The 144179-nt window shown below is 47.0% G+C and overlaps 3 long non-coding RNA genes across 3 annotated transcripts; all 3 read right to left on the bottom strand.

The window, feature by feature from the left end:
• Nucleotides 1-7422: 7422 nt before the first annotated feature.
• Nucleotides 7423-24323, bottom strand: LOC125759200 (uncharacterized). Its single transcript, XR_007416731.1, has 4 exons — nt 24297-24323; nt 21631-21720; nt 19575-19619; nt 7423-7668 (listed from the first exon to the last, which is right to left on the bottom strand). It is a non-coding gene; the product is annotated as an uncharacterized LOC125759200 (long non-coding RNA).
• A 101-nt stretch (nt 24324-24424) lies between these two features.
• On the bottom strand, nt 24425-64092 carry LOC119399566 (uncharacterized). Its single transcript, XR_005184895.2, has 5 exons — nt 63952-64092; nt 47219-47312; nt 44130-44185; nt 40604-40747; nt 24425-24470 (listed from the first exon to the last, which is right to left on the bottom strand). It is a non-coding gene; the product is annotated as an uncharacterized LOC119399566 (long non-coding RNA).
• A 5938-nt stretch (nt 64093-70030) lies between these two features.
• On the bottom strand, nt 70031-79701 carry LOC119400756 (uncharacterized). Its single transcript, XR_007416732.1, has 3 exons — nt 79583-79701; nt 76762-76851; nt 70031-70695 (listed from the first exon to the last, which is right to left on the bottom strand). It is a non-coding gene; the product is annotated as an uncharacterized LOC119400756 (long non-coding RNA).
• Nucleotides 79702-144179: the final 64478 nt, after the last annotated feature.

A 144179-nucleotide genomic window follows, 5' to 3' on the forward strand; every position in this document is an offset into this window, starting at 1 on the left:
CACGATGACCCGACGGCTGGACACCTCGGACTTTCCCGAACGCTCGCACGAGTACACGAAAAGTACTACTGGCCGCGCCTTGCCACCGACGTCACTCGCTACGTAAGGACGTGCGAGACTGTCAGCGACGGAAGACAGCACCCACAAGACCGAGCAGGCTTCCTTCAGCCGATCGAGCCTCCTCGGCGACCATTCCAGCAGATCGGGATGGACCTCCTGGGGCCGTTCCCAACGTCCAGTTGCGGACATAAATGGATCGTCGTGGCTACCGACTACCTCACCCGCTACGCCGAAACAAAAGCCCTGCCCAAAGGCAGTGCCGCTGAGGTAGCCAAGTTCTTCGTTCAGAGCATCGTCCTTCGACACGGCGCCCCAGAGGTTCTCATCACCGACAGAGGTACGGCGTTCACGGTTGACCTAACTCAGGCGATCTTGGAATACAGCCACACAAGCCATCGCCGCACCACCGCGTACCACCCACAGACCAACGGCCTCACCGAGCGTCTAGATAAGACCATCGCCGACATGCTGGCCATGTACGTCGACGTCGAACACGAGACGTGGGACGCCATCCTTCCGTACGTGACCTTCGCGTACAACATGGCCGTACAGGAAACGACGCAGATGACGCCATACAAGTTGGTCTACGGACGGAGCCCGGCAACGACGCTCGACGCCATGCTACCAAACGTGACCGACGAGGAAAACATCGACGTGACCACCTACCTACAGCGCGCCGAAGAAGCACGACAGCTCGCCCGCCTACGGATAAAGAACCAGCAGACGACTGACAGCCGCCGCTACAACCTTCGACGACGCCACATGGAATACCAACCCGGTGACCGTGTATGGGTATGGACGCCAATACGCCGACGAGGACTTAGTGAGAAGCTTCTTCGACGATACTTCGGACCGTACAGGGTACTTCGACGCCTCGGCGCACTGGACTATGAGGTTGCCCCTGACGGCATTACGAACTCTCAGCGGCGCCGTGCGCGACCTGAAGTCGTCCATGTCGTGCGCCTTAAGCCGTTTTTTGCACGTTAGCGAGCCTGGGGACTCTATTTTTTCCTTCGTTATTGTAATTTATTTGTGTATGCACTTGTTTTGTGTTGTTTTTTTTTTCTCTATGTTCTTTCATAAGCATCAGGACGATGCTTTTTCAGAGGGGGGCAATGCCACGCCCACTTCTTGTCTTGTTTTGATGTATTCGGGTTTGACCGGCAGGGACGGTTATCAACGCTCGACGCTGTCCGCAAAGTAGTGTTCTAGAAGCGTCGCGATTGCGGTAGATCGGTTTGTTAAGATTGCGCCCCGCACGCGAATGTTCGAGTTTTGTCTAGAGATAACACCGCCACCAGCGATATTGCTGGAAAGTTCGATAGCGCCTGTATAAAAGCCGACGCGCTTGATCGCTTGTCAGTTGATCGACGGACGACGCCCTGTTCGCCGCTATCATTGAACAGCGTGCACTGCTGTGGTTCTACAGGTTTTCCCGCTCACTTTAATCCAAGTGCCAGCTAAAATAATCCGCACGCCACAGAAATAATCTGAGTGTCAAACCATTTAATTCATGTGCCAAACATTTAATCCAAGCGCCAACATATTTAATCCAAGCGCCACCACAAATAGGCAGCGTGCCAGTGAGTTTAATCCAAGTGCCACCATGCTTAATCCAATCGCCAACAACTTTAATTCAAGTGCCAGTCAGTTTAATCCATACACAAGAAACAGACGTTTTGCCATTTATATAGACTAAATGTCGGAACAAGGTAAACATGAAGCGAGAGGAATATTTATTTTTTGCCGATGCATGGTCGCGCTTAGGAAATAAGCTACTACGGTATTTTGCCCGCACGTTTTAGTGTCATTTATCTTAGAATTCAAAAAGCAGTGCGGTTCAATTATATATGTTCGGGTATTAAATGTATACGCTCATTATAAGCACGTGGTAAAAGTTCAGGCATCGAGACAGTTTATGCTTCACCGCTACTGCAAAATTTTGGGTAAACGCGTACTCCGTTGATCGCATCTGGGAGAAATTCACGTCGTGTGCTAGCAGACGGCATTAAGGCTACGTTTCCGCTAAAGCGTTCGCAGTCGTCTGCTCGGCTCGATGAGAGCGATGGTGACTTACAGACGATATTCACCCTTTCCTGAAATCAAAGAATAACCATTTAAAACAAGTGACCGTGTATTTATTTGGGTTTATATGCAATTAAATTTTATGTAAAAGCGTCAAAGGAGATGACCATGTTCATGTAACAGACGACGATGTGTTCCTTAAGCGTTGTCGCTTGTAACACGCGTGTTTTCAGAGGGAAATATTTCCAGACGAGAAGAGAGCTTTGCTTGAAGTCATGGCTGGACACAAGCGAGGGCCACGTTTCAAAGATCCAGATGAACCTCGTCGAAAAAACAGCAGGGTGTCGGTGCTCGACAGAGCGAGGATTGTGGACGTCTACAGGCGTGGTGGCGGCTTAAAGCAACTGGCGGAGGCCCTGGGCATCAACATAAAAACAGCAAGATCGATTGCAGCTACCGACAGACAAAAACCGTTGAGGGGTGGCAGTTCTAAAAAAAAGTTTGGAGATGATGTTGTGAGTACTTTGAGGCAAATTGTCGTCGAAAACTGTACATTTACTCTAAGACAGATAAAGGCGGCCCTGGAGGAAGAAATGCCTGGAGTGACGATCAGCACAAGCACAGTTGCTCGCTTGCTGGATGCCCACAGCTACTCGCTGAAGCTCGTGACGCAGAGGCCCGCAGACCGCAACCGTGACGACGTCAAGCACAGCCGTAAGCTGTACGCCCAGTGGCTGCAGTCCGATGGACCACGTGTGTGCCGGTTCTACTTGGACGAGACAAACTACAATATCTGGTGTTCCCGAAATTTTGGCAGGACAGCTAAAGGGCAACCAGCTGTCCACACAATCACGACGACAAAAGAAGCGAACTTGAACATCATGTCATGTGTGTCCGCAAATGGCGTTATTCAGTGGACTGCAGTGGACAGAGTTCATTGGGCTGTTTTCAACGATTTCCTCAGCGATGTTTCGGCCCGTGTGGAAAGCGAGGAGCCAAACACAGAAGCTGTGTTCATTTTTGATGGCGCACCTGCTCATGCTCGGGTAGAGCAGGCAGCTTTGGCTAACTCAATGCAGTCTATCAAGCGCCTGCCAGCGTACAGTCCCTTCTTCAACCCAATAGAAGAGGTGTTCTCGAAATTCAAGTCGCACGTGAAGGCCTACCTTAGCGAACGCCCTGATTTAGTGCTGGCGACACCGCACGGTATGACGAAAAAGGCGCACAGGCGTTCTTTGCTGCTGGACGCGGCTCGGCACTTCATGCAGCAGATACAGCGCGTGGACGGCGCAGCCTTTGACCGGCACCGTTTTTCTTTTGTGCCTGCAGCATTGCGTGAAGATTACTTGTGAACGTCCGTTTCCAAGCCCTAGGAGACAGCGCTATTCTATTAAATACTTTTATAACCTGTGCTTATGTTGCAATTCTCGAGTGATCTGGAGTGTGCAAAAATATTGTTCTCTTTCGTTTTACCTATAGTCCCATTCTGCCCCCTCTCATTGACTATATATATATATATATATATATATATATATATATATATATATATATATATATATATATATATATATATATATTTGTGTGTGCACACGTTAGATATACAAAATTGATACAATAAATTTATCATTTCGCTGACCTCCGTAAGATTCAAATGTTCGGTGAGATGCATAATGCAGCGCGGAAAAACGAGTATAAAGTAAATAGAAGGAGCAAGGACCACCGCTCGTCCTTGTGCCTTATGTTTTCTCTGCGTATGTTTTCTCGCACTGCGTTAAATATGTCACTGTGTGAACTAGGCCAACAGTTAATACTGTTCAAATCACCGGGCACATCATTTTGTTTTAATAAAAAGATAAAAAATAAAATGAACATAAAATATAACTTCCGTTTTCCACATATCGTAATCAGCAGTCTATGTTTTAGTACACTGCAGAACAAAAAAGCTCTTCGAATTACCTCCAATTCGCCCTGCCCTGCGCGAGCCTGATAATTTCTTAATTCCGTACTCCATTTGAGCCATTGCTGCCCTCGCCCAGGTTTTCCACATCTTGGTAGCCATTGCGTCACTTTAACTGAGCATAGATTGTCTTTCCTTCGCATTACACGACCTGTCCTGGAGCTGCTGCTCTTTTGTGTGCCAAAACCAAAATCGAATTATGAGCTCTAGTGAGTAAAACTTAATTTTGCTGAACTACAAAATATTCGTTAATATATTTGTAATGAGCAGCATGCAGATGCCTTTCTTTCGTTCCCATTAATATGATCGCACCCGTGCCAAACATTGCCCCACAAACTGATGCATAGCAACGTATAAGCCCTCCAAACACGGCTCAAGCAAACGATGGCAGTAAGTTTTTTTCCCGTGAATAAAAGCGGCGAATACAAATATTAGTGCAGTCTTCTGCTTTCCGGCTACCGTATTTCATATTTTAGCAACTGTATTTCAATTGCACTGCCGTTTTCATGCCCCGTATTACTGTTTATTGTGTATAGATTAAAGTGACTGGCACTTGAATTAAAGTTGTTGGCGCTTGGATTAAACATGGTGGCACTTGGATTAAACTCACTGGCACGCGGCCTCATCGTGCTGGCGCTTGGATTAAATATGTTGGCGCTTGGATTAAATGTTTGGCACATGGATTAAATAGTATGGCACTCAGATTATTTCAGTGGCGTAGGGATTATTTTAGCTGGCACTTGGATTAAAGTGAGTGGGAAAACCTGTAGTTCTCATTTTCCGGCCACAAGTTCGGCCAAATAAACAGTTTCATCCTACAAACGCCGACTGCTGTTTTCGTCGGCGTCACGACCACGTGACAATATATATATATATATATATATATATATATATATATATATATATATATATATATATATATATATATATACAGCCGAGTGGCACGCGCAGGCGCACTGCACGTACTTTGCAGTCAAAGTTACAGTTGTTACAGTTGTTACGCTTATACTTGTCCATTATGACGGAGAGCGCACTCACATTTCACGAACCGTGTGCATGTGTGGAATGGGTTCTTCACAGTTCTTGGACAGGATCATCACCGCGATCTGTGAGCCCCAGCAGCTGGAGTGGGCTTGTTAATTAGATCTGTTCGTGATCGCGGCTACGAGGGCCGTCTAAGTGCAGTGAAGTGCGATGTATAGTGCAGCTGGTGGAAATCCTGGATGCCTCTTACGATGAAATGATCTGTGATGCCTCTTGTCCTGGACGCGGCAGCGAGGTCTTTTGATGCATGTCCACATCCAAGCCGTCTTTCACGCACTTTATAAGGACCAGGCGTTGTTGGGTCTTGATAAGTCAATGTTGAAGACAGCGGTAATGATAAGAGGCCTGGTTCTCTCCAGAGAGTTATTGTAGGGAAGCATTCACCGCGGCTTTTTTTTGTAATCCACGTAGTCCATGTTGCGGACCACGTGATCAAGTGGATGGTAGTAGAGCGTCTTTCATAGGTATTCTGTCTTCAGCTCCCTCCCTTTCTTTGCGTCCGCCGCGGTGGTGTAGCGGTTACAGTGCTCGGCTGCTGACCCGAAGGTCGAGGGTTCGATCCCGGCCGCAGTGGTCACATTTCAATGGAGGCAAAATGCTAGATGCCCGTGTACTGTGCGATCTCGCTGCACGTTAAAGATTACCAGATGGTCAAAATTTCCGAAGCCCTTCGCTAAGGCGTCTCTCATAATGATATGATTTTGGGACATAAAACCCCAACAATAATATTATTACTTCCCTTGCATGTCAATGTGTGTGTTCGCCGTTACTGCGTTTGTTGACACCCTGTATCACCTGCAGCACATACCCGTATAACATGAACTCTGGTATGCGGAATGTGCGACACGTGACTGAGAGAAAGGGTTTCATGACGTACACGACAGGTTTTTTGCGTTATTCATGTCGTGACCAGTGGATCGTGTTCGTCATGCACTGATCCCCTGCTATGCCAATTTTCTTATATTACAATTTATGGAGACGACCAGGAGAGCGCCCGGACGTAGGCGGCTAGATAGATAGATAGATAGATAGATAGATACGTAGATAGAAACGGCCAAAGTGCATGAGGTTCGCTAAGAAATGCTTCGTATTTAAAAACCAAGTTTATTGTACAGGAAAGAGATTCCGCAGCCAAAAACTCATAATCCAGGCAGCAGTGTCATTCTTCTGCGAGAAACGCTTATTGTATTGTTTAAATTATATGCAGGACACCGGCTAAAACATGGAATAACACAGATGTAGCGGAGTGACTACAGGGCCTCTCCTCTTTATTTTGTATAGTAGTTTATAAATTCCACCACACAATCAATATTGTTAATAACGACTCCTGTACACCCAGAAATGTACTCCATATTTCAATAAAAAATTACAAGGTACTCGTCATTAATACATTTCTGCACTGACGGCATGTATGGCCTCAATATGAAATAAGTAATTACATGGTCATGTGTAAGAGCCCTCATGTTCTCTAGGTGGCCCACAGTACACGCTGTAATTTCTCTTTTTTAGCTACCGTAATGACGTGACATGCCTTTATATTAAGGACAGAACACAGATATCTTTTAGGTGTCGCTCGAAATTGCATTCGATAGCAGAAACGGATATATTGCTGACGCTCCGCTGCTGAACATATATGACCATGCTACTGAATCAGATCAGAGCTCTCGGACAATGATTCCGCCAAGTAGAGTGAGGCCATGAAGAGGTGTACCACTTTTACTAGCCAAGGACACCCTAACCATAATTGAACTTATGATAATAACGAAGACAGAAACCTGGTACGAGCTCTTCCTCCAAGACAGCGGCACAGTTTGAAACACATCGGTACGTAGTCGTCTCAATGCGTGTTTCTGTACTATTTACACAAACATATATCTACCATACCCCTCTTTACCATAAAGAGGGTCTGTCCGCAGTAATATATATATATATATATATATATATATATATATATATATATATATATATATATATATATATATATATATACACACGTACATACATACATACATACATACATACATACATACATACATACATACATACATACATACATACATACATGTTGCCGTCGCTGAGGAGCCGAGATGTTTCTAGTTTCTAAGCTCGTTAGATGCGTATGGCATTGACAGGCCCAGACTAATATGTAATATGCTGCCGCAATCACTACTTGAAACAAATGTTCTGCGGCACTGAATGTGCTCGGATTTCGCAGCCTTGCTGTGGAATGTGTATGGGTCAGCATGCAATGTATTGCCACATGCAACTCGTCATGCTGAATCCCTTTAAATTTAAAGATAACCCATGGAAATAAATAAAAGCTATTTTTAGCAATAATACTTTATTTCCTAAGTTCGGCATCACAAGGAATTGCGTACTGACAGGCTTAAATTTGACGTAGTGAATCTTCGCTGATGTTCTTGAATAGCGCTTATACCTTTATGTACCAGCGCATATTTCTTTTTTGTACCTAGTTTCGTGTCCTCTGTAAAAGCTGCATATCTTCGTAAATGCACTTATGCATGCGGAATGCTCTTGTTTCGTGCCCTCTGGCCTCCTCCAGAGCAAGCACTGTGGGTTTCCTGAGAAATCAAAAGTACACATCAAAATTTTGAATAATATGGTGTTGTACATCATAAAGTTTAAGGATAGTACTACTTATTAACCTTCTTTTTCAGTAACTATTACACGGCCACCACAATAACGACTGTATATAGGTACACGAATTGGATAGTATCTGCAATATTTATACGCACAATGGTCAGTTTCTTCTTATAGCGAAAAAGTAATAACCACGCCTATTGTACTTAAAAGAAAACACGGCAGTGAATATCGATTATGTTCAGGTATTCATGTGAAACGGTTGCTGTACAGGGTCAGAATTTAAATGCGAGTGAACGAAATATGCTCCCATGTTGAAATGCAAAAAGCAAACTGGCCTTGTGCCAGCCTCAGGCCTCTGGCGCGAGCTCTTCTGCCGTTTCTGGCTGCTCTTTAGTGTCGACAGCGCAAGCGCACCACCACATGTTCCCCCGTATTGACACCATCAATTGAAAACGCATGTAGGATGCAGGAAAAATTTGCGCTAAACTAGAAAAGGACAACACAAAGAAGGAACACTTCAACAGATCGAGCGCACACTGCTAACTGTTTTTATTGAACGTAGATATTAGCCGATGCTCTACGTTCAATAAGAACAGTTGGTAGCGTGCGCTCGATCTGTTGAAGTGTTCCTTTCTTCGTGTTGTCCTTTTCTAGTTTAGCGCAAATTTTTCCTGCATAGTATGAACCAACTAGCCCCTCAAGATGTCCTGATCAGCACGTAGCATCCCCGCTACTGAAAGAAGCCGTCTGTCCAAGATCACAGCAGTGTTGGAAGCAGTTTCAGCTCTGGCGAACAGCTTTGCCTTCCGATGCCGAGCTGGTTCTTGCGTGGGATGTTGGATAAGGGTTTTGCTAGCTTCTCTGTAGCGAGCAATCCAATATTGTGTAGTAGGTAGCGCACGAAGCGCTCTCTGTACAGAATGTACGAAGGGATACGACATTCATTAGCTTACATCGCTTGGATGATCGCATGGTCGGGGAACATTTTGGCCTGAAATTGTTTCCAGATCTTCGTTTCCGCTTTTGTAAGTTCTATTTGGGCTGAGAATATCTGAATAAATTGCACAGAGCATATCCGAATAAATTGCGATGCATTATTGTTCTTACCAACATCTACATTCATTTTGATCATACTATGAAACATAATGTAAAATGATTAGTAGGCACATATAGTGAGAGAATACTTCGCTATGTTATAAAAGTTCTTAACTGTTTCATACTTGCAACTAGTTAGAAATTTGCATAAACTTTTCTAACTCAGCAATACCAAAAAGTAAACTCTAGTATGCGAGAGTGTGCAATCCTTCACACAATACTGGTAAAAGTGCGCAGGTGTTTGAATTATACGACAAATTGAAGTATGAGATTTTTGCCAATACTGCACGAACATTTTAATAAAGCATACAAGCAAGAAGCTGTAATAACACAATCTTCCATTTTGCATTTTCTCAGCGACACAGCTTACGGAACCACTTACACTTCATTCAAAAGTGCCTACGAAACGCTTGACTGTGCACATACGCTTATAAAACATATTAAATCCTCAATATTAAAAAAAAAACATACGTTGCGCTCAATAAAACTACAAGCGTATTGTGTTCCTAGACTTGCCCTTTGTCAGTGGAATTCAGCAAATTCCTTTCGAATTGTTAACGTTGTGGCTAATGAAAGTATTTGCGCGTTTTGCACGCATTTATCTCTATAACTCGGAGTTTCCTCCAAGCAATGCAAGTAACAAGTTCACTTCACCACAGCTTCAGCGCGCCAATAATTTCTCTAAAATTTTGAGGGCACTCTCCATTTTCGGAAAAAAAAAAGACTCGGTGGCATGTTACATTTTGCACCACTTGAAATTCAAAGCCTGATGCGCATTTGTCAATGCATTGTTATGCAACTGGGTGTCAGAATTTGCAAGACATAACGAAACGCACTGTGAGAGATGCGCTTTATCTCAGTCGATTCAATTGTTCTTTCCCCCATGACGATTTCTGCACCGCGCGTGGTGTTGCACGACGTCCTGGATCGGCTACCTACAATTTACTAAGCGACGACGCCAATTGATGACGACATAAGGACGTCACAATTTCCCGCGAACCGTGACGTCATGATGACGGGTAATGTGGCGTCACAACAAAATGTCATCAGCACCGTTGGTTAAGTGTTTTTACATTTCTTTCGCCTGCCAATTTTGCTCAAGGGGCCACTCAACGAGGCCGTTAAGGGACCCTCTAACACTTTTGCACACCTCATTGTTTTAAATGCTTTGCTTCGGGGTTGCGTGGACTGAAGGCTGAAGAAATTACTGCAGCAACAACGGCAGCAATAGGGGCACGCACTCCGAAGATATTAAGCCTAGAACACTCAAAATACAATAAAATGGAGGCCTACACTCAACTCGATTTCGTCGGGGCCAACTGACGACGTTTCATTCACCCTGTGATGTTTGTTGACACACCACTGAAATGAACTGAAAGATCCCACGTGCGGGAAGCTTGCATACAATGTTGCCCGTTCTTTCCAACGTAATGATGACGCCGTTGCGATAATAGGAGACAATAAGGTGCATTAAGAGTGAACTGCAAGTGCGAAACAAGCCATATCGCGAACGCCTCAATCATGTTTTGTAGTTTTAGTCATCTTTCTCGTTACGACCGCTTCTACAGTCAACGCCCTTTCATTTTTTCCCTTCAGTTTCTTCAAACAACGGCGCCTGGAGCGTTCCCAGCGTGCTTCCTCAAACCCCCTAACGTTAGGCGCATTCTTTGCCGGGCGCTGCAGTTTTAAAGCTGAAAAAGTCTAAGATCGTTCGTCTAGTTGGTGTTCAGTGAAAAAAGCATGCTAAAGTAAAACCAGAGATAACTGATATTTATTCTCCAACCAAAGTTACGAAGACACGTAAAAACCCGACGTTTCGGATCCAGCTCGGTTCCTTCTTCAGGGGGGACTGCGGCGGCTTGGCAGCGGCCTCTTTAAGGCACTCTCGCGGCGGGTAACGACCCCACGCATTACCGAGGAGCGTAGCCCACGCGCATACACCGGGGGGAGAGTTCCGAGTGAACGGTTGATATTTTGAGTGGTCCTCTGTATATGCCACGACTCCAGTAGTAACCTCCTCCTCCACTTGGTTTCATTTTCGAGGATGGCGGTTCCGTTGAAGTCTATTCTGTGGTCAAACGTCTCTGCGTGCTCGGCGACGGCGCTGCGTTCTTTGTTGAGTTTACGGACGTCGTTGACGTGTTGCCTAATCCGTTCGGGGAAATTTTTGGTCTCGCCGATGTATGACGAGAGGCAGTCGGCACACGGTATTTTGTAAACGACGCCGGGCGCCCTGTCCTTTGTTGGTCGGTCTTTCGGGCGGGGAAGGAAGCGGCCCAGCGTGCATGAAGGCACGTGCGTGATGTGCACGCCTTCTTTTCTAAAAATCCGAGCCAACGCCTCGCCGGCTCCCTGGACGTATGGGACCGACACGCGTTTTGGAGAGCTGTTCGTCAATGCTGGCTGGGAGTCGCGTAACCTCTTTTTCTCTGCGCGGCGGGCGACGGATCGAATGAAATTTCTGGGATAACCGTTTTTTCTGAGGTCCGCAATTACGCGGGCCTCTTCTTTCCGGCGTTCCGTGTCAGTGGAACATATCTTTTTGGCTCTCTGAAGTAATGTGGACACAACGGAGGCCTTGTGGGTGGAGGGATGGGACGAATCGTATTGAAGGTACCGGCCGGTGTGCGTCGGCTTCCTGTAAACGGAGAACTCCATGTCACTGCCCCTTCTTGCCACCTGGACGTCGAGAAAGGGGAGGGTGCGGTCGCGTTCACACTCTACCGTGAACTGTATGGCTGGGTGAACGGAATTTAGGTGCAGTCTGAAGTTTTCAATTTCAGATGTCTTCACGACACAAAAGCAATCGTCCACGTAGCGAAGAAAGAGCTTGGGTCGCGGGGAGAAGGAGCCAAGTGCTTCCCTTTCTATATGTTCCATGGTCAGGTTTGCCATTGTGACGGAGATGGAGGCTCCCATTGCGGTTCCACTGTTTTGCCTGAAGATTGTTCCTTTGTAGGAAAAATACGTGCTGGACAGGCAGAATTCCAGTAGGCGGCAGAGTTCGTCAATAGTGAGTGGGGTCCTTTGACTCAAGCCATCGTCACCCTCAAGAGCAGCACGGGCACAGGATACAGATAAGGGTACCGGCACATTGGTGAACAAAGATACGACGTCGAACGAGACCAGGCTCTCGTCTTCGTCGATGCTCACCTCTGATGCTAGCTGCACGAAGTGGCTGGAGTCGCGGACATGAGTTGGGGTATTCCGGGTGAGAGGGGCGATGATTCGGTGCAGGAAGCTTGAAAGGGCTCGGCATGGAGAGGAAGTGAAGTCGGCGATCGGTCGGAGGGGGGCGCCAGGCTTGTGAATTTTGGGTAGTCCGTAGAAACGCGGTGCGGAGCCGTTGCGGCAGATTAGACTTAGGTAGAGTGCTTTTAATTGTGGGTGGTGCTTGAAAATTTCGGAGAGTAGCTTGTTTAGCTGAGTCTGAGTTTGCTTCGTCGGATCCTTTTTTAGCTGCGTATATGCGTCACCCTCTAAAAGGGCCGAAATCTTCCGGTCATAGTCCCGGCTGTCCAACACCACCGTTGAGTTGCCCTTGTCAGCGGGGAGGATGACAATGCTCTGATCTTGCCGGAGTTCCCGAAGGGCTTTGCTCTCTTCTGCGGTCAAGTTCTTTTTCCTTTGTGACGGCAATTTCGAAAGGATTCCAATTGATTTTAGTCTAATTTCTTCTCTGGCGCTTGGCCTCACACTCTGGACGGCTTCCTCTACAGCCGCGACGACTTTCGATAAACGGGGCGTCGTTGACACGTTATACCCGTGTCCCTTTGCCAGAACAGAAGTTTCCCGATTAGTGAGTGGGCGGGATGACAAATTGGTGACAAACCTGGGATTTGGGTTGCCTTGAGGCGAACCCCGGTCCAACAGGTGAGAAAGTTTCCTATCCTGCACGGTCCGATGCCTGTCTGCAGACGACGCCGCCACGGAGTCCGCGAATGCGTCGATCGGAGGCATCAATCCAGGGATGCGGTGCTGAAGTTTACGCTTGGCGAAGAACAGGTCTAATTCCTTTTTCCGTAGAGAGGCGTTGATTTCGTGCAGGCGGGCGTTGACCAGCCGTTGTTCTGCTCTCATGACGATTTCCATACCTTAGGGGGTCGAGACAGGGCGTTTCAGGCGTAGGCTTTGAGGAACGACTTTCCTATCTTTGCAGGTGCGATTGAAGTCCAGATGAGTTTTGAAGACTGATATTCCCTCCTTGATGCGTATGTAGCGCTTGACTAGCTGCATGGTATCGCGGCCGAAGTCCTGGCTGATTGAATTGAAGGTAAAAATTAGACAGAAGTCTGTCTGGTTGTGTAAGTAAACTGAGATAACTGATAATTATTCTCCAACCAAAGTTACGAAGACACGTAAAAACCCGACGTTTCGGAACCAGCTCGGTTCCTTCCTCAGGGGGGACTGCGGCGGCTTGGCAGCGGCCTCTTTAAGGCACTCTCGCGGCGGTTAACGACCCCACGCATTACCGAGGAGCGTAGCCCATGCGCATACACCGGGGGGAGAGTTCCGAGTGAACGGTTGATATTTTGAGTGGTCCTCTGTATATGCCACGACTCCAGTAGTAACCTCCTCCTCCACTTGGTTTCACTTTCGAGGATGGCGGTTCCGTTGAAGTCTATTCTGTGGTCAAACGTCTCTGCGTGCTCGGCGACGGCGCTGCGTTCTTTGTTGAGTTTACGGACGTCGTTGACGTGTTGCCTAATCCGTTCGGGGAAGTTTTTGGTCTCACCGATGTATGACGAGGGGCAGTCGGCACACGGTATTTTGTAAACGACGCCGGGCGCCCTGTCCTTTGTTGGTCGGTCTTTCGGGCGGGGAAGGAAGCTGCCCAGCGTGCATGAAGGCACGTGCGCGATGTGCACGCCTTCTTTTCTAAAAATCCGAGCCAACGCCTCGCTGGCTCCCTGGACGTATGGGACCGACACGCGTTTTGGAGAGCTGTTCGTCAATGCTGGCTGGGAGTCGCGTAACCTCTTTTTCTCTGCGCGGCGGGTTACGGATCGAATGAAATTTCTGGGATAACCGTTTTTTCTGAGGTCCGCAATTACGCGGGCCTCTTCTTTCCGGCGTTCCGTGTCAGTGGAACATATCTTTTTGGCTCTCTGAAGTAATGTGGACACAACGGAGGCCTTGTGGGTGGAGGGATGGGACGAATCGTATTGAAGGTACCGGCCGGTGTGCGTCGGCTTCCTGTAAACGGAGAACTCCAAGTCACTGCCCCTTCTTGCCACCTGGACGTCGAGAAAGGGGAGGGTGCTGTCGCGTTCACACTCGACCGTGAACTGTATGGCTGGGTGAACGGAATTTAGGTGCAGTCTGAAGTTTTCAATTTCAGATGTCTTCACGACACAAAAGCCTCGACACCAAGTCTCTCTGTTGCGTCGCGGGCCCGTTGGACTGCCCATAGTTGTGCTTCGAGTCCGGAGCTTAAAATAGCTTCTTCCCATTTTGACGACGTGATGACTTCGCCGCCGTGTGACGCGGGGCACCGCCAGAGCATATGTTCGAGATTAGCGATATCTGCGCATAATGAACATGCATTAGTTGGCTGTATTTCAGGATATATCTTGTGCAATAGCGCGGGGTAAGGGTACGCCCCGACTTGAAGTAGCCTGAGTGTCAGAGCCTGTGGTCTGCTTAATTTTCTGTGTGGTGGAGGGTACCCGCTCCGCCCCAGGTAAAAATGTTTGGTAATTTCGTTATACGAGGTGGGCGGGTCCCGATTCTCCAAAACCTCAGCGCGCCCTCCGGTAGCTACGCGGTCTACTAGTCCTCGCGCAGCTATGTGGGCCGACTCATTGAGATTGGGCGGGGCTCCCTTGATCTGTCCCATGTGAGCTGGGAACCAGACGAGTGTGTGTGGCTCGATGTTCTTGTCCCGGAGGATCCGCAAGGCCGGTTCCGAGATGGTGCCCTTGGCAAATGCTCTAATCGCTGATCTCGAGTCGCTGTAAATCGTGGACCTCTTGTTGTCCAGCAAGGCTAACGCAATCGCAGCTTGCTCCGCTATTTCGGCTGCTGTCGTCCGGACCGTTGTCGAGTTCGTGATTATCCCCTCGTGGTTGATGCTCACTGCCACATACGCCTTCCCCTCGGGATACCGGGCCGCGTCGACGAAGCAAGTCCCCGGCCTGATCGTGAGCCCTTTCTAAAAGAGCTTTTGCCCTGGCCCGTATCCTACCATCGTTATGCTCAGGGTGGACGTTTCGCGGGATGGGGACAACGGTGATTCGTCCTCGCTGTTCACGAGGCAATGCTACAGAAGCGAGACTCGATTTCCGTCGCTGGAGTCCCCAACTCCGGCAGAATGTTCCTACCGGAACGCGTGGTGGACAGCCTGGCGAATTGCGCCCTCTCCTGAGCCTCCGCAATTTCTTCCAGCGTGTTGTGCATTCCGAGATGAAACAGTCACTCCGAGCTTGCGTACATAGGGAGCCCGAGAGCTCTCTTGATGGCCCTCCTGATTAACGTGTTGAGCTTGTCACGCTCCGCTCTCTGCCAGTTGTGCATGGCTGCACAACTGGCAGAGAGCGGAGCGTAAAGTGGCACATCACAAAGGCGTGCACCAGCCTTACGAGATTATCTTCCACAAGTCCCTGTTGCCGGTTAGCAACCCTCCTTATAAGTCTGATGGCATTGTCCGTTTTTCTGGCGAGTCTTGCTACCGTCAGGTTATTGGAGCCGTTCGATTGTATAGTCATACCCAGAACCCAGAGGGAGTCCACCCTGGGGATGATGCAGCCTTCACCTGTTCTAAGAGTGATGATGACGTCCTCTACTGGCTTCCAACCTTTCGGTTTGGGGCCCCTGCGCTTAGGCCTGTACAGCAGGAGTTCCGATTTCCGCGACGAGCACCGAAGACCAGTCGGTTTTAGGTAGTCTTCCGTGACTTCAATAGCTTCCTGTAGCACCGCCTCTATTCGTCCATCGCTGCCTCCAGTACACCATATGGTAATGTCGTCGGCATAGATCGTGTGGTTAATTCCGTCGACTTCGGAAAGTCTTTTAGACAGACCGATCATGGCGAGATTAAAGAGGGTCGGGGGTAAGACTGACCCTTGTGGCGTCCCTCTGAAGCCAAGCCGGACCGGGTCCGAAACTAGGTCGCCCATTTTGAGAATAGCCTCTCTGTCTGTCAGGAATGATTTCGTGTAGTCGTGGAAGCACTTGCCAAGCCCGATACACGAGATCTGACTCAGCACGAAGTAGTGGAGAACGTTGTCAAATGCCCTCTCCAAGTCCAGTCCCAGTATTGCTCTTACGTCCCTTGTGTTGCGATCGATGACTTGGTCTTTGATGAGCTTCATGCCGTCTTGCGTCGAGAGGCGCGGCCTGAAGCCGATCATATTGTGGGGGTAAATGTCGCGGTCCTCCAGGTATCGGGAAACCCTGTTCAGGATGGCATGTTCAGCCACCTTACCCACGCACGACGTGAGCGAGATGGGCCGGAGGTTGTCGAGGCTGGGAGGTTTGCCCGGTTTCGGGATGAGGATAGTGGTGGCCGTCTTCCACATCTCCGGGACTCTACCACTCCTCCACGCCTGGTTGATGGCAACCGACCTGTCCTCCAAGTTTCTCAAGGCCTTGTTCGCGTTCTTATCTGGACCCGGGGCCGACCTGCCGTTTAGGTCGTGCATGGCCTGTCGGATCTCCTCGATTCCTAATTCCGCGTCCAGTTCCGGGTTAGCACCCCCCGCATAGTCAGGGGCGGGAGGTGGCGGGCCGGAGGCGATTGGTAGGTACCTCCCAACCAGTTCTGCCAGTACCTGATTGTCCGAGGATCCTTGCCTAGCTGCATGAAGTATGCGAGTCAGTGTACATCTCTGGTTCGATTTGGTGTTGTTCTCGTTCAGCAGGTGCTTTAGGAGGTTCCAAGGACCTCCCCTCCGCATCTGTCCGTCTACCGAATTGCAAACCTCGTCCCAGTGCTGCTTAGAAAGGACCTTACAGTGTTCCTCAATGCTTCTGTTGACCTCGGCTATCTTCTTGCGAAGCCTGCGATTGAGGCGCTGCCCCTTCCACCGGGTCAGGAGGGACTGTTTGGCCTCGAGAAGATGAGCTAGTCTGCTGTCCATCTTTTCTACGGGGAGGTCCGTGGTGATTTCCTTAGTGGTAGCCTGGATGTCCTCGCCGATCTGCGCCGTCCAGCGTTCAAGGTCGAGCTTCTCCTCGCCCTCAGACCTGTCCTCTCTTAGCTTGCGGAACTTGTCCCAATCGGTCACTCGGAACTTGTGTTGTCTTGTCCGTCCAACCCGCAGGACAGTGGCCAAGAGGTAGTGGTCGCTACCAAAGTCGACGTTGAGGTTAGTCCAATTGACTTCCGCCACGTTCCGGACAAAGGTGAGGTCCGGTGTTGTGTCCCTGCTGGACGAAGTACCACATCTGGTGGGAAACGCAGGGTCCGTTACGAGCATCAGGTCTTGGTTCATCGTTTCCCGCCAGAGGTCCTCCCCTTTGCGAGTGTCGTACGAGTAACCCCAAGTGTGGTGAGGAGCATTAAAGTCACCCGCTATAATAAGGGGGGCTCCTCTGGAGAGTTGTACGGCCTTGGATAGGAGAGTCTTGAAGCGCTGTCTCAAGTCCTTAGGACTGGTGTATACGTTCAGAAGAAAGATGCTCTCTCTGTTAGTGGGTCCTGGGATGATTTCTATCACGACATGCTCGATTTTGCTCGAAGCCATGTTAAGGTCGCGGACGACGTGGGTCAGCTTGTTGCTTATTAGCGCACCAACACCTCTTCCTTCTTTGTTCTTCACGACAGAGCGGTAACAGGGTAGCATGACGTTATCGGTTAGTGTTTCTTGTAAGATTATGACGTGCGGTTTCTCCGAATGTGAACGAATAAATTGCTGCAGAGGGGCCCTCTTGTGAAGGAACCCCCTGCAGTTCCATTGCCACATTATGAATGCACTAGTTTGTGCGGCCATCGTGTTGCTGTTGCGATTACGTCGTTGAATTATCCGTCGCCGGCGGTGGCAGCGCTCTCGGACCCATGACGGGTGCAACGACGTTTTCCAAAAACGACTCTATCTTGCAAAACCTCTGATTGTATCCTTCCTCCGTGGCAAGCATGCTACCCTGGATGCGCGAGACCGTCTCGCTTAGCTGTTTTATGCTCTCGCTGAGTGAAGACAGCATTTCGCGAATCTCCGACCTAGCTCTACCCGAGGCCTTATCCTGCTCGCTAACTATGGCCCTCTTTTTGGCAGGCCTCTCGCATTCTTCGACTACGGGCACCTCCGTTGACTGAATCGATTCCCTGACGACCTGAACCAGCTGGTGGCCTCCTCCACTCCTAATCTCAGATATCTCAGCCATAAGTCTAGCTATCGTGTCTCTCATCTCCTTATTTTCGCGTTCGAGTTGCGCTAGCCTCTCATTATCCCTGTCACACTCTGGCGGTGAACCCCGCGTTACCTTTCCCGCTGCACCTTGACGGACTCGGTCGGCCCATGATCGCTGGCCCCGTGTTGTCGATCCCTGGAGCGCGACCTCCTCGTCTCGAACCGCACCTCTCCTTCTCGGCGCCGGGAACCGGAGCGCCCCCTAGACCGGGATCTGGACCTGGCTGTGTTGCGGGAGCTCCCTCTGGAACGAGAGCGTCCCCTGGACCAGGATCTGTATCCGGCTTTGGTGCGGGAACGTCCCCTAGAGTGGGAGCGCCCTTTAGAGCTAGAGCGCCCCTTGCATTCTTGTGTGAGTGGGCTCCAGGCCATGTCATCACCGCCCTTGCTTCCAGAAGCTTCTGCCGCCTCCTTCCATCTCCGTCTTCTCACAACGTAGGGAATCTGGTACCGTTGCCTACAGATCTTGTCTGCCGTTATGTGCGGACCTCCGCACAACTTGCATTTTGGCGTGCATTGATGGTGATCGTCCGTGTTAGAAGATCCACAACCCCTGCACACCACGTCGTTGGGGCTCGGGCAAACGTCGCCTCGGTGACCAAGCTTGCCACACGCATAGCAATTGTCCACCTGCTTGCGATACAGAAAGCACCGCACTAACACTGGGCCGTAACGCAGTAAAATTACAATGATTTAGAGCGTAGTGGGTTCCTCGCAAGTGCACTTGTATTGGTTGCCAAGGAAGCCCATAAGCGCATGATCCGTTTCCTCGGGGTCTCAGTAAGTTCTTCGCCCCCCCCCCCGTCTCTCTCCCACGTCAACGTATGTTACACAGCATGACGGGAGAGGGAAATAGCGACCGGGCGTCACCTAATGCCAAATTACATAACTGGTGGGCCGTTTAAAGCTTCCAACCCATTACAAAGGGATGAGCCATAATTCTTCATCGTCATCATACATCGCGTCAACAAAGAGCACATAATGCCTTACAGACGTGTAGCTGGTGCCTCGCTTCTCCGCAGAATGAAAAATAAAGACTTAGTAGGTGCTTCCCAACTTCACAAAAATTGTGATTTATGGCGTAGTGGGTACATTTCTAGTGTACTTGTACTGTAGACCCAGGAGAGCTTACAAGGGGCTCTAGAAACGCCGCTCTTCCAGCTTTCGCTGTGACTGTGCTGCGGTTTCAGCGCAGGCCTGGCGTCTTTTTTCTTCCGCTTTATTTTTCTTTCGGGCTTTTATTTATATATGCATAGATATACATATCCGGGACATTATGGCGTCGGCAAATGGCGACGGCAAAAAAAGATCCTAGAGTGCCCATACAATAAAACAATTCGTAAGGTTGTGCGACGTTGCTCAATTCTATATACGGATGCGAATTGGAGAAATATAAACGAGGTTGCATAAGTGGGGATGTACAAATATTCCTCAATTACCTGTGAATGCTGCGGCAGTGCTGTTTCCCTCTGGCAGCTTGTTATCTGCGGAAAAGATAATTGATTACAAATACCTGCCGGTTTGACAACTGACACCTGAAAGATAGCGAAGCCGTACATTGCACCTCACGCCAAGAAGCAGCATTCGAGGTTTGTGTGCTATATTCTCACGTTCTCTTAACTATAAAACTTGATCGCAGGACATTAGGATCGTAGAAAAAGAATTCGTTTTCTAAATGCACCAGTCCTTACATATATGCGTTTTATCATCCGTCTCTGTTTCTCTGTACGTTTTGTTTCTTCTTCCCTTTAACGAGGCTCCAGAGAAACGTAAAACTTCGACAATAATTTTTATTTCACTGCTCTGATTTTGGCCAGTCACTGCTTTTTGTATTGTATATGCTGAGAGGTACTGCAACACGTCGCAGTGTTATCACCAGAGGAGGCATATTCAGGAAGTGGAGTATGGAGAAATTTAAAACGCATGCCATTAACATGAAATATGATTAATGAAAAAAGTTGTTCCACAAGAATCGCTTATTCCGTCAGCGAGAAGTAACTGGTCTTCCCCGGCCTGTAATTCTAGTGATAATTCGAGGAAGAAATGCACACAGAATGGTTACTGCGAGCTGACAAGACGCACTAGAACATACCTCTTGGAGGAAGAGTCGGGTGTTTTCTAAAACACAGAGATTAGGAGCGCATAGACAAAATAACTCGACGGTTTGAAAGGCGTTAATCCACGTATACAAATGTGAGGTGACGCTCAAAAGTTGTGGTGCGCTTGATAGCAGGGCGTAAAAAGCGAACGACTTCGTTTTGAATATACTGAACTTTCCTTCGATTGAAAACACGTGAGGGCTTACTATGTAGCAGCAAAATTATGAGTACCTAAGAAAGGTTCATATGTCTTCAGGCCCGTTTCTCTTGCGGCAACACGTCGGCTGCGGTCCAGGTAACAAATGTTTTCTTTGTAACAGACGTTCTTTTCCCTTTACTGGCCTTGATCGATCGCAGCGGCTAAAGTGGGCCTTACCATAAGAAACAGTATGCAATCTGTTCCAATACTGTTAGGGCTTAGTTATTGATCATCTAGTCACCTGACAGCATTGTGACTTGCTTGCCTTTGCAGGTAAAATCAAGAACCTCGGATCGATTTGTCGAAACGCAAGGGAGCGGAGATTGTGGGCAATGTTAGGTAAAGCGCTTGTTATGTCATTGTTCCCAGTTATTTCATCGGAAGTGTTGTGCAGTTGGCGACGCAGATATCATGATGTCATTATCATCATTTTAATGTTACTGTTGCATACGCGTGCGCCTGTCGTCGCACATATGGTCATCTGACACACTCAACTGCCCGCGTTACACAAACACAATAGCTAAAAATTATCAAACTTCATGTGTCCCAAACATGATATTACTATGAGACACGCCGTATTCGTAGAGTACGCAATGATTTTGACGAGTTGGCATTATTTCTCGCATGCCTAAACGAAAGTGCACGAGTGTTCCCCATTTCGAGATGCACCTATTCTTTCCGGTAATCAAAACAGTTATATTGGGCATAGCAACACCATCATGCAGTTGCTAATATACGACGGTGGTTACAAAGGCATTAGTGCCAATGGGAGTGCTTTGACTAATAAATAACAAATAATGTATAGCCAGCTAATAGCAGTATTCTTCGGCCACTTCATTCGGAGTGTCGGTGACATTTGAGTAATTTTATAACGGCAACGCGCAAAAAAGGAGTAAACGTTCTTCATTCCTATTACTCGTACTGAAACGTTCCGTATGCCATTCCAATTATTCCGTATGTTTCCATACGAATTTTAGGAAATATACAAAAACATATGAAAAATATACTAAAAATATATGGATTCCGTGTGGAAACATTTAATTATTGGAATGGCTTGCGGAACGTTTCAGTGGGACTTCTTGTTTCTTCCCGATTATTCCTGAGAACTCAGAGAAACGATGCCGCCTGGATACTGAAGTTGTCAATAAAATGTTATATTCTGTTGGTACTATGTTCGATTCGAACGTCAACACTTACCTTGCATAGTTGTGGCAACAACAAAGCAGTCATCTTGAGCGAAAAAAATAGTGTAGCGGCCCGATACTGCAGGGTCAATGTTAGAGTAATCTGCAAATGTTAAGGTTCGTAGTTCAGGTTAGGCGGCTATAATGCGGGTCCCACGTAAGAAATGGGATGCGTTTGGCAGTGCAGGCTATGTATTTTATAGAAAAACAGCGTTTAATGTTTACTAATGAACAAATGTATAACGAGCGTCAGAAGTGTGGATTTTACCGCCATAGACCTCCCCGAAAACACGGCCTAGTATACGTACAAGATAAGTAGGCATTATTTTGTTCTTAAAAGGACACTAAAGAGAAACAATGAATTGGTTTAGATTGATAAATTGTGCACGGAGAACTATTGTGTAGTTTATTTCACCACCATAGGTTTATTAATAGACGAGAAAACGAAGTTCAACGTTTCATTTTTAAATTTCGCGCAGAACTTTGTAATTCGTGACGTAAAAGATTTCCAAGAGCATGTAACGTATTTTGGCGCCACTGGCTCTACGAAATTTCCACAAACTCGTTATGTAAAGTCTCTGGCGCCCTCAGAGGACAATGTATTCGATTTAACCGATTAGGAACTACTTAGGCCCAAGCAGGCGCCGTCAAAAATATGTGACGTCACGGCAAATGCTGCGGGAATTCTAAGGTGGCGTCGCCACCTGTATTTCCTTTTTGCGCGTTTTCTCGCTTATTAAGCGTCTTCTCGCAGCGAGCGTGGTGTTTTTGGTATCGTGGAAGACTACTTTACTAATGCGAGAAATATCGTTTTGCTTTTTAGTGTCCCTTTAAGAACCTAAGGTACGTTTTATATGTGAGGCGGAAGAGGGAACTAATACAGGTTGTGCATAAACAGCCATCTTCACGGTGAATTCGAAAGCTCCGCCGCGTGGCCTCGACCGTCTTCGACTGACGCCAGCGCCGCCCAACGTTAGATACTGTAGGTTTGCAGCAGCTAGCGATAGATGCAGCGTGGGTCGATTTCACTGGTACACTTCTCTCTCTCTCTTCTGGCTTAGCGGCGGTTCGAATGCCCTCACCTCGTGGGTCCGTTTTCGACGCATTTGGTCGTGGCTGCTTTCTAAGGCGCGCTTTTGAAATATGTAGCCGTATGTTTGTCTCGGCATTGTGCCATTGCGTGAAACATCTCACGCGCCCAGATAGGCATGCAGGCGCGCGTTCATGGGCGCCCATGAAACGAAGTTCCTTGATTTGTACGACCTGGGAATCGAACGCCTGATTTCCCAGTCCTGGGCGATAGCGGCCGGGTGCTCCACCCACAGTGCTACTGACACGCATCCACGAGTTCTCTTATTGGCGGGGGCGGTGTATTGAAGTACTGCATTATGAGGGTGGTCTCCAAGATTAGCTCAGGAAACGCGGTATTGCTATGACCGCTCTATTTACACAGGGAGAGCGTAATCAGAGAACGCGGCATGGCAGCCATAAGAGCGGTCGATTATTGTCGCCATCTAGCGGAGTGTTAAAGGGTTAACAAAAAAATCACACAGCAGCTGGACGAGAGGGAAACGCGACGCGCTTCGTGTCTCCTCTATCGCTCGGCCATGGTTTCTCACGTGGTGAGCGTGAGCGGGGAACGCCGTGTGACAGCCAGGGAAACGCCGCAGAGCTCTATTTAATATGGATGGACGCTATGAGCGTGGGTTGGCCTAAAGTCGCCGCCTCATGGTGTGTTTAGGCGTTGAAAGAAATGCACTTATATCTTGGAAACACGCCGAATGAGACGGCTGTAGCAACGGCCGTTGCTCCGGCAACGAACGTGTGCTTTGGTGTAGAGTCTGCGTAGGTGCAGCTATAAACACGCGAGTTTTAAGCGCTACACCTTTCCACGTTCACGGTTCAGGCTACGAAATCTGCCTCTCGCGCTCTGGAAGCGCAGTGTGGTATATGCGTGATCGCTCGTTTAGGTTACCCTAATTCTAATACAACGCTTCGAATGAGTGCGTATCGAGTACTAGTTCGCATTATATGCTTGTACATGCAATCTTTCTTCGGGAATAACCATATGCTGTGCCCAGGTGCATGTTAACATGTTAACAACTTCAGCTACCGCCAAGGTTTAATCATGATCATGGGCGTTAGTCGTCTGCATAGAGATGTGCCACTAGGCGTCAACGTGGCTGCATCCATCTCAAACGGTGCTATAGCTGACAAACACCAATAGATATTGCGCGAACTCTCATATATCTGTGTACGAGAAACAAACAGCTCCCTCTGTGAAGACTCTGTGTCATACCGATTGTTATGACGGAGAGACCAGCAATGTCTTTTTTTCTCATTTTCCCTAGCAGCTTTCTGGGAAAAAAACGAGCTTCACAGTTAAGATGGCATGTAATGAAAATGTTCAGGTGTATTGTAACATAGAAGAGTTGGTTCTTTTTTACACCAAGGGAAGGCATTTGCAGACATCCGTGAATGCTCATTTTCAATATGGACATTCCAGCTATTTATCTAGGCGGGAGCAAATGTGTGACTTTATGCGTAAATACCCGCCATGAAAACGTTGCTGACTGCTTGGTTCCAATACATGTTGTTTGGCAAGACTTCCTTAACAATATGGCTGGTATGTTATAATAGTAAAGAAGATGCTTTTGTTACCCATCCTAACAAACCTACCTTTTTTCTTAAATTTGCTGGTTTGCAAAGTATCTGAAACGTAAATAGTAAATTTAATACATTAGAAGGCGACCTCTTTAAATATTTAGACCCTTAAAAAGCAATACTTACGTTTATATGCTTTGACTAATGAGAAGTGGTGGTTTTTCTGATTTCACTTTGAACAAGGTTTTTCTGCAATGTGTATGCAAAAGTAATTATTTAAACTTTTACATTTACATTTATTTTTTATTTACATTATATTTATATTTATGTTAACATTTATATGTTAAATCTATTTATGCGATAATGCTTTATGACATGATGCTAGAAGAAGACTACGATTTATTCACACCTGAAAGCGTGCACAACCAGATTAAAAGAATGCAGTTGGGTTAAAGTCAGCCCATCAACATGGGTCAACAAGCAGTCCCCAGACTTTCCGGATGAAATGTATAATGACCTTGACGTTCACGTGCATGCTGCCAAGCTTCGTTTATTATCGACAAATTGTACTAGAAATCTGCTTATAGCATTAAGAAATTGTCCCACAGCTCGAACTGTTTCTCTTGTCACTACTTAGCTTGGTTCTCGCGAAACGTTGTGGTGTTGCATATTGTAGTGGATGAAGTGGCCTCTTTCCTTTACAAGGCCTATTTATCTCGGGAACATAAAAAATGAGGCTAGAAGTAATATTGTTAATTTTAATTTGTAGGAAACTGTTCAAATATATCTATATATTTCACTCTGTATACTCATTTGTGGATATCGTGCCTATAGGAACGATATCCACAAATGAGTATACAGAGTCAAATCGTGATGTTGCTGTACAGACAATAATTTAAAACCTACTTCATGGTAAGTGAGTATTTTCGGCAATGATGTTTGTTATAATAAATTTTGTTTCGGATGTATAAGAATCATGGCAATCAGAAACTTTTAATATTTACCTAAATGTGCCGTTGGTAGTCTGGTAATCCACTTTTGTAGCAGCATAAGCAACCGATGCTTCGTCTTGCGTAGCTCATAACAGAAATTTACATCGGTTGGTGGGAAACTTTGACAAATGTGATCAACTTGTACCGTTTATAATGCGAGAGCACAACAACCTGGCTTCAGCTATGCTTTGAAGTTAGAACTTCAGTTATGCATTGAAGTTATGCTTAATAAGGATACAATGAACAGTATTGCAGCGCACGATTGCTTCTTGACTTTCATTTTACCCTGTTTCACTGAAAAGGTTACCTCCCACATCTTCCCAATGCTATACACAGGGGATGCAAAATCTCTGGGAACCCTCGCCAATACATCCCGGGCACAGGCGCAAGTAGTTGAGCTTCTTTTGCAAGTAACACTGTCGCCAGCGATAAGGCGGCAGTTGCTCAATGACGCATATATAATAATTGTTGGTGTTTTACGTCCCAAAACCCCGCTATGGTTATGGTGTGCTAGAGTGGGGTATTGTGCCGTCTTCGCAGCAGACCAATGGGAGAACGGGGGTCACTTTTGCGATGACGCCACCAGAAGGGGGCCGCAATCTAAGGGTGTGCCCGGCGCGCGAAAGTTAAATCGGAATTGCGAAAATTTCTGCCGTTCTTGAGTCAAATGGTCACGTATCACGATTGAAACTAAATATATTTGCAAGATTTAAGCACTTACACTCATTTGGTTGCATTATTACAAAAATAAAGATGCTTCTGCGTCGTCTGAGCTTGCGCAATTCATATCGCTGAGCAGCGTCCCGGATCGTCTGCATGCTTACTGTTTCGATTGCAAACGGCATAAAAAAGCACATCGCTGTTCATTGCAGTGCATATATACGCCTGTCGAGCTATCACACTAATTTGAAGTTATGCGTCAAAACACACGAGGAGGTCCGGAAGGCTAACATTAGCAGTATCAGGTGAGTTGCACGACTACCCGTCACCTGCATCAGCCAGAAGAGTAGTCGCAAGGTTTTCGATAGAAAAAAATACAACGCTCAATGACGAGTGCTGCTTCATTCCTTTAGAGGTTTTTCTCCTCAAAGGGGCGCCAAAATGCAGGAGTGCAGCTAAATGCACCGCGGTGTATTCGGGGTGTTGGATTTATCCTATGTGAATAATTCCGTAATTCCAATTGGTCTTCAAAAACTTGAATGCATCAGGCTCCATCAAACACTGAGTCTGCCATGCACACGAAAAAAAATCGCTAACGTGTCATGAGAAACAGTAGGGACCAATTAGCAAGTTTCTCACGTATGTACACGCACGACCAGCGCGGCAACGGCAACTACCGATCTGGAGGCTTTGTATCTCAGCTTGCCATAAATTACTTCAAGGGGCGGCGTCAGCTGGCGACACAGCAGTACGGTGTGCTCTGGCACCGCACGCTGTCACCGCAAAAAGAGCCACGTTTTCGGCGCCGGACTGCACACTATCCCATTCTAGTACACCATACTATGGTCATGACAGACGCTGCGATGGAGGGCTGCAAAAATTTCGACCAATTGGGGTTTTTTTAACGTGCGAATTTAAGGAACACGGGATCATGCATCTATCCTCCTCAGTACGTGGCTACCCATACTGGTACATATGAAAAACGGGCACTGTGCTCCTATAGTTGAAGACAACTAGACAAAAATTAATTTCGCGTTGTGTGTGTGTCACTCCCTGTCCCATCCTCGTCAATTCAGTACTGCGCTTAACTTTATGCAAAAATTAATGTTTCTGCTAAGGGAAGCGTCGATTAACAAAATACACATCATCTCCCCCTACGGGCAACCATGGTGGGATGCGAAATTGTCACGGGGGGTGCGCATCGACTTTCAGTTTCTCTTATGTGACTTATGAGACGGTGGTTGTCGAGCCGTTTGAATTACCGCTTGCCGACGCTCACGGTTACGTTCGGCTTCCCGAGCCTTCCTCTTCTCCGCGGCGGTGGCGCTACCGCTGCAACTAGGGCCGACGTTGACGTTGTTCTTGGCGTTTAGCACACCGTTGCACAGAGAGGGAATGACGGAAGGACAGCGAACGCGCGCTTTCGCAGCCTCGCAGCTTCGAGATTCGCTTGCCGGCGTTGCCTTTTGCTTTCAGCTTCGCGAGAGTCCATAGCGCCATTACGAAGGAGAGTGCAACGCTTGCCGGCGTCGCGGTTTACGTACAGCTTCGCGAGCGTCCATAGCGCCGTTGTTAATGACAGTGCAACGGGAGCGAGCGCGCGCGGTATTATATACGAGCGCACAGCTGTGGCGGAAATAGAGAAACGGGAGAGGAGAAACGAAGCGGAGGGATTGCTCATGACACCTCCTCCCGCCTCCTCGCGCTCACGCGAGAAAGAGGGGAAAGTTGGCGTATGCTCAGTATGGGTGCGGACGCCGCAGAACGGACACTGCCCCGAGCATAAGATGCTTTCGCATCTAATATCGAAGACATGTCGTCGTGGGCCCATCTGTGCATTCACAGTAAAAACAAGTATGAAGGAGTTACGCAAGGAAAGCGCGCGCAGGTGACCAGCTGAGGTCAATATTTTCTTCATAGTATTGAACAGCGAGAAAAGCTATAGACAAAAGCGAAGAACAAGACGTCTTTGGTGTACTCGATCCCACTTTCATTTGACCGTGTGTATGTTGTGCAGACGGGGCACTGCATTAATGTGCGCCTGCGCGAGCACAACAATTCTCTCAAAGGCCAAGCCAGCCCCCACTTGTCTCTACACTGTCATGAATTCGGATGTGTTCTTTTGCTTGGAAACACCACGATGAGTGCTCTGTCAGATACATGCATCGCTCAAGCCTGCATTGCATTACTTGACAAACAGCTCGATTGTCTGGGCGTATGAACATTATCTTAGCGTACGAAGATATCGCCTTGCTGTTATTCTACTAGTTTTATCTTGTTTTTCTTACGGGATTTCTCGTATGTGCGTGCCCCTCGCCTTCCTTCTCTCTCTCTCCCCCCTGCACCTCTTGCGCAGACTTTGAATCTGTCTCGAAAATTTCCCATATATTAGCTTGTTCCCAGGAATAAACATAAGTTGATAGTCAGCGCTTTTCCGTCTCTCTTTCTCACGTTCAGTATTTTGTCATTTCTTGCGCTGTTCCACAATGAACCATTACCAACTGGCACAGCTCACCATGCTTCTACTTCAAGGCCAGCTATATAAGAACGCCCTACAGCATTGTCGATGCTACACTGCTCGGTGGTAACTATGCAATGAAATACGGCTGCGGGCAGGTTCACAAATATATTTTTTAGGAGAGACCACCAAAAGTTTGTAAAAATTTCATGCAACTCACCGGTAAATTCGTTCTCTATGTTTCGAACCCTGCAATGAAAACGCAAGCATAAACAATTGAAAAGCCATAAGATTTATTCAAACGTCTTACATTACATTTTTTAATTATGCAGCACACACAACAGATGCGTAGTGACAAGGGCACAAGAAGCGCTGACTCGCACTGAAAAGTCTGTTAAAAAAATGGAAAAGGCAGGCGAACTCAAACTGCACAGTCTCCACAACATAACAATCTTGACAACTTGATAAAGAGGCATAAAAACAACATGTCTCACTAAACGAACATCTTGTAACAGTGCAAAAAGGTAGCACATATGCATGACAACGCGTCATCAGAAAATTATGACGAAGAAGCAACAACAGACACTCCAAGAAATTGATTTCGTTCCGCGATAATACCACTAAAGGAGAACAAAGGCAGCTATCACAAGCCACAATCGTTCTTAATGGAAACAGTTTCCTTTATTTCGTGCGCCATGAATTCTTCGTGTCTATATAGAACAGTCGTCATACTCTATATATCAGACGGAATTCTTGACGTTACTTCCAAAAAAAAATGTGAAAACGAATCCCATAATCCCACCTCCGTGGCTCGCGAGAGCGAAGTTTAAATTAAGATATGTGCATTGCTTCTAAGGAAGCTTTAGTAATTGATGATTTTAACGGGAAAGTGTTTCATTACGGGGCCTCAAAGACGTCACTAACGGCATTTCCCTCACGGAAATGAGGTCAGTAAGTACCACAGGGAATAATGAGAACAAAATCGAAAAGAAATAATCTCGCTGTCACTGATATCATGACAGAGAAACCCACATCTCGGTACGCGACGATAGGTACCGGGCGCTGTACCCATTCAGCTACCGACTTTTTAGATGCGAAGCAGCTTTTGCTCGGGGCTGTGTCTGTCCTTCCCTCACGCGTCCGCTTCCCACTGCGCATACGCCAACTCTACCGCCCCTCCTCGCGCTCACGCGAGGAGGTGGGGTGGAGGAGGTGGCGTGAGCGCAGTCTCCACTTTGTTTCTCCTCTCCCGTTTCTCTCTCTCCGCCCCAGCTGTGCGCTCGTATATAATGCGGCGCGCGTTCGCTCCCGTTGCACTCCCGCAACGGCGCTCTGGACGCTCGCGAAGCTGCACGAAGCTGAGAAAACACCTGTCTTTCTCTCTCTGTTTCACTCTTTCACTTCGCCTTTATTTTTATGTATTTCTCTCTTCTCTCTTTGTATGCTTTTTTTTCATTTCTATTTCTCGCTCTATTTATTTTCCTTTGCCGCTCTTTGTATCTTTCTTTCTCTTTCATCTATTTCTCTCTCGGTATTCGCTCTGCTTATGTGTTTCTGCCCATCTACCGGTGTGTGTACCTGTTCTTCTAGAACGCGAAATTTATAATTTTTGGTAACGCGAACTCGATGTGATAGGTATAATGTTTAAGGCGAAAGCCTTGGATGCCTGATTTTTCACTACTCATGCGTCAACATGAGTAATACAAAACAGATCATCCCGTGATGACTTCACCACATGGCGTTACCTTGGCATCACAGGTCGCCAAAAATTTTGACATCGGCATGACGTCTGATAACGTCACATGAAATCGTCGCTGTGCATTGCCTCCATGATCGGTGGTCCGATCGGGGGTCGGTGGTCCGATCCTGGAGGCAGTGGAAAACCACGTGAGGTGCAGAAAGCGTTTGTACGGAGGTGGGGCAGGATAGACACATCTACTAAAGAAAAAGGAGATGGCTTTCGCCGTCGAGTCGTGTTTGTCTAATGCATAAAGGACCCTGTGAGTTTTTCAACGAATGATGGGGCTTACTCTCCAAGAAGTGCTTCTCGCAAACGTAGTCTCGAGACGTGAACTCTCTATCTTTCCTTTGTATTGCACGCGCCACGCATGCAACCTCACAGGGTCGCTAGGTACCTTTAAGGTTGCGTACCCACTCCTTGCAGGACGCGTACCCGCTGTTACAGTACGGCATGAAACATTGCCGCCCAATCCTAAAGGAGCACTGGTAGAAATGTGCAAAGTGCTCCCCTTTGTTCACTGATCAATACTTCTTTCCAAGTGCCTTTGTTGCGGCGTGAAAAGTCCGCGGGAAAATCGAGAAGCCAGCGCCGCCTGCACAACGCGGAAAACAGAGAGCGCTATGGCGACAGAAAGCCTGCAAATGCGAAGCAATGCATCGCAGCTTGCCCACGCGAATTCGGATCCCCACTCCCCCCGCCTCCACAAGGCCATCTACGCAAGCATGCGTACAACAAGCGATCTAAGCGCGAGGGGCCTATGCATGCGGCAGACGTCGTCTTCTTAGGGGCCATAACTAGCAGCTCGTTTGAAGCGATGTACGGCCTATAATTCGGGCAGTATCTATTAGTAACTGCGCAAAACATCTGTCACATCAATTAATTGTTGTCACAGACAGAAATCTGGGAAATTTCTCAATGCGCGAGGCATTATCACAATTTTCATATGTCGTGTTCATAGAAGAGCATGGAAACGATGAGAACACGGCGCAAGCGCCATCTATCGTGCGGCGGCAAAAACCGCGTTTCCTCCTTGACTAGGGTGCCTTGATGCCCGCGCGCTCCGCTGAGGGTGAGGACAGGCGCGTCGTCTGCTACGACGGCCGCCATTGCGAATCCCGCCGCAGCTCGGCAGCATGCGAAACGCGCTACACAAAGCGCTTGCGGTGCGCGGATATGTCCGGAAATAAGTGCACGCTAGTGAGCTTTCTCTTCTTCTTTTCTTTTTTGAAGCTTGGGCAGCTTTTATTGCTGTTCTTGCCTAAATGTTTATTAAGGAAGCATGTAATTCATGTAAGCTGACGGCCTGTGCATGTCTTATGCGCTAGATGTAGACGTAGACTGTTATGTTGAAAACGAATCCTCTTCCTTACGCCGGAAACGAAAAACTCTAAAGCCTTACTTAATTTTCTCGTAAGCTCTGCATTCCAAATGCACAAATAATCGTTTAAAGTATTTGTATACGTGTCAGCAGCAGCAGTATATGTATCTGAACACACACAATTAAGTGTTGCGAAGCTACCTAAGCGCGATTAAGGTGGCTCATTTTGCTAAGTTTGCAAACAATTTACTCGTTTATTATAAATGGCATCATACATATATTGAACACAGAATAAAGGGCCGAGGGGCAGTATGGTGCGAATATCCTGCTAAAATGAAACGAAAGCTTCTTTATCATTATTATTGCTGACATTTCTTGTTCACAATCTGTAGCCGCTACTGTATCGGCACTCGAGTTGCACCTTGAGTCCTTATCAAAACGATGAATACGTTGTTCAGTAGTATGCCGTAAAACTTTGCATGCGCGCAGTATCATTGCGTTTTTCCTTCTTCTTTTTGTATCTGCAGTTTCTTTCTCTGTATCTGCAGGTTTTCTCGCATGCCCAAATTATTGAGTGTTTCCTATACTGTTTTACACTTTGTGCGGCATATGCACGGCGTCGTTTATTTGTCTATTTTATTAATAATAAAATCTGGGGTTTTACTTGCCAGAACCATGATATGATTATGAGGCACGCCGTAGTGGAGGGCTGCATGAATTTTGAACAACTGGTGTTCATTAACCTGCACTGACATCGCACAGTACACGGGCCTCTAGCATTTCGCCTCCACCTAAATGCGACCGCCGTGGCCGGGATCGAACCCGTGACTTTCGGGTCAGTAGTCGAGGACGTATTTTTTAAGGCGAAAGCCTTAAATGCCTCATCGAACGCGAAATTTGACCGTCGGCGTCCCGCGTCTACGGCGTCAGCATACCACGACGTCGGGGACGAGGGATGCAAAAAATTATCGTCACGTGACGTCACCATATGACGTCATCACGGCTTCACAAATTTTGATGTGACGTCATATGATGACGTTATCACATGACATCGTAGCTTGGTCAAAAGTGGGCAGATCACGGAGGCAGTGCACAACTAGGTGAGGTGCCTCCGATCTTGGAGGCAATGCAAAACCGCGCTTTGGGCGCAAAAAACTGAGAAGATGGCTTTCGCTTTCAAGCCGTCTTAAGCGAACGCATAAGGGAGCCTGTGAGTTTTTATTTCATTAACTGGTTTTCCATGACGTACTCATTGTACAACTTGACTTTGTTTCTTGTATTTTTTTACTGACATAGCGTGTTTACTGTACACAATGCTTCCCCGTCTTCTTGTTGTTTTCATGCGTCTTATTTGTATAGACGCTTCGCGAGAACTGTTTGTATGCGCATCCCTGTATGAGCCTTCAGGGCTTACATTATTAATAAATAAATTATGCTTGCTCAAAGAAATAAAATACTGAATGTGTGTGTGTGTGTGTGTGTGTGTGTGTGTGTGTGTGTGTGTGTGTGTGTGTGTGTGTGTGTGTGTGCGTGCGTGCGTGCGTGCGTGCGCGCGTTAATATCCAGTGTACCGGCCATTTATTTCTGTGCATTAAAGCTGCGCTGACAGAAGCAATTACACAAATAAGACGCAAATTACACAATAAAACACAACTGTCACTGGTCGATTCAAAGTGATCGTAAATGATTAAAAAAACAGGCTAATTATTTAGGACAGGGCGAAAATGTAACCTTGAAACACAGAAACAGGGAAGGATAAAAAACATTTAACTGCACACATACATACATGGGCAGCACAGAAGGCGTACTTGAAACACGGAAAGGAATATAAAAAACAAGAACCCGGCGTGGTTTTAGTTATGGCACTTGACTGGTGACCCGAAGGTTGCGGGATGGAATCCCGGCCGCAGCGGCCACATTTCGATGGAGGTGAAAAGACAGAGGCCCACGTACTTAGATTTAGGTGTACGTTGAAGTACAACAGATGGTCAAAATTTCGGGAGCTTTCCACTATATACGGCGCCTCTCATAATCATATCGGGGTTCTTGGGACGTATATTCTCACAAATATTAATTATTAGGAAAAAAGAAGGATCTGATCTGCAAACAAACACGCATAATATATTCCACGATACATTTTAAATCACAAAAATAGCGAAAGGAAAAATCAAAGGCAGATAAGGACCAACCAAGTGCAGTAAAGAATGTTTGCGAAGAAAAATGCAGGATTCATGCACACGTGAACCGAAGCATTTTAAGCATGTAGCCGATATCAGTCTGTCCATTTATTACGCAAGGTTAACACCGGCAGAATTTATCCTTGCATGTGCATTCGAAATACCGGCGGGAAACTTACGCTGCAAGTGCATAATGTGTTCTTCGGATGCCGCTTGTAACGTTTGATTTTTACTGTCCAAAGAAACCGCGTATCTTCTAAAACGATACAGGTCCCAGCGTTTCAGGAATGATTGGTGCACTGCGGCACGCAACACCCGGTCATGGTGACGGTAGCGATTGCATAAAACTGGAGGGAAACGAGCACCGACCTAAAAACAGCGCGCGCGCCACGCACAAGTGACCGGGCGCGGGGTTCAAAATGGCGGCCACGCTGCCGCCAAGGCCGAGGAAGCGGCATCTGCCCTTTCAAAAGCTGACACCACTCTAAGCGGGGGCGCGCGCACGAGGCACTCTATCCTTGACGCTACTGCACCGCCCTCGCTTGCTGCGGCGGCCGAGCAGTTTCACCTCCTCAGACACTTCTTTCTGCGTGGCTATGCGAATGTGTTAGTTAACTACCTCACCTACCACAAGTGTTTAATTATGATAATGGACGTTAGTTGTCAGACTTGAGATGTGCTACCAGGCGTCAGCGTAGGCGCCTCCACGCCAAGCGGCACTGTACCCGTCAAACACCAGCAGACATTCTGTAAATTCTCATATATCAATATAGAATGAACTGCAAGAAAAACTGCAAGAAACGTTCCGTGGCCGGGAGTCGAACCTACGACCCTTCGCTCCAGAGCGTGGCGCGAGACGGCTCGGCTACAGACGGCACCATAGGCGTGCGCAGGGTTCCCCATTAGAGGGGGCGAATGTTCATCGCAGCGCCCCCCCCCCCTACTAAGTCAATTTATGAGGCAGGTTTTGCGCCCCTCCCCCCCTCTTAGGTGACTAGTGGGGTCAATGTGTGGGGCATATTTTGCGCCCCCCTCTTAGGTGATTAGGGGGGGCGGCCGCCCCCCCCTGCCCCCCTGTGCGCACGCCTATGGACGGCACGTTCTTCAGCTTACTGGACGGCAAGGCATTTATATACACCAACTACTGTTGGCGGTACAGAGAGTGGTGGCACTTGAGCGTGTTTCTGTTATCCCTAGCGAGGTGGCGCGAAGGGCTCGAAGAGCGCGCTTTAAAGGCCGTCGCCCCGCGCGGTGCGATGCGCACGCACCACTATAGGGCGTGGTCGGTCGGTCGTGCGCGGGCGCTTACCTCTTGATGAGGGGTGTTTTGTAAGTGCTCTCACATCAAGTTTGCGTTGAAGTTACAGTGAGGACGAAGGTCGCTTCGCGCACTGCAGTAGTCACTTTTGCGAAAGAGGGGAGCGCGTTGCTCGCATACAAAAATGTCACACGCAAATAAGTTAGTTCGTGCTCTTCTTGTGTATACCTGTGCGTTCATTTCGTGCGTCCGTCTTTGTGTTTGAGGAGGGCGCTTTGACTGTCGAGCTGCGACAGTTAGTTCGCGCTCATCCTGTGCATGTTGTTTCTGTGCGTCCTTACTGCTCGAGCAGCGTGTCGCAAGTTTCGAGCTGCTTCCCGCTCTTCTCGTGAGATTGCAATTTGTTGCTATAGCATCCATTTCTTCGCTCTTGTGCCGAAACAACGCACAAACAAAAGCTCGCCTCCGTCTGTGAAGACACGTTTCGCTTTCGTGTTATACCGATTCCTGTGACAGAGGGACAGGCCAGGTATTTTTTTTTTTGCTTTTTTAAACCATTCTACCCATATGTGTTCACCTGGAACAGCCTTAGGCAACATATCTGAGGTTTCGTGCTCTAGACCTCTTCATTGAGCCCTAATTAGGAGATTCACCACTTTTATTCATCTAATCACTTATAACGAAGCTGTATATCTCCAGGTTCCTCGTAATAATTGGGATGCATTCCGTGGCAAGCCATAAACACTTTTACTGTTTCTATTTGTCTATCGATGTAGCCGCCTACGTCTGCGTGCTTGGTATACCTTGGAATAGACCGAAATTAGCATATGAGGACATGAATGTATGAGGAATACGATAAATAGGTAATCATATGAATAACGTGGCTTGCCGGTCACGGTACATAGGGCTTCCATACGGGACTCTTATACCCTCGTTACACAGGCAGCCTAAACCTCGGTTAGTGTAACCGCGGTTACGCGTAACCGCGGTTCGCTTATGTTACACGGTATGCGAAACCACGGTTATGCCGCTAACCGCGGTTGTACCAAACCGAGCTTGGCGACCTCGGTTTGGCAGTTAACCGAGAAAATGGCGGCCTGAATGGCGTGAAGAACGAACGAATTGGACTGCACGAACCACGCAAAGCCTGATTGGGCTTTGGGAGAACAATTTGCATCATCTACGGAGCACCTCAAGGAATGAGAAAGTGGACGCGGCAATAACAGCCGAGCTGAACGCCGGACTGCCGTCAGACGCAGAGCCGTTCACGCCAAAGCAAGCCCGCTTAGACCGAGGACGCTTGAGCGCCGTGTAACATCGGCGAACCGTGGTTGGCGCTAACCGTGGTTCAACGCGGTTAACCATGCTTGGAAGTAATTGCGGTTAACTTGCCTGTGTAACAAGGGTATTATACTGAGTAGGCGTGAGTGGAACCAGCGCTTTATTCACTTAGCGAAAATGTGAAGCTTCAACTTTTTAAGCTTTTCAGACAGTGCAACAAACTGTTGTATATAAGATAATCGTTACATTCGAAAATGTTCCATCAAAAATGTTGGATCAAATACTGGAGTTCTGTTTATATGGAGAATTTCCTGTAAAAATGTGCATATGGAAAAAAAATGTCTGGATTTACGGCGAGAGAAATTAAAGGCGCACTTCACTTGAAATGCATCGTCGGCGTCGCAGTGGTAGTTCATAAAACATGCTATCGCGCTTAGTATGAGCTACATGACGCGAGCGCATGGCCGAGCGTTCTGCAAGGTTGTACAGTGACGCCGATTATAGTATATTCTTTTTAGTTATTGGGATAGAGTTTGGCTGTCCCTGTGAGCGCGCATCGCCTCCACTTGCTTGCTTTCACCCTCGAAGTTGTGATTTTCGAAGCTGATATCACCGCAGGGCAAAACGAGGGCGAGGGTGAAAGCAAGTGGAGGCGATGCGCGCTCCAGGGACAGCCAAACTCTCTCCCGATAACTCGAAAATATGCCACAATCGGGGCCACTATACAACCTTGCAGAACGCTCGGCCACACGCTCGCGTGGTGTAGCTCATACTGAGCGCGATAGTACATGCGTAGTCGGAACCCATGGCACGCCGCTTCCGGTACGCTGTGCAGTCCAGGGAATGCTTGAGTTCGTAGGCATCTTCGGAGTACGTGTTGGAAACGCTATGGCTGCTCAGGTAGGGCTGCGTGCACTGCCACTCGCGGAGTAAAGGGACGTGCGTCCGTGTTTCATTCAAGCGGCATGGACCGGGGGATATGAATGTCAAAAAAGGTCGATGCTGTCGCAATAAAAAAAAAAATCGTTGCACGCACTGCGCAATCGTATGCAAACCAACCTAACAACTTAGCTTAATCTTCAGGTTTCGCGCTTAACAGGGGCTGCGAGTGAGTTGATTTTTCATGCCGATATTTTCGGCTGTGGGTTGCATGCTGATGGCTTCACCGTTTCGGCAAACCCCTAGTACAGTTAATGGGAGATGACGGGAAGGAAGCTCTTCAGAGGAGTGTTCTTTTAACGTATGGCGTATCGCCAGAGACCGGTGGCCTAGATTTATGTTGACGTAAATGCTTTGAACTTTTGGCTGAATCATACCCGCTCTTGCATATAATTGGAGAAGCTGATAATTCGAAATGGAAGATGTTGAGTACAACAATACAATTTTCTTGATGTTGTTTTTTAAAAAGAATGTTTCTTGTGGGAATCAATAATGCGAAAAAAAATGTACGCCATATTCCATGCCTTGTGGGAATCGGTTTTATGCGAAGCAGTCGGTGAGTAATCGACTATGCTGCATTTTTTTATTTGCACCAAGAATTACGAGGGGGATCGACGTATTTTGCAAGTGCAGTAGTTGTGTGCACATCGTTGGCTTACCAGGAACGTCGACTAGCGCCGGCGTTTAAAGGGTAACTTCTGGTCTGACGCAACGTCAGCACTCACTTTAGAGCACAAACGTCAGTACTATCGAAACGAAGTGCACTTTATTACTGTGCGATGATGTCAACGTCATACGTAACTTTCGTTAGCGTATTCCTCCGGGCTCGAGGAACGCTCGAATATACCTGAATGTAGCGCTTATTGGACTGCTATAAAACCGGAACCAACACTGGAACGTTAACCCTACGTGACGCCTGTAACATAGCAGTATATATGTAATGTTTACCGCTTTGTTATAAAATAAATAGCCTGCACTGCTACTGCAATTGATCTCGCATAGACATTACAGTTACATCGACAAAGCAGTTACAAGACCTTGCATGCCTCTCTAACAGTATACCTGACTGCCACGCAGAATAATGCGTTGGTGCATTGTTCGATACCTGCTAGGATCGTGATTTTGATTTGTTGCATTCGGTGGGTCAGCACTGTTTATGGCACTTTTTTCTTAACGCTCTCGCATTTGTCTGTCTGTCAAGAACAGAGCAATGCCTCTTTCGCCGTTTCTGGGTAGACACAAACTGTCAATCACCTAATGAGGGAAAAAACTACGCGCCCAAGACACCGTAAGAAGAACGAAGAAGCACAGGTAAATAGCCCAGCAACAATACTTCTATGTCAATCACCTGTGGCGCAGACCCGCGTACAGCGGCCCGTGGTGTACCGGTGCATGCAGCAAGTGTCTCGAGGACAGTGCTTGACGACGTACACGACACGATTTTCAGGCTGTACATGTTACGACCAGGCAGTCATATTTGTCCAACCTTCTTATCCTCCCATACCAATATTGGTCTACACCAAGTTGAGGAGGCGATGACGATAACACCGAGACGTAGGTGGCTAGATAGATAGATAGATAGATAGATAGATAGATAGATAGATAGATAGATAGATAGATAGATAGATAGATAGATAGATAAACAGATAGACAGATAGATAGATAGATAGATAGATAGATAGATAGATAGATAGATAGATAGATAGATAGATAGATAGATAGATAAACAGATAGATAGATAGATAGATAGATAGATAGATAGATAGATAGATAGATAGATAGATAGATAGATAGATAGATAGATAAACAGATAGATAGATAGATAGATAGATAGATAGATAGATAGATAGATAGATAGATAGATAGATAGATAGATAGATAGATAACAGATAGACGATAGATAGATAGATAGATAGATAGATAGATAGATAGATAGATAGATAGATAGATAGATAGATAGATAGATAGATAGATAGATAGATAGATAGATAGATAGATAGATAGATAGATAGATAGATAGATAGATAGATAGATAGATAGATAGATAGATAGATAGATAGATAGATACGCTCGAAGTGCATTGGGTGCGTCAGGAATTGCATCGTATTTAGTAAAAACGGAGTGTGTGGGTGTTTGGGGGGGTTCTGTCGTATTGGTGAACAGCGCAGTAGAACCGCCTTGTAAGTCACTTTTTCGATAATGAATTTTAAATCCCACTAAAAAGCAAAAATGGCAACATCTTATCGACAGTCCAGCAAGTGACACGAACACCGAATATAAAGACGCTGTTTACGAATTTAGTCACATTTTGGTCATCTTCCATCGCTTCTCGTTGCGATATGAGGCACTAAATTGCTCTACCAAATCCGTTCCGACACTATGACAAGTTAGCTGCTGGTGCTGCTCCTTTGGGTATAAGCTTTGAAAAATAATGCACCGTATAAGCCAGTGCCTTGTGATTCCAGTAATGCTGCAAGAAATTCTTGGTTCGCCAGGGTGGGGGTGGGGAGAAGGTGAAGCGCGGCATTACTTTAGGAAAGTATTTTGCCTCCCCGAAACATGGGGTGCCGGACGGAAGGAGCACTTTTTCTTTGCGCTAACTAGCTTTATAACTTCACTGCAAGAAACACTCTAAGGTACTTTTAATTACCTACGCTATTATCAATATATAGACTTGATAGAACCCTTGGCGCAACGAGAAATACTTAAACTGGTTCCGTCGACTATGCGAGTACACAAAAAGTGGTCCTTTAGTAGTCCGACGAAGTCCCTAGATAGCAATCCATGCGTAACAGGTCTATGCTTCCTTTCAAAGCTTCCATAATCAAGCTATCTTTGTGTATTGTCGCGAAATTGGCTCGCATATATCCCATGCGAAAATTCAGGAGCTCTTAAAACGAACACGGATATAACGAATTATCGGTTATAACGAAGTAAGTTAAGAATATTCTTGTAATAGCTACAGTGTTACAAATAAACGTTTATAACGAATTTTTGGATATAACTAAGTAAGTTTCGTGGGAGATGCGACTTTGTTATAATGAGGTTTCAGTGTAATAAATGGGGGCAAGCGAAGATTGGCATGGGGCAGTCTTACGTACTGCCTTTCTCTCTTTCTTTGCTTCTTTCTTTCCTTCTTTCTTTCTTTCTTTCCCATTGTGCATGGATGCCTTTTAACGAAAGCGTTCAGTTTTATTATAGGTGGCGGTTGTCTCCGAAACGCCGGTTTCCGACTGAATCGGCGTGACGTATTTCGTGTTCTTTCCAGCGATAGTCAGTCTCTAGAACTGACCAACAAAAGGACCAATACACGGCTACGGAAACGCGGGTAAGGTATTCAATTTTCTCGGTGTCGGTATTTTTCAAAAATATCCAATTGCTGTTATCGACCTTTCTATGGAACTGCACCATTCAAATAGTTTCGGCTACTTTGTCATCAAATATAACTTCATGGGCTAAATTTGTAGCGCTACGTTGAGGTGTAGTAGCGTCACGCTACGTCATTTCATTCACACAACTACATGCACTGTGCTAATGTGACAACAAATGTGAACTTACTGGTAACCCCTGTGCGACGTAGCTTAAGGCGTGTTTAAATCCAGCGATCGTGTATTCATGGAAATGAGACCTCACGCACGTGGGGTAGTTGTGTTGAGAGTAAATTCCATCAGCTACGCGGATGTAGTCGCTCTGTTGCAGTAACTGAAAAAAATCTAAATATGAAACAGGGTAATGCAACACTACGAAATTGCCACTGTCTGTCAGGGCCATCCCATGCAATGAACGAGAATGAGGAGTTGGGTTAATTGGTGGATATTCATCGTGGAATAACTAACAGCGAAAGAAGGTTAGAAAACAGATAGTGGAAAAAAGGCCACAGTCATGAACTTGCAACTACATTTAATTTCGAAATAGAGAAAGAAATTATAGATAGTTTCTTCTACTGTTCGTATTCTAAGCTTGCTGCGCTATTAGTTATTACCCAATGAACATACACTGAACACCTGACGTGGCTCTTCGGCCTTACTGCACTTGCATGCCTGTGAGTGACCTACAGTGCTGAGACCTACTGGGTGCTATTTTGTGAACGGTGATCGAGAGGTCGACCAGGTGGCTCTCTGACCTCAGGTATGATTCAGGACCTCACGGATCCTACACCGCCCCTGACAGTTAGAAGTGGCACGTGCCTGGAATTACTCAAGCCCGTAGATGCACAACAGGTCTGCTGCATCTCACCGTACCTTAGCTCAGTGCACCTTATATCGAGGCTGCACTGCCGGTTGGGGTGTCATTGCACCGAACTGCCACGAGCATGAGTCATAGCATCTGTAGACAGAGGGGCAGTGTGGGGATGGCCGGCAGAGTGAGGTCAAGGACGAAAAAACAAGATAAGACGACGAAGCGCGCATGTCGCGCGAGGCTAGCGTGACGTGACCGGCGCTTGGCTGGACGCTTATGCACGTACCAAGGCCACCACCTCCTGCTTGCGTGACCTACTGCAGCGTGACTGCACGCGGCGACTATCCGGTAGTGTGGGTAATCAGATAGCTCCGAGCGAGTGCTGGTGCGTGGCACTTGTCGACACTCGTTGGGAGTTGGAAGGCCAAGGAAGTTGTGCCCCGGTCTGTCACCAAGAATGGCTATGTTTGCTTTGCCAAGGACATGCTGGTGTCACCGCGCCATCCAATCATGTGAATACTTCGCTTCAGGTGCGGCAGTGGCCGGTATGATAGCGAGCGACCACTTATGAGGTTGCTAGTTAAATGGTCTTACGTCTTTGTACAGCCGACTGGCTATATGTTATCGCCACATGTCAGGCAATGAGCAAAACAAGCCATAAAGGCTATTGCAGTAATCATAACAAGCTCAGTGTTATTTTTCAAGTGGTACCCGTTGTGGAGGAAGCGTGCGTCTCCGACAAAGCAGGTACCTAGCAAGCGTCAGCCTGTTTGGGTATATAGCATAGCTCGCTCTTCGTAATACCAAAGAGGAAAGAAGCTACTTATATTGAAACAACCGGAACAGAAATACCAGCGCATTTACCGGCACATAAGTCTCCACGAAGATGGCGGGGTATGATTAATAACCATGTATGGCCGTCGTTGTGGTAGTTGCATCGGTATAAAAGTCCGTCGCGGATAGCAAAATTCTGCGCCTAGCACTGCAACGCTAGAAGTGCCGGTGCTGTCGGAGGGCTTGACAAAAAATTCTGAATGGTGGTGATTCATGGGTCGTTTCGCTGCTCCGAGGCCATGTCCTGGATATCAAGTGGCGATATGGTGATTGCGAGCAGATGTGCTGGCGTCTGAAATTAGCGGGAATGGGGACAAGGCGTCAGCATCAGAGTGTCGGTGGCCAGTGCGACATACGTCGCGGATGTCGTATTCCTGGAGTGGGAGGGCCCAGACAGTGAAGCGGCCTGACGGGTCCCTGAGGTTAAACAACCACCAAAGAGCTTGTTAGTCCGTTGCGACGTCAAAAGGCCGACCGTAAAAGTGGGGCGAAATTTCTGAAGAGTCAAAAAAATTACCAGGCATTCTTTTTTCTGTTAGAGAGTAATAAGTCTAAGGTTTCGGGATTGCACATCTGGCATGTGCGACAAGCTATTCAGCACTGTCATGCTTACGTTTTATGCGCACACAGCAGCAAGGCCGACACCACTAGCATCAGTGTGAATTTTGTAGGGGCGCTGGGATCGAAGTGGCGCGAGATTGGCGGAGACGTAATTAGGTGGCGAAGAGCCGTAAGCGCATCATCGCAGGCTTCCGACCAAGTCGGTAGTTAATTGTCGCCTTAGACAAGAGCTGTTAGGGTTGCGATATTGCTAGCGAAATTGCGAACGAAGTGTCGAACATAGGAGCATAGGCAAGTAAAGCTTCGTAGCACTTTAAGGTTAGCGGGTTTCAGGAAATAAGGCACGGCCCGAAGTTTAGAAGGATGAGGAAGAATGCCTGCTTTGGAGACAAAGTGACCTAATGTAGTCACTTTTCGAGCTGCAGATAGGCAGTTTTTCAAGGCAAGGTGAAGACCAGCATTCTGGAGACGCGTGAAATATTGATTTAAACGGCGTATTTGGGTCGAAAAATTCGGACAAAACACGACAGTCTCATCGAGATAGCAAGCACAAGTGCGCCACTTCAGACCGCGCAAGATGCCGTCCATCATGTGTTGAAAGGTTGCGGGCGCGTTACTGAGACCGAACGACAATACAGCGAATTCCTTCAATCCATGCTATGTTGCATATGCGGCTTTCGAAATGTGGCCACAGCCATGGGCACATGCCAGTGGCCAGAGCGCAGATCAAATATACAAAAAAACTCCGCTCCTTGCAAACAGTCCAATGTGTCGTCAGTACGTGGCAACGGGTATGCATCCTTCCGGATAATCTTGTCTAGCCGTGTATATTCGACGCAAAATCGTATGGTACCGTCTTTTCTCTGAACCAGGACGGCTGGCTACCGATGGACTGCTGGAAGTTTGGATGACACCGCGTTTGAGCATGTAGTTCATATAGTCATTGATAATGCACCTTTAGCTCGCCCATAGGCGGTATGGACGTTGTCTAATGAGCGTATGGCTCCCAGTATCGATAAGGTCCGAAACAATTGTGCGGCTGAGGGACGCTGCTTGGCACTCAAACTAAGAAGCAAAACCATAGAGCAAGCGAAGGAGTTGGTCTCGCTGCGTCGTCATCGCCAGGTTGCTGGTGTCAAAGAGTGCGGCAGTGACTGGGTAGGCGCATCTCTCTCTCTCTCTCTCTCTCTCTCTCTATATATATATATATATATATATATATATATATATATAGAGAGAGAGAGAGAGAGAGCAGCGGGCAACCGATAAGGCCCGGAGATAGCTTTTGCATTACATCAACTTAAGTTGTGCATGCCGACATTCGCAGCGCGATGGCGCACAAGAAAACCTCGCTGTCACACATTACTTCCGGACCTCTCATTATCCGGAAACACAATAATGAATTATACTTAGTATGTAGAGATTTTATTTCTTAATCTTTCATTTAAAGAACTTCCTATCAGCTTCTCAGCTTGATCAAGTACAATATGGTAAATTGTTAAGCCCTTACCTTTCTTACTCTCTTAACTGTGAGGGTATAATAATCTGTGACGTTAAATTCAGGGCCTGGAAAGAGATTGCAAGGAAGGCATCAGAGGTATGCCACTGAAAGGTAGTGTCGGGACAAAGGAACTCGGCTTTACGCTGGATAATCTTAAAATGCTGGCATGTCGTTTCGTCTCACTTCGTCCTTCAAAAAAAAATAATAAATGTGCGCGGAACGTTGTAGTGTTTGAAACACGGTATCGCATACACTAAAAAAATTGGCATATTTTAACAACAAGTTCTATATCATGACATTTAGTTCGTTCAAAAGGAGTATTTGAATAGAATATGCCATCATTTATACAATAATAATTGCGCAGAATCAAATTCATGGGGTAAAAATTGTAGTTATTCTGACTACAATTTTGCTTGACGCCAGGAATGCTACGGGCAGGAAATGCATTTAGGTAACTCTAAGAAGTAAAGCAAATAAAGTGTCAGCAGTTGTGGCGTCCATGGTCGAAATGTCGAAAGCTCGAACGATGGCGGAAAGCAGGGTATAGTCGCCATTGAGTGGTGTATTAGGCACAGTCGTAACATAGCGTAGTTCAAGATGACAGCGCATAGAATACTCCGAAGCGAGATTTATAGGTGAAGAATCGCAAGAAGATAACTTTTTGATTCGATGCTCTAAACGGAGGACAATAACTGTCAATTTCTATCAAATGAGTTAAGAGTGAATGAGTTCAACAACGCCATTGCTTCGCTATGCTATGGCGTGAAAGTGTTTCAGAATAACGGTTTGTGCTCCTCTTGTCGGCGTGCAACCTGTATGGGATCGCAAACAGTTCGCGACCTTGACAGTTTCTCATTCCTCACAATAATGCTAGCGTATTCACGTCTGCGCACTTGGTAAACTCGGGACCATAAACGTCTTTGTGATAAGTAAAGGAATATTTCCTAGTCTGATTTTTGCGAAAACCCCGTTTTCGAGTTGTAAATTCGTGGTTTATTACGTCTACAACATTTTCTTTTTTTTTCATTTTATGTGTATTATGCGTGAAATGCTTGTACCCTGTTGTCGACGACCTGCAGATGACCACGAGCCAAAAATTAGGGCCGTTATCCGCGCACTCAAGCGAGAATATCTGGGCACTGAGAAGCGTTCTTCCAGGCATTGTGGCGGGAACCAAACAAGAACGTCCTGGCAACCTGTGAAAGCATTTAAACGCGCTCTCTGGTCATCATCCTTTTCTACAGCTAGGCAAAGATTGAGATTTAATCCACACAGTGACAGGAAACAATGGCAGTCATATGGGTCAGCACACAGTATTATGTGTGCGTATGGAAGGGGGGGTGGGAGGAGTGCTAGTTTTAGCCTAGAGTTTGCGTCTTTTACAGATCGACACGCCTCCATGCGGCGCGAGGAGGAAGCACTATCTTGATTATCGCCGCAGCGGCCGCCATTGCTCACACGCGGCGTTGCTTGAGCCACGGCCGCTTCCTCGGTTTTACATCCACTCTCGTGTCCACGAATTCCTTCGAATGACACCATGCATCAGACCGTCTTTCCGGAGTAACCGCATCTGCTGTGTGCCCCATTGCACGCAGACAGTTTCATAGGAGACAGCCAGATAGATAAGAGATTCAGTGATGTTAATATGTCGCGAAATGGCAGCTACATGTTAAAAAAGGGCGCCAGTGGCAGCGAGTTTTCAGCTTACCGCCGAAGCACGGCTCGGCGCGATAGTCTAGTTGGGCGCCATGTTGTAAGACGCGATGCGCCACCTATAGGCTACGAAACCAAACGAATTTTCTTCAACCAATGTTGTTTGCTGGCAGCTGTTTCATACTGACAGCTACTTTCGATTACGCACTTCTTAGATATTGTTAGTTCGGAAACTATTTTATGCATGAATTTGTTCTCAGCAATTTCAATCTAAGATGTCGATACTATGAATAGAGATCCGGCCGTGTGAACGTTTTTCTCAAATGTAGAACGGCAACGCTGAGGCTATAGAACAGAGATGGGTGGGGAAGTAACTGTCACGTAAAAAAACAGGAAACGTATGATATAACGTCGCTGATGGAACTTAAGTCACATAACGCGGTTGACACGCACCTAATGTGTCCCATTAGAAAACATACGCTGACGTAAATGTTTTGAGAAACACGACACCTGTTCGGACGCAATAACAGCTCGTTAAACTGTGTCCTGTGACAAAATGGACAATTTGCTCTCCTTTAAGAAGTTATCTCCTTTAAGAAGTTATCAAGACCAGAATTTCGGTCCGTCAGGTTTGCATAAGTAACATTTCACAGGCTACAAGAGTATTTGGCACTCTTAACGCAATATCGTTAAAGAGATCGTTTCACAGAAATTCCGATCTCGGCGTCACCGTCGTTGGTTGTGAGCCAAACATTGGCGTGTCGGTGAGCGAAAATCCAAGATTGATACAAATATCTCAATAAAAGATCTTCGGTATGACTGCGAATTGAACCCAGCCCTTATGGGTGACATGCACCTCTCCTACCACAGAGTTACGCCAGCGCTTGAAAGTGCTTCGTAAAAATGCCCTATAAGAATGTACTCTAGTGGCAGGAACCTCCTTAACGGCTGCAACCTTGTGCGGCAGAATCGTAGGATTGCACCGTGCGTCAAAACATGTGAATTGTGCAAGCAGTGTGTAGTTTAAGCCTCCCCACTCATTACAAAGGGTGCAGGTACGCGTGGCACCTTAAATACGCGTAGTGGGCATTTCGTCAATTTGCATAACGAGGAATTACGGAGTAGTGGGCACTTCACAACAGTACTCGCATCAGGCCGGATAGTTTTAAACGGCCAATGCTACGCGCACAAAAGTTCCTTTCTTTGCGTCAAGGTACCAGGCGATGCAGACGGGGCCTGATTACGCTACCGCGTTCTACTCTTGAAGGCAAAGCGTCCTCCAAGTGTTTTCTCGCTGCAATAAGTCAGCATTTGTAATGCACCTTTGACTGTCGTGCTATTTGCATATTTTTTATATCATATGATAACAATAATCGAAGTGTACAAACCATGTTTATAGCTATTTTGTGCTAATGTGCTGATGAAATATACAAAAAAATACTCACCGGAGCTGCAGCAGCGCAGCGTCCACAGACATGCCGTGAAGAACAGGAAGAACCGCGGTTTCATATTGTCACCTCTTTCGATAAAGCTAGTATTCTGCACAAGAAAGCGGTTCGGTTTACTACATGGAATTGATATATGGTATTATATATAATATGGCGAACATGACATGCGATATGTTATGCACAGTTGCCAGCAAGCTGAACTCGAACTCTCCTCAGGGTGTCCTGAAGCAGTTTGATTGACGCCATCGCCGCGAAGCATTGGGTTCTGTTGCCGAGTTGTTACCAATATATGCCGTCATACTGTTCATGCATACCGAGGTATTATCTCGGTGACAGAGCGCAGAGCTTCGCGGCTGGCTTCAGTCAAACGAGAGCAGTTCACACTGAGGAGCGGTCAAGTTAAGCTCGCTGACGACTGTACGTTCCTTTAAAAATTCAGAAAGCCACATTCATTTCACAGCCGCCTGTAGTTTGTATTCAAAATCGCGCCGAATTTTGGTATCTAGAGTCATTTTGCATTTTTAATGCCACCTTAAAATCATGTGGTTCTTGGTCAAGAACGAGGTTGTGACTTCCTATAGCACCTGAAAATATAGAACGACGAGGTTGGTTCGTGAGACGTAAAATAACAGTGCGGTCTCCTTGCGAAATAAGTTACCAAGGCGGAAACCTTTGATGCCTCATCACGGGAAAATTGGCCGTCGCCGTGGGTGTCCCGCGGCGCTGGCGTCACCACGAGTGATGGAAAAAATTTGCTTCACGCGATTATGTCACCTAATGCTTCATCTCATGACATTGTCGCGCGGTCAAAGGTGGGGCTATTTAATCAAACACACACACATACTCACACACAAGCATATATATATATATATATATATATATATATATATATATATATATATATATATATATATATATATATATATATATATATATATATATATACTGCTATGGTTTTTATTGGACGGCACTCAGCGACAATGCGCACTGGGGACAGTCAAGGCAAAAGCACGGGCTCCGAGCGAGAGCGGCGTTCCTTGAGGAGAACCAAAGACGACCCACTAGAAGATACTGAGAGTGCAACCCATTACTGAGTTCCAAAGCGTCGCTACAATTACTCCGGGTACAAAAAGGGAGCCGCCCGGCGACCTAACAGCTTGTCACTATGAGCGGCTCATAGTAGGCCTTAAAGCGCTCCACGTTTAAAATGTCGCGCCCTCGACGACGCATGTCCGAAGATGGTTCGATGGGTCCGATCAGGTAGTTGAGCGGGGATATGCGCGCGACGACGCGGTAGGGGCCGTCATGGTCCGTCGTATTCCGGCTGTTGTTTTGAAGAAAGGCCAGTTGCAGTTGTAAGGACCGAGAGCCATACGAGCTCTCCAGGGAGGAACGTGGACTCAGAAGTGGTGGTGCCGCCGCGAATTCTCTTCTGTCGCTATTGTTCGCGCGTTGTAAAGGTCTTGGCAAGCCCGCGACACTCTTCAGCAAGCCTGGCTGTGCCATAATAGGCACACACTCAGATGGATCCGGCTTGTACGGAAGTATCGTGTCAGTGGTGTGCGACGGGTGCCTTCCGTACAATAGGAAGAAGGGTGAAAAACTAGTAGTGCTCTGAGGGGCCGCATTATAGGCGTAGGTGACGAAGGGCAGAATGGCATCCCAATTTGTGTGATCTGCGGCGACGTACGTTGAAAACATGTCACCGAGTGTGCGGTTAAAGCTTTCCGTTAGGCCATTCGTCTGTGGATGGTAAGCAGTAGTTTTGCGGTGAACAGTATGACATTCTTTGAGAATGGCTTCGAAGATTTCCGACAAGAAGACACGGCCTCGATCGCTGAGCAGCTCCTGGGGTGGACGGAGCGCAGCAGGAAAGAGACAACATCGCGCGCTGTAGCTGCTGGGAGGGCGGTCGTTTCTGCGTATTGCGTTAGATGGTCAACAACGAGGATGGTCCAGCGGTTACCAGCCAACGTCAGAGGAAGTGCTCCATACAAATCAATGCCCACACGCCCGAACGGACGATTTGCGCAAGGTAATGGTTGTGGACCGGCTGATGACACGCGCGTTGAAGGTTTTCGGCGTTGGCAATCGAAGCAGGAGCGAACAAACTTCTGGACGTAGCGGTACATCTCTTGCCAGAAGTATCGTTCTCGAATGCGGTGGTAAGTTTTGGATACTCCAGAGTGTGCGCATTGCGTATCAGAGTGGGAAGACTCGCATATTTCAGAACGTAGACTGCGGGTATCAGAAATAGCCGCTGGTGCCCATCGGCCTTGAAATTGCGTCGGTAAAGCAGGTCATCACGAAGGGCAAAATGGTGGCCTTGACGACGCAACGCGCGACTGGTTGGTGTTGCCGACGGATCAGTGAGCATGTCTATCAGCGAGGCGATCCATTTACCCTTGCGCTTTTCGGTAGCGATGTTGTGACCCTCAAGGGAAGGAACATCAATGTGAGATAGTGAGCAGGGGGCATTGTCGTCAGGCAAGAGGGAGCGCGAGAGGGCGTCGGCGTCAACATGCTAGCGTCCGTTGCGGTACAGCAGGCGGATGTCGTAGTCTTGCTTGCGAAATGCCCAGCGGGCAAGACAGCCTGAGGGATCCTTCAATGACGACAGCCAGCATAGTGCGTGATGGTCGGTGACGACATCAAACGGGCGACCGTACAAATAAGGTCGGAAAGTGCGGCAAGTTGGGAAGGTTGGTAAAGATGCATAACTTGGACTGGCTAGCGCATAAAACACGGACACGGTAGCGATTGTGCTGTCTACGCCTCTACCTTTTGTGTCCATGTTTTATGCGCTACCCATTCGAAGTTAAGGTCGGAACTTTGTAAGGGCCTAGATGATCGCCAGGCACTTTTTCCGTGACAGTGTAGTTGGTCTCAGCTCTGGTAAAAGTACGACTTGCGTATGCGACGACATATTCGGAAAACCCTGTTTTGCGCTGTGCAAGGACAGCGCCGAGGCCTACACCGCTGGCGGCCGTGTGTATCCCCGTTGGTGCCGTTGGTTCGTAGTAGCGTAGTATGGTAGGAGACGTCAACAAAAGACGGAGCTTTGCGAACACGTCGTCGCCCTCGGAGGACCATGAATTTAGGGGGCCGTCACTTCCAAGAAGCTTCGTCAGCGGCGATATGATGGAGGCAATGTTGCGTATGAAGCGTCGAAAGTTTGAGCACAGCCCTACTAATCTGCGCAGTTTGACGGACGTGCGTTTGCGGAATTCGGCCACGTCCCGAAGCTTGGTCGAATCGGGAAGGATTCCGTCCTTGGACACGACGTAACCTTGGATTGCCAGCTGCCGTGCTGCAAATCGGCACTTCTTCAGATTCAGTTGGAGGCAGGCGTTGCTCAAACGCGTCAAACCATGCAGACGCTGGAGATGCGTGGAGAAGTCCGGAGCCAAAACGACGGCGTCGTTCAGGTAACACAAGCACGTGTGCCATTTCAAGTTGCGCACAACGGTGTCCATCATGCGCTCGGAGGTCGCGGGCACATTACACAGGTCAAGCGGCGTGACGTTGAACTCGTACAAGCCGTCGGGCGTGACAAAGGCCAAGAAAAGAAGACAAAGACAGCATTGACATCTGTCTGCCTGGTCCCAGAAATTGGTCAAATTGGTGACGCAGACTTCGGCTGATCGCCCTCGCTTCCTGATTTGCGCCCGCGTCAGCCGCTTCTCTTGGCCTACAGCTGCCAGTAACTCGAACACCGGAGCTCTTCCCGAGCCGACAGTCATGACCTCTGAGCAGGTACCATTATCATCGCCGCAGCCGCGCGAGCCCGAGCTTTCCGCTCTCAAGCTCCCTGAGTTCTGTTCGTCCTACTCGAAACTTTTGTTCGTCACCGTGGAGTCATTGTTCCGGCGTCATCGGCTCACCTCGCAGTTCACCATGTGTGACCATGTCGTCGGAGCGCTTCGGCCTCATACTTCTGCGATCGCTCGCAATGTTCCACTCTCTCCTCCAGCCGATCATCCTTACGATCATCTTAAGGAAACCCTCATCAGGTGCACTCCCGACAGCGAACAACATCGACTGCAGCAACTCTTTACATTAGAGGAGCTCCGCGATCGTAAACCTATTGACATACTGCGTCGCATGCAAGCCTCGGTGCCCGATCTCTCTGCGTCTCCGAACACCGTCCTTCTTCGGGAAATTTTTCTGCAGCGCCTTCCAACACTGGTCTGCATCATTCTGGCAGCGTCTTCAGCATCCACGCTGAAATCTCCGGTTCACTTGGCTGACAAGATTATGGATGTTGGTTTTCCCTCCATGGCCACGCTTCGTCACTCTCAACAGCCTTCGCCAAACGGCACAGCTAGTAGCGATGGTTACGCGTGTCTCCTCGCTGCTAATGAGGAGGTCACTCGAAAGGTAAATCAACTAACAGCTCAAGTGGCCGCTTCCGCACAAACCAACCGCGTCCTTCATCACGAACTCACCGCCCCAGCCCTAATCACTCCGGCGGCAGTTCTACTAGTCCCGATGACCTTTGTTGGCAAAACCGTCGCTACGGGTCACGTGCAAACAAGTGTCGTGAGCCTTGTTCGTACGTGGGAACGACCGGGCCGAAGAGTGACAGCGACCGCTGTTCCCGGCATCACGCACAGTCGCCTCTTGCACGTTACCGATCATCGCACCATGGTCCGCTACCTCGTCGATACCGCGTCCTTCCTCCTATATCTGCGTCCTTCCTCCTATATTAGCTGAAAGACGCCGTCGTTCCGACTCCTCTCTTCTCACCGCGGTCAGTGGATCGACTATCCTTGACTTGCGGCCAAAAATCGGTGACTCTTGACATTGGCCTCAGGCGTACCTTTCTCTGGCTCTTTGTCATCGCGGATGTGCGCCAACGAATATTCGAAGCCGACTTCCTATGGCACTACAATCTCATCGTCGACATGCGGCATAGCCGCATCCTGAACTCTGAGACAAGCTTAGCCATCCAAGGCGTTTCCTGTTGCGCTTCACCAATGCGGCTTCTTCAGGCACACACAACCCTTCCCGACCATTGGTCAAGTGTCAGGTCAAGTGTCAGTGCCTCCTCGCCTCGTCACGAAGGGCCCTCCCGTATTGGCCCGGGCTCGTCGCCTCGCACCAAAAAGGAGTTTTAGCACATGCTTGATCTTGGTTTCATTCGTATCTCGCCCAGTCCTTGGGCCTAACCACTCCATATGATCCCAAATAAGACTGGTGATTGGCGCCCATGCGGTTATTACCATGCTCGTAACAAGGCAACTGTACCGGATCGGTACCCCATTCCCCATATCCAGGATCCCCCTTCGACACTGCACGGCTGCACCATCGGCCTGGTCAAAGCCTATCACCAAATCCCAGTCGAACCCGCAGACATTGCGAAGGCTGCCATTATAACAACATTTGACCTGTTCGAATACACTCATGCCATTTGGTCTTTGCAACGCAGCACAAACGTTTCAACGTTTCGTCGACCAAATTTTGCGTGGCTTCACCTTCTGCTTTGCCAGTCTCGACAATATACTCGTCTTCAGAACCTCTACTGAAGCTCACAAGCACTATTCACCTCAAGTGCTTGAGAGACTGAGCAAGTTATGCCTCGTTGTTCACGGCCCTAAGAGTAAGTTCAAGGTCAGGCAGCTGAACTTCCTCGGCCATCGCGTCAACGCACGTGGCATTCGTCCAGTACCGACTCGTGTAGGCAGCTGCGGCAATTGTTTGGCCTCGCCAACTTTTATCGTCCTTTCATTCCTCGCTGGGCCGATATGCTGCAGCCTCTCAACGGCCTTCTCACGGGCGTAAAAACACCGACTACTCCGGTACGCTTGTACGATGCGGCTGACCATGCATTTAAAGACATCAAGAAGCCATTGCCGGCGTTACACTTCGTGCCCACCCAAAATGCGACGCCCCAACATCCGTCATGGTAGATGCATCTAATACTGAGGGCGGCGCCGTCTTGCAACAGTCCGTTTCTGGCGGTTGGCAGTCCATCACATTCTTTTCCAAGACGTTTGCCCCTCCTGAGCGCCGCTAGAGCACCGACGGTCGAGAGCTACTCGCCATCTACTTGGCTGTGAAGCACTTTCGCCATTTCCACGAGGTACGTGTCTTGTAGGTGGCCGTGGTACATGGTACTGAAGTGGTCCAGTACAAGAATCTTTGCTTCCGCGGCTGGAATGGTGCGTTTCGCTGGTAGCTTGGGTACGCTGAAGTTACAGGCAACATCCACAAAAGACCATGGCGGGTCCATGAGCGCCGTTTAGGCAATTTCAAGCGTAAATATCGAAATGTGTTCAGCGCCGCGTTGAATTGTGAGCGAGTTCTTGCTCTGAGCCGCCGGAGAAGCGCCGTGCCTGCGGAGGACTCTCCCAGTCTTGACAGCTCCGTCAATAAGGCCTGGGACGCCAAAAGGCAAAGCGGAAGAGACTCGGCTTCATTGGTTACCTTCTTTTTGAAGCCACCTGAGGAACTCCCATCGCCCAGCGGAGACCCTTTCCGTGCACTGCCTCTAAGCGTTTGAACTGGCTTGGTGATGGTGATATATAATGACAGCTGATAAAGAATGCGGCTTGTTATGAGCACAGCGTTCAATTTAGGCATGGACATAGGATTGTTGCTCCAACGTACCCCTGTCATGCGACGAAGAGCGTTGAATCTTTGCACTGATGCAGTGACTATACCATCAACGGCACGCCGCCATAGTAGCTTGTTGTCGATGGTAACGCCCAGGAAACGGACACTTGTTACACAACGAATTGGGTGGCCTCGAATATTCAGCGACAGACGTGTTGACTTCCGTCTCACTTGCGGGAAGAGCATAAAGCTCGATTTTTGCGCTGATAACGACAGGCCATTTGTCGACAAGTGGCATTCAATGATTGAAATGGCGCCCTGTGCTATCCGGGCCAAACATTTGTGCTGGTACCCTGAGATCCAAACGCCGATGTCATCGGCCTAGATTGATATTTTAACTGCTTTCAGAGCTAAGTGCAGAGTGTCAGGAAGGCTGGTCATGGCAGCGTTAAAAAGCAAGGGAGATGGAACACTTCCTTGTGGGACGCCGAGGGAAACGCGTCGCTCTTCGCTCGTTATATTTACAAGCGTAACCCCGACAGAGCGGTCTCTGAGAAATTCATGTACGAACCGAAGAGCATTTCCCGACACACCCATGGCTTGTAGCCCGTTGACGATGCCTGCCTGAAGCACACAATCATAAGCCCTGGCAACGTCCAAAAAAAGACCACGAGTGTCGAGAGGCCGCTAACATGGTAGTGCTCGATGTGGCTTAATAGGTCCAAAACACTGTCCTGGGCACTCAGTCGTGGGCGAAATCCCGTCATACACGATGGCCATCGTCTTCCTTGCTCAAGGTATCAAGTTGATCTTGTACATATCAATCTTTCCATCAACTTAGATAAACATGATGTAAATGATACCGGTCGATATAATGCGAGGCTCGCAGGATCCTTTCCGGGCTTAAGGACTGGCACCACCCATGCTGTCTTCCAAACAATTGGGATCTCTCCCGTGCTCCAGACCTCATGCCACCTCATGCACTCCACAAGATGGATACGCCATTCAACTTTCGAGAGCGGGATATGGCACTTAGCAAATTAAGAAGACGCTGTGCAATGGGTCCCGATTTGATCAGCAACCAGATGCTGACGAATCTGCCATATGAGCGAAAAAGGGGCCTTTTGGACACATTTAATCAAATTTATTCAGGACATGGAACTGCAATGGGTTTTCATGATCGACTTATCAGCTGGCGTAAAGCGTTCGTTAGCAACATATTCACTAACGTGCAATGTTGTACGATTTCTTCTCCGAGAGGAGCTGTGCCACCCAGAAACGTCTCAGACGTATAGTACACTGACACAAAGCGCCGCATGATATCACTGCCATTCACACTATTGCCACTTCTAGCTCTGCTGCCTGCTGATTTCTAAAAGTAAAAAAAAAATTACGGTGACCTAAAAAAGGCAAGCGAATATAAGCAATATAGCAGGGTGGTTCCGTATTAAACAATCAAAGCGAATAAGTATACACGTTTCACGTAAGCAGAACGAAATATTTAAAAAAGAAGTGGTTAACCGCAACTGAATGAAACCGACGGCATATGGTCTACCGTCATGTGGTGCTCGTTGAAGTATTTTTATATTGCGCTGAATTCGTTAATTGACTAAGGGCAAATTGGCGACATTTTGAATATTCCCTTTAGGGCCAAGTGCGCTTCGTCACGTAATAGAGCGCATTTAAAAACGACCGATAATTTTTTTTTTTTTTGCGACGTACATGCCGCGTGGTTAATGAAATGAAACCACGTGACTACGCTCATGCGCTACCGTACGGCAGCGCTCTCAAACGTGCTTCCACCGAAACAACCGGCGCGCGAAGCGTGAGCCTATCGCTTCTCAGGGACGATGGCGCTTACTTGCCGTTTGCGGCAGTCAGAAATACTGCAGTACGGTAGCGCAGGAAGGCAGCAGCATGGTAATATTTCTCCGGCTTTTTTTTTAACGCCGGAAGAAGTCACTACGCAGCATGTACACAGGGGTCCACTGTTAAAAGGAACATCGGAGCGTGTGGAGGCAGCTCGGCGCCACCGCTGGCCGGCGGGTGCAACGAGATTCGCGCAGATGCAGTGAGCGCCGTGCCCGATGCTCTTTCGTCGCGTCAACGGTTCGCTTCGCGACGATTCGCAGCGTGGAAGGAGACGGCAGCAGATGACGAAAGAGCACGACTCACAAGGCGCACTGCGCCTGCGTGAAACTCGCTGCAGCCGCTGGGCGGCGGTGGCGCCGAGCTGCCGCCCCACGCTCCGATGTTCCCTTTAACAGTGGACCCCTGTGTACAATGGGGATGGAAAGAAATTCGAAGAGCGCTGTTTTCCTCAAGCTGCGACCTTGGTGACAATGAAAAGATTCTAGAATGGTTCTTCAATGTATAATGGAAGACTCTATTGGTTTTTTATTACCATCCAGGCTACAATCGCTTGAATAGAAATGCGTAACAGTGGAGAATGTAGATGCCGCAGTGTTCGCGTTTCTTTCCATCCCCCCTGTACGTTTCCAGAAAAAGGTGGAGTGGTCGTTTTGGAATGCCTTCTACAAAGTGGCAAAACGCACTTGGCCCTAAAGTGAATATTATACATGTTGCATAGTTCATCTTAGTGAATTAAGAAATTAAGTAATATATAAAAATACGACATGATCTACCACATGACGACAAACCATCTTGTTGGTTTTATTCAGTTGAGGTTAACAACTTCCTTTTTAAATAGTTGGTTTCAGTTACGTGAAGAGCCTTCTATAAACACGATACAGGCGGCACCCCTAAAAGTATGACATAGAGTATAATGTATTGTCAGCTTAGATCTTAAGGTGAGACAAGTGAAAACTCCGTGCCTATGGAAAATAGCATAAAACGGCTCGTGGGGACACTCATGAGAAAAACGAAATACTTGGTATTATGTTTCTTAAATCCCCTTCCTAATATCCTTTGATTTTTTTTATAATTTCATTTATTATAATGCAAGCTCAATTTCGCTATCTTACTGAATAGTAAGCAGAATTTTTGTTACGGTATATTCTAGGCACGCTCAGATTATTCTACCTTCGTCCTCATGATCGCCTTTACATACCAGTAAACTCACATGGAATTTATATATGTGAATAGTAGCAATGACACAGGCAGTTAAAAAATAAAAATAAATCAGAGAAGGAATTTAGGAACAGTCTACAAAATACATATTACAGCAAACAGGCAGGCAAAAACTATGCACAAGCCCAGGTAATGGAGGGATTCAAACGGAGGACAGCTAGGAGAGCACTGTGCAAGTGGTCAAATTATCATTGAAAGAACTTCTTGAATAATTCAGCAGGAAGAACAAAGAAACAGTATGCCGGCTTTTAGTCGTGACAATATCTTCTGTTACGTAAATGCTCGTTCTACTGCATCTAGCATCGGCAACGGGGGTGCGACGGTTCTTATTATCTTATGTGTATATAAGTGAATCTCATCGTACGTTAGTGAAGCTTACATCCACGAGATAAAACTAATCGATGATGTGTGAAAGCAGCGAGACGCAAAGCAACCCCATTCTCGCATTCTTGAGCCTGCAAACGAAACACAACGCGAGAAAAACTTCGATAACGACACAGTAGCGGCATCAGAATTTGAGCGGAAGACGCCGCATGCATTGGAGTACGCAATACAATAATAATAATAATAATAATAATAATAATAATAATAATAATAATAATAATAATAATAATAATAATAATAATAATAATAATAATATTAATATCTGGGGTTTAACGTCCCCAAACCACGATATGATTATGAGAGACGCCGTAGTGGAGGGCTCCGGAAATTTCGTCCACCTGGGGTTCTTTAACGTGCACCTAAATCTAAGTACACGGGCCTCAAAAATGTTCGCCTCCATCGAAAATGCAGCCACCGCCGCCGGGATTCGATCCCGCGACCTTGAATAAATACAGCACCGTGGCTACGAACTAATGTCATAACACTGACACAACAAAAAGAAAGTAAACACGAGAAAACAAAATGTTGGATGCGCGTAGATTTTCGCGCGCTAGTTTTCGTCGAGATGGCGCGAGTGCCATCACGTGACTCTGCTCCACCAATGGGGACGCGTAGACCTAATAGCAGGTGCTCTCTGAACCACTCTGGTGGAAAAATAAAAGAATGTCACTGTCGCCTAGTTTTATTCTGGTGGCTTAGTGGTAGCAGTATCAGCTTGAGAAGCGGAGTTCGGCCGATGTTTATTTTTTCGCTCGGTGGTGTTCCTACAGAAGCATCTTGTAGCTTATGATACTGGATACATTATTGAATGTATCGGAAATACAGATACAGATACTCGTTTTGCGAGACGTATCTCGATACAGATACAAAACACCCAAACAGTATCTAAGATATTATCTAAGATACATGTATATTCGATACCGCCCATGACTGACTTTTGCTACAACCCGTTACCTTTGTGGACTGAAAGAGAGACGAACATTGATGTTCATTACAATGGAGGCCGAGGAACCTGTCACATACGATTTTTGCAACTTTAATCTCGTGTTCCCTCAACCTATCATTGCTGCATCTTCCTGATTTGCCTACGTAACTTTTCGCGCAGGTTAAGGGGATGGTGTAGATGACCGCGGTCTTGCATTGAACAAATTTCTTTCCGTGTTTTATTTGGCAGCTCCGAGAACTTTCCATTTCTGGTTTTGTTTTTCTGCATAGCCTGATAAGTTTATTAGGCGCTGAGAAAACCACATCAGTGTTACCTCGCCGTCCGATTTTTTTTAGGTTGTGCGACAACCGGTCGATGTACGCATTTACTGCCGGTCGTTTTTTCTTCCAATCAATTGTTTCTTGCACACTTTCAAGGTTATTTGATTTTCACGCTTCATTCAGCATTCTTTCTACGACAGATACTCATAGCTGCCTGGAATAACCAGATTTCTGTAGACTGAGGGCCTGCTGCCTGAACGCTTCGTGGGTAATGTGATGGCTGATATGTTAAGCGCGTTAGTGAAAGACATTTTTGCAACTCCTCTTCTAACTAGTTTGGAATGGGCTGAGTGATAGAATACCACCGGTTTGATTGCCCTAGGGTTGTACCGCCAGCATGTCAAGTCGTCACTTAAGTTAACCCTTTATTGCATGCTGTCCACTACAGTGGACACATTTCTGGAATTTTTGTAGCAGCTGCGGTGCCTCGGAGATGTGGACCTGCGTATTGGCAGCTACAGTGGACGAAAGGGGTTTTCATTCGCCGCACTAGATGGCGGCAGGATACCGCGGGTTTTTCTGCACACTTGCTCAAAATCGCAGCCTCCTGCTCCGGCGCGTAAGTCACGTTCTTCTTTACTTTTTTTTCTTATAACTGAGATGAAATAGCGTTTTGGTGTGCGTTATTGTATGCACGCCATAGAAGAAGCATTCGTAGTCACGAGCCATAAATATTGTGGCTTAGTGAAGTGAATATAATTTTTCAGAACAAATTTTGCAATATGTCTACTGTAGTGGACACCATGCATGGTGGGAACAATCCTCGCTCACGTGCGGGTTTTGTATGTCATGGCTCTTCCTTTTTGTAGCTTCATATTTGGGGTTGCTGATGTTTCTATTATTGCGATAGCAATTATATGGACACTCTCGGCTGATTTTTGCTGTCGCCGTCATGCCTCGGATATATATATATATATATATATATATATATATATATATATATAAAGGCAGAAAGAAAAATAAAGCAGAAGAAAAAGAATCTGAAGTACCTGACCGGGGATTCGAACCAGCAAACCCTCGCTCCCCAGCGCGCTTCGGTAGACAAGTCAACCACATGCCATGGACGCGCCGGCGCAGCGAGCTACTCGAAAGAAACCATTGACTGGTTCTGAAATCGAGGAATTGTTGGACCTTCCTTTGTCGGAGGATCAAGTGAACGCGCTGCTCGACGAAGACGTGCCATCTGGCAGTGAAGACGACCGCCTTCAAAGTGAAGGTGACAGCAGTGATGAAGTAGAAGTAGGTAGATGGAGTGACATTGTTGATAGCAGCGACACTGACGATAATGCCGTGGACACCGACAGCGATGCCCAGAAGTGGGGTTCAAACCTCTCGCATTTTTTTTCAATTTGTCATGTGTACATTTCTGGCGACTCTCGTGGTACCGCATCCAACGTTTGGTGTTCATGCATAAATTTGTTCGGGCAAGAAATCTCGACGGCTGAAAAGACTCGCCACTTTCATTAATCGAAGCTGGTGTTCATGTTGTCCACTGCAGTGGACATTCTGTATCTTATTAAATAAACGTTTGTCTTCAACGAGACATTTTCTCAGCTTTTTCTGAATGCACTATAATAGAAAATTAAAATTAAGCGGTGTTTACATGCGTAGATTTTTGTCATGCAACAAAGGGTTAAAATTGATATCTAGAGGCTTAATACTTCCTTGTAAGGAAACCTCGAAGGTAACTTCTAGAGGAGACAGGCACTCGCGTACAACAGTAAAAAAAAAAAAACAGAACACTCAGTGTCAAATTCGTCTAACGAGCAATTAAGACACACAAAAAAATCGTCAACAATTCTAAAAATTCTAACAACCTTGGTCTCACTAAGGCGGGTAGACAAATCTCTGTCTAGCTTGGCTAAGTACAGTTTGCTCAAAACTGAGGCTAAGCAGGATCCTAACAGAGCCCTTGTTTCTGCAGGTACCGGATGTTATTTCTTTGTTCGAAGGTTGACTTGAGGTACATGTGTAACAGTTCTAAAAAACGCTCAGGTGTAGTGCCTGCTTCCATACTAAAGATTACGTCCCCATATTCATATATACATGATTGAACACAGCTTAGCAATTCCTTTTGCGGCAAAGAGTAATACAGGTCCTTCACATCAGCCTAAATAAGGCCTCGAGTTCTTTGTTGAAATTACCCTCCACGTAACGAGAACTTCTGAATTTTTCATGATGAATGGATCTTTGACCTCGAGCAGGTTAAGCATAACATGCAATGGCCTTCTGCCATGTGTCCTTCTCCGACACAATTACCCTGAACGGTACGCCTTCTTTGCGGGTCTCCGCACTGAAAAATATATTAAGGCTGGTATTCTTAATTTTCCCTGTTCCTTTCAATACGTGGTCAAGCTTCATGTCACGGCACAACGCGACAGCTCTGCTCTTTACTTTAGCCAACGATGGTCTTCTGTGTTCATTAAAGGGGTGGTGCCAGAAAATTTGTGGCTTGCGCGTTCTTTGCTGTAAGCGTTTCCTATAGCTCGAGGAAGCATGATACACACACCAAGGTTGAAGAATTTTAGCTAAATAATTCAATATCGCGTTTTCATGTGGACAACTTTCGGTTTCGGTTTCTGGCCGCTGAGGTTGGGCAGTGACGTAGAAGTGTAGGAGGCTTGTTCACATGACCACACAAGGCTGTGATGCACTTAGATACAGGAAGCGATAGAAACTCGGCGAGTGATGTCGCAACCGATGCTTTGCCGGTACTATAGTGAACTACAATATAACCTAGTTCACTACAGCCGGTACGTACGTTGCGGAGGTCCTTAGGTCACTCACGTCACTACAGCAGATCTGGTGTGACGTCACTACAACTTTCATTGTCCATCCTACAGAGCTACGTCAGTGTTGGCGCGCTAGCGATGGGCCTCGGTCGGGAGAGTGGACATTTAGGCACACTTTGGAAGAGAATTAAAATATATTGTAAACGTTTAGTGTCCGACCCTTCGTGTGGAGTGTCCTTGCATACAGAGCAGACCCACAACAGGCTTTTTATAGCCTCGAAATATCATGGCACCACCCCTTTAAACACTGCGTTTATAGCATTCCTTGCTTTTCCCTCGCAGCTGCCACGTGAAAACACTGCAACCCCCCCCCTCCTCTTTATCAGCTGGTACTATGGACAGCGCATTGTTAACAAGGTACGAAACAGCGCTATTTCCCGGCAATTTCGAGCACTGAGGCTTACATTTCTTGTGAATGTCAACGCCCTCCGAGTTGATCATCACGCTTTTTTCATCCGGTACACGTATAGAAATCTGCCGCACCAGAGAGAGCAGCTCCGGTTTCTTCCTCTCGGTCTCTGTGGTGAACTTAGGACCTCGTTCTGAGACCTGATGCACTTTATCCCGCAGGGAAAAGCCTTCTGCATTGTGGACTGGCCCACCTTTGTGATCAAATGTCCCGGGAGCGGCACATCTAATCGAGCCACAAAGGTAGCACAGTCCACATTCCAGAAGGTTCCCCCTGCCAGATAAAGGGCGTCAGGTCTTCCGTCCAGGGTAATTGTGTCAGTGGACACATGGCAGAATGTCATTGTTATCTTTTAGAACAGCTTATCCTGCTCGAGGTCAAAGCTCCACTCATCACGAGAAATTCCGAAGTTCTCGCGTACGTAGAAGGTAATTCTAGCAAAGGACTTGAGGCCTTCTCCGCTGGCGTGAGAGACCTGTATTACTCTTTGCCGCAAAAGAAATTGTTAAGCTGTGCTCAATCATGTATAGATGAATATGGGGACGCAAGGTTTCTTACTGAAACAGGCACTACCCCTGAGCGTTATTTTTAGAACTGTTACACATGTATCTGAAGCCAACCTTCGTGCAAAGAAATAACATCCCACACCCGCAGAAACAGTCTCTGTAGGATCCTGCATAGCCCCAAATTTGATCAACCTGTACTTTGCCAATCTAGACAGATACTCGTCTGCCCGTCTTAGTGATACAAAGGTTGTCAGAATTTTTAGATTTGTTGACGATTTTTTACTGTTTCCTCATTGTTCGTTAGACGACTTTGACACTGAGTGTTCTGTTTTTACTGTTGTACGCGAGTGACTGTCTCCTCTAGAAGTTACCTTCGCAGTTCCCTTGCAAGGAAGTATTAAGTTTCTAGATATCAATTTTAACTTCATTGATGACCTGATGTTCAGGCGCTACAGCCCTAGGACAATTAGACCAGTGTTATCCTAGCACTCAAGGCAATCCATACTACTTAAAAGAGGAGCTGCAAAAAAGTATTTCACTAACGCACTTAACAAATCATGCCGTCGCTGTACCGACGAAGCGCTCAGGCAGCAGGCGCTACGTCTATACGAAGCTATTTATCCCAGGCAGCTCTTAGTATCTCTCGCAGAAAGAATGCTGAGTAAAGCGCGAAAATGAAATAACCCTGAAAATATGCAAGAAACTTGTGACTGGAAGTTAAAACGATCGGCAGTAATTCCGCACATCCACCGGTTCTCGCACACCCTAAAGAAAATCGCACGGCGAGGTAACACTGACGTGTTTTTCTCAGCACCTAATAAACTAATCTGGCTATGCAGAAAAACACAACTAGAAAGGGAGAGTGCTCGAAGCTGCCAAATAAAACACATAAACAAGTTTGTTGAGTGCAAGACCACGGTCATCAACAGCCTCCCCCAAACCTGCGGGAAGAGTTACGTAGGACAATCAGGATGATGCATCAGTGATAGGCTGCGGGAACACAAGAATAATATTGGAAAGATCTCATTTGACGTGTTCCTCGCACTCCACTGTAATCAACGTCAATGTTTCCCTCTGTTTAGTCCACCAAGATAACGGGTACTAGCAAAAGTGAACTAACACGACGTCTAATAGAAGCTGAGTAGATGGCTGGGCTCGGTGATATGTGCATCAGCAAGCATTTTTGGCCCTATCAGACAAACAATTGGAATATCTGCGCATTCCTTAAGATTGAATGTATATATTTTCTTGCGTTGTTCACCATGATCTAGGGAGTCTGTCACGTGAACCGAGCGTATAAGTGCACCTTGTTTCCGAAAATTAATTATTCTTGCAAGTTAGCGCTCTGTGTGTCTATGTGTGCCTATACTGTATATTGTTTGTCCTGTCTTTTGCGTGCGCTGCAAGGAAAGCTACTGAAGATGTGCTACCAACAAGTCCGCATCGCTTCCCTTGTGTTTGAAGTTCTGGCTTTCCGCAAGGCATCCTTTACTCCTTAAAGCATAAGTTTCGTGAAGTAGGATTGCACTCACTATGGCATTACTTCATTTCTGATGATACGCGAGCTACCCGCTACACATCTGTAATGTGTTATGTGCATTTTATTGACGCTGCATGTGGCTGATGACGATTACGAATTATGGCTGATCACTTTGCACACAAACACTAAGAAAAGGAAAAGAACACACAAAGAAAAGAATTCAACTTAGAAATATGCGTACTTACGAGTGATTATGGAAGCAAAGCAAGTTTTATCATAGCAATGCGGTCGCGTTGGCCAAAGCGCATATTCTGAAAAATATTCTACCGAGCATATACGATATAAATAAACGGTCTTCACACCTGCGCCACCGGGGACGCAGGCGTCGAGATAGCTGTTACATAACATGTCGCTTGATACAAAGTATTTTCGTGCCAGAACAGTAGCGACCAGAGCAAGCATTGTCCGTCTAACGCACTTCCTTTAGCAGAACTGTGCTCAGCTGATATATATAGAGGGATCTATAAAGACACATGTCTCATAATAATGGGCCTTAGCGGTGCTATGAGAAACGGAAATATATGTAGCCAAGATATAAAATCCACTGTTTCTGGCGTAAGGAAAGCGTGAACAAATATGTTTGAATGTTTCACAAGACGAAAAATGTGCCCAGCTTGCACTAGCGGTGCAAGACTGGAACAAACAGTGAAGTTGGTTTCGACCTAGCTTAAAGGAAACTGAAGCACTTTTTGAAAAAAAAATGACATGGGAGCATGTAAGGACAGTTTGATCCCTGCTCAAATCGAAAAACGATTTGGGAGTTCTGAAAAGCGATCGCAAATAGCACTTTTTGCCAAAAGAACACAGGCTGTAGCCGCTGGGCTTTTCGAAATGCGGAGTGAACGCGGTGGCGTCATCCTCGGTATGCCGCGCTATCTGCAACAGTAGCACTGTTGAAGCGTGGTCTTCTCAATTATCTCCGGCAACGGCACGTCACGAGTTGGTAACGGATGCCACGATTGAAGATATGAGAGCTGCTTGTTCACGTTGCGCCCAGTTGTTTTTCGTTATTCGAAATATTGTAATCCAGCTGCAGACTTTCAGCTTCGCTATTCTTACCTCAGCCTCCGTCACATAAGCAGCGCTCTCGCTGTTCCGATCAGTGAGCGGCGGGAATCTTCCGTCGGAGTGCAGCACGGTTCCGCCAAAGGAATCGAAGATGACATACGTTTCCACGCGCACAATTTCGGCACGCTCACGTAGGCGGAGCCAGAAAAACTTTTCTTTCGCGTATTCTAAAGCTCCTGCTACCACAACTGCGGAAAAAGTTATGACGTCGTCGACAATAGTGTCAGTCCTTGCTAACCACGAAGTTTTGTCGAATTCGAAAACCTCTTCTGGTTCCTTTAAAGTGAGTGCTAGTAATGCTTTTGCTAGTAGTACTAACCATGACAAGGCTTAGCTATTCTTCTCTTGTTTCGGTCGGCTCCCCACACTACGCACGTGTGACGTGGTTTTGGCGGGCACGTGTCACCCGACTAGCTGTTACGGAATGCTGTCACGTGACAATCTGTTAAGTGGGTTTGGGCGGGTACATGTCACGTCACTAGTTCTCGCGTGATGTTACGTGATTTTCTTGACGTGACTGGTTGTCACATGATGTTAAGAGATTTATAGTCACGCGACTAGATGTTGCGTATGTTTAGTCACGATACTAGTTCTTACGTGATGTTTAACCACGTGGCTAGTCGTTGCATGATGCTGAGTTACGTGACTAGTTTTGAGGTGATTGCACGTGCTTTTTGTCACGTGACTAACAAATGTCGCGTTAAGCGGCTTTTAGTCACGTCACTAGTCACATGATGTTACGCGAATTTAGTCACGCGAGTACTTCGTATGCGATGTATGTTATTTTAGTCGTGTGCCTAAATGTCACGTGCTTGTTATTCACGTAACTAGCTGTTACGTGATGTTAAGTAATTTCAGTCACGTGACTAGTTACGTAATATTTGGTCACGTGAGTATTTTGTGTTGTGATCTTACGTGATTTTAGTCACGTGAGTGTTACGTGATGACACGCAATTTTTAGAAACGTGAATAGTTGCTACGTGATGTCATGTGATTTCATTCAGGTGACTAAACGTTGCGTCATTGTTAGACACGTGTCTAGTGGTTACGTGTTTTAGTCATGTGACGATTTTGTGATGTCACGTTATTTCAGTCACGTGACTAGTTTTTACGCGGTGCTACGCACTTTTACTCGGGTAACAAAATATTACGTGATTGTCCCGTGGCTAGTTGTTACGTGACGTTACGTAATTTTAGTCACGTGACTGAACGTTACGTGAATTTATTCGCGTGACTAGTTGGGTGATGTTATGTGATGATTAGTCCCGTGACTAGTTCGTATGTGATACTGTGTTATTTTAGTAAGGTGACTAAATCGTACCCGACTAGTCATTACGTGATGCTAGAGATTTTTGTCACGTGAGCGAATCCTTTGTGATGTTACGTGATTTTAGTTACGTGACGGTTACGTGCTGTTACGCGATTTTTATTTACGTGACTAGTTCTTACGTGATGCTACATGACTTTAGTCATGTGACTAGCTGTTCACGCACGAAAAACGAGTGTCCTCTCAGCCTTTCTGAGCAAAAGTTTAGGAGCTCACCAAGCAAATTCATCTGAATCTTCAGTATTCATTTCTTGCCTGTGTTGCCCATGAAATTTTTCGTCCATGAAACCTTTTTGCGGGAAATGGAACCTATTGCTCATTTTCGTGATTCCTGTGTAAAACCCAGCAAATCTCTCAAGAAGCGATCACCACTCGGATTAATTTTGGCCAAAACTTATGTGTCCGTTATGTCATCGGCGTCTCTGGATTTGTGCAGTTGTTTCGTAGCTTTTCCTACGGGCTGCGCTAATAGCATTTAAGAGCGCCGGTAGGCGCTACCACTTAAGACCACGGTGACTTAAATGGCCGAAAACACACTTCAAAATATACTATACATACACCATGTTTGAAAGCACCATATTTAGTCGTCGGGTGCGCATGTTCACCATTGCGGTCGTCGTTTGCGCAAGCGCCGTCATCTTTATGAGTGGTGTGTTATGCTTATTTTTGCGCAATTCTTCCTTCCTGAAAGTAAATGGCCCTTACCAGGCCTCGCCATGCAGGAACAGGCATAGGCGTGCGCACAGCGGCGGCAGGGGGGACGGCCGCCCCCCCCCCCCTATTCACCAAAGAGGTGGGGTGCAGTCAGCCCCACACATTGACATAATATGGAGGGGACGGGGGGCGCTGCGACTCGGGGGGGGGCAATGTGAGCGCCATACATTGACATAATTGGGAAGGGGGGCGCGGCGACGAACCTTCGGCCCCCCTGAAGGGGAACCCTGTGCACGCCTATGGGAACAGGCGCGGTCGTACTTCAGTCGAAATATCAAGCCATTACAGCGCTGTCGCTAAACCTATCGCTCAAGAGGCACAATTCTTAAAGGAACACTAGAGAAGCAGTTATAGCATTTTAAACAATATCTTCGTGCTCGCGATTGAGGATGGTTTACGCGCAGTTGTTTCACGTGAAAGAATTAGACAAAATGCGTAGAGCGGTACACCTTTCATGGGAAATGAAAACCTCGTGTGCAGTGTTTTCAATATTTGGCACTGCTTTCACGTGGAAGTATTTTAAAAGAAATAACTTTGTTCGGAAACAGTACGATTTGGTCCAAACGACAACGCCAAAGGAAAAGAGATAATTCATTTGCTGCGCGAGGGTTGTGTATTTATATCTCTTGCAGACATCCATTGTTCCGTGTTAACCCATATATGCCCAAATTCAGAAAAAATGACAAAACAAATATTTTTTCACAAAAAGTGTACTTCTACCCTCAAGAGAAACCACAAGTTCTTTATTTACTGCCAGGTAAACGCAACACTGTTTTGCAAGTCTACCTATACATATAGGACATGGGAATTAGGGGTGCTATGTGCGGTCGTGGTAAGCCTTGAAACGTTTCACGTGCACACCGACATTGCACTTATTCCTCTTCATGACGTCTTTCATACAAAGCACGCGTTTGCCCGGAGAAAGCGGTCGGCATTTCACGTGCACTTCTTCCTCTCCATGCCGTCTTTCACACAAAGCACGCGTTCCTCCAGAGAAAGCGGTCAGCACGCGGCAGCATGAAAATCAAGCAATGTCTAGGCTTGCACACGTTGAGAATAAGGCCTGCTTGATGTGCTGTAGGTGGTGCTGGTCACCAGCTAAAGAAATAGCGGTGTTAGAGCTCATCAAATAAGCGTCCTATATGTAGGACACTCGGCATATATTGGTTAACATTCCCACACGCAAATTCCACACGACGGTGTGTGCTCTTTTTTTCGTCCTTGTTTGTTTCGCGGAAGTCGCTAAAAGGTGTTTCCCACACCACGATTATTTTAACGTTGTCTTCGATTTTTCACCTGTTAATATGATTGTAAGAGTGCCTTGTGCGGCACCTTGTTGAAATTCTCGAACCGATTAATCATCAGTACTTTAATGTTTTACGTACGCGACGTTTTAGCCACCTTTATCTTTTTTTTTCCTTTGCAATTATCATTGCCCGTGTTTATTTCTGCTATTATTTTGTGCATATCTGTTTGATACTATTGCATTGTTTTGTGTTCTATATACAGACAAAGGAAATTAAATTTAATACTTATTCATCCACATCACAGTATTTCACGTGTTCTTTTCCCTCCATATTTTTGCTCAGCACCTAGGCTTTAGTTAAGCAGCCATGTACCTATGTCCGTCCTGCCCACTGTCAAATTGCAAAACAGCGGACCGGGTTTAGAGACGGCGCATGATTGCAGCTTTTCCCCGCTACCCCCTTTCTCTTTGCTAAGGTGAAATAAATGTTTCAATTGATTTAGTTTCTAAACACGACCTTTAACAGAATGATGAATAGCCACTCGTTTTTCGCCAATTGCTGGCATACAGTAATGATGTAATCTAGTTAACTCGGTGCCTGAGAACTCGGTATGTTGTCAGTTCGGTTCCGGCGACACATGTCCGGTATCTTTTCTACCACTTTTTATTAGACAGGTGTGCATGCCAGGAGGTATAAAGCGGAGCAAGAAGAGTGGCAGGGCTTTCTTGTTCATTGCGCTGCTCTGAATTTTAACGCGCGAGCTTCAAGAAGGTCGTGTCAGACAAAATCCTGTGTCGGCTTTGGCTCCATGGGTTGTGAGCGCAAATTCGGCGTTCACTCTCAGAAAGAAAGCCCCTATGAATTCATAGCATGAAAATCGCGATTCGAGTCCGAACTGAGCTCAGGTATTTTGCTTGGCAGTGAGTCATTGCTCTTCAAAGGCGCGCCAGTGTTCTTTTTTCGCTTATTGAGACGCACTTCCGTGCTTAAAACTGCTTTTAAAAAATACTACGTACAGTCGTCATGTCGGGCAAAGCTTAGGGTAACGGATGCGACATCTGCCGTAGTAGATATATCTACCATGAAGCCAGGCTGATAGTTTTCACGTCTTCTCTCCGTTCTATGCTTGCCGCAGTCCACACAAATCAGCTGGATATTTTCATGCCCACCCACCAGTGTGTTCGCGATACGATACAGTATACCAGCCTGGACATTTCTTTTTCTTCTAGAAACATCTTGGCTTTCACCTGATGGTGGGTCAATGCAGAAACAGATTGATGTTAACGTCGCCCAACACACCCGTACATACAGCGAAAATTATTCCGCCGTTGAGCTCCCTTTTTCGATGGGAAGTGTGCATTGGCAAGTATTCGAAAAGTTGGGGTGTTATAGCATGAGCCTTAACTGAAAATGCGAGACGCGTCAATTTAGCGCTACCCAGCTCGCAGATTCATGCGCAATGCACAAACTTTGGCGCGATTCGTTGGCGCGTATATTTGGACAAGACCCACCGCCCCTCAAACCTGTTAACATCTTGCCGAGCCCAACGACATGTATTTCGACACCTCAATGCGCTCTATGGAATACGGCGAATTACATTTTGTGTTCCACCTGACCTCAGGAAACCGCTATCACAGATATAGCCGTTTCTGCGGAGCCTTCAGCCACTTCAGCAATTCTTCTCTTTCAGATTTGTGGCACGGAAGCAAGACGGTAGTGAAGCAAACGTAGCTAAACATTGTTGTTAATTACAGACTGGCATGACCCTCACCGGCATTCCTTCCATGATATGTCGTACCACCTTCTTGCAAAAATAACCAAGGTTTACCGTTCACTATGGTCCAACTAGACACTGCGATTTTCATCTTTCGACGCACGTCTATGTGAAGTTCTCTTGGCAAGAGCTATTGGGGCTGCTTGCCACTTCCACTAGCATGGAAAGCACGGAAAGCACGAGAGTTTTAAAATTTCTATGCATGTTCCTCGAGTAGATGAGTTAAACTTAAAAATTCTAAAGGGGCTTATGGCATAGCCATTGCATTAAATATATGACCCCTTCGTAGCATAACAGTATATTTTCTTTTTTTTCATCTTCTTTTCCTGCCCTCCTGCTCCTAGGGCCTTTCTGTCCGCAATACCATTTCCCTTAAAAAGTAGCATTTAGGCGTAATATATATGTGTTACGTGTTATAATATAGCAAGAAAATGTGTTACATCTGTATTATAATAAGAAAATGCCAAAACCGCAATATATATTTTTTAATATGTTAGCGCAAGTTCTACAGAGCCGTGATAAAAACATTTCTTGGTAAGTGAAACGTAATTACATACAATCAGAAAAGTGTATAATTCATGCTTTTCCGGCGAAGATGTAAAGCTATATTTTACGGAAGTAAGTGTGAATGGAGGTCGATACGGTATTCATGTGTTCTTGCTAGAGGGGCACCTCTCTTTTGTGTACACAAACTTATACCCCCTATATCTTCCACAGAGTTTTTTAAATGCATTCCTACATGGAGCACGCTGTCGCTCTGTAGCGACCGCTTGCCTCCAGAGAAGGCATCGCAAAGGTCCTGAAAGGAAACAAGAAAATGAATGTATATTAGGATAAAAACGATGCGACAAAACATCCGCAAACTACTTGAGGCGAATTATCATTTGCGTTAAAACTTGGTGAACATTTCATTATACATCAAGCTGTTACTACGTCTAGCTCTAACAATACGCAATGTAGATGCATTGCACAGGTAAAAACAATATTCGGTGTATATTCGAAAGTTATTTTATACCGTTCAAATGAATTGTCATGCGATTCTATTTGAAATAAATTTTTGCTATTTCAATTATTCGATAACCCCACAGTTTGTCAACGTATTTATAACGCGTTTAAATAATAATTGTTAGGGTTGAACGTACCAAAACAACAATTCGATTATGAGAGACGCCGTAGTGGAGTGCTCCGGAAATTTCGGCCATCTGATGGTCTTAAACGTGCACCTAAATCTAGGTACACGGCCATCAAGCATTTTGGCCTCGATCTAAAATGCGGCCGCCTCGGCCGGGATTCGATACCGCGACCTGCGGATGAGCAGCAGAGCACCATAACCACTAAACCACCGTGGCGGGTTCAATACGCCTTTTAGGGCGTAGAAATGACATGAAAAATGCTTATCGGCCATCACAGAAGATTTTGTATGAACCACGACGACAACTAGTACCTCCGACGTCATGAAAATGAAAAAACTTAATTTTAGCAGTGGACCTGTTTGAGCTCTTCGTTGTGCCGTTTCGCTGACGAAAAAAACTATTATCAATACGAACGGCTCCACCTTATATACCATTTCGCGTCGTCTAGCGCCTTCCACTGCTGCACCTGGCTTGACAAGGCAAAAACTAGGGCGGCGCACGCTCTCTCCGTGATCTTCCACCAAGAACATTCGATAAATGAGGATAGTTATAGTACTTTTTTCTGTATTGGCTAGTATATTGGCGGAAAATAAGGCATGTGGCCAGCACAAACCTTTGAGATTGATTGATTTTGAATGTAGGCGTTTCTCCAATGCGTGTTCCTTGTGAACAAAAAAAAGTTAAAGCAGGGAATAGTTAACCGCAAGACAAATGACAGAAAGAAATAGAGAAAAAAAGATGGACAACGATATAAACAAACTGAGAGGAACAGAGAGAAAGAGAGAAATAGACAGGAGGATAGGAAGAAAGGGAAGAAACATAGAAAGAAAAAGAAAGAGATAGGAAAAACAAAAACAAAGAAGAGATAGATAGGACAGAGAGAAAGAGAACGAAATAGACGACGAACGAAAGAGTAAAGTAAAGAAAAATCACAGCATATCCACGGAGTGAATGATGATGAGTGGGCGAAGCTGCGGAGGTTCATCGGTAAACCGTGAATCTTCCGTGAATTCTGCCCAGTACATCATCACCGACGTGAGATCGGGCGCGTTTATACTAAAGGTTCGATGAGTTATGACGACTTGCAGCTTACTTTAATTTTACATGTATGCTGTGAATTTTCATTGTTTAGAAAACCATTGCTTTAGAAAACATCCGGCGTCTTTCGTTAAGCAGCTGGCGTCTTGTCGTTTTGCTTTAGAAACATCTGGCGTTCTTTCGTTTTGCTTTTACAAAACATCTGGCGTCTTTCGTTGGTTTATTTCATCAATCAACGGCGTTTTGAACAAAATTTTTATTGTTTAATCACGCACAGGAGAAATCTCACCACAATGGCTGCTAATGGGAATGAGAGACAGAAGAAGTCGGCTTTTAGCTAACACTTACACTTCTACTTCTACTAACGTTTCCTACTGGAACATGTCAATGGCTGCTAATTGGGGAATGAGAGACAGAACACGGCTTTTAGTTAACGCGCACGCTGCGCATTTTTTATTGTTCAACAACGCACAGGAAAAATCTCCCACCGGCACCACCTTGGAGCTCGAAGCGTAAGACTGGTTACGCACTACGACTACTACGACTACTACGAGGGACGAACGGGTGCCGCCTTAAGGAGCTTCGCCCCTAAAACGACGGAGGCTGTCCCGCTCTGCGGTTCCTTCAGGCTTGGAACCACTAGCGCTAAGCTGGCTTAATTGTTTTTGCTCGCTATACTTTCGCAATGGTGCGCTCAGCGGCGCAACCGTCATATTGGTATGTTCGGGAAGACCATTCCTCCGTCATCAAACATGTGGTTATACTTAGCCCCGCCGCACCAGAACAAGCACGCCAAAAGCAGAGTCGTTCCGAGGTGGTACCGAGCCGGCAGTCTCGCCGCGTCAGCTGCGGGAGCGACGCTGACTTGAGCTGATTGCTCCTCGGCTGGTTAAAGAGGCGCTGGGGTACTGCTGTCAAAATTGGCATGGCATGGCACCCTGATGGCGCTCATTCCGTCATCACGGATTAACAGCTTTGACCATCATTTGGCAGCTGTAAGCGGAAGTATCGTATGGTCAAAATGAAAGTCTCTTAAACAGAAAACACGCCGTGGTAGTTGCGAACATTGAAGCAACACGGCCGATCCCTCAATCGCACCTTGTGCGAGTCTGTCAAATACATCACCTGCTGACGTCACGGAACCGCGGTTAAACATTTACGCATCGGTGCCTTAGTAAATATGGGCAGGCACATAGAAGTCGTTCCTCTTGAACATCGCGAACAAGGACATTAAGTGACGACTGCTTAGCTTGCATCCACAGAACGGTCGACCCGGCACAAATATCTTCAGCGGACGATGTTTCCACCAACCATCCGACTGTGAAGCGCATCTAGACGGCGGGCGAAGCGAGTACACGAACGCGGCCTAGAAAAAAGGCATGACGGCACTGTCTGAAGCGAGAGCTGCCCGCTTCAAATGTATAAGCTATTCGTCGTGCATTGCGTAGCCTCTCAGGTCCGAACTGACGCTTGTATTTGCTCTAGGTTTGAGTCCGAAAGCGTCGACGATGAAGCATTTATTACCATTTGGCACGGTTTCCGAGAGCCGTACTCGTTTTCTCGTAGGTGTAGGCTTAGCAAGTGCCTCTATCGACGGAACATGGCCTTGGAGATTTGCGGTAGCTCGATTGCTAGCAAGTATAAGATGCCGTTGTGAACCAATATGTTTGCTCCTGTACTCTCTCGGTAGATGGCACGAAGGGTATAGGAGTCTCTTTTTGTCTGTGTTCTTCTTTGTCGTACATTGTTTTTAGTTGAAAAGGGAGATTGTAAGAGAGCGACGATAAGTTGCAATGGCTGTTATTTCATCGGCATTAGATGATGAAGAGCACTTGTTTCCCGTAAAAAGATCTGGTTCGCAAAATGTCTATATCGCTCAACATGGTGCAGAAGAAAAAAAGTTGCTTCGCCGCATACTTTTGTAGTAGCAGTCGCGTAGGTCGAGCAACTGGGCGAAATGCCTGCGCAGAAGGCCCAACAAAACGAGACAAAAAAAAAGGATCGCGCCCGTTGCCAGACCCTTATTATTCCGTGGGTAAAACCTCAAAACAAAGCGAGCAAGAAGAAAAACTACGCTTGTTGCCAGACCTCTAATGACATCCTTGGCTAAATCCGCTGTGTTACAGCGCCAAACTACGGATGCAAAAGAATAGCGTGATATTTTCCGTCCGCGAGGTCCATCAACACGGGAGGGATGGTACCCATCTCGAACGCGGGGTCACATGATGCGCCACCAGCCACAGAAAAGACGGATTCAGTCCGTCGTGTGGATACACGCTTAGAATTACAGCCGTTAACGAAGCGCGTAGGCACTTCGACCAGTGCCGTCAAGAACATCGCACGCAGATTGCTCACACCTGCGGCTAAACAATTCGTAGATGTTCTCCTCGGACTCCAGAACTAAGCAGATTGTGCACGTAAAGCTCCAAACAGCAGCTAGGAAATTTGGTCATCTTCGGTGCCCCGATCTAGAACACCACAAGCTGACTCCCAGTACCCACGGCCAGCAGTTTGCCCTCACCATCTAGGACCTGTAGCAAATCGCGTGGCGCCTTCTCAGATACGCGGCCATGCCGTAAGAAATGTACTTCAGATGTTCACACTCTCACCCACGGCTCGACCAAAACGTCTTTGGCGGTTCTCATCGTTTCCTCCAACGCCTCCAGATGGCGCCACGACCAGGAGTCCCACTCGTCCTACCATGCCGCGGCGGAGTGTTCGGCGTCGTGGTATGTTTTAGCGTATATATTTCAGTAGGATAACCACTGATTTGCTACACCTGCGGTCGGCACCTGGTCGTTTCAATTTTCCCAATTCGATATTGAGCGCTCATCATGAAAGACTAGAGAGAACGCTGCTTTCTCATTCCTCGAAGCTCATTTGTAGATCAAGTTACGGCCCTTTTTTCACATATGATTATGAGACACTGTTGAGTGAAATGATCATTACCCCGCTAGCACACTATATAGATTCAGTCATAACAAACGCGATCTCGCATATGGGCTGAAGGGAAGAAGCGAGCAAATATTTCTTGATGCGGCGCCGACAGTGTTCCCTCGTTTTGTGTAGAGTCTTGAATCTTCACTTAATTTTAATCTTTTTTTATATTGAAGAGGAGGCCTACAGTCACTGCTGCATTCTGCTTGCATTACAAAAGAAATCATACCCACGCAGTCATTGGGGTACAGACGGATGTATCTGTACTGGTGCCGCGCGGTTGCGACTGTATTTGCCTGAATTATTTAGTCCTCCTATCCTGTGCTGCGGCGCATACATTACGGCAGCAGCGCCAGAATGAATCATAAATATAATACATTTTTGCCCTTCGGGTAGCTGCTATATCACAATGAACAAGACGATGATTTTCTACAAGGCCCGGTGTATCTACCAACAGCATCTCGCTTACGCCAGTGTCGATGGTTGATGACGGGTAATTATTTTAAGAAAATGCAAGCACTCGCGAAAAAGAAAGTATTGCGAGGTTTGGGCGTCAATTGTAGCAGTGTGCTAATAGCGATCTTTAGCGCCAAATTTATTTCGAATGAAGTAGCGGTGTCACCGAACCAAATTTGAATAAAAGGCAAATATCATTGGGATATTAAGACAGTTTGTTTTACTGAACATCGCTGGAATTTTAGAGCATTTTATTTTAACCCATCTCAGACTTTATCAAAGGTACATCCCAATTTCTTTTACCTGACAAAACATTCCTCAATTATGTAAACGAAGATGCGCTCGTATACAGCGGCGATAGATCCTACAAAATGCGTTGCAACTACAGGTCGAAACACAGCATTTGCTACAGTATTCAGTGTGGGAATTTGTCACCAGCCTTCAAATAAAAATAAAAGAAAATCAATCATTGTCATACCGAACAGCGCATATGCCGTCAAAAAATCAATGAGACATACAAAGTTATGACATCATGGGCCTTGTCACCAAAAACAGCGGTAAACAGTGCCTGCAATAACAGGCTATGCAAAAACGATGCTTGAGACTGTTGATATTTATGTAAACGGCATGGCGAGAGCTTATGAGAGAGGGTTGTGTTGTATAGCCAAGAGCCCGGCCAGTGAATCTGCCACGCTGATAATTATGATAGCGGATTGATGCCACCTTCGCATCGGAGACCCGGTGCCGTAGTTTTCAACAAAATGAGGTTCATTCGGTTGTCAGCGGAGCATCGATAGTCCCGTACCAGCTTAGGCTGTACGATTCCTGGTAATTGGTGGCAAAAGTATGGGAAATGACCCCTGGCTGTCCCTCGCTGTTCCAAAGGAAAGGCGGCGTAAGATAACGGCACCGAAAATCAGGTAGCACGATGGCGTGGGCAAAACATGGCGGCGCCGCCCAATCATCTCTAATTTATAATGTGATACTGGATGATTGTTTCGGGGAAAGTGGATTGCCTGCATCGACATATACATTTCGAGGTTTGCAACGCCGACAGATATGCTTCTATACTATGGGTCCAAAATGATGCCACTGAAGATCTTGTCTGAAGCGCACATACCTTGCTGGCGTTATGAAGATATTTTGCATACGTCGAAGAGCGCAGCTAGTAAACAACGATGCCTTATGACTAACTGAAGACGGCTTAGTATGATGCCTTTTTTAAGAGTCATATCGAGTTTTTCGCCTCTCAGTTATTCCAAAATATATTTTGTGCTTTAGCGTACATTACACGCACTTACCGTGTTGCCGTGTGCGTACAATAAAACATAGATCCGCAGCATAGAGTATATCGTAGCGTCCAGACACTCTGGGGTCCTCAAAACCACCAGCTGAAAATAATATTCAAGTTCAAATTTATTGTTTTCATAGTCATGCATGTTTACAGGGCTTATTGTACAGAAATAGGTTCTACGGCATGAAACCCTACGGAAATGCCCCTACGGAATCGTTGTGTTTACTATGTTGTTGTCTTACTCCGCGAAAACATTTCAAAATAAAAAGAGGAAGAAATTACCGGGAATAGGAAATCGAGTTTGCTTGTAGCAATGATATACACGGTGTTCAAAGTTAAGCTTTATTGTTTTATGAAAATTCACCATTGGGAAGAACGTGAAAACCACCTTTGCAGATAAGTTATGAATCCGGGGAACAAAAAGTGAGACAGTAGTTATTGTCAGCCAGCCAATTAACTAAGATTGAATAATGAAATTTTAGTGACTGCTACAAGCGGACATGTCTGTATTGAAATGAAGGAGGCAGTCGCGTTCGTACACAGTTCCACCTGGAAGAATTCTTCGGGCGTGTCTGGGCTCCGAGATATCTCGATGCAAAGTTTAACTGTGATTCCCATGATTACGCATGTAATACAGTGAACACAGTTGCAAAGCTTCTCCCCGATGTCCCAGGGCAGTTGCGTGTGGCATTAAACCTGAAAACGCGCCAAAGGCGTAGGCAAAGGTGATAACGGTTACCCTTTTGCTACCGGCTAGCGATAGCAAGCTATGACGCCTCGTTACATCAGGGAGGAACATTTTGCCGATCTTCAGCGCCGTGCATGCGTTATCATGGCAACCGAAATCAAACTTTGCAGTGAGATATCTAGGAGCACAAGCATGCTAGAAGAATTCTTCCAAATGAAATTGTTTAGAAATGTGACTGTCTCCAACTTTTCAATGCAAGCGTGCCCGCTTGATGCAGCCATTAAAAGTTCAACATTCAATCTTAGTTAGGGTTGCGAAAGACAGCGATCATTATGCTCTCACTTTTTGTCCCCCTGATTACAAAGGTGGCTTTCACGGTCTTTCCAATGCTGAATTTGAAGGAAACCATAAATCTTAACTTGGAACACCCGGTACAAGCCTTTAGGGAACGCTTGTGAAGAATTTATGTGAAGGATTTAAACAAACCGGCAAAATTATTCCAGATTATCTAGTGACAAAACTAGCAGCTAACTTAGTCTAGTGCCTGTTTGATTTTAATTGTAAATATATTATTTTGTAATGTGAACGGAGCAGTGCTAGAATTTCGAAGACTACATCTGGGAATGAGAAAAATCGTCCGTTTGTTTACTAGCGGGCGATAAAGGAACCATCATTCTCGGCTATCGCTCGCTAAACAAAAACTATTTTTATTTTATCTTGAAGAGGCGATAAGCAAGGGGGTGGTACTATAGTACCAGATAGGCATATAAATCGGGGAAGATCCAACTCTGTGAAAATGAGGGTAGTACGAGCGTTATAAGAACCCTATGATATCAGACCTACCACACGAATAGCAAAAATTGGGATGTCTTGTAGTGGGGCTACGTGAGACCGGTACGCAAGACCCTATGGATATAATAATTTTGTATACTAAAGAGGGGGGTAGTACAATTTCAAGAGTGCGTGCTCGTTAAAAAAGTATCTGGTCTTTATAAGCACCCCATGCTGAAGCGACATCTTCTTTGATATGCTCACATACATAATAAATGCACAAAATCGAGTTTAATTGAATAGCTAAAGTGAACATTCAGTAGTATGTAATCTTAAGCAAGATGCTATCTACACTGCACGACAGTTTTATCGAGGACTGTCTTTTGAAGTAAAATTGTCACCAAACGAATTCGTTTCCTCAAGGTTGAGAATCTACTCATTGTGACACGAAGTGTTTGTAGTATTTAGTGAATATTTATTACGATCGGTTAGTACAAATGCATTTACCGGAAGTGCAAATAGTGGTGCCCTCTGTGTGCCAAATACATTCTGGCTACCGTGTAAATAGCTCCACAGAAGCCCGAAAGAGGCAGCTGCAGTGCCCTATACCCTCGGTTTAGCACAGAAAAAAAATGTGATTAGGGAATCGACTCCTTCTGACGAATGGATAAAAACAGATCCTAGGATTATCACGTGAGCAAATCATAAAGGGTTTTAGGCACAAGCTGGAAGGTCATAATAAAATTTGCGTCATCAACAAGTAAACCTCCATATATGAGCCAGTTTCTTCCCGAAGTATAGAAACTTTAAGCTCATATCTAGTAATATCTTTTGCTGCACACTTGACAACAATGTCAATGTCATGAATGTCATCGTAAGATTGATTTCAGTTATGTGTCATAATTTTCCTCATTTAAAATGGCTAATTGTTCCACAGAGACGCATGTAGAGGATCTATATCAGGTAAATGAGTTGGGTAGAAAATCAGCGCTTCCTGGGAAATCTGCTCAACCGGAAATTCCTGTTCCAGGTAGCAAAATGCATGTTACGTAAAGTAGGCATGATTACAAGCGCTAAAAATCTTACGTAATGAATTTTCAGTACAAAACTTTATTCCTTGTTTGAATAAAATATTGGAATTACAATGAACGCCTGTAGGTTCCCTGCATAGAATGAATCCTGGGCAAACGATGTCTGATTTGCTGAACTAACATAAAGAGGACACATTTCTGTAGTGTTTTACGTTGCCTTAAAATTTAGCTGTACTGGTACATGAAACTTTCCAGCAGAAACTACCGGAGCAGTCGCAAGACATGGATAAAGAGTTTTCATTTAAAAATGGCAAATGAACGGAGAAGTCAATACTTACCCAAGTATGCGCTGATATGAAAGACCGGTACGTCTTCTGCTTTGACTTCAATAAATGCCCTTCTATATAAAAATAAAAAAAAATATTACCTTCAGTGGTAGTGAAATAGCCTCGTTCGAACGCGCTGCCCGAGTGTAATAGTCAGCATTCTCAGGTGGTTCTTGGTTTCTGTTACATACAGTTTCGAGATTTGTGTCTTAATGTTTAGTGTACTGGTGCTAGGACATTCTTGTTTTTTTCTTCCTACCCGGCGCATTGTCATTGTGCACCATTTGTGATGACTAATAAACGAAGACCAGTATTCCAAGCAATTGCACGGAACCCAACGAGTGCTGTGATATTACTATAAATATACCATTTATTTTGACACTAAAACACGATATGCTGTCCTAAAACTCGACACCCGATTTAACACCACACCTTCGAGAAATAAAATCTAAATTGCAGGAAGAATCTCATGTGAACCAATTCATGGAATAGCTGAAGTATCCATGTAGGAAAAATGCGGCATATCGCCCGCACTGAATACAACAGTCAGCCGGGAGCCGTATACCCAGCCTTCGTCTTTGAGGCAAATCAAGGCGTTGATATAACGGCATGCCGTTTATTATCACATGTTTGTCACGTGTGCATGCATGTGCAATCCGACATATTAAGAACTTGTTGTTGGGCGAGTTGGTGAGTACCTAACATCGTGGTTTAGCGCTAAAGAAAGACAGTCCTGTCTCTCACATGTGTCTGTCTTTCTTTAGCGCTAAACCACGATGTTAAATCCGACATATCCTGCTCTTCAAACACACACTCTGTTATACGCAATGCATGACCTGTCATTTATGGTCGCCATGCGCTTATGTTATGCCATACCAGTTTTGGTATTTATGCAATGTATGAAACGGCAGCCGGCACCCCAAGGCTGTGTCATTTAATCAGAGCGGTACATGACATGCATATTAAATGCGAAGAATTTCTTAGCGAACTTCTGCGACTTTGAGCGCATCTATCTGTCTATCTATCTATCTAGCCGCCTACGACTTTGTGGTCTCCTGGCCGTTTTGTTATTCGGATGTATACCAAAATTGGTGTGTCATAACATGACCTTATCGAACATAAATGACAGGTCATATCATGAAAATCATGATATGCATGCCATGAACAGCGTGATTTACATTCCACGGTCTTTGGGCTCTTCGGCCGTTCCGTTAATTTCATATATACCAAAATTGGTACGGCGTGACAACAGTTGATGGCGAACATAATGACAGGTCCTAACATGCAAAACATGACGCGCATGCCATGTGCAGTATGATTTACATGACATGGTCTCGGGGCGCTCGCGGCCGTTTAAATGAAGAAATATATACGAAAACTGGTATGACGAGACATTTCTGTATGACGAACATAACTTACACGTGGTAACATGAAAATCATGACATGCATGTCATGTACGACATGATTTACACGCCACGCTCTTGGTGCACTCGCAGTCGTTTCGCTAGATTGATATACACCAAAATTGGTATTGCGCGATGTGACTGTATGAAGAACATGAATAACAGGTGGTAACATGAAAACCAAGACATGCATGCCATGTATGTCATGATTTACATGCCACGCCCATGGTGCATTCGCGGCCGTTTCGCTAGCTTGATTTACACCAAAACTGGTATTGCGCGATGTGACTGTATGATGAACATTAGTGACAGGTGGTAACATGAAAAACCATGATATGCATGTCATGTATATCATGATTTATATGATATAGTCATGGCGCACTCGCGGCCATTTCGTTTGTTTGATATACATCAAAATTGGTATTGCGCGATGCGACTGTATGACGAGCATAAATGAGAGGCCTTAACATGCGAATCATGTTATGCATGTCATGTGCGGTATGATTTACATGCCACTGTCATGGCGCGCTTCCGGCCGTTTTGTTAACTGGATATACAGGGTGTCCCAGCTATCACGCAGCACGATTTAAAAAAAGAGGAACGGCGTTACGCGAATCAAACCTACAGCATATTGATCCTAGTACACTAGAGTAGCCACTGCTATTTTTTTCGTTAATGAGGTTTTATTAATTAGTCATAAATATATTACTAACTTGACAAGTACTCACCTAATTGTCAAAATGTCAATGAGGCGTATGTAGGCATGTTCAAATGGCACCTAACTGCGCTACTTTCAACAACGTGCTAATTGAGCGCTCATTTTTTACGCTTGATCAAGGAAGCCCTCGAAATATGAAAAGTGACACGTGACTAGAGTGTTGCGCGCGTCGGGAACCAGCGCCCTCAAACAGGCTCCCTATGAGGCAGACAGTATCAAGAAAAAAATGCAGAAAGAAAAAAGATGGTTGATCCCACCGTCATATGAATCGGAATAACACGAAAGTAAAGCGTGCCCTTATAGAAGTAACTGAATGTTTACTGTACATTGATACAAAGAGAGTTTTCACACTGTATATTGATGTCTGGCAGCTATAGCAGCGTGTAACGTGGATGCACCCACTTTGATGATTGGTGGTACATCTCCATCCCGACGACTAACGCCCACGTTAAATGATTACACAAAACCTTATGGTAGCTGTGGTATATAACGGTGAAAGCGTAATCAGAGAACGAGGTGTGATAGCCAGAAGAGCGTCGCATATTGGACGCAGAACTTGGTCGCCATCCCGCGGCTTGTTAAAATGTGATTGAACACCACGGCCGGACTATAGGGAAACGCAAAGCGCGTCGTGCCGCCACCCGGCCGCGATTTTTGTCGGGGCGAGCGCGTGAGCGCGGAACGCGGTGTCACAGCCAGGTGAGGCAGGTGCGCGTCGCAGAGCTATTTTTGGTTTGGATTACCGTGATGCTGTGAGCTAGGCCAACGCTTTTACGACGCTTAAAGTCCCTCTACGACGCTTCTTTTCGACGCTTGGGCTAAGATCGCCATCTCGCGGCATGTTAAGGCACTGACAGAATTGAACCATGGCCTCCAAGACGATTGAACTTCAAATTGAAAACGCGCCGAATGGCACGGACGTGTAACGCGTTGCAGGAGTTAATTGAGGAGGGCACACTAATGACGAATTACTTTACTTTACCGCTCCCTGAGGGCAACACCACCCCGCTGACCGGGAGAGTGGTAGATATAAAAGGCGTGTTTGTCAAGCCTCTAGAGTCTGTGACCATGGCGCAGTGGATAGCGTGCCCGGCATCTGTTGTTGCGGACCGAGAGGTCGTGGGTTCGACGCCCGTTTACGCAACTTTTTTTCTTTGCCATCTGATTGTGTAAATTTTTTCGATGTCATTTCCGTGACGGAAATACGTCACTGAAGTGTTGGTGGACCCCGGCATAAAACACTTTCGTGTTAAAAAAAAACGCATCGCCCTATCTGCCACTCCCCGGCCTAGAAACGCACCGCTTGGTTTTACAGGGTCAGGCCGTAATCAGAACACCTGCCGCGTTATCAATGAGAACAGTCGGCCGTGAGATATGGATGATTGCGGCGTACTATCGAACGGATTGAATCCCAGCGAAATTGCACGCACATCGCTGGCGCCCGACCTCTACCCTTGCCAAAATGCGGAACGCTGTCTTTCGCAACAGGCAACAGGCAAAGCGGCTGTTTGCAGTAAGTTTATTTGAGGGCGCTGGTTTCCTTTGCGGGTGGGAGCGTAGTCACGTGTTATTTTTCATATTTATCGGGCTTTCTTTATCAGCCGGAAAAAATGAGAGCGCAATTAGCACGTTGTTGAAAGTAGCGCAGTTAGATGCCATTTGAACGTGCCTACTTACGCCTCATTGACATTTTGACAATTAGGCGAGTACTTGTCGAGTTAGAAATATAATTACGACTAATTAATTAAACCTCATTAACGAAAAAAATAGCAGTGGCTACTCTAGTGTGCTAGGAACAATATGCTGTAGGTTTGATTCGCGTAACGCCGTTCCTCTTTTCTTAAATCGTGCTTCGTGAGAGCTGGGACACCCTGTATACCAAAATTGGTATGGCATGCACGAGTGCGTGATGAACATAAACGACAGGCTATGCATTGTACATACCAGAATATGCGTTTCATTGGCATGGTGTATCTAGATTGTGCATGCATGCGTGCATGGCAAACATGCGATATATGGTGGACTAGATGCCATTGCATGAATTTCATTTGGCTCAAAGGCAAACAAGGCGATGTATGCAGCTCTTTGCTGGCTGCTTCGCATTACATCGATTCCGACAGTGCGTGGGATCTGCCGGATTTTTTATGATTTTCATCTTACGACCTGCCATTTATGTTCATCACGCACTCATGTCATGCCATACCAACTTTGGCATATACCAAGCTAGCGAAACGACTGCGAGTGCAGCATGGGCGTGGCATGTAATTCAGGCCGTACAAGGCATGGACGTCATGATTAACACGCTAAGACCTGTCATTCATTTTCTTCATAGGGCCATGCTACCCTTTACCATTTTGGGCATACGCGCGCCCAGCAAAACGCCCCGACGGCATCATGAGCATGGCACAGAAATGATACCGTAGATGACATGCGTGTAATGATTTTCACGTTACGGCCTGTCATTTATGCTCGTCATACTACCAAACCATGCTATAGTAATTTAGGCATATATCAAGTCAGCGAAACGGTCACGCATGCACTAACAGCGAGGCATGCAAATCATGTCGTACATTACATGTATATCATGATTTTCATGTTGTGGCTGTCATTTATGCCTTCATACAGCCTTGTCACACCGTACCAATTTGGTACATATCAAGACAGCAAAACGGCTGCGAGAGCAACAAGGCAGTTGCATGTATGTCATGCCGTTCATCTTATGATCTGACATTTAAGTTGGGGATGCAATCTTGTTGAAGCATACAAATTTTCGGATTTATGAAGTTAACGAAACGCCCATGAAAGCAAAGTCATAGATAGATAGATAGATAGATAGATAGATAGATAGATAGATAGATAGATAGATAGATAGATAGATAGATAGATAGATAGATAGATAGATAGATAGATAGATAGATAGATAGATAGATAGACTCGAATGTGCACAACATCGCTAAGAAGTGCATCGCACTTAAGAGAAGTGTACACCCTCTGCAGACAAGATAGCACTTGAGTTTAAAGGCACGCAAGAGAAAGACAGTTTTTAATATTAGCAAATTACCATTTTGGATAACGTAAGCGCCACTCTTGCCAGGATAAGGCGTTTGGTAAGCTAAAAACCAACCCCCGATATACAACATACAAGTGGTATCGCCAGGCTCTTCGGGTGCCGTACCAATCAGCCGCAACCTCATCGACCTGTAGGGCCGGCGTAATGTTTACTCGGGAAATTATCTGAATGTCGTCTTGGGGAGCCAAAAACCCTAACATGAGACTAATGACTTCGCAACAACTCAATCTTAAACATCTTCGCTGTTAAAACACTCACAGCGATGCCTGGAGCAGCGGCCTTTCGAAAGCCGATTATAAACACTCTTGGGATGACTACTACACGCGCAGTTGCAAGGTACGTGCCCCGCCATGAATCATCGTAACTTCGCACAGCAGGGCAGTGGCAACTATGTCATGATTCGTCATCCTGCGGAGAAGCGAGGTACCCACCACGGGTATATAGGCATTATGCGCCCTTTGTTTGATGCTGTGGATGATGACGAGAAGGAATTATGGCTCAGCCCTTTGTAATGAGTCGGTAGCTTTAAACCACGCACTCGTTACGCAATTCGCTTTGTGTGACACCAATTTGTGATTAAATCGGAAGGATTTCCTAGCCAACCAAAGGTACTTTGACTGTTTCTATCTAGCTACGAAGCACTTCCTAGTGAAGCAAGGGCACTTCGACTGTTCTTATCTGTCTACCTATCTAGCCACTTACGTTTGGGCGCTCTGGTGGTCGTCTTCTCCACTTGGTATGTTATCAAAATTGGCAGAGGAAAGCATTAGTGTATGGCGAACGCGGTACACTGCAGGTAGTGTCACCAATAACGTGACTTGCATGTCGGGTACGCCACGAAATCCATTCTACAAGTCATGTGTGGCACATACGCGCTTATCAGGGCCCGCGGTTTACGGGTATGCGCCACAGGTGATTAACAGTCTATATGAACCTAGGGGCATCGAAAATTTACTTTGGAAATAACGGGACAGCGTTAAAGAGTTCATGTCGCAGAAAATGCCGGTGCTGACGGCGTTGTTCATCAGCGAAAATTCCCGATTTATGCCAAGAAGAAATCTTGAGACTCCAGCCAGAATCGAACCCAGGCACTTTGCATGGTAGACGAGTATTTGTCCGCGCAACCGCGCCGGGGCTTTCTTGTTATGAATGGGCCCTAGACAAGCGCCATGATGGGGAAATGCCAGTAGTGTTGATTTGTTGGCCATCCGCTTTAGAACAATCTAATAAAGATTGACTACTCAAGGTGTAGCCGAGCTTTGCTCCTATACGCCGACGACCGCTAGTTATGATATGTTCGCCATCGCACTGTAGCGTGCACTGTAGCGTGTTGCGATAAAACTGGCACTTCTTCTGTAACGTGACTGCCATCTTTACATCTGAACATGAGCTATCCTTTAGACGCCAGTGTAGTAGACGTGCCTGGCAAGCCACAGATATGCGCCCAACTACGAAATTTACATAAATGCGTCGATCTCCTCGTACCGATTGGCTCCAAGTGAAAAGTGCGGCATTGACTGCTACTTGCTCATTGCATCGCAAGATATCAGTTGCCACAATGCGTGACATCTCCGGATTGTTTTACTCTTCTACCACTCTGTAATACATCTGCTAACGTAATTCCTCTCGCGACATAACGCTTGTATACGGTCTTTCTGCGAAGGAGCTTCACGCACCGACGAGCCTGTGCGACAGAAATTTCGACTGCCCCGCATAGAGTATGGGTTACAATGCCGCTCGATACTGGATATTTTTTTCTTCTGATTCTGCGCGATAGCAGCCACGGACACCGGCGGTGGTGACCGCAGCGACGGAAGAAAACTATGCCAAGAAAATCGGCTGATGTGATCTCCTAACAGTGTTTGCCGTAAAACACCGGAGCACTCATACTTGGTAGAACCCATGCTGATAAGGTGGTCAACTTGTGAAAGAACCGCTACATCCACTTTACAAGCGCTGATGTGCTTTCTCACTCCAAGAAAGCGCATTCTACTCATTCGGACACTTCGTCGTAGTTTGGACGTGTGTTTCTCGACATAGGGCAATGATACAACTACGCCCGATGATTTGTTCACTTTAATTATCAATCGGAAGGCTTGTGCATGGCATCATTTTATATTTCCGTATATGTCGAAGTCACAACTCGCATCGATAAATTAGCAAAGGCGAAATTCAACGAAGTTTAGAAGGACAACCTTTTTCGAGTAATTTATTTCAACTGACCATTCTTCGCACCGGTTTATCCTTTTATCAGCGAAAAAATGCGGTTGACGTCAGTACAGTTTGCCGCTGAAGAGCTATTCCTTTTTGACGTTTATGAATTATGTACCTTAACATTTCGTCCTATGACATTACATGAGATCTCGTGCTCTTGCCAATGCTTAAAACACTGTTTGGTGTTCCTGCAAACATTGTGATACTGCCTCTGAATTACAAGAGGCTACTTGCCATCCTACCAATACCAAAATATATGCGCCCGATATTGCACGCCGGTAGCAAGAGCATTATAGAATACTGTGAACTTAAGCAACGCAGGAAAGGAGCGTACGTAGATGCGATTCAATCGCCAAGCCACAGGAAAGCGTGCGCGGCAGTCACGGCATACGGATCCGAACACCTCTTTTCCATAGCACTTATAGCAACGCCATCCACAGGAGTATCGGAGCGAGCTGCTATGCGTTCACCGATCGGAAATTCTGACAACAGCATTACTCTTCCCAACTTGCAAACGACCAAAGGAACTGCGTGAAGGGCATCCTATCTGTCACAGCAATTACCATTCGAGACCATACTTGAAGTTCGCGCGTAACAGACAATGAAATGCTATTTGTTCCAGCTCACTTGTGTATTATCCACGACACGAAGGCGCACACATACAATCGAGGATGAACGACCAAACTATAGTACATATGACGATCGAACAAAGGGCTGCAGACTGGGGTGACCAAAATACCCCACAAGCCGGAAGGGGCTCTCCGAAAAGCACGATATCATCTGAGAAAAAATTGGCCGCGTATCTGCGTGCTTCGCTGCAAATGTCGTCTAAAGACGATAGAAGAGGCGCTGCGTCAGATATGGACGCCATGCGGCAATACGTCGGGAAACATGAGTGCTGTGTTGCGGGCTGGTAGTCCCGGCGCAGCAGCAGGCGAAGACCGGCGGTGCCGAACGCGACCGGCGGGGACGCCAGCCAGCCCGAACAGGCGCGAAGCGCTGAAGCAGAAGAAACGTCCGCATTCAACGAGTACTCTCCACACACTCTTTTATTTACACGTCGCCTGGGTAAAACAGGTATGCCAGAGCGGTGCCCCATGGCACTGGTACAGTGCAGTACAGAATCGAAACCGAAACACAACAATGAGCTCGTGCAGAGGGCACGGAGGAAGGCAAGTTTCAGCGCAGTCGCATTTTCAGCGCAGCTTAAGAAAGTAGGGTCTTTAAAATTACGTATGTACGCATTTTCTATTAAAGGAACACACCACCTGATACTTACCTAGTGATGTTGCACCTCAGATATGCGTAATATTTACTTTTTGATCGACAACGTTCACAAGTATGAACAGCCGTACCAGTTCAAGCTGGGTTGGCGGTAAGCAAGTGGTTCAACTTTGGCCGGGTGGCTGAATCGAGTGACGTGCCGACAAACAGAAAGACAGACCAAAATTTCTCCGTTTAAGTATCCCAAGAACGACTATCATCTTTAAAAAATGGATAGAACTATTTCTAAAACACGCAGCACTAGCCGACATCCGTCAACGGCTTCATTGCCTCAATTTCAGGCTGTTTTTAGACCAAGCCGCACTCCACCACATAATTTCGCAACATGGGTCGGATCCAACACATGAGGATATGATCACATGCCCACTTCAGGGGTCTAGGCAGGCAGCGGTGCTCAGCCCAGTCAGGCGGGTTAAGGTGGTCGCCCTTAAATACGAGCTCATCATCTCCTAGCTCAATCTACCTAACTGTAAGGCATGGGCGCTTACGGATCAGCAGTAGCCTTTTTCCTACATAATATCTCTGTCTCCGGCTGAGGCTGAGATTTTTACATTCAACTATTACCCTTAATCAACTAGGGTAAGTAGATCTTGAGCAGACAAAAATGCCATTGCTTTGTAATGTTGTTGCGGCTTGGCTAATACAAAATCTTCAATCTAAATCTGGGAAATTTCATTCAATGTATATTGATATTATAAAAGTATTATGAAAAAGAACACATTACGCACCGTTTACTGAGCATGTGTGCGTCATCATATTTGCTAAGAAACACAAAATAAGCATGTCGCAAACATGTAATAGAAACTGTGGAATACTTACAAGGAATGTCGCTTTCCAGGTGATATTGATCCCTGGAAATAAATTCTTAGCATAAAACATTGCTTTTGGTCACAGATGTTTTTTGAATGTAATAAAGCTCATTATAATTGGGCTGTTACATGACGCATTGATAATAAAGGCAAACTGTTTCAGTGATATTCTCGACCAACAGGTATTGTCAAAATAGAATAATTGCATTAAAATCTTTTCACACTCATCCACTTCAGTAAGGAAGCTAAGGACAGTCGGTGAGTATGTATCATTCAAAATTTGAACATGAACTAAGACACCGAGAACAAAGGAATTTTCACATCGTCTCATGTCGACAGGTTATAGGAAATATGGAGGGCTAAACGGCAATGGATTGGCTTTCGGCAGTGCAACAATCAAATATACCTCAGAAAACTGTTCTGACAATGTAACATTATCTACTACAGGCTTCAGACCCATCAAGGACAACGAAGTAGTTTGGAATGGTAATCTGATAAGCGGTGAAGCGCATCGGCATTTTAAAGCTGTGGTATCGAAGGTTACTGCGTTATCGTCAGTGGCTGGGTTTGTTCCAGAATAAACTCTACTATTAGCGTTGCGAGCTCAAGCTTATCAGAACATTCTAAAATATTCTGGTAGGTTCCCAGACATTTGGGCGTGGTTTGCGCAAGGCATGATAGGTGTAACAGACCGGTCACATAAAAATACAAAAAAGAACCTCGCGTGACAATAAATTGATTCTGCAAGGAGCACGCAGCTATTGCAACAGCATACGAAACGTTTCAGTATGGCGTTTAAGAAGGGGCTTTCTTTGTCAGTACAACAAGTGCTTTACTAACATACTACCTGCCTAGAATTTCCGCTCATACAAGGCTAAAATTGTACGGCACTAACGTTCAGGAATTTTTTCTGAAACCACTTTTTTTCGTAACTTATTTCTGGCCTAGTGTTCACCATTTTCCCTTCAAACGAACAATCTCTTCGTATTATTGCACATGTTATCTTCACAATGACAGCTTGTCCTGCCCTTGTCTTGCGTTCTAGTACATGTTTTGTCTGTTTTTAGAAGCTATGGATAATTGCCAACTAGCCTGATCGCAGTGCTTGCTTAGCTAGATTAAGAATTGCTCTCGTATATAAGATTGCAGGTTCGTTTATACGGTTGGACGCACCAAGGCGGCAAATTCTATGAGAGGGCTCCAGATAATTTCAACAACCTTGCGTTCAGAACTGACAGCGGTGCGCGCACGTACAAAGGGGAGCACCGCTCCAGTAGAGATGTTTGCACATGTGCAGAGGTGAGCACTGTTAGGATGAACATGCGAGCGCCTGGCTGGCAGTACTATCAGCACCATTTAACGGTAATAGCTGGAAGCACGCTGCATGCGCTGTATGCATAAGACTTGGCTCTTCTAATGCGCGCATGACATCACTGGAGATCGTGATCTGCTAGACGGGATTTTGCCTCGTTAGTGTTGATACTTCCTAATCCTTATTTCGCTTATTCTTTGAAAATGCGTGTTTTGAAGAGAACAGGATAAAGGAAAAAAAAAACGCCCATAGCTATGGGTTAGTGTGTGTATTATCTTCAGAGCAATTCCGCTTCTAATATCGCATATAAAATCAAAGCTTCTTTCACAAATGTTCCGCCGGTCACTAAATGCTATAATGACTAATGTTTCTTCGTATGAAAGACGCTCTATTATTGACGTGTCCGTTGTTCTCAGCGAAGTAGGTCATTCTCAGCAATGTATGGGTTCTTTAGTTAATAGACCGGTCGAGAGTGTGAAAAGAATATTTAAAGCATACAACCATAGCGGTCGTATTCGCGATAATTCCCGTAAACCTCGTCCCAGAGTTAGAACAAATGAGGAATATGGTCCCATAATTGCATTTGTCGTCGACAACTCTGTCTTGCCTGCAGAAGCAGTTCGTGAGAAGGTACACGTGGACTTATCGGACACTACTGCGACGTCGGCTGCGTAGCGCCGTCTGCGTGGCATTTGTGTCACATCACAAAAGCCGCTGCTCACGGCTCTCCACCGGGACGCATGAGCACGCTTTGCTGAGTAGCACGAGGCCTGTACAGGCAAAGGCTGGGGTCGTGTAATTTTTTCAAACATGTCTTCCTTTCCGACGCAACAAGACCGAATATTGTGTGTGTGAGCGCTGTCATACACACGGTAAGGTACACTTTCTGCGTTGATAGAGTGAACAACGAAACGGAATGTCGGGCCAGTTGGCCTTGATTCATAATTTATGGAATTGCACAGCGCGGAATACAGGACGAAACACTTGAACAAGCACACACGGACATCGCCGGCTCTCATCTACGTATAATAACGTTCAGCTCATTCAGCTGCTGTGTTTCTGACATGCTCCTTAATCACAGAATCCTTTCACTGCATAGCCTTGTTAAATACAATTTATCTATAGTGTTATTTAAACCCTCTTCCTGTGAACATATTTCCCGAAGCTATTATAGTTAACACCAACCGAACAAGATTCGCAGCTAACAATAATTTATTACTGCCATTAGTCCATACTAATTATGGAAAACACTCCACCTTCCGCCTAACATTAAGCAGTCTTCATCGCTAGCTCTTTAAAAAAAACATTATTCTCATTTCTTCTTATACATTAGAATTATGAAATGTATGTTATATTCAATTCTCATTTGTGTACTTTTCCTACTGCTACAACTATTCATCTTTTCTTTTTCTTCCTTTGATAATCCCATTATTCATTTGGTCAATGTTTTTCGGATTTTTTTGTAAAATGTTTTAAGCAGTGTTCTTGTTGTACTTTTAGTTGTTTAATTTTAGATATTTGTAGTTTGTAATACATTTTATTGTATAACTTTTTCCACGTTGTTGACATAGCTGCATTTTACTTGTACATCTCTCTCACATGTTTCTGACAGGAGGTCCCCCTTCAGCCATATGCTCTGGGACCTCCTTCTGTATACTTATGTAAGCATGTATGTATTTTATGAAAGTAAATAAACTGAAACTGAAACTGACACAAGTGCAAAGAAAAAGTAATGATGAGCAAAAGAAAGGAAAAACAAGAAGAACGTCAATCTGTTTTTTTGTCTGCGCGTTACTTTCAGGAATTGCTCTTAAGTGATAAAGTGATAAATAACTTCTTTATCACCTTAAGTGATAAAGAAGTTGAATTCCTGAAAGACACAAATATATGGTAAAGAGATTGAGGTTCTTCTTGTGTTCCGTTCTTTTGCTCAACATTATTTTTCTTTCCGCGTGTGTCGAATGCAATAAACCTAAATTGAGAGTCAGCGCTGTCCATGTGTGCTTCTTCAAGTGTTAAGAAATAGAAAATAGACAACCACCCGTTGGCAACACGAAGCCACAAGGAAATCTATACGGATTTCTCAGAAATAAAGCCTCTTAGTTGCCGAAAAATTCGTCCTGGGCCGGCGTTCGAACCCGGGACCAACCCCTTTCCGGGGCGGTCGCTCTACCAATTGAGCTAACCAGGAAGCTAGCAAATGGTAGCGTGACAGCGAATTCATCGACAACTGAAGCAACGGACACATATTGAAAATCAGTTCTGCGGAATCCCGCAAGGTGGCGGAAGAGTTAAGAAAGAGAAAATAGAAAACCGCCCGTTTATAGCAGAAATCCGTACAGATTTCCTTGTGGCTTTGCGCTACGGACAGGTGGTTTTCAACTTTCTCTTTCTTAACCCTTCCGCCACCTTGCGGGATTCCGCAGAACTGATTTCCAATTCTTCGAGTGTTTCGTCCTATATTCCGCGCTGTGCAATTCCATACTGATAGAGTGAGATTCCTAACTTAAACTCCATGTACGAACGACCCGGACAATGTAAACGCATGTCTGGCAGCAGCATGTCTGTTGCGATGCGCTTTCGCAACAAAAATTAGCACCACTGCAACGCATATCTGGGCACCTAGCATCAGCAGAATACTGCGAAAGGTTGTGAACTTGTTCTTTGCGAGATGTTTATTCCCAGAAGGTGATTATCTTTTCCAGAAGGACCGATAGTCAACCTACACGGCCAGTGTTGTGAAGGACTTCCACGTAGAGCAGCACATAGCCTTACTAGAACGGTGACCGAAAGGGGCGGACCTCGATGGTATTAGTGTGGGGCCACCTAAATGCTTGTTTGCCTAGGAAGGCTCTTTATTCTGCCACTACCGAACAGCCGTGTGCCTTTGCCAGTGAATAATGGCAAATTCTAAAGGTGAGCAGGAAATATGTGCGGACAATGTAAGGCTCGTTGCCGTCCAGGACAGCTGCCATAAATACTGTTAACGGCGACATGATGGAACACTAGTACTAATATTTTGCGTACATATTGAGCGTTTCTTCCACGGTAGCTGGGACTTTGGAGATTTGTGCAATAAATTGTTGAAATTTAAGAATTAACATTTTTACTAGACTATATACCAATTGTTAATCTAGGTAGAATATCTTAGGGAGTAGTATCAGCTCAGAGGACAAAAATGCATCTGGCAGACGTAGAAAGAGCGACTCCAATGACGCTGGTAAGACTTTCGCACAGCGCACATTACGAATGTGCCAAACTTTTGGCAATGAAGTGTGTGACTTTTTGTGTGTGCGTGCTCTCCTTCGCTCTCTCCCTTTATCTTTACATCTCCCCCATCCCTTCCCCCCGCGTAGGGTAGCATACCGGTCTTTCTAGACTAGTTAACACCCCTGCCTTTCGTTTCTCTCCTATTCCTGCCTTCCTTCCTTCCGGCAATGAAAGTTACGCGGTTGTGGTAGCGCCGTCAGCAACGCGCTCGCCCATTCACACCAGCAGTGCTCCCCTCTGTACCTCTAGCATTTCGCCTCCATCGAAATCCGACCAGCGTGGTTGCGATCGAACCCGCGTCCTTCGGGTAAGCATCCGAGCATTGTGAACCCAAGGCCACAACTGTGGCGTTGTGTAAAATCGTGCTTACATTTGAACCTTGTTCATAATAACGTAACTTGTGTATGAATCCATCCAATGCGTACGATTCAAATCGCGATCGCACACATATGGGATAATCCGACAGCGAATACAACCCACGGCTTACCGCGAGGTAATAGTTCTGCGCCAGTAACTGCAAAGAAAAAGAAATATCCGTGAAAAGAAAGCAAGTGACATGTAAACGTGTGTTTTGAATTAGTGACAATAACTTTAAACTGCGCTAAAATAAGAAGTGGGACTTTTTCAAGGCTGGTATGGTTCAAAGCATACGTATTCAATGATTTTGATACAGCGGAACGGAAGTAGCTGTATCGGTATTTGACGGCGAGGTGCGTGGTTTATTGAGGACTAAAACTTCTAGCCTAGGGCAAAACTCAAGAATTCAGCTGGTGGTAGTTGCAATACAGCTGGTGGTTAACTCTGCATAGCTTTGAAAGCCCCCATACACTCATATTGGGGAGTTGTGTGGTCGGTTGGGGTCCCGGTATTGCGTCGTTATGCGCGAGACAGCTCACGGGCCGTATACATCTTAATTGTTGCCTCGCCCGGCGCGCACCTTCTTGTTGCTGTGCCCGCGCTCTTAAATATGATGATTTCAGCATAATTCGAAAGGGGGGAAACAGGGCGGGCACATCTAAATATCTCGCAAGGCTAGGTTTGCTAGGAACCCACAACATCCTCATCCTCGTCTTCCACCCATAGTCTCACTGCAAGTCACCCTGCTTTTACGGGGAAATGTCTGCATTGGTGCCCAGCTTTGGGAATCAATCGTCGGCAGTACACACCGTGATTTTTGGGGTCATTAGGGTGAGATGTACGGCCAGGCGAACCATTAACTTGCCGGACACGTTTGGTAGTTCGCCTCATCATCTCTAAGTTGAAGGGTCAACCGATACAGTTCTTTATCCGAGCCCTCTAACGTACTGTAACGCTTTATCTCAGTGGGTCCAGAACCGATACGTATAGCTCTATCATTTGTTTGGCCTTATATGTCAATCTGTACGATGCAAGCCATGCCGCGTACAGCGCAGTTCACTGCGTTCGTGCTTGTAGTAGATAGAAAAGAAGCATTAAAATGCCCACAAGAGGGTCATTGCGTGGCCCGTAGCAAGTTTTCTATGACGCATACATTAGGAAGCTTGCATAATAGAGTCTGTGCCATTCGTGACGGGTGTACAAATGTCTGGCAAGGGTTTCTCTCGCTTGACCACCACCGTTTTACTTACGCCAGTCACGTGTTCTACATGAAGTATTGTCGAAAACCAGGAAGCAAAGCCGAAGTAGAGAACGTTTCTTTGACTGGACGCTGGGCAAAAAAAAACCAAAAATGGAATGCTTCCGCGCACTCGGGTCCACGCCCGCTTGTCAATTCTTTGTCTTCGCTACTCTTCCGAAAGAATATTTCACAGCTCTCGGTAGGGCAATTTGGGCGGGGTCGCTTCGTTCAAGCTGATTGTTTATAAGGTATTGAATCTTGCCCAGCATATTCCAGGTGGTACAACATCTTTAACGGTCTTCGCAACGTCGTGCCCGGAGAAGCGCGCACGGTGCACCCACAAACTTTTCCGTCACTGCCGTTAAACACTTCTGTGACTCTTTCATCTTCCGCAATTATCTTCTCGAGTTTAGTTCCTTTATTTCGATAACTCTAATCCTCGACGATTGTTTTCTTCTAGTCTTATCGACGTGAATGGAGCAAAGCTCCTTTAAGTGCTCTCGCAGCCACCGGTTACCGAGATTGCTTAGCACTTGTTCACTGTGTTTCCTCCTTCATTAAGGTATTTCGCGTGGCGACTCGGATGCTTTGGTCGTTGCATCGGAGTCGCCAATTGGGATGCTTTGCTCGTTGACTGTTTGCTCGTTGCTTCAGGTGCTATGCTACGGAAGAGACGCGGAATAACACCCGTACTATCTTCGTAGTTCCGTGGGATCTCACTACATCTAGGTGTGCCCCATTGCACGTCATATGTTCGCTCGTACTTTTCTTTATTGTGAGGTATGAAAAATGGAGAAAAAAAATAGAAAAAAAAATTAAATAATATAAAAATAAACCTCGGCCTGCACCATAATAATATAGCAGGCAATGCCAATGAGAAAAGAAAAATGAACAGGGCAGAGCAAGTTAAATTTTGGAGGGGAAGGAGAACGGGACCCCAACCCAAGCAGCGGACAAAAAAAAAAAAAAAAAACTACTGTTCATGTTACATTGATTTCTTGCTGCTAACATGTGTCAGAGTTTAATCTTCGGTACTGAATCTTGAAAGTGGTAGCTCTTGTCTTGTCTTCGTGGAATCTTCCTTGTCTTGTTTCCTTGGGGGCAGGCTGTTGATTTTTGGTTTAACTTCTACTGATTAAGTGCTCTGTAAATAATGAAATTTTGATTACTGACCCGTACTATCCGTTGTGTCCGTTTCAGCGAAGTCGTCCTTACAGTAGCTGCTTATCAAATAGTCATTTTCTTCTGAAGCTGTGGTTCTCGACGCAGCTTTCTCTGTAGAGACTCCAACCACTTGAAAGCTGCAGCCCGGTTGCCTTTAACCTCGGGACAATCGCTGCGTCCAGGCAGCTGAACTTGATAACGTCCACTGGTCTTAAGAGTTCGCTCAACGGAGTCGTACATGATTGCGATAGCTATTCCATTGACACTCTCGGCTGGTTTTTTTTGCCGTTGCCGTCATGCCGGACATATATATATATATATATATATATATATATAAAGTTACAAAGACAAATTATCAGAAGAATGAAATTCCAAACGCGCCACTGTGATCCTGGGACGCCTCGCATGCCGCCGGGGCGTCCCGCCCATCGGCACCTCCGGAGTGTCCAAAGCGCCGGCTCCCGCGTGGGCCCTTTTGCCGTGAACTCCCGCGCCGCGCCGCTGCTGCGCCGGACCCGTGGGCTTTCGGCGCTCGGGAAGCGCGCGGAAAGCGAGGGGCGTCTGCTACGCGCTGTAGTTTTTTGCGCCGCATTTCCACACAGGGCACTTGAAGTCTACTTAACTTTTATGATGCGGTGCGGAATGGAGCTTATCCATTTTTAAGCGTTGTGTTAGTGCTGGGGCAACAACAGAATGCGAAAAATCATGTGTCAAGCGGCATCAGCGTGGCCTAGTTCCGGTCACAAAGTTTGAGAACGTTGGTGCGTGTGTAAAAACGCGCAAAACGGACACGCACAAGCAAAGAACGAAAACAAAAACCTTATTCGCACGAGTAATAGCATCACGCATGTACGAATTAAGAGTAATAAAAAAAAGAGTAAATTGCACGCGCAGTCAGCTGAAATACTTGCGCGCAGTGACCGCTTCAACCTACGAGCTTTTTACTTATGGTCGCCACTGGTTTGTTAGCCATATGCACACCGCTTTATTCGACAATTCATTAGCCTCCACTAGCTCTTCATTATGGACGGAGCACACCGGGAAGACGCAAGGGAAACGAAAAAAAGAAAAAAAAAATAGTAGATACGGCCATACGACCGCAATGCTGTTGGCTTATTTTTGCTTCTGAGGTAGCGTACAACAAGGCTCACCGTGCGCAAACATTTGAAAGAAAAGCAATGCCAGGCAAACTAACCTTATTCCACCAAGTTTTTGCATAAAAGTTGCAATATAGAAAATCCTTTACAAATATGTCATGAAACAATGTTATAAATGCTCCCATTCTTGTTGTACAAGCTGCCTGAACGAAAATACGGTAAGAAATTGACAAATAGAAGTGTAATATTTTAAGCACTTCAGAAAATTGTTCAAATGCAGAGATCCATTATGTACCTATAGCCTGAAAAATGCAACATGCGAATATATATATCACCACAATTTCGTGCTGAAGCTCCAGAGTACTTAAATAGCGAGTCTGCTCATCTCTTGAATAAATATGAAGAGATAACTAGACGGGTAAAGCAAGCCTCCTTTGTCCCGCAGACGCGTGCAATCAGCTGCTCTGAACTGAGAATCACGTTTGTTTTCGGGCGATCGCTCGTAACATGAAGTGAGGCGTACACGATGTTGCACTGTTATCGTTTCATTTTCTTTGGTTTGTCTTTTTTTTAAGGCTAAAGCCTTAGATGCATCATCAAACACGAAAATGGACCGTCGGCGTTCCGCGTAGCCAACACGAGTGATGCACAAAATCATCACGCGATGACGTCGACAGAATTGTGACGTCACTATGACGTCATTCAACGTGACGTCATATGATGACGCCATCACATGACATGGTCGCTTTGCATTGCCTCCGTGATCAGGGGCCGATCACGGAGGCAATGTAAAAGCAGGTGAGGTGCAGAAAGCTTGCAATGCCTTCGATCCTGTCGGCAGTCCGAAAGCACGTTATGTACAGAAGAAAGCTTTCGGAGAGGGGCGAGGGAGGATCAATGCATCGACTGACGAAAAAGATGGCTTTCGTTTTCGAGTCATCTCAGGCGAATGCATAAGGGACCATGTTTGTTTTCCATGTAATTTTTTTCGCATCCATTTTACCTGTGTGGTCAGTTCTTCAAAATGTATGGGTAAGTCTAACATGTTGACATCGATATTGGTGACCACCACGTTGTTTATAACCTTACGGAAACAAATCGTCAGACCACATACCGTCAGAATTATTTCTGGCTACAGAAAGCGGGTTTGCGCGCCACACACCGTATCGTTATTGTTAGTCGTTACGCAAATGGCAAGCATGTCAATTTAGTGATGCTGTAGACGTCCGAATAATGCCATGACCTATCGGTCGTGTTGGGCATACGTACATTCGTGCCCCTCCGTGCCAATTTTCGTGTATACCAAGTGAACGAGACGTGAGTTACGCAAGTAATTTTTTACTTTTGGTACCGCGGCCACGCCGACTGACACATTCGGCTTCGCATGAAATGGCTTGAAACAGGAAAGCGCCGGAGGCAGCCTTGTAAAACAAATCGAATGCACGAAACAAAAGATAGGATATGAAGGGTGCATGAGCTAGTTACTACGTGCATATGTGCTACGTTCTCCTGGTTATCTCCAGTTTATTCTCTCCTGCAGGAAGTTTACGTTCATCATTCCACACGAAAGTAAATTAAGCGCCTTTTCTCACGATGAAGTGAGCGCAGGATGCGTTCCTCAAACAGCCGCGGAAGTGTGGACCAATGCGGTGACAAACCAGCTGAAAGGATATATACAAAATCCCCGTTTCACAACACACAAACTAACAAACGCGTTCTCTGTGTGATGAGTCGCTGCAGCATTATATTGCAGTGACGCAGTATTAAATATTGCCCAAATTTCCGCAATTTTAGCTAATAGCCGCCAAAATATCAGGGGCGTAGCAGACGCTCGCCGCTTTGACGCGGCTTCCGCCGCGGAGAAAGCCCACGGGTCCGGCACGGCAGCGCCGCGGCGCGGAAGTTCACCGCAAAAGGCCCTCGCTCCTCCCATGTATTCGCGCGGCGCTTTGGACACTCCCCCTATTCTAGGTCACTCTACCTCCGCGCACCAAGCAGCGGCTCGCGTCCACATTGCCGCCGCGAGAGTCACGAGACAAGAGTGGACATGTCGAGGCGCGCGCGCCCGCCGGCTCGCTGCGGGCTCGCGATAGGGCTGACGCGCTGGAGTTTTGAGTACTGTGGCGGAGCCTGGTGGCGTGCGCCGAAGTTGCTTGGGTAGTCAAAAATGGACGCCGACCGGCGAGTTACGCAGTTCTCAGTTGTTTTAAGCGTTTTACTTAATTTTGCGCCTAGTTTTCAGGCTCAAAAAGTGGTTAAAACGTACGCAGGAACTTGTCCGCTATGCCTGCAGAGTCTGACATGTTTGACGAGCGATCCCTGCTTCAACAAACCGTGCCGAAAGCAGGTGGTCTGGGCGACGGCTCAGAGCAGCGCGCGGTCCCGAAACGCGGTCGCCGCCGTTATTGTTGCGTGGTTAATTGCCTCGAACATGGGGTAAGGATCCTAATGTGCGGTTTTACTGGTTCCCCTGAAAGCCGTACGAAGTGGGAGCGGCGGAACCGCTGGATACGTGCCGTTTGACGCGTGAAGTGAGTACACGAGCAAAACGTGGTTTGCAACGTAACGTGCTGATTACTTTTCGTACGCGCGTGCACGCGTTTATATATGTAATATTCCCTGTGTGCAGTCCAGACGGCACGCCGTGCCTGCCGACGGCGATCACGAGGATATGCAGCCGGCATTTCGTGCGAAACGGAGAAAACGATGCCATGAGTCACCCTGCGTATGTGCCTACGATTTTTCCGGCAGCTTACAGTCGGCCGCTGAAGCGGCCGGCTGTAAACATTGCGCGCCGTCGCTTCTCGACCGCCACCCGCACGCTGACAGAATTTGACGAATTCCCTATAAGCAAATGTTGAAAACTACGACCGTGCATGGGGGAAAAAGTGTGTTTGCGACTGATGCGGCAGAAAACGGCACACGACGCGAATGCGCTCATTCGGGCCGCCGACGGCTAGCCTTCGTCACTGCACCTTTCTTGATTCCGTTTCGTCGTGTAATGCAAATCATGTCGGCTTTCTTACAGCAATCTTTTCGTTTATGCGCTGTCGTTAATCGCGCGAGCATGCCTCGTAAAACTTCGTATGAGATTCGCTGCACTTGCGAGTTGCAGCGCGCCGAAATGGTTCCTTCAATCTCCTGCACGTCGTAAACATACTTGACGTTGACGAGCTTCTTGCGTTTACGCAGATTGCTTGGCCTGAAGAACTCAGCCACGCCAGAAACTGGCCGTGATCCAAAGCGCAGCACAACCGACAGCGACGGCTCCATTGCGCATCTGAGCTTAGTGCTGCATGCGGCCGCCTGTCTGACTACTCGAAACCGAAGAACTTGTCGTAGGGGGCGCTTTTTAGCACCGTTTTCGCAGCGCCGCCTGGGCAGCCAGTCAGGCCTATTTCTCCCCGAAAGATGCAGAGGGGTGGCGTGGGTGAGGAGAACAATGTCTGGTTGATATGACGATAACTCGTGTGACAAGAAAGAGGAGAAAAACCAGGCGCTCATCGTTGGTTTGCTTGCGCGGCAGCCAGCTTTATAACACGCCATCTCAAGTAATAAGCCGTGAATGATGCAGGCGAATATTTTGTTTCCGTTCAACTCACTCCCACTTTCGGTCGCTCCAAATGATGTGCAGCTTACGAAAAAACCTATTGAAGTTTTATTCAGTTATCGAGGTCGTCCAAAAAGTTTTGCCCATGAAGCCGCGGCCGTAAAAACGCGTTTCCTTGCAATTAGAACAAAACATAATTTTTAAACGTGTGCCCAGTCGATTGAAATTTTTACCGGGCAGATAAATAGGAATTGTAAAACTTGTACGTCCGACCTTGACGGGCTTAGGGTATAAAATTTGGCAGTTACAGTACATATTCTTGCAGGGCTGGATAATACGTGTCGATGTTTGTAGATATAACCAGGCCCTTTTGTATCTGTTCATCAGTAACGTACAAATGTCGAAGACTGCAAACATCTATACCTTGGTGCGGATGCATAGTGTCGCGAACGATGGGATCTTGATTTTTGTTCCGTGAACACACGCTTACGTCCTCGTGGGTTTTTATGTGTCACGAAGGCTCGGGCTCTCCTCGATTCTCAATCGCCACTTTTCTCCCCAGTCCTACTCTTATAATTGAAATAAAATCAAACTGAATTGAAATTAAATGTAATTATAAGCTGTGACACAACAAACCTAGGAGGGAACGACAAAGAAACGGTGCTGCAGGCTAAAGTGCTTCTGGTCCCGTGTGGCAATGTACTATTTCAGAAAATAGTGCCTTCCTTTAATGCTATTGCCTTCTTGAATAGGTTAAGTCCTTTCTTTCGAGGTTATAGCGGTACAACGCTTGATCAACAGCGTATTCCTAATCCTCCAGAAGGACCGTACATTGTAGAGGGAAGGATAGCAAGGTGGGTGTTTGTGCGACAGCACTGTATTAACGTTTCACGTGTATTTCTCCCACTCATTAATATACCATTCACTGCTTTTGCTGCCGACTAATAAATATTTCTTTTCTTTACGTTGCACATTGGCCAGTACGAATTGGCCAGCCAAAATACGTGAGTGATTACACAATTGCATTTGCGACAGTTGATTGAAAGGCAGCAGCGGCGTGATTTAGTTACAGTAAAGTTTATCTTCAGGAAACCTTTGACGTGGAGGTAAAATCGGCATCTTCGTGACAACGAGTGCTTTGCCATATGCCTTGTACAATAGAATAACAATTTCAGAACTTACCTTTTTCACTCGCTTCAGGTTGTTCTGATTTTCATGAGTGAGGTTGTACCCATGCCCTAAAAAGTATACATAAAACTATGAATACAAATCTATGCAATTGTGATGTGAAATATTCAGCAATAATCAGATTCACCAACGCCTCATGAAGTTGCTTGCATCGACTCGTACGTAAGAATAAAGTGAGAATTCTGCTAGGAGGATGTTCGCTCACATAATTATTGATAAAAGAGCTATTCATTGATGCTTGCCGAATCACTCTTATATAAACATAGGGCTAATATCTTTTTTCAAAAAAATGTTATGATTATGCATTCCGGAAAGTGACTCCCATGTACTGAAAATAAAATTACACCTAAGAACCTCACGTAATATATATCTGCTTATCATGTCAAGTCTTTAGCAGTTCATTTAATTATGTGTAGACATTCAGATGTATTTTGAATGCGTGCTTCAGTTAACCTTTGACAACCTTCTTTCATCTAATCTAGCAAGTGCTGCTCAAGACAAGAGGTGTGTTTTTTTTTCATAACTCCTGGAGGTTGTTGATAGGAATGTGTCCTTCACTTTCCTTCAGAACCTCATTTCGACGTCATTCTCGAGGCACTTCTTCTAAAACAAGAAATTTGCATCTTATTCAGGCTTTCTACGGGCTTTCCACTGTGGCTACGCACGTGCGACGAACACCTGGTCGATTTTTCCAGACAAATATGCAGGCACCGTCGAGGGGTTGGCTGAAGTGTAAAAGGAGGCCGAGTATTGTTCCATTGTCCTCGTATTTGCCAAGTCTCTGGGAATACCGTCGGCGGTTCTTTCGCATATACAACTTAAATGATTCTTTGCGACCTTCTGTGCTCTCGTTTTTTATTTGAACAAGCAGTGGGCATGTAGTTCATGCACCAGGAGCTGCTGAAGGCCATATTTTGAGCCGCTTCCCTGGCTTTTTTTTTTTTCGTAACACCGGTCTACTCTAATGGATTATATATGCCACTCGCTGTTCTCCAAGGAGAGGAGAATTTCGAAATTAGTGAAACTATAAAAATTATGACTATGTCCCTTATCGGGAAAATGGGGGCTATCGCAGCTTGGTGTGTGCCTGACTGACCTTCTACAGTCGAACCCGACAACATCTAACTCGGGTAAATCGAACTATCCTTCATATCGAACTATTTAGAACACCGCAATACTTTGACGCCAATACGTAGGAGAATCAACGGCTGCATCGAACAAAAATAGCGGGAACATTCGATAAATCGAACGTTGGGCAATGCGAAACGCACTAAGAAGTTGACTTTCTGTGAAAAAATTGTAGCTTTTCCTCACGATAGGGGAATTTCTGGCTTGCATTTGCGAGAGCGAGCGGTGTGGTTAGGAAGCTCCACGTGGAGCGAGTAGAAAGTACCGCTTGTCATCACTCGTGTTCCCCTATGATTTCACGTGTTTGAGCAGCCGGCCCATCCTGCGAGGTCGCCATTGGCTTCTCTGCTTGATTTTTTAAAGACGATAGTCTTGCTTGGGGAACTTAAACGCAGAAATTATGGTCTGTTTGTCTTTATGTTTGTCGGCACGTCACTCGATTCAGCCACCCGGCCAAAGTATAACCACTTGCTTACCGCCCACCCATCTTGAACTGGCCCGGCTGTTACTTGTGAACGTTGTCGATCAAAAAGCAAATATTACGCATATCTGAGGCGCAACATCATTAGGTAAGTATTAGGTGGTGTGTTTCTTTCATAGAAAATACATAGATACGCAATTTTAAAGACCCTAGTTTCTTAAGCTGCGTTGAAAATGCGAGTGCGCTGAAAGTTGTCTTCCTCCGTGCCCTCTGCACAAGTTCATGTTGTGTTTCGGTTTCGGTTCAGTATTGCATTGTACGATTGACAGGGGGTGCTGCTCTGGCATTCCTGTTTGACCCAGGCGACGTGCAAATAAGAGAGTTTGCAGAGAGTACTCGTTGAGTGCGGACGTTTCTTCTCCTTCGGTGCATCACGGCAAACCACGTGTTCGGGCGGCCGGCGTCCCCGCCGGTCGCGTTGGTCACCGCCGGTCTTCGCCTGCCGCTGCGCCGGGACTACCAGCCCGCAACACAGCACGCATATTTCCCGACGTATTGCGAGATAGCGTCCATATCTCACGCAGCGCCTCTTCTGTCCTCTTTAGAAGACATTTGCTGCGAAGCACGCAGATACGCGGCCAATTTTTTAGATGGGTGCCGTCAAACAGAAGGACCTGATATTCTCCGCAAAGGTGGTGATAATCAATAAAGTCTAACGTGGAAAAGAAGTATTGCGTCGCCGCAGCGTACAGTATACCAAAAAGCACGCTCGGTATGGTATTGCAAAAAAAAAAAAATCCGCGATTGAAACGCTGATCTGGTTATTGTGTAGTTCTTGGCGTTTTCTTAAACACCCGTGCTAAATCCTGCTTTCCTCTTGTGTAGACCCACGTGTAGTTCTAAATCCCGCGCTGAAATCTGCGCTAATGTACTGCTTGTGTAGCTCTTGGAGTAGTTGAAAATCCTGCTTTTAATGCTGCTACACTACCATGAAACCTGGGCATATGGGGAATACGGGCAGTCGATCTATTCCCTCGGCAATCGCACGCTGGCCATAGTCTCGACAATCGCGCGCATGCCGGGGTGGTGGCGCCCTCTTGTTTGCCGCAGCAATCAGCCTTGTGATTCAGAAGCATTTTCTGCGATTTATGGTATCTTGTTGCGGCTATTTCATGGTTATTTCTGTAGTTTACATTAGTTTAGACATTAGTCTGTTTCGCGCTAGTTTCGAGCATGGTTCGCAATGTTTTAGGCCTGAATTGAGCACTATGTGACAATGCGACATGAGACGGTGGATGTACGACAAGCCGGGCCGATAAATTACGACGCACGGAAAACAAGGCCGACATTAGAACCAAGGAAAACTAAGTACTTCCGGCGTCCTAGGAGTACGTAGAGCTGCGTATAAAGATTTTTAGGCGTTATTTACTGGTATACCGTATTTTCTCGTGTATAACGCACCCGCGCAAATAACCCCGCATCCTGAACTACAATCCGCGTGAAAGTGCGACATTAAAGAAAAAAATTGGACGCGTATCTGCGTGCTTCGCTGCAAATGTCGTCGAAAGACGACAGTCTTGTGCCGGTCGTACTACAGGAGACCTCCTCCTCTGCGTTGAACCGCCGCATCTGCCTCATAGCATCGCATTTTCAGCGCAGCCAAAAGGGGTATTCAGACGGGGACAAATCCTCGGGGTATAAAGGCGAAGCCTAGTGACGTCAGCTCGCGAGGAGAAGTCTCCACAAATGTTCCCCACTGACACGGACGAGGCGAACATAGGGGGAGACCAGTGTTACTAGACTACTCAGGTGGCTTGTACCACCCCTTTGACGAGCTGCCGACGAGCTGCAGACGACCGTGCAGCTGCAGACTGGACACCGACTGTGACATTTTTTGTCATTCTACAGAGAGCGTTGGTACCTGCTAAACGCATGTAAGACATTATGCGCACTTTATTGATGCTGTGTGTGATGACGATGAAGAATTATGGCAAGGCCCTTTGTAATAGGTTGGAAGCATTCAACAACCTACTCGTTGCGCAATTCGCAATGTGTGACGCCTGGTTACAGAATTCGCGTTGTGCGACGCTTGGTGCTTATTTTACTCTTCCACCACGCTATATTGCATTTGCTAATGTGGTTCCTTCCCGACATGAATCCTATATAGGACCTTTTTGCGAAGTAGTTTCAAGCACCGGCATGGCTCAGAGGTTGAATACTGGGCTCCCACGCAGAGGGCCCAGGTTCGAACCTCGTTCCGTCCTGGAATTTTTTTCTTAATTCTTTTTTTTTTCTTATTTCGAGCGATACTGGTTACGGACACCGGCGGCGGCGGCGGACAACTACGGCGCCAAAAACGGCCGGTGAAATGATCTCATAACAGCTTTCGCTGTAAAACGGCTGATCGCCAACAAGCCATCGATCAAGGCACTATTAAATCATGGAAAAAGGCAGATAAACATACGCATGTGGGCGGCGCATCTCCGAGGTACTCCTTTGTGCGTACCCGCATTTCTGTACGCACGCCCGGGACGAGTTTTTCGCGAACTATGCCACCACCACCGGCGCTACCGAAGCCTGTAACTCACAGACGCATGGCTTCGCAATTGATTCAATATTTGGAGTACAAGTAGCGATAAACACTTTTTGTTTGCGGATCTTTCATCGCGCTCTGCGCAGACTGGTGTGTACTATAATTAGTGCACTCCACGTGTTGCTCTAGCACAACAGTCGGTTGTTGTCACATATAAAAAAAATCAATAAGCTTAACAAGGCGGCGTTGTGAAAGGGGCTAATGTTCCGACTTACGCGATAAAGTCATGTTCATGCTCAACACTCGTGCATTATATGTTGTAGGCAGTGTGTATTGCTGTTCGCATAAGAGATTTTCGCGTATTTTCATTTAAGCCGTACACGAAAACTCAGTCATTCAGCCACCACTGTGAAAGCTTGCAAGAATTTGGACCATTATTTATAACTTCAATTTTAACATTGAATCAGTAAAACGGATTAATTGTCCCGTTTCATAGTTCTAATATTTGTAGCACAAAACTCGCTCCTATTATCTGCATGTAAATCCCCACTCCTAACAAACTTGCTGCCGCCGATTTCGCACGTTTCCGCAAATACACGATAGTTGTATATTGCATCGTTTTATCGAATGTAAATTGGTAACCAGCGAGTTAATTTAATGGAAAAGATACTCACCGCAGAGGCTGTAAAAAACCGGCGCCAGCACGTACAATAACAGAACTAGAACATCCAGATTTTTCATGATAGATATTTAGACTTCAGTGCGCGCATCGGAAGAGAACAATGAGAGCGCGTTTTTACCTGTAGGACAAGTGGACTACGTATTTCTTGCGTCGTCTATGACGTTTTAGAGCAAAGCTCTCATGCGCCCGTTCTGCGTTGAGTGGCGTAACCGCCGCCGTCACCCTCGGTGGCGTAACCAATAGACATGAAAAAAATTAAAGGAGAAAACAATACCGTGCATCTAATGGGATTTTAACCCAGGCCCACTGCGTGTCAGTCGAGTATTCTACGACAGAGCCACGCTGTTTCTTTTTCTTTATTGCCTGCTTAGCAAAGGAAGTAGGAATCAACCTATAAAAATACAGTGCAGTGTCACATGTAAAAGTGCTGCCCCCCCCCCTTTCAGCACGTGGGATTTAAAAAGGCAGACGCTTCACGCCAACCAATTCATTCAAACAGGGGGACCACTCTTCCTTTCCATTTTGTGCCTCAAAGCCACTCTGGCGCCTTGAACTCGTTTCCACAAAGACCCAATAAACGCGTCATGTCGGATAGGGAACCGCGGTAACCCATGTAATATAGCGTGGCAAACGAATACAATAACAACCAGTCATCACACAATGCAAATTGCGCAACGAGTGTGTGGTTTAACGCTTCCCATCCATTGCAACGAGCTCAGCCATGATTATTCATCGTGATCAGCCACATGCAGCATCAACAAAGTCCACATAATACCTTACAGATGTGTAGGGGGTACCTCACTTATCCTTAGAAAGACGAATAATGGCGTAGTGGTTGCTGTCCTACTTCACAAAAAATTATTTATGGCGTATTTGATATCTTGTGGAAGGCAAAATTTCAAACGCAGTTGGTCTTGCCCCAACACGAAGCTGCGCTCAGAATTTGCATTAGGTAGTATCGTAATCGTGGATAAATGTTTTGTGGTCGTCGCTGATAAGCGGCTGGCAAAAGCTACATTTATTAATAGATTGCGGAGAACGCAGACACAGACTTTTAGGCATTTTAGCGCTTACTGTTGGACAATGTTCTAGTTCACTAACCGGGGCTGTTATATATCTTCATGATATAGGTTTATTTACATAGACACCTACGTCGTACTTTTTTTGTGAAGCCGCTAAATAATATTTCAATGCACAGTACGTAGATCGTCGTGTTATAGGCTTCCCAAGCAACGCTTAGCGGCGCTGCTGCTCTTGACAGGCAGCGCCATCTCTGGCAGAAAAAGAGAAACTGGGGCGTGATCAGCGAGGGCTTTCCCTTCTCGCCACCGCGTTGCCGCTCGCTTCCGTGCACGTGCAGAGCTCTCGCGGTGCACTTGCGGCGTCTCACAATGTACCGCGTGCAGTGCGGCTTCAAAAGTATCTTCAAGCTTGACTGGCACTTCCGCAAAGCGAACTTGATAAAATGAGGAAAGCTCGTCAATCACGTTAACGGTGAAGAGCAGACGATCGACGACAACCACGCCCGACTCAAAGCGAAATGCATTTCCCAAGTCGCGATTACACCGTGTAAGACGTATACCTCGAGGTAAGTCTCATTCTGTCACGTTAAAGATGAATAATGGTCCACATGCACTCCGAAATGAAGCCGTACACGCTATCGATGTTCTGCGGCGTGGACTACGAATCATATGATTGTTGTTTTGATATGGCATGCTTACAGTAGCAGCCGTGTACTTTCGTGAACAAACGTTTGCGGCGTGCGAAAAAAAGATTATACGGCCATGGCACTGCTTCCTGAGAAGGTTAGAGTCAAGTCCTCCGTGCCGCTGGAGAATCACCCGCCGATTAAGACGCGAGGCAGCTAGCTGAGCTTCAACCACTGTGAAGCAAGATGAACTGCTCGCCTCGTTTTTTCGGCTCTCGCGTCATGCTTGCAGTCTCTTTTTATGATACCGACTTGACAGGCGCATAAAACCTGTTGCGTGAACGCGGCTAGAAAATCGCACAAAGTCAGAAGGTGGTTAATTCAAGGTTGTAATTGCAAAGCATGTATGAAGTGCCAGTTATATTTAGCGGCTTAAATATATATCACCCCAATAAAGTGACAAAAACAAAGCAAACCTGCAGAACGATGTCAAAGCTTGCTGAAAATGCACAGACGTCCGTTCCGGCGTGATAAAGCAGCCTTCCCGACGCGTGAAATGCAGGCGCCGAACTTCTGACAATGTGCGGAGTTCAGTTGAATTCAACCAACCGCGCAACGCTAACGGTATAACGCGAATGTGAACGTTCAACAACGACGGGTAGGTCTCACGAGCACGGGGAATCAAAACACAAAGTTGCTCCACCTACAACCGTAACTGGACTTTAACAATGCGAGAAGACAGCGAGTAATCATTACTGTAGTCGCTGCGTGCATGCGCCCCGTTACTTACCGATTCAGGTAGTCGGAACGAACGAAAGCGATGAACTCAGACAACCAAAATAGAAGGCGAGACAGCGCTGTCAGCTATCCACGCTTGCCGCCTTTATTTCTCTTGCGACACGCCCGGGAACCGATACAGTTTACCACGTGAATCGTGTGCCTTGTCTGCACTGTTGTGGCTGGCCACTAAACCGCAATACTTCGGACCACGCTTGCGCTTCCGCGGGGTCGCTTCTGCCATCGTGGAAATGCGCAGCTTCGCACAGCAAGCCTCTCGGTTCAACGTGCCGAGCTGACGGCCCCACAGTTACCCGCACCGAGAGAAGAACGCGAGCGCACGTGCGCTACCGCTACCGTGAAAGGGGCTGAGTTACAGTGTTCTATAGCTGAGTCGGCCGCGCGACGGTTCAGTGTTGTCCGACAGAGCCGCAGCGCGGCTGGCGCGGCGCTGTCGTCGCGCCGCAAACTTGAGCTTGGGTTCCCTATAGAGTGCAAAATTTCTGTGTGTACACGTATATGCAAATTTATAATAATAATCTGATTAACACAATGTCCAAAATATTGCCTAGTTTGCATATATTATCTTACCGATACACTCGACGCCTTCGTAATAAAACTGTGGAATTCGGCTGTGACGTAATTTCGTCTTTTTTTCTAGCTACTCTGATGACCGAAACTTCGCTATGCAGCGGAATTCACTCATCTGACTATCTTCCTCCGAACTGGAACACCTCTCGCAGACAACGCTACTTGAGCGAAAGGAAACAAGAGGTGGTGGCGTGTTCATGGCTACGGACAGCTCACACATATCCTTGAGAACAATGGACTTTAAAACTACGCCTCTTTTGCTCTGGTTATATATTAGCATTGACAGCGGAGAAGAACCTGGTCATTGAGCCGTTCTGCGCGTCGCCTAAAATTTCTCCTATCTCGCATCACTTCTTCATGTCTTCGATTGGTGGAATAATACCTTCTCTTAATGTGCACCGAATGATTGCTCTTTGTGACTTTATTGAACCTGCAATCGATTGCAATGCCCATTTCGTATGCAAATCATTAAATAAAAGAAGAGCTGTAGGTTAACAGATTTTGAAGGGTTTAATTTCCCTCAGGGGGATAATGTAACGTTTAATTCCTGTAGTAACAAGTGAGACCTCTGCCTATCGACTAACGAACCTGTTCAATACTCATACATTAGCATCTCTTTCGTTAGCGACACTAATATCCTACATAATTTAAGCTAACACTTACTGTGTCAGCCATAAAACACTGCTCTCCTGTTGGGAATACATGTCTGGATTTCCTTTTAGGCGCCGTTTCTACGCTGGCTTATACCATGACTTGTCCACCAGTGAAGGCCATTGGTTGACGAAAGAAGTCACTGTTGATAACAAAGTCGATGAGTTTATGGGGGCTACCTGATTGGTATGCAAAACTCCATTTTTTCAACGGACGCGTAAAGGTGTGTAAAAAATCTAGAAGTTGTCTACCTGCTGAGGAGGAGGAAGTATTCATGTTGTGCTTGCTAACTCTCTGTAAACATCTGTCGATGAGGAATCAGAACTTTTATATTGCATTAAAACGCTCCTCTGAGCGCCTGGTATAGTTTTAAAGGTTACGCCTATACGCAAAACAGCCACACAGGGGAGTCGTTTATCCAGCGCAAATGAATTGGGATAGAAAGCCAAGCTTTGCCTCACTGTTTCAACCCATTTGTCAACCACGTATAAGTCCTAAGGTTCTGACACATGTATCATTCAGCAGTGCAAAAGCATTACTATATCTAGTGCTGTGTCGTCGTTAGATGAAAAGCTCATCGTAGAATGGCATAATTAAGCGCTTGAAGCAGTTCTTATCATGCGGCTCAGATCCGACAGCTCTGCGATTATTTCTTTCTTTCTTTCTTTCTTTCTTTCTTTCTTTCTTTCTTTCTTTCTTTCTTTCTTTCTTTCTTTCTTTCTTTCTTTCTTTCTTTCTTTCGTTCTTTCTTTCTTTCTTTCCTTCCTTCTTTCTTTCTTTCTTTCTTTGTTTCTTGTGTGCCACAAAGAAAAGTTGTTAACTACACAGATATTGTGTCATGCTTCTCATGTACTTCATTATATGGGACCAGGGCTGTCGCGTAGCCATGGTGGGCATCGCAAGACCGTGCTGCAAACCACAATGCCTATTTCATGATGCGAGTGTATAATAAGAATAGCTAACAGAGCACGACATGAAAATTCATGACCTGAATGTGATCTTTATCATGTTATGGGTGGCAGAACTGCAGCGATTCATGCGTCGTTGGCACGGTGTGCGCCAGGGAGTCAGTGCATGGCTATAGTGGTGATAATTGGATGACGTGAGTGACATGATAATGAATAGCATGAACGGCATGAATATCACGGCATAAGTGACATGGCATGCACTTCATGTATGGTTAGAAATGAAGGGAAAAATTGCGACTTTTAATTGCATCCGTGCATTTATTGCAGACATCTTGATTTGCATTACGTACAAAAAATTTGCGTCATGTACACAATGGCCTGTACTACGCTTACACTTATGACCTACGGTGGCTGTTCAACTGTAGGCATGTGTTCTGTTATGAAGCATAGTTTTGGAGAACTTTTCATTTGTACTACCTAATGTTGGCAAAACGTTGAGTAGTGTTGACAAGTGTGTTCTTGAGGTTGGGCGTTTCTAGGTAGACAACATAAGGTAGGATGGAAACTCACGTTCATGCAACTAGATTTGTTCTGAATTGTTTTAAAGTGGCCTGCGCATATTATTAACATCAGGGAAGTCGTGCCACAAGTTAGGCATAACCTTTTGGGGGGAGGGCTGCGTTGTGTGGAGTGCTTCACCTTGAGAACCTGACGGCTTAACGTTTTGGCTTTATGGATTGTGTCATGAATTAGACGTCACAGATACGTCTATTTCTGTAGTGTGATTTTTGGATTTATGATGGCAGAATCGAAACATCTCCGCTTTGAGCAGGTTCATTTATTGCGGTGGTGCGGTGGGCGTTGTTGTATGGAATGTTATCTTTACATTTACGTGTGTGGTTGCTATAGTAATGAAGTTATTGTTGTCACTCGGTAAGTTAACAGTAAAGCGTGGTTAAAAGTCGGTCATTGTCTATATTCACGATCATGTCCGGGAAGCTTATGATCGAATGTAGTGATGTATATATATATATATATATATATATATATATATATAAATTGATGGTACGCGTTTAGCGTTGAGTCCGGGATGCGTTTAATAAATAAATAGCACAGGTTCAGCGACCAGCAGTCCGAAACGGAGCGAGCACGAGCACCAACAACTGTCCTCGTCTTCGTCTTTTCACTGGCGCCCCTGTTTGCGCCCTACCCATTCTACAAATCACTCTCCCGCAGAAAAGGAGCCATCCTGGCGACTTAAGGAACAGGGACGACTGGTGGGTCGTAGTGCGGCTTCAGTCGGTCGACGTGAACAATCTCGCGGCCACGGCGACGCCGGTCTGCGGATGGTTGAACGGGCTCGACAACATAGTTGACGGGAGAGGCTTGACTTAAGACGCGGTAGGGGCCTTCATACTTCTGCAGTAGCTTTGTGGAAAGGCCAGGAGCAGAGGAGGGAACGCGAAGCCACACCAATGTTCCAGGCGAATATGACTGGGGAGGCAGGTTTGCGTCATGGCGGTCCTTTTGGCGTGCTTGGTCTTGTGCTGTTAAGGAACGTGCGAGCTGCCTGCATTCCTCGGCGTAGGTGGCGACTTCAGATAGAGTTATAGACTCTGAAGCGTCCGGGCGGTACAGAAGAATGGTGTCCATAAATGAGGAAGGTTCGCGGCCGTAAAGGAGAAAGAAGGGGGAAAATCCTGTCGTAGACTGAGTGGCGCTATTGTAAGCGTACGTAACAAAGGGTAGTATGCGGTCCCAGTTGGTGTGGTCAGCGGAGACGTACATGGACAGCATGTCGCCTAGTGTGCGGTTAAAGCGCTCAGTCATTCCGTTGGTTTGTGGATGGTAGGCGCTGGTTGTCCGGTGCACAACGTTGCATTCACGGAGGAGGGCTTGTACGGCATCAGAGAGGAACGTGCGTCCGCGGTCGCTGAGTAGCTCGCGAGGCGCGCCGTGGCGAAGAACAAGTTGGTGAAGTATGAATAAGCCGGCTTCACGTGATGTGGCCTCTGGCAGCGCGGCAGTCTCAGCATAGCGTGTCAGATGATCGATAGCGACGATCACCCAGCGGTTCCCGTCTGGTGTGTACGGAAGGGGGCCGTACAAATCAATTCCGATGCGATCAAACGGCCGCGAGGGACAAGGCAACGGCTGGAGCGGTCCAGTGACTATACGTGGGGGGCTCTTCCGGCGCTGACACTTGGAGCATGAACGCACGTATTGGCGGACGAAGCGGTACATGCCACGCCAGTAGTACCGCAGCCGGAGGCGTGCATAGGTTTTGATTACACCAGCGTGTCCGCATTGGGGATCCGCATGAAAGGAGGCACAGATATCGGCACGGAGATGGCGAGGAATCACCAACAACCACTTGCGACCATCAGACAGATAGTTGCGGCGGTATAGGAGCCCATCGCGGATGGTAAAATGTCGAGCTGTGCGCCGCAGCGAGCGAGTGGCGGTACGTGGTGACGGCTTAGATAGGAACTCCATTAAAGAGACTATCCAAGGGTCCTGACGCTGCTCAGAAGGCATGTCAGCGTGTGTAAGGGCCGCAGAATCGTAGCTCGAAACAGACAGATTACCACAGTCATGGGGAAGGGGAGAGCGAGAAAGAGCGTCGGCATCTGAATGTCTACGGCCTGACCTGTAGACGACGCGGATGTCGTATTCTTGGAGACGTAATGCCCATCGCGCTAGACGACCAGATGGATCTTTCAGTGAAGATAACCAGCAGAGGGCATGGTGATCAGTCACGACATCAAATGGGCGGCCATATACGTAAGGTCTAAATTTTGTAATTGCCCAAACGATGGCTAGACATTCTTTCTCCGTGACCGAATAATTTTCTTCAGCTCTGGTGAGAGTGCGACTTGCGTAGGAAACAACGTACTCGTCGAAGCCAGACTTGCGTTGAGCAAGAATAGCGCCAAGGCCGACTCCACTGGCGTCCGTGTGGATTTCGGTAGGGGCGTCTGGGTCAAAGTGACGTAGAATCGGTGGCGATGTCAGTAGATGACGTAATTTCGCGAATGCGGCGTCGCAAGTGGAAGACCATGCCATGACACCTTGGCTGTCAGCAAGTAGGCGTGTTAAAGGGGCCATTATGGATGCGAAATCACGAACGAATCGCCGAAAATATGAGCAGAGGCCTATGAAGCTCCGGAGTTCTTTCAGGGTCGACGGCTTGGGAAACTCGGCGACAGCGCGGAGCTTTGCAGGGTCGGGTAGAATGCCGTCCTTGCTGACAACATGTCCCAAGATGGTGAGCTTCCTGGCGGCGAAGTGACACTTCTTCAAATTGAGTTGTAGGCCAGCCTGTGTGAGGCATTCCAGGACACTTGCGAGGCGCAGAAGATGGGTGTCGAAGTCCTTTGAAAAAACTACGACGTCGTCCAGATAACAAAGGCACGTGTTCCACTTGAGACCGCGAAGAGTGTTGTCCATAAGACGCTCGAAGGTGGCGGGGGCGTTGCAAAGGCCAAACGGCATCACGTTGAACTCGTACAAGCCGTCAGGAGTTACGAACGCAGTTTTTGGGCGGTCAGCTTCATCCATAGGTACCTGCCAGTACCCCGATCGAAGGTCCAGTGAAGAAAAGAACTCCGCCCCTTGCAAGCAGTCGAGCGCGTCATCGATTCTTGGGAGCGGATAGACATCTTTGCGTGTGATCCTGTTAAGGCGCCGATAATCAACACAGAATCGGATGCTACCGTCCTTCTTTTTCACAAGTACCACTGGGGAGGCCCAAGGACTGTGGGACGGCTGTATAACGCCACGACTAAGCATATCAGTCACCTGGTCATCAATAACTCGGCGTTCAGCGTGAGAGACCCGGTATGGACGCTGACGCAGGGGTGCATGGCTGCCGGTGTCTATATGATGGACGATGGCAGACGTTCGACCCAAACTGGTTTGCTTGTAGTCGAAAGACGTCCGAAAGCGGTCGAGAAGCTTCAAGAGTTGGGTGCGTTGAGCAATAGGAAGGTCCGAATCAATTGATGGAAGGAAAGCGTCTAGGGAAGATGTGTCGGGCGTGGTAACGAGATTAACGCTGGCGACTTGGAGGCTTGTTGTGCGATCGAGCAGTTGGCTAGCGCAAGCAGAATCAATCTCCTCAAGTCTTCCTATACATTCTCCGCGGAATACTGTGGCTGCGACCGAAAGCAGGTTCGTGACATAAATGCTTGAGCAGGAGTCTTCGATCGTGACAAGAGCAAAGGGGAGAATGAAATTCTTACGAGAAGTGAATGCTTCTGACGGTGTGAACATGGCGCTAGAGAAAGCATAGTCGCAGGAGATCGGTACCCGAACAGAAGACATAGGTGGGATGTCCGTGTCCGCGGCGACGACGACACGAGGAAAAGATGATTTGCCAGAATCGATGTCGGAGATTGGTGATAATTCTAGTTCGGCACGGGCACAGTCAACAATGGCATAATGCGTGGAAAAGAAGTCCCAGCCCAATATAACGTCGTGCGAGCAGTGTGGAAAGACGACAAATTCGACGACATACAAAACGTCCTGAATGACTAGCCGAGCCGTGCACGTCACGGAAGGTTGAATGGGATGTGCGGTTGCCGTATGGAGAGAAAGACCAGAAAGCGGAATCGTAATTTTTTTTAACTTGCGGCACATTGCTTCGCTCAACACAGACACAGCAGCTCCCGTATCGACTAAGGCGTGCACGGCAACACCTTCAATGAAGACAGTTATTTCGTTAGCAGGTTGAGAACGAGGTCTTGTAAATTTCGACAGCGGCGCAGTTCTTGCCTCCGGAACTGCGATGGTCAGTTTTCCGTTTGGGTGGGCTAGGGGCGACGAATCATTGGCGAAAGCGAACGTCGGCGCGGGGACGGCGACCGACGGAAGTTGAAGGTTCGGCGGTTGGATGAAGAGGTGTCCGAAGTAGCGTGGGAGGGCATCGGCTGTGGTGGCTCTGTACGGACGTAGCTGTAACTTGCGTCAACGGTACCTGGACGGGCAACGCGGCGGCGGCAGAAACGCTCGACATGGCCGGGTAGACAACAGTAATAACAGATTGGTCGGTTGTCCGTTGTGCGGCAAGGATTATGAGGAGGGGTGACAGGACGGCGATAAAGTGGAACGGGCGGGCCTGCCGGCGCCTGCGTTGAGTAGAATGCACTTGAGGAGTGAGCAGAGTCCGTGCCGTGTGGCCGCGCATGTGACTGCCTTCTCGCGACGTCAGCGTAGGTCAAGGGCGCGGATACAGGCGGCGGCTGGTGCGTAGGCGGAAGGGCTTCGGATACTTGCTCTTCAATGGTTTGTCGCAGCGACGAGGGGAGCCCATGAGCATTGCCTGGGAGAAAGGGTGCAAGAGACAATTGTCGCGCAACTTCTTCCCGGATGAACTGCTTGATTTGCTGCGTCAATACCGTCGGGTCCGGAGAGATGGCGCCAACGGTGATTGCTGACGTACTGGTCGTGTCGAAGCTAGGACGGCGTGTGGAAATGCGCTGCTTTCGCAACTCGTCGTAGCTCTGGCAGTGCTGAATGACGTCCGTGACTGTTTGAGGGTTTTTCGCCACAAGCATGTGGAACGCATCGTCCTCGATGCCTTTCATTATATGCTTGACTTTGTCGGCCTCGGACATGGCAGGATTGAAGCCGCGGCAGAGGCCGACGACGTCCTCAATATAGGAAGTGAAACACTCTCCAGACAGTTGGGCGCGATCACGCAAGCGCTGCTCGGCGCGGAGCTTGCGCACTGTCGGTCGGCCGAATACGTCCGCGAAAGTCGTTTTGAAAGAGGCCCAGGTGGTAATCTCAGCCTCATGGTTGTTAAACCAGAGTTCCGCGACTCCTCTCAGGTAGAACTGGACGCGGCCGAGTTTGTCGTTATCGTCCCACTTGTTGTTGACACTCACTCTTTCGTACGAAGAGAGCCAGTCTTCGACGTCCTGCTCATCAGTACCGCTGAAGATGACTGGGTCGCGCTCCCTTAGAATACCGGGACAGCGAGCAGCTGGGGGTGTGGCAGCATTCTGCTCTGCGACGTCGTCAGGCATTGTTGACAGGGGAGGTAGAGTCCGGTTGCGGAGTTCCAGGGTGCAAAAGAGAACCAGCACTTTCCACCACTTGATGGTACGCGTTTAGCGTTGAGTCCGGGATGCGTTTAATAAATAAATAGCACAGGTTCAGCGACCAGCAGTCCGAAACGGAGCGAGCACGAGCACCAACAACTGTCCTCGTCTTAGTCTTTTCACTGGCGCCCCTGTTTGCGCCCTATCCATTCTACAATATATATATATATATATATATATATATATATATATATATATATATATATATATATATATATATATATATGTGTGTGTGTGTGTGTGTGTGTGTGTGTATGTGTGTGTGTGTGTGTGTGTGCGTATAGTTAGCGTTTCCGGCTAGGAACTGTGGCATAAACGAAATGCTCAATCACGGGCGAAGTCAGCCATTTCATTCTAACTTCTTCCTCCTCCCAGCTCGCGCATTTCCATGTCTTCGACTTCTTATTGCGCTCTGCGCACGCCACTTTCCACATCCGTACTTCTTTGATTGCACTCCTGGTGTAATAGTGCAATACGTTCTCAATAGAGGCACAGTCTCTATAACCCGAGTCTCCGTACACCTGACTTTCTTTAATGCTCCACGATAAGGCGCTGTCTTAACAATTTGGAATGGTCCAGAATACTTAGTCTTTAAAGGTGCAACTACTTTTCTTAAAATCACATATTCTTAAGGCTGTATGTGTAGTATCTTGCTTTTCCACCTTTATGAAAGTATCCGCCTTCATCAGGCTTCTTGTTCTTCAACGCCTTTGTTAACTTCAGCAAGATTGCGATTTTCAATCAGGCCTGGCTTGAGATTTCGACGAAGTAAGGACGCTGTCCCGGTGGAGTGAAACGAGAACCGGTGCCTAAACATATAGTGTACGATCGGTTACAGTGTGTCATAGTGGCCTCCTGGCAACACCTGCAGCCACCTGCGAAACCTGAACTTACCTTCTATCTTGCGATATTTTGCGCCGTGTGCACTGTGTCACCCGCCGAGTAAATTGCAATATATAGCTTGGCACTCCTGGTTCCATTAGAAAGCCGTCTCTTGTGGGGTTAAGCGTGCAAGGCACCATGTTTTCAGCGCATAATCATTGATAAATGCGATAATTTGCCTGCTTACACAAAAACACGCGCAGAGAGAGCATATTATAAAACTTTGCCAGCTTGTAAATTCTTTCTGCTCGTTTTCGTTAAATCCTTTTAGCATGTATACACTGAACACCCTTCCGAGAAAAACAACCTCATCACAAAAGAATGCATTTGTCTTGAAATCGACTTTGAGTTGAGAAATGCTGAACTTTTCAAACGAGACAACGGCGCTCCTCTCTTGTTCTTTAAGTACAACTGATGTCTACGATGCGCATGTTGCAGAACACGCCAAAATGCGGTTGCGAAATGTAAGTAATAATGTTGCGAATTATGCATATTTTTTCCAACGAAACTGCACGCGTCGGTACTCAGGAAGTCAGAAAATGTAATAAAGGAGGTGTGCTCTTTCGGCTATTCACGAAGTGAGATCTGCACAAGCCTATCGCAGACGTCCGTTCATGAAAGTTTATTGCAAGCCCCAGTTTCGTCATTAATATCGTGAATTGTCGGCTTTGGGTAGAGTATGCTTTCTGTCTGATGAATAAGAGCACGGTAGAATGTCCCTCCTTCTTTTTGTAGCAAGAGTTATAGGAGAAGCAAATCTGGGATATTCAAGGGGGATAATAGTTAAATTGGACATTTTTCCGAGTTCTATTCCACCGCGCTTTTTTATCTCTGGATGTATTAGAAGGAGCTCTAAGCACCACTGTTTTGTTAAAAAGCTCGCAAGGAATGACGTGAGATTTTATGGCCGTAGGGTAGCAGTACGTACAGGTGAGTTCTGGGTAACTCTACGCGCCGCAGTGTGAAAGAAAACTAAATATCTAAGAGTGTCCGATTCTCCATTGTCGACACTTGCAGCGCGTTGCTCAAGCACAAACACGTAAGAAGCGTGACAGTTGTTAGTTGACACTTGTCCTGTGTATACCTGTGCGTTCTTTCGGGCGTCCTTCTTTGTGCTTTAGCAGCGCACTGCAAATACCGAGCTGCGTGTCGTTCTTGGTGTGACATTCCAATTTCTTGCTGTCGCATTCCTTGCATCACCTTTGAGGCGAAACTGTGACTTGCTGGACGCGGATTAGGAAACCCACGCCTGATTTCCAGTTCATGTGCTCGTTCACCACATTGATGTCCTCGCCAAATAAATGTTTATGCTGAGGTGTGTATAAATCCCGGGTCATCAAATGTTCTTGGATAAGTAAGCTGTACTTGACTGCGGACGTCGATGAAAAGCCTAGCGTTACCAAAGCTACAACTTCAGATGACGGGAACTTCCGTTCTACCGAATGCAAAAAGGAGCCGCTTCAGAAGACAGTGCATCAACCAAAAGCAAGATATTATTCTCAAGCGCAGTGCTGCATCACATCATTCTAAATAGTTGCCCCGTAAAGCCGCTGAAAAGAAGCGGTTTTGCAGTTTCTGATACGTTGGCGTTTTAATCATTAGTTGCAGATCGTACCATTTTATGGCAACTGCACGCAGATAACAGCGCATATTTAAAGTATTTGTACCTTCACTTATCCACATATTCTTGTCACATACGTACGCTCCAAAAACTACATCCACTTGTCCACACCGTGTGAGTCTCCTTCGAGAAAGTGCGGGCCTGCAACATGTCGTGCAGGTTCTTCTTGACTAAGGGACTCGGCGAACGTTCTCACTACTCCAGTGTGTTGCATCAGGCACTGATTTTCTTCCACAATCCCAGTTTAAACGATGCTCACCTACTTGGAATGTGTTTCCTGCATGACGTTACCATGGTGAATAAGTTCAAGAACAAGTTCACTCGGACTCTGGAGCTACGTATTCACATTCATCAGTCCTGTTTCCACGAAGGCTTGAAGGCCCATCGAAGCTTCTGCGGGGCCACATCTTTCAGCTCGATCAAACTAACTTCTCCAGGAAGATGCATCACTGCCTAACCATGCACTTGGCACCATGTGAAAACAAGGTACTACGGAGATGTCTCGTCCGTGAAAAACGTAGCCCACCAGCTTCATCTTCAAACGATGTGGACTGCAGCACAATGTGACGCCCCTACTAGGAACTAACGCATAAAGTACGCAATACATAATGCGTAATACAAAATACACAAAATACGTAAAACACATACATAAACATGCCGATATGAATTCTTTTATCGATAATGCCCTTGGTAGGACAAGGTTCGATGATTCCCCGCAAGCGTTCGTAATGGTAGGCCACGGTGTGGCTGAACATCACGAGGTGTTGAATATCAGAGAACAAGTGCACTGCTTGCCAAGTAGCAAGCAATGTGCCCACTGGCGATATATTTATTTAGCTTCATTGTTCTTTTTTGTACAAGTTTTCGGGCTTTGAATAAAGTGAGAAAGCGCCGCTTATTTTGAAGGTACTCCTCGCTTTTCAGTAGGGAAACCTTTCCACTAGGACGCGTTCTATTGACACAATGCCAATCGCGTGCCGCACCAACGGTATGTTTCGTTCGTTTAGCGTAATAATTTACGTTTTTCGTATGTCGGGTACATCGCCGCGATACGAGGTATAGCGTGATAATTTGGTGTGACCCCCTTCTCTTTGAGTGGGGTTATGCCTGTCACTTCGAAATCCTTCGTTTCTGGGAACGGCCGGATATTCCGCCTCTTGTGGCGGAATCCCCAGTAGTTATATTGTCATTAGACATGTATCTCAAGTCAGTAATACGTCTAGTGCCCACTGTCGCTGGTGGCAACCTTCCACTGCATTTCAAGGCTTGCGGTTGCACCCCCATTTTCAGCAACAATTTAACTGAGGGTAAGGTGAAGACACGTCATGAAGGAGCTTCTTTTGAATTTTACCAATTTTGAAGCTTGGTCCTAAAATGCCTAAGCCCTCCTGTTTTTTTTTCTTTTTTTACCAAGCAAGAGTCACCTATTCAGTAGTGGTGAGTTGCGTAGACAAAGTGAGCACCGTGGTTGAGTTAGGGCACGCTTTGTGTATGCTCTGTGTGGGCTTTGGAGGAGTTATTTTTATATGAAATACCAAGCTTTGCAAGCCACCTCGGTGTTCGTGCGGATCCTTTTTTGCTTCTGGGGTCTTTGACATTTTGCCATTTTAGTGACTTTCTTATTGTAGAACCAGGGCTGATGATATTGCGTGGTAGGCCAATGAGGAATACAACGCCAGAAGATACATGAAATGCGTGAAACTAGAGATCACGAGTCAAGCGGCTCGCTGGATTCTGAGCGAAGGCTTCCGTCTTGAAGTCGCCTTAGCGACATTGCAAGAGACACCAAATTATATGTATAGACTATAGCTATATAGACTACATTTTTAAACATGATTGGCGCTTTTTCGCATTGCAAGAAAGAAAATATAAGGCATAGATTCGCAATCAAGATACGATGTATCTGGATATTACAGCTCTAATCCACGAGTTGTTTGTTCTTTGGCCCTTTTAGAACTGCTGCCTAAGAAAGTACAATTGGAAGCATTGAACTTATACTGAGCACGCGTGTTTACCTTTGATGTATTCGGATTTCACCCGCAAAGACTGCTAAAGACGCTCCGCGCTGACCACGCCTCGATGTTTGAGAAGCTTCGAGATGGTTTGAGATCATTCTGCTAACATTGTGCGCAATACGTAAATAGTCTATTTTATTATAGATCTTAGGCTTACCACCAGCGATAAAGCTGGATTCTTCAATAGCACATGTATAAAAGCTGACACGCTTTACCGCTTGGCAGATAATAGACGCCCGACTCTCTGTTCGCCGTCACCAGTCTAAAGTGTGTATTGCTTGTTTGACTTTTCGCTTCCAGGGAACAAGTTCGCCCAAAATAAAGTTTCGTTATGTACACACCGATGATTCCTTTCTTCAACGTCACAGCACAGTCATATCCGGTGGCGGTGCTTCTTCGTTCAATGATCAGGACGCCCCCACAAAGCACTTTCCCAAGGCCAGTCCGCAATGAGGACGATGCTAAAGATAACCCAGATCATCTAACAACACGCAGACAGAAGGAACTACAACCAGTGTACGCGCTGCTTGCCTAACCCACCAGGCCGCCCCAGATCCCAATATCGACCACTAAGAGGCTCACTGCCCAGTGCCGCCTACGCCGATCGTTCTAGTGTAGCCCAGGAAGCTGCCAACCTCCCGCGGATCATCATTCGAAGATCCGGAAAGATGCCTCGAAGCGCACGATCTCGTCGCCGTTTTCAATACTTGGAAGACAAGCTACGACATATCCACTCTGCCTTCAAAGACGCCGCTCGGACATTCTTCGATAACCAAGAGTGAACCCTGACAACGTGGGACATTTCTTTCGCACCAAGTTCCTCGACACATTCACCAGCGTCGTTCGCAAAGAGTGGGCTGAGACACTGCTCGAGACAGGCGCGGAGATGCCGAACGAAAACGCGGTGTTCTTCAGGGAAGAAATGACGGGGAATTCATCTCACAAGAGAGCCGATCCAGGAATTCCTCTTGGAGAAAACGACGATGGAAGAGACGCTGCAAATGCGCGCGCTTAGTTAAAGTCAGCGGGGCTTTTCACGGCTTTGGCTCTGAAAACTTGCGCGAAATGATCGGAGCGATCGTGTGAGAGGAGGTGAGAAAGCGCGCAACTTTTCCGCAGCCTCAAGTGACGTCGATTTCAGACGTTGCATTGGAGGAAATTCAACATTCACTGAGGGTTCCGGCGCCAGCACCACCGCAACCACAAGCTATGAGCAATGCTGCTGCTGTCCGCTGTCCCGTTGCCCGTCCGCATTTAGGTCATAACGCCGCATCACCGCAATTCCATCACCGGACACTGCCGTCACCTACACCGACGCACTACCGTCCTCCTGTCAGCCAGCACCATGCCCCTACAGAGACCAACGGCTGGCGCACTCCGGACCAACGCCCACTCTGCCACAACTGCGGAGAAGCCAGACACGTCTACCGCCGCTGCCAGTACCGACAGATGGGACCGCCTGGGTTTACCACCAATGCGTCACATCCACAGTGGGGTGGAGTACCACACGACATCGCTGACTACCTCGCAGGAGCCAACTAGATGGCTCGTCGGCCATCACATTCGCCGTCGCAAGATCCCTACATCTAACCGCAGCGGCGGCAGTATACCGGTTCTAGTGGGGGCCAATTCGCGAGCCATTGTCGTGAGGTCTAAGGGCAGCAACCGAGCGAGGTGCGCTTGCTCTACGACGAAATAACAAAGATCCTCCGCCGACGATGACGACAATTCGGAGATCATCAGACACTAGCTCGCCGCCTACCACAGGGCGCATTCATGAGAGCGCCCACCTCCACCGCCCCAAAATGGCGACACGATTTAGCAGCATCGGAGTAAGTCGACGCAGCCGTGTTCAGAAAGCACGGCGCATCCGTAACGCAAGATGACGAACCAGCGACCTTGACGTGCTTATCGATGGCCACAACGTCACAACACTAGTCCACACGGGAGCCGAGTACTCCAGTCGTCAGTGGCGTGTTCGGCGCCAAGCTGAACAAAAAGTTCTTGGAGAAGAGCCGAAATCGGGACAGCTATAGGGCCCGTGCGTCGCTGTATCAAATAGAACATGCAGCGCCACTGCAGCGACATCTGGCAAAACGTTCCTGTTGCCTCCGCACAGCCGCGCTTGGCCGCAGCACGTTGGCAGTGGCCCCTAGCCGCGCAAGTGTGTGTACTCGGCGAAACAAGCTGACTTTTAACTGCTCTTGCTAGTTCGCATGTAATAACAGCGAAAGAACATGGCCGGGACACTGCCGAAGCGGCCATTTTATCATTTTCCATGGAAGTTGTACGAGGCTGATCGGCGGAAACGTTGGAACGCAGCCATAGGCCGAAAAGCAAACGCGTGCGGTCTTCGCGCTGTTTCTTTCGTTTTCCATCCATTTCACTGGCGTAACCAGGTGGATCCAAACCCCCTCCCTCCGCCTCGAATTTTTTTCAAAATTTTGCAGGTGTGTGCAACTGTGTATACACGCGCACATGCAAATGCACGGACGACCATACATACATAACGTATGCTTGAACCCCCACCGAAAAAAAAATTTCTCGCTAGACTATGGCTCCATGTAATATGACACATTATCGTTTCCCATATTCCTTTTGTTATTGTTAGCCGGAACGGAGGTTTGTGGCAGCCATAGCACGGAAAAGAATACTCTGCAGTGCCCTCTTTGTCGGCTGCGCACGACTATCGGGCTGAGGGGCCTCAGTATCGTTTTATGATCGGAAGACGTAGACAAAAAACACACTTGCACGTGTTCAAAGATGCAATTTTTCAAAGCGTTTGACGAACTAAGAGACGGGCAGTTCATGCGGTCTCTATCTTTTTTTTTCGTTCCTAAGACGCCATTTCAACTATCCCCGCTTTCAGCTAATGCCTGCTGGTCATAGGACAAGCGACACGCGCGGCTGCCGATAAAAAAGTATTTTCTACCGTAAGCCAGGAAAAAAGTTTATTCGCTTCTAAACGCACGTCGTACTCCACGCTCTTTATTTGTGCCATGCATTTACGGAATATTTCCGACAGACCAACGGTACTGTGCAGGTTTTACGTCACGCAGTAAACGTGATTAACGGCATACAAGTCGCCACGCCGAAGCGAACTACTTTGTTTGAAGTATTCCTGAACCTTTTCGCTTCGTCTGTAGCCGCGAAAAGCGAGCGGTTCTCGTTTTGCGTGGTCATTTGCACGCATCGACGTTCACTGCGCACAACTTTGAGCTAAGCCCCGAGAAGGGAACAGGGACATTGCCTTGAACGTGATTAAAGATAAGTCACGGTTCCGCCTCTCTCCAGCGTTATCGTTTCCGTCTGGACCACGGTGTAAGAATATTCAGGTGTTGACACTGCGCGCGCCTAAGCGGCCAGAAAATGTTCGGTCGTCGGTCCGTTGAGCGGTGCGCCATCTAATGGCTTGAGTCGGAGAGCGCCCGCGAGTAGCCGAATCACGGTGGTGCTGCGTCATCGCCGCCGCTCTCGCCGTTCCCTCTCCTGTTGCTCTCTCAATTTCGCCCCTCGACGCCACTTGGCGGTTGCACATTATCCAGCAAAATGGCACAAAAAAATGCACGTTATCAGCAGCATGCGCGTTGCTATGGAGACGACTGCCCCGCTTTTCGTAGCGCCCTCTGCAAGTCATCTGATAAGAAGCCGAACATTATGTGGACGCGCGCGGATTGCGGTTTCCCATGCGTTGGGGGAAGAGTGTCATCACCTGAGTATATTCTTACACCGTGGTCTGGACGGAACAGCCTACATATTTAGAAGACGTCATCGAGGGCGACCATGACCTGCTTCTGAACCGTCAGATTTGCGTTGCGCGAGTCATAGCGGAGCTGCGTCATGGTAAAGCGAAGATAACGCTGACAAAACTTAACCCACGATTACAGGCGCCTCAATATTAGTACGATGGTGGTTTAGATAAAAGAATTCCTGGCCGCCAGCAGTACCATCTCCCTCTACAATACTACCGAACCTGCTTCAATCAACCGAGTGGCGCAACGAGGTTTTGACGTCAATCTGAGCCTTCTAAAGCATAAATAGGAACACCTCGAAGCCCTGCTTCGACAATTCAAGAAATGCTTGTCGTGATCCTCGAGAATTGGAAAGACCCCAGTCGCAAAACATCGCATCATACGAGAAGAAAGTGCCCGGCATTCCGTTAAAGCTCGTACCGAGTTTCGACGCGAGAACGCGACAACGCCAGAGCATAAAGAAACAAGTCGACGAAATGCTACGCGATGACATGGTGCAGCAGTGCAAGAGTCCGTGGGCGCCTCCCGTGGTGCTACGAAAGAACAAGAATGTGACACTACGCTTCCGCGTCAATTATCATCGCCTGCCGATTATCGTCGACTTCCGTAGTCTGTTCTGCGTTATCAGTCTACTGCGTGTATAGGTTGGACTTTCCGTTTGTCGGGTACTAGTTCGCTCAAAAAAATCTTTCGCTCCTATACCAGCCAAATGAAGCCTTCTTCAAAGTAGCGACCACGTGACAATATGCATGCAGATGAATCCCGCGGTTACGGTGCATATGTCAACATTTATACGTTGTAGTTTTCGTTTGGGCACAACGTAGGCATGTTGGTTTGTGCGCAAAAGGCACAGCTTCAGGCTCACGCTCATAAGTACGTTTGGTAACGTTCACTTGCCAAACGAGGAATGAACGTGTTCGATATTGTCGCAACGGTGGTTCCATCGTTGTCGAGGGCTCATCGCATTCAGGGCAATTATCGAAATCATTTTACCTACGCAACAGGCTTGGAAATCTACCACTGAAAAGTCGGACTCGTTGTTTATTACATGAGCAAATGGTTAACGTAGGATCCCCCATATCGTGTGACCTCGACGTCGAATTCCTGTCATTTAAAGTTATCGGGCATATTTTGGAAGCAAATTTACTTTATAGTCGAATGAACACCAGCTATGGCCCAACTCTTACGTGTTGGCAAGATTACAAACGCTTCGATGAAAAAAAGGCTGAGAAAATTCCAGTAATATTGTCTTCAGGTACTATGTATAGTTAATGTGACTGTCAGTTTTGTTATGGGTGTCGATATCTATGCGCAGTGGTTATGCGACAGTTTCACTTTTAAGCACAACAATAGGGAGCGGTGAAGCCAGTTTCGCTGCAATGCTTGCCTCGAAAATCACAAAATTATTGAGCGACCGGCAATAACGTGGTCATTTTGGTGCATGGATAAAGTAAAAAATCGATTATTTCGGCTGCTGTGACTTACGTTAAAAACATATCCAAAAGACAGTATAGACAATTTGAACAAAGAAGAGGGCGGCTTCAAAATACCATGAGGGATGCTTCACGATACATATTTTAAACAGTACCCCTGAACGCACGCTACAGACTTCCGCTGGTGAGCCGTTCAATGAAAAGCACCCGTGCCAGGCCTTGTCATACTTTTATTCAAGACCAGGCCTGTTGAACAGGTCATGCATTATTGCAGAACTTGACAGCTCTAGGCCACACCTAAGAGAGATTTTACGTCCTTGCAATGTTCCAGCTAAAGATGTGAATTATGTCAAACGAATACTGCAAACATCCCAATGTGGATGTGTCCGTGCTGGCACTGGACATGTGAGCTCCAATGCTTCGCGGCCATAGTAATTGTATAAATGAGCTTGTATACTGATGCCTTGTTGTGGTTTTGGTGGTGTTGTGGTGTTGTGGTTTGCAGTATTTTATATACTCAGCTCTAGTACCGCATGGACAGTTCTCACATGAATGCCATTTTCCGCTATGATAGCAGTGTTCTTAGCCTGAAATTCGTTTTCTACAGAAGGGTTCTCCACCTACGTATCTGCTGGGCATTTGTTATTCATTATGCATCATTAGAACGTAAATGTTACTATATCACACTTTTGCCTTCAACTTGAGACGTCATTAGACATGTCGCACACGCTCCTTATTGTCCAAATTCTAGAGACCTTTGTTGGTCTACCTCACAGCCTTTTTAATTACAGCTAGTTTTTGCCAGTTTGCTTACTCCGCTGAAAGTGCCAGTTGAGTCGGCACGACGAATCTAGAGCATAGGCCGCTTTGTTCGTTCGGTACCACGGAGACTGTGCAGACAAATCTCCAGCGGCTTTAACTTATGCAGCGGCCTTGCTAAGAAATGGATTTCCACAAAACCGCACCCCTTTGCCACACTATACCGAACACATCTAGCAGGAGCAGATAATCAGCTCACAGTGGTAGGCTGCTGTTTGCGAAAGTGTTTTGCGGAACTTAGATCTTTTCTGCGCGCGAAATACACAATCGCCGTCTTCCTGAGCTGTTTCAGTGCATAGAATAGGCGACTACCTGATGCTGACGCGCTGCGTATTCGGTAGGCATAGCTGGTCACAAGACACTCATCTCTGTGCTTTATCATATTGGTGCAGAGCTCAGCAGCCCAGTGCACCGTCAACACCATATTGTGTACAGCTACTCGGGGGAAATGCAAATGATGGCCTTTGCTCGCAAACCTTTTGTCCTGGGTCTAACATCAACTGACAACGGTATTCCTTTAACCTAAGGAAGCATAAGTGCACATTAGTCATGAATAAGAAAGTTCCCGTGAAAAAAATTTATTTTTACAAGATGAAAAATAGAGAAACCATATAAGCCAAGCTTCCGTAGCCACATGTGCAGGATTCTTCGCGAAACAGCACTTTCCAATAACACTTCCCTGAAAAAAAAAAAAGAAACGATTCGTTATAAAGTGATTACTTCATTTAGAATGTTTATGCTGTTTTGGCTGCCATGTATGCCACTTGTGGTTACAATGTCAAATAAAAATTACTCTGCGCACGTACTTTATGATAGCTCTGTGTCATCACTAAAGGCCGGATTTTTAGGAATTAAAAAAAGGTCAATTTAGGCGCCAGAAACAGGCAGGCAAAACAATGTTTTTAGGCCTCCAATGTCGTAAATATAGGCGCAGTAAACTTTCGCATAAAGGCAAATAATTTCAAACGAAGACATGCTCGACTTCTATCTACGACAGGAAAACAAAAAATGTTATTGCTTAAAATGTTACAAAAACGCGAATAGTTGAACATAGCCGTACAACTGTGCTTTGTTCCGCACGGTTCGCAGAACACGGTCTCTCCCGTGTTCTGCAAGGTGAGTCAAGTGTCCACTGTCGAATCAACACACTCCTGGGTGTCTTTTCGGCATGACTGAAAAGGGCAGAGCTAGAGCAGCAGCAGACAGCCAGATCGCTAAAAGGCCAGAAGGAAGGGATTCCTCCTAGTGGCCGGGATTAATCGCATAAGCTTTTTTTTTTTACCCTAGCAGTGAACCACTGTCGTAACCAGGCGGGGAGGGGGGTGAGGTTTGACCAAAATTTTGCGGTTTGCGTTTGTGTATATACACGCACACATACAAACGCACGCACGAACATATATAAAGTGTGGTTGACCCCCCTCCCCCCCCCCCCAAAAAAAAAGGCTACACTACCGCAGTGAACACCCTAAACAATAAATTACAAACAAAACACACGTTGCTTGCACATCCCATTTTTCTTTCTTTATTTGCTCTTCCCTCTCCTTTTCACTGACGGCTTTCCGCGGTTTCGCATTCGCCAACCGCTCGCGCCGTGCCAGCGCGGCGGCGATTGTTCGCCGGTGTGTCCCACTTCACTGCTGCTAGTGGTTGTTTCCGGGAGTTGGTTGAACTAGAGGCCTATAGGTTGAACCCCATAGTTCCCAGCAGTCAATGTTAAGCGGTAACATGAATAACAGTCTCAAAGAGCACCCGGGAGCGCAACTTGAGGCTAAATAGCGTTCATACAAGCGCCAATCTCGAAAATAGGCATTTATAGGCATTTGTAGGCATTTAGGCACGAACGCCAAAAATAGGCATTTATAGGCACTCTAACAACACTACAAAAGTCCTTCTTAACCTCTAATTCATGCTCATATATCAAAGTGACGCGATAGGAGCGCGAGGAACAAAATCGGCATTTTCCTAAAATCCGCTCTCTAGTGATCACTCTGAATGTGAGTGAGTGCCCATGGGTATACATAATGTGGATGAGTTCTTGATTGCGCGCAGACGTATCAAAATCAGAACCTATGCGCGTGAGTATAGAGTACGAACTTTAATATGTATCTATGAGTTTGAACTTGAGTGAAAAAATGTGCACAGCTTACACTTGTTGCGCAAGACGGGAACCATCTGGAGCTAGTGTTTGACATGAAAGTTTGTTCCTTGCATTCAGAACGTTGTATATTAGCTCGTTTTTTATGCGGTCGCCAATACTTAGGTCATGCCGGGTGGTGTTTCAATATTCCGTTAACAGAACACCACAGTTCACTGAAAGGCTTTGAGCATTCGCATTTGTCTAAACATTGTCGCTATTGTGAGCGCCACCCGCTTTTTGATAAAACAAACGTGGCTTTTTTGTCAAAAAGAGACAAATGCGGAAACCGAAACTGTGGTAAATTTCACGGGAGCGTAAAGCGCGCTTAGATATATTTACCTTCTAAAACTGTTGGAAATAAAATGAGGCAATTTCTGATTGTAATGTGAACTCAAAAAGGCAGTTTCTAATCAAAATGTGCCCAATGCTAAATCTGTTTCAATCAAACTGAGCCACATTCATTAAACCAGCGCTGCGTCAACAATGGTGACCAAAACAACCAACATGGTCTCATCTAATCCGTTCCATTTGTGTCCTCGTTGTTTTCCTATCGTGTTTACGTTCCCCAATTAGTTGTTTTAGGGCAAGTTGGTACTTGCTGAAGGACATGATATTGTAGGGCAAGACTCGAATATTGAGAGTAAGAGGCCGAATGTACTGCTTCTTTTACATCGAAAGCTGTTATGAGATCATTTCACCGGCCGTTTTTGGCGCTGTAGCTGTCCGCCGCCGCCGCCGCCGCCGCCGGTGTCCGTAACCATTATGGCTCGAAATAAGAAAAACAACGAAATAAGATAAAAATTCCAGGATGGAACGAGGTTCGAACCTGGGCTCACTGCGTGGGAGCCCAGTATTCAACCTCTGAGCCATGCCGGTGCTTGAAACTGCTTTTCGAAAAGGTCCTATACAGGCTTCATGTCGGGAAGGAACCACATTAGCATATGCAATATAGCGTGGTAGAAGAGTAAAATAAGCACCAAGCGTCGCACAATACGAATTCTGTAACCAGGCGTCACACAATGCGAATTGCGCGACGAGTAGGTTGTTGAATGCTCCCAACCGATTACAAAGGACTCTGCCATAATTCTTCATCGTCATCAGGCACAGCATCAACAAATTGCGCATAATGCCTTACATGCGTATAGCAGGTACCAACGCTCTCCGTAGAATGACGAAAAATGGCACAGTGCCTGCTGCCGTACTTCTCAAAACATACAATGATTTATAGCGTAGTGGGTTCCTCGCAAATGCACTTGTATTGGTTGCCATGGAAGCCCATAAGCGCATGATCCACTTCCTCGGGGTCTCAGTAAAATTACACTGATTTATAGCGTAGTGGATTCCTCGAAAGTGCACCTGTATTGGTTGCCAAGGGAACCCATAAGCGCATGATCCATTTCCTCGGGGTGTCAGTAAAGTTCTTCGCCCCCCCCCGTCTCTCTCCCACGTCAACGTATGTTATACAGCATGACGGGAGAGGGAAATAGCGACCGGGTGTCACCCAATGCAAATTACATAACTGGTGGCCCGTTTAAAGATTCCAACAGATTACAAAGGGCTGAGCCATAATTCTTCAGCGTCATCAGTCGTCGCGTCGGCAAAGTGCACATAATGCCTTACAGACGTGTAGCTGGTGCCTCGCTTCTCCGCGGAATGACGAATAATGGCTTAGTAGGTGCTTCCCAACTTCACAAAATTTGTGATTTATGGCGTAGTGGGTACCTTTCTAGTGTACTTGTATGGTAGCCCCAAGAGAGCTTAACGGGCTCTAGAAACGCCGCTCTTGCAGCTTTCGCTGTGACTGTGCTGCGGTTTCAGCGCAGGCCTGGCGTTTTTGCCTCTTGGTGCTTCTTATCGAGTTTAGCGCCACAGTATCATGCCGTTCTTGCACATCAAGACGGCATATTTTAAATAAAAGATATATGAAAGAAATATATTGGGCACCGATCTATCTCTTGAAGAAGTGATTCGAAACGGCACAACATAAAACGACCTCACAAGAAGAGCTGGAGCACTTTTCAAGTGCTCCAGCTCTTCTTCCTGTTACTTGGTGTTGCAAGATGTTAGTCACGTGACTGGCTTTTATTTGATGTTGCGTGATTTTGAGTCATGTGACCAGTTTTGACGTAATATTACATCGATTTTAGACGCGTGACTACTTGTTACGTGGTGTTACGTGATTTTAGTCATTGTAGTTATATGAAAGTTACTGAGCTTTAGTCACGTGGGTGTCGTTACGTGATGCTACGTGATTTTAGTCACGTGAAAACATGTTACATGATTTTACGTGTTTTAGGGGCGAAGCTCCTTAAGGCGGCACCCGTTCGTCCCTCGTAATCGTCGTGGTCGTAGTAGTGAGTAACAAGTCTTACGCTTTGACCTCCAAGGTGGTGCCGGTGGGAGATTTCTCCTGTGCGTTGTTGAACAATAAAAAATTCGCAGCGTGCGCGTTAACTAAAAGCCGAATTCTTCTGTCTCTCATTCCCCATTAGCAGCCATTGGCATGTTCCAGTAGGAAACGTTAGTAGAAGTAGAAGTGTAAGTGTTAGCTAAAAGCCGACTTCTTCCTTCTCTCATTGCCATTAGCAGCCATTGTTTACCTCCAAGGTAGTGCCTGGTGAGATTTCTCCTGTGCGTGATTAAACAATAAAAATTTTGTTCAAAACGCCGTTGATTGATGAAATAAACCAACGAAAGACGCCAGATGTTTTGTAAAAGCAGAACGAAAGAACGCCAGATGTTTTTCTTAAAGTGTAGTAGTAGTAGTTATATGTAGCCACCTCGCCCGATCGTCAACGGGCGAGGTGGACCGGCAACGGCGCGAGGACCCTGCCGTACGAGAGTTAAATCACACTAAAAGACATACTTTGCGGGCGATACACTCTAGTGAGCTTTCAACTTTTCGCCTTAAAGTATATGATAAAGAAATTATTTCTACGAAAAACGCAAGGCACACCTTGAGCAATATGTTTGGTTTTGGGACGCTAAATGGAACCATGAGGCGATGCGAGGCCGGAGCACTTGCACGATCGCGTTCCGTTGGCTTTCGTTGGGCATGCTACCGACCTCGCGTCGTGGAACGCGCGTCCTGTCTTCCCTCTAGCCTTGCCTTTAATTCGCACAGGGCGAGCGGGGAATGCGGTCGCTCTTGGCGCTCTTTCGCTCGGGAGCGGACTTCTTCCTTGCATTTCACCGATCACAAGTGATAATGAAGGGACCACGTAAACCAACAGTACAATAAAAGTTTGATGTTTAATATATACACGATGTTTCACACTCTTTATATTATGTACTGGGCGCATTTCACGGAAGAGTTTTTTTGTCCCTCGACTACTTGCGTGATGTTACGCGATTATATTCACTGGGTAGTTGTTACGTGATATATTTTCCCGTGGGTAGTTTTTCTCGATAGGTCATTTTAGTCCCTTGACTAGTTCTCACGCTATGTGGCTGTGATTGTAGCCGCTTAACCGGCTCACCCATCTCAGCTATTTCATTCCACAATGGACAAATTGGTGCACGCATTCTAGGCGCGAAGCAGAAGAGGAAGACGACGAAGCGAGCGCAGACCGGTTGATGGTGATGATAATTTTTGTTCTCTCTACCGGGCGCAACGAAGAGTGTAAAGTCTTAAAATAGGTATTTTAACGCGAGAGCGTAAAAGAGCTCGTTTCGCACAAATTCTGGTGTCGGCGTAGTTGGGTCGGAGCAAAAAGTGAGCGTTGTCCGTGGGCGAAATATGAAGATAGACGCAAATAATATAAATTATTGAAATATTCGGTACGAGTGATGATCGAACCGAGGTCATCTGTTTGCCAAGCAGGTGTTCTACCACATAGCCACGCTGTCCTTGAAGGTACTTTGGAAAAATACATTATATGAAAAAGATGTAGTTGGATGTTAACGCATGCAATATTCCGTGGCAGAAATGTGAAATCGCGCCAGGCGTCAAACGTGCGAATTGAATAAACAGTGGGTGTTTTAAAGGCCCACCCATCCAGAAGCGGTTAGACATTTTTTAATCATTATCCGCAGCAAAAGCATCAACAACGTGAGCCGCTGCGTACGTTCGCGTATTGCCTTACGCACGCTAGTAGACATTTCGCTGATACGCAGAAGGAAGGATTATGACGCAATGGACACTTGGCCACTGTACTTGCAGTAGGCATTATAGTATAGTAGGAAACGGCCAATGCCATGAACACAGACGTTCGTTTCCTTGCTGCATGGCTGAGGCATTCTCCGAGGAGCGAAGCCCCGCGAGCAATTGAGAAGGCGATGCCCGATTAAGCTATCGCGTTCGACTATTGAGTGCGAAGCTCAAGCGTCCTCAAAATTTTGCCGTGCTTACCAATGGGACTTAACAAAATACAGCACTGTTGTAACCTCTGTGTTTCTATTTGCAGTATTTCGCACTTCTCCACCATAATGAATACGCTATCCTTAAATCCTGGAAATATCCCGTCGGCGGGCAAGATTTCCTAACTCAATAACTTAAGACTTTTTGGACGTGCGCGTGTGTGCGTGCGTCATGGCGCGAATTTACTTTTATCTGGATGGCCGAGTGGATGCATCTGTTTCACATTGTAAGCTTTTATAAGCTCATCAGAGCAGCAGGTTTGGATGCCGATGCTCGCCGCCAACGTGTTAGGTGAAGCCACTTTTACCCTTGCAAATAGCGTGAAAAAAATTTTTTATACGAATGCCAAATATATTGCCTCTAGCGCGGTTTAAAATTCCACCTTCCTGAAAATTTCCTTGTAGAAGTATTGTTAACGCCGCCTAAGCAGTCCGGTGAATTAGTTACGATAGTATCCTATAATTCTAGGAGCGAAATCATTGACATATTGCTTCTCCCAAAACTCACAAGGGTTTGCGAAATACAACATCCGTAACGTTCCCAGTGAAAATTCAAATACCTGTACGCGTTACAGGGTAATTTTTAAGTGGCATTACTCTTCACAAAGATCATTTTCCGCAATGAAGTATTTTTCACTCGCCACATAATTTTTCCGCCTGACCACGGGTGCTTGCTTCTCCTATCATCTTCATGAAAAGTTATATTTTCCAAATGTACACACTGTTAATAAAGTCATTTCGACAAGATAACGTTTGAAATAAATCGCACATGCTTACCTGACGTGTCCTAAAACGGTGTCGAATCGTGCTTGCACGACGAATAAGAATCTACTTTCCCCAAGCAACGTCGTTCTCGTCACACAATGACCGTCCTATCCGAAAATCAAAAAAAGTCTCTTTACCTAAGAAGGAAAATGGATAAAGGCACATTTAGCAGTGTAATTTAAAATAATCCTGATGACTTATATGCAGTAACAAGGTGACTGAATTTTTCGAATAACACAATATATTTGGGAATTATTCTGCTTATTCCTGTGTTCATATTGCCGCGAGTCTTATAGTTCATGAGTTGAAGCTTCACCCACAAAGACTGTGGGCAACGCGCTGCGCAGGCATCGCCGTGATGTGTAGGAAGCTTCACGATTGTTTTGGAACAATCCGTAAGATTGCGCGCCGCACGAGAATGTTCCAGCTTTGTCGAGAGATAACGCCGCCAACAGCGATATCGCTGGAAAGTTCGATAGCGCCTGTATAAAAGCCGACGCGCTTGACTGCTTGTCAGTTGATCGACGGTCGACGCTCTGTCCGCCGCTATCAGTGTGTTGCTGTAGATTGACTTACAGTTTCCCGGCCACAAGTTCGGCCAAATAAACAGTTTCATCTCGAACGTGCTGACTACTGTCTTCGTCGTCACGACCACGTGACATCTGGTGGAGGTGCTGCTTCATGATCCGGACGCCACCGCGGGACGCTGACCCAAGCCCAAGCCGAGAAGAAGACGACGCTAAGGACAACCCGGATCCTCGAACCAGCCGCCGGCAGAAGGGACTACAGCCAGAGTACGGGCTCCTTCCCGAAAACACCAGGCAGCCGAAGACCGTCACATCGACCGCCGAGACGATGACAGACCCCCGGCCACCTACAACGGTAGTGATGCAACAGCCAAGGGAGCCGCCGACTTTCCGTGGATCGTCGTTTGAAGACCCGGAGAGCTGGCTGGAGACGTACGAGCGAGTCGCCGCCTTCAACCACTGGGACACTGAAGAGAAGCTACGCCACGTCTACTTCTACTTAGAAGACGCCGCGAAGACGTGGTTCGAAAACCATGAATCGAGCCTTCAATCCTGGGACCTCTTTCGGACGACGTTCCTTAATACCTTCGCGGGCATCGTCCGCAGGGAAAAGGCCGCTGCTTTGCTGGAGACAAGAGCACAGCTACCGAATGAGACGGTCACCATCTACACGGAAGAGATGACGCGACTTTTCCGCCTGGTTGATGCTGCCATGCCTGAGGAAAAAAAGGTCCGCTTCCTTATGCGGGGAGTGAAACAAGACCTCTTTGCAGGATTGGTGCGGAACCCACCGAAAACTGTCATCGAATTCCTTAATGAGGCTACAACAATTGAAAAATCCCTCGAGATTAGGACGAAGCAATACAACCGCTCAACCCTGTCGACAGGCTACACCGAAGCGCACTCGCTAGGCACCCACGACCTACGGGAAACCATCAGAGCGATAGTGCGGGAGGAGCTGCGCAAGCTGTTGCCTTCAGCGCAGCCTCAAGTGGATTCGATCGCCGACATGGTCCGCGAGGAAATCCAGCAGTCGCTGGGCACCCCCGATGCAGCGCAGCCGCAGCTGCAAGCAATGAACTATGCTGCAGCAGTCCGACGCTACGCCCCCGCTCCTCGTCCACGTCAAGACGCCGCGCCGCCGCAGCAGTTCGGCCGCCAGACGCCGCCACCACCACCAACGCCCTACCGTCCTCCTGTCGCCCAGCTCTATGCCCCGCGCTACGCCCCAAGGAAGACCGACGTTTGGCGCGCCCCTGACAACCGCCCACTCTGCTACCACTGCGGGGAGGCCGGCCATACCTACCGCCGCTGCCAGTTCCGTCAGATGGGGCTACGCGGATTCGCCGTCAACGCGCCGCGCCCGCAACCAGGCGAACGGCCTCGCGACATCGACGACTACCTCACCGGAACACAGTGACAAGAACGACGACCTTCCCGCTCGCCGTCGCCCGGCCGCTACATGTCACCGCACCGCCGGCAGTACACTGGCCCAAACCGGGGCCGGTCGCCTAGCCCGTATCCGGAAAACTAAGGGCAGCAACCGATGGAGGTGCGGTTGCTGCACGACGAAATGCCGAAGATCCTTCGCGGCCGCCGACGACGACAACGCGAGGAGACCTGCAGAACACGACGCGAAGCAGACGAAGTCCTGCCGATGAAACCTCGCGGACCGAAGTAGACCTGACGACGCAACGGGGAAGCAGCGGAACAAACCGACGTAGCCGTGACCCCACGCCACGACCTAACTGCAACGCGAGACGACGAACTAGCGACCTCGACGTTCTTATCGACGGCCACAGCGTCACAGCTCTCGTCGACACCGGAGCCGACTATTCTGTCTTCAGTGGACCGTTCGCCACCAAGCTGAAGAAAGTAAAGACCACTTGGAGTGGACCCGAAATCCGGACAGCTGGAGGCCACCTGATAACGCCGATTGGTGTCTGCACGGCGAGAGTCACCATCAATAACCGGACTTATCCTGCGAGCTTTGTAATCCTACAAAATTGCTCTAGGGATGTGATACTTGGAATGGACTTTCTAAGTGACCACGGCGCCGTCATCGACCTGAGATCTGAGTCGATAACGCTAACCTCAGACAAAGCGCTCCCGCCCCACGCGACGCCAGGGAACCATGCATTGAATGTGATAGAAGAGCAGGTGACCGTTCCGCCCCGCTCCAGCGTCATTATTTCCGTCGGCACCGAAAAACCTGCGAACCTTGAAGGCGTCATCGAGGACGATCAGCAACTACTCCTGAACCGTCAAATTTGCGTCGCAAGAGGTATAGCCGAACTGCGTGACGGTAAAGCAAAGGTAGTGCTGACAAACTTCAGCCACGAATATAGGCACCTCAACATCGGTACGACGGTTGCCTACATCGACGAATGTGTAGCCGCCAGCGATGCTTTCGCCCTCTTCGATGCTGCCGAACCTGCTTCGACGAATAGAGGTTCCGAACCGGATTTTGACGTCAACCCGAGCCTTCCGAAGGTCAAGCAAGACCAGCTCAAAACCCTGCTCCTGCAATACAAGGACTGTTTCTCGTCGTCATCGCGGGTCCGACAAACGCCCCTTGTTAAGCACCGCATTATAACAGAAGAAAATTCTCGACCACTCCGTCAGAGCCCCTACAGAGTTTCGACTCGAGAGCGCGACGCGATAAAGAAACAAGTCGACGACATGCTACGCGACAATATCATCCAGCCGTCCAAGAGTCCGTGGGCGTCACCCGTGGTGTTAGTGAGGAAGAAGGACGGGACACTGCGCTTCTGCGTTGATTATCGGCGCCTGAACAAAATCACGAAGAAGGACGTGTACCCCCTCCCACGGATAGACGACACCCTGGATCGACTTCACAACGCGACGTACTTTTCATCGATGGACCTCAAGACCGGCTATTGGCAGATCGAAGTAGACGAGAGAGACCGAGAAAAGACCGCTTTTATAACACCCGACGGCCTCTTTGAGTTCAAGGTCATGCCTTTCGGTCTTTGCTCGGCACCTGCGACGTTCCAGCGTGTCATGGACACTGTACTGGCCGGATTGAAGTGGCAGACGTGCCTTGTGTATTTGGACGACGTCGTCGTGTTTTCCTCGACCTTCGACGAGCATCTCCGGCGGCTCGAGGCAGTACTTCAAGCAATCAAGGCCTTTGGACTGACCCTGAAACCAGAAAAGTGCCGATTCGCGTACAATGAGCTCTTGTTTCTCGGCCATGTGATCAGCAAGTCTGGAGTGCGCCCAGACCCGCGGAAAACAGCGGCCATCGCCGACTTCGCGCCTCCCACCGACAAGAAGGCCGTGCGCCGATTTCTCGGCTTATGCGCCTATTACAGACGCTTCGTCAAAAACTTTTCACGCATCGCCGAACCACTGACGCTTCTCACGAAGACTAACGTGGAATTCAGGTGGGAAACGGAGCAAGTGCAAGCATTTGAGGAACTTAAACGACGCCTGCAGACGCCACCCATACTTGCACATTTCGACGATTGCGCCGACACTGAAATACACACCGACGCTAGCAGCGTAGGACTCGGTGCCGTCCTTGTGCAAAAGACTGACGGGCTTGAAAGGGTTATCAGTTATGCTAGCCGGTCACTATCCAAGGCAGAAGCCAACTATTCCACAACAGAAAGGGAATGCCTTGCCATCATCTGGGCTACGTCAAAGTTTCGCCCCTACGTCTATGGCAGGCCCTTCAAAGTTGTCAGTTGTCGCGGGTTATAAAACACAGGGGCTTTATTCAGAAAGGCGTACGGCGTGTCGTACTCCAAGATAGCGCTGAAGGCGTGCAGCAGCCAAGAACGTCTTCTTTTTCAGTCTTTCCCGCTGCGCCTCTCGAGCGCACCGGCTGTCTTCCTTGTCGTCGCCAGCGTATAGTATGGACGCGGCATTACCCTCCCTCCAGAGCGAGCATCGTCTCGATGCTCACGTTAGCAGTCGATGCGCAGTTAGCGAGTGGGCGGTCACATCACTCAGAAAAGTACGGCTTCATGCGTACCACGTGCACTGTCTCAGGCAGATGCTGGCGGCGCTTTGAACAAGAAGAGCCGTCAGCGACGACTTCGTACGTGACGTCGCTAAGGCGGCGCAGAACCTTGTAGGGTCCGAAGTATCGGCGCAGAAGTTTCTCCGAAAGGCCTCGCCGTCGTACAGGGAACCAAACCCAGACTCTTTCCCCGGGCTTAAAGGTGACGAATCGATGGCGGAGATTGTACCGTTGAGCGTCAAGTTCTTGCTGGCTAGTTATTCTGACGCGGGCAAGCTGTCTTGCTTCCTCGGCGCGCTCAGTGAAATCTGCGGCGTCCGTCTCTGAATCATGGTCATGAGGCAGCATAGCATCAAGCATCGTAGTTACGTCTCTGCCGTGAATTAGTGCAAACGGTGTCATTTTCGTTGTTTCCTGGCGTGCCGTGTTATACGCGAATGTGACGTACGGCAAAATCCTGTCCCAATTCTTGTGTTCCACGTCGACGTACATGCAAAGCATGTCGGCGATAGTCTTGTTCAGTCGTTCCGTAAGTCCATTTGTTTGTGGGTGATAAGCTGTCGTCTTCCTATGCGCTGTACCACTGAGCGTAAGCACAGTGCGCAACAGCCCGGCTGTAAACGCGGTACCTTTGTCTGTTATCACGACCGCAGGAGCACCATGTCTCAGCACGATGTTCTCAATGAAGAACCGGGCCGCTTCAGCTGCAGTGCCGCTCGGAATCGCCTTGGTCTCGGCGTATCGGGTGAGGTAGTCCGTCGCCACTATAACCCATTTGTTGCCGCTGTCCGATGTTGGAAATGGGCCCAAAAGGTCCATGCCAATTTGAGCGAACGGAGTTTCCGGTACTGGAACGGGATGTAATAGCCCAGCGGGTTTGACCGGTGGTACCTTGCGCCGCTGACAGTCAATGCATGTTCGCACGTAATGTTTCACCTCCACTGCTATTCTTGGCCAGTAGTATTTTTCTTTGATACGTGTTAATGTTCTTGTGAAACCGAGGTGGCCCGACGTGGCTTCGTCATGACAGGCTTGCAAAATTTCTTTGCGGAGGATTTCCGGAACTACCAGCAGATAGCTTTTGCCTGTTGATGAGAAATTCTTCTTATAGAGAATTCCGTTACGCAAGCAGAATGCTGATAAATTTCTCGAAAACACTCTCGGCGCATTCGTGGCTCGTCCATTCAAGAAGTCTATTAGTGAGTTGAGCTCCGGATCGTCTTGCTGTTGCCGGGAGATGACAGCCGCATCGACAACTCCTAAAAAACCTGCGCATTCATCATCCTCTGGGCTCGGTGGTTTAATCGGTGATCTTGACAGGCAATCGGCATCTAAGTGCTGCCTTCCCGACTTGTAGACTACGGTCATGTCGTACTCCTGAAGCCGTAAGCTCCAGCGTGCCAAACGTCCAGACGGGTCTTTCATGTTGGTCAACCAACACAGCGAGTGGTGGTCGCTTACCACTTGGAACGCGCGGCCATATAAATACGGGCGAAACTTTGCAACTGCCCAAACGACAGCCAGACACTCCTTCTCAGTTGTTGAGTAGTTGGACTCAGCACGGGACAAGGTTCTGCTAGCGTAGGCAACTACTCTCTCCGCACCATCTTGGCACTGAACAAGAACAGCGCCGAGGCCCACATTGCTGGCGTCTGTATGGATGGCTGTTGGTGCATCCTCATCGAAGTGAGCGAGTACGGGCGGAGTTTGTAGACGCTGCCGCAACTCGTTGAACGACGCTTCTTGCTCTTCGCCCCATACAAACGCAACATCTTCCCTTGTGAGGCGGGTGAGTGGAGAGGCGATGTGTGCAAAGTCCGCTATAAATCGCCGGTAATAGGCACAAAGACCCAGGAAACGTCGGACCGCCTTCTTATCTACAGGCCTTGCGAACTTGGCGACGGCTGCAGTTTTATCTGGGTCAGGCTTAACACCTTCCTGACTGACCACATGCCCCAGGAACCGAAGTTCTTCGAAGCCGAAGTGGCATTTTTCTGGTTTCAATGTGAGTCCTGCGGACCGTATGGCTTGGAGGACAGACCGCAGCCGTTTTAGGTGTTCTTCAAACGTGGCTGAAAAAACAATCACGTCGTCAAGGTACACAAGACACGTTTTCCATTTCAGACCGGAGAGAACGGTATCCATGAGCCTTTGAAACGTGGCTGGGGCCGAGCATAAACCGAAAGGGAGGACTTTGAATTCATAAAGCCCGTCAGGCGTCACGAATGCGGTCTTTTCTCGGTCACGCTCATCTACTTCTATTTGCCAGTAACCTCCACCAGTGTCGCGGGTTATAAAACACAGGGGCTTTATTCAGAAAGGCGTACGGCGTGTCGTACTCCAAGATAGCGCTGAAGGCGTGCAGCAGCCAAGAACGTCTTCTTTTTCAGTCTTTCCCGCTGCGCCTCTCGAGCGCACCGGCTGTCTTCCTTGTCGTCGCCAGCGTATAGTATGGACGCGGCACAGTGATCATCACGCCTTATGCTGGCTAGCTAACTTGAAGGACCCTTCAGGTCGTCTCGCACGATGGAGTTTGAGGCTTCAAGAATTCGACATTACCGTCGTGTACAAGTCCGGAGGAAAACACTCTGACGCCGACTGCCTCTCTCGTGCCCCCGTCGACGCGCCGCCGCAAGACGACGACGATGACTGCTTCCTCGGAACTATAAGTGCCGACGACTTCGCCGAAAGGCAACGAGCCGACGCGGAACTGGGGGGCCTTATGGAGTACCTCGAGTTCAAGACCGCCGTTGTTCCGAAGGTATTCAAGCGAGGACTGTCGTCGTTTTTCTTACGGAACGGCGTTCTCCTGAAAAAGAACTTCTCGCCACTTCGAACGGACTACCTTCTTGTCGTGCCCTCATCATTGCGACCAGAAATCCTCCAGGCCCTACACGACGACCCGACGGCTGGACACCTCGGTGTTTCCCGCACCCTCGCCAGAATACAGGAAAAGTACTACTGGCCACGCCTTGCTGCCGACGTCGCCCACTACGTCAAGACTTGCCGAGATTGCCAGCGACGGAAGACACCGCCGACTAGGCCAGCGCGACATCTGCAGCCAATCGAACCACCTCACCGGCCGTTCCAGCAAATCGGGACGGACCTACTGGGGCCGTTCCCGACGTCGACTTCCGGCAACAAGTGGATCGTCGTAGCGACTGACTACCTCACCCGCTACGCGGAGACGAAGGCCTTGCCCAAAGGCAGTGCCGCCGAGGTAGCCAAGTTCTTCGTGGAGAACATCGTATTGCGTCATGGCGCCCCAGAGGTCCTTATCACAGACAGAGGTACCGCCTTTACTGCGGACCTAACTCAGGCGATCTTCAAGTACAGCGAGACGAGCCACCGCCGCACCACCGCCTACCACCCGCAGACCAATGGCCTCACCGAGCGTCTAAATAAGACCACCGCCGACATGCTCGCCATGTACGTCGACGTTGAGCACAAGACGTGGGACGCCGTCCTTCCGTACGTGACCTTCGCTTACAACACGGCCGTCCAAGAAACGACGCAGATGACGCCGTACAAGTTGGTCTACGGAAGGAGCCCGGCAACTACGCTCGACGCCATGCTACCCAACGTCACCGACGAAGAAAATGTCGACGCCGCCGCTTACTTACAACGTGCCGAAGAAGCTCGACAGCTGGCCCGCTTGCGCATCAAGACCCAGCATCACACCGACAGCCGTCGCTACAATCTTCGACGACGCTTCGTCGAGTACCAGCCCGGCGACCGTGTCTGGGTCTGGACGCCAATACGACGACGCGGACTGAGCGAGAAGCTTCTTCGACGATACTTCGGACCGTACAGGGTACTTCGACGTCTCGGCGCACTCGACTACAAGGTTGTCCCCGACGGCATCACGAACTCTCAGAGGCGCCGAGCTCGACCCGAGGTCGTGCATGTGGTGCGCCTTAAACCGTACTATGCTCGTTAACGCACCTGAGGACTCTAATGTTTGCTTTCTTTATTAGTTTTCTTTAGTACTGCGTGTATTCATGTTCTGTTTTTAAGCATCGGGACGATGCTTTTTCAGAGGGGGGCATTGCCGCGAGTCTTATATTTCATGAGTTGAAGCTTCACCCACAAAGACTGTGGGCAACGCGCTGCGCAGGCATCGCCGTGATGTGTAGGAAGCTTCACGATTGTTTTGGAACAATCCGTAAGATTGCGCGCCGCACGA

This window comes from Rhipicephalus sanguineus, chromosome 7, assembly GCF_013339695.2.
Source record: "Rhipicephalus sanguineus isolate Rsan-2018 chromosome 7, BIME_Rsan_1.4, whole genome shotgun sequence".
In the NCBI taxonomy this organism is placed as follows: Eukaryota; Metazoa; Arthropoda; class Arachnida; order Ixodida; family Ixodidae; genus Rhipicephalus; species Rhipicephalus sanguineus.